Source organism: Danio aesculapii, chromosome 20, assembly GCF_903798145.1.
Source record: "Danio aesculapii chromosome 20, fDanAes4.1, whole genome shotgun sequence".
Classification (NCBI taxonomy): Eukaryota; Metazoa; Chordata; class Actinopteri; order Cypriniformes; family Danionidae; genus Danio; species Danio aesculapii.
This window is the reverse complement of record NC_079454.1, coordinates 51,881,340-52,006,148: the sequence shown is the minus strand read 5'-3', so window position 1 is coordinate 52,006,148 and position 124,809 is coordinate 51,881,340. Positions and strand designations below refer to the sequence as shown.

Genomic DNA, 124,809 nt, shown 5'->3' with positions numbered 1-124,809 from the left:
AAAAGTTTTGCACAGACATTTTTCACAGTATTTCAGACAAACTCTTAACCCTTGTGTGCTGTTAGGGATGTTTTCATCCACTCTGGGGTGATTTTGAGTCTTAATTTGGCCAGAACCGTCTCTGTGTTTCAGCTAACGGGATGAGTTTTGGTGACAAAACTTTTGGTAAAAAAAATTGATTTTGAGAAAATGCTTAGATATTTTTTAACTCAACGATACACTCTGGGCAAATGTTCTACCCTTTTGATATGTTCAGGATGAAAACATCTAATCAACCTCGGTCCTGATCAAAACTACTAAATTGTTTAGAAAATTACAGAATTTGAACTCTTTAATTGCCAAATTCTTAAATCATGTCACTGATTTGGTGAAAAACACACACAAAATGGCGTATTTTAATATAAAAAGTAATCATGGGCTGGATTTATTTTTCTTTTATCACAGTGTTGGACATGTGAAACAACATTGCCTTTAATGCATTGATTTTGATTGATTAAATAAAAAATCTCCCTAATTTACTGATGGTGTCTGTTTTTGCCCCATTGACTTCTATTATAACCACAATTTTTGATTGTAAAACCACGACAGCATATAATCATGCATTTTTGATTGTTGTTGTTTTTTCCTGTTGTGAAAAGGTAAAATTAGTCATTTTTACTGTTGATCATCAGTTGGTAGCTTTAACCCTTTAGATAAACCTGTGCAAAAAACAGGTTAGTTTCTGGATTTTATATAGAGTATAACAACAAACAAAAGTGTGTGTGTGTGTGTGAGAGAGAGTCACCTTTGCGCACTTACCTTGATGTGTCTGAGAAAATCTAAATCTGCATCTCAGCTCTCAGAACTACATGGAGTAAACAAAAACAAAGACTGTGTATTTCTGCACCATCAAATGTGCTTATAATAGAAGTCAATGAGGCAAAAACAGCCACCAACAGTAAATTAAGGAGAAATAATGAAAATCTAACAACGCATCAAAGCCAATGTTGTTACTAATCATTCACATGTCCAAGACTGTGATAAAAGGTTAACTAAATCCAGTCCACAATTACTCATTATAGTGAAAACATGTCGTTTTGTGTGTGTTTTTCACCAAATCAGTGACATTTATGAATTGTGAATTTCAGAGTTCAGATCCTGTAATTCTTTAAAAACATTTAGTAGTTTTGATCAGGAGTGAGGTTGATTAACAGATTTATGGAAAGGAATATAATTAATCTGATGCGTTTTTACAGCAGTTTAATTCAGTGGATGTTTTCATCTCGAAACAAAAGGGCAGTAAATCTGAACTGTGCACAAGGGTTAATTTTTTTAATACTTAAAAACTAATAATAATAATAATACTAAAAAGCTAATCTGAAAAATCCTAAAGTCAATATTATTAGCCACCTTAAGAATTACATTTTTACTGTTATCCAATGACTTGCCTTAATAATAGCCGAATTAGTCCACAACTAGCTAGTATCTTGCAAAATAAACTAGTGAAACGTTATGGCCTGTCATCACAGCAAAAGAAATGTGTTATTTAGAAACTGAAAAACTAAAGTCGACACGGTGGCTTGAATGATTTTCTGGAGAAATACAGACCGAAAAAAACAATACACACTTTGAACAAAATCATTCAAAGATGATTCCTTGGATTTACTTAATTTATTCATGCTAAGGGGCCGTAAACAATTTATTTGGGCTGAATTTAAACAAACAAATTAAGTTGAACATTATTAAATTTAATTTGTTTAAATTCAACACATATATTTGTTTGCAACATCATTTTTTTCAGTGTAGCTGCTGAATTATGGAGGGCCTCCGATTGTCAAACAGAGACACCTAGCGGGTAAGAGCGGCACTGTCGCTTTATTATTTATTTATTAGTTTATCTTATAATCAAAAGTTCATACTACAATGAATATCGATGTGTTCAAAGCTGCAATGGAATTTTTAAATATATCTGATTCCATTATTTATTTTAATATGACTTGACAAAATGATTTGCTTTAATCATTAATTATTTATTTATTATAATAATAATTATTAGTAATAAATTATTATTACTTAACTTTGTTTGCAGTTATTTGCCTGATTTTCTATTTAATTATGAGGTATAAATATTGCATTTTAGTGACATTTGAAGAACTGTTTTTTGCTGGATTAGCTTGTCGGATGGTTATCATAACCAAAAAAATAGCCCTAAAATTATTAGTGAAATTTGGAGACCTAGACATCTTGGACTTTTTTGCAAGGACATTTTTACAGTATTTCATGCAAATTCTTAATTTTTAAAGATAATAAATACTTTAAAAGTCAACATTATTAGCAGCCTTAAGAATTAAATGTGTAATTTTTACTGTTATCCAATGACTTGCCTAAATATAGCCGAATTAAGCCTTTAAGTCCAATACTAGCTAGTATCTTGCAAAATAACTAGTAAAATGTTATGGCCTGTCATCACAGCAAAGAAATGTGTTATTTAGAAATTGAAAAATGATCTTGTTTAAAAGTATTAACTTAAATCTCTCCAATAATCTCTCCAATATAAAATTTCACAGAAGGGCTAATAATTTAGTATTCAAATCTATACAAAACTTTAAACAAAGAGTGTCTAAGTTCATGAAAATGTCGCAATAAAAAAGAAAAAGCACTGTTTCCACAGTAAAACCGCTTCCTTTATGCAAAATATTTTTCATTTTTTAATTTTTGGGAGAAATACAGACCGAAAACAAACACGGGGAGAGTCTTTTCATTATTGAAATGACAAAATAAGACATTAATTTCTTTAAGAATGACAGATATTTTAGGAATACGTTTCTATATTTGACTGCAGACATTACAAACATGACTCTGTATTGAAAATCTTTCAATGGTTTATATTTGTATGTGACAAACAAAATGTGAATTTGACACTTAAAATACCAGGGTGGTGTTACAAATAATAATAAAAATGGCAAACCGCACAACCAAATAACTAAAATATAAATGAAAACTGAATATGAAACAAGAAAAACAAATGCAAAATATTCAATATCTCGGTGTCTGACATATCTACGTTCTGTATCAGTGTTTTCCTGTATGAGGGGAGAGTCTCAGATTGTCAAACAGAGACACCTGGCGGGTAAGAATGGAACTGTTGCTTTATTTATTTTCATTTATTTTTTTTAATAATATACGCTGTTCATTTAAGTCCCTGACTATAAATTCATAATCAGTAAGTTAGCGCGGTGTGTTTTCATTTTCCTCAGCTGGACTCAAAATGATTGTGATAATTGTCTAAAAATATAAATATAATGCTAATCTCGTCTATACAGACATGTAATTGGTCTACTTATAATGCTAACATTATTCCGGTGCGTTAGTTTATATAATTTACCGTTAACTCGACACTTAACGTTGTATTTAATCTGTGTTTCAGGAGGCTTAAAGCCCGCTTCAGTTGAGTAACATTAAGAAATAGGCCTAATAGCGATTTCTTGGATTTGGATGCGGGATATAAAGAATTAAAATAATGACATAATTTATCTCATAAAAGCTTAATGTAATGTTTAAAATACTTTTATAGTGTTTGTTTGTTTGTACGAGGAGGTCGACGGCATCAGGCCTCATGAAGACTAAATCTGTTCGCCATCTTGGTTTGCGAAAGTGCCAGAAAAACACGGAGGGTGAGTACATATTTTCAGTAGATAACACAAAGTAAATAAGTAGCATATGTGTAAAACATGTTGGGCTTTTCCTCTCTACTGGTATGAAATGTGTTGGGTTGTCGAAGTCGAACGATTTAAAATAAATATAAAAAAAGTCGCTTGAAGGATTCGGTTTGCTATTGGTGGATCTCCTGTGATTGACAGGTTGATCCCGCCCTCCCGCCAGTGTACACGTCATCAGAGAAGGAAGATGGTTTAATTTAAGTTTAAGAGGACTGATAAACTTTACACTTTAATATGAATGATACTGCAACATTCATAATAAAATATTAGGTAAAGTTTGATTTAATTGGGATTTTAAAATCCACATGACGGGTCATGTTTTAGTAGGAGATTGAGTTGTTGTTTTTATATTATAAAGCTAATGTATGTAATATTTTGTACATATATTATTATAATTAAGAATGACAGGCCATTTTAAGACTGAATATATATATATATATATATATAGATAGATAGATAGAGAGATAGATAGATAGATAGATAGATAGATAGATATAAAATATTGATTTTACTATCAAATCATAATTTTTGCTATTGGAAGTAATCAGAAGTGCAAAAACCTTTGTTACGCTTCACAATTAGATTTCATTTATATACGTTAACATGAAAAAAAAAAGCACTAGCCAGTCTTGAAGTAGACTGAGCAATGGTTCTTAACCAGGTAGCCTTGATTAATCTTGTAAATGTTTTTAATAGATCACTAGTTTTACTAACATTTTTTAAAAATTAACAAAGCTATAAAAAAATCAGGATCATTTGTGTACAGGATTATATGGACTGATTTTTGTTTTATTTTATACATAACATACAAAAAGTACATATCAGTATGTGTAAAATATCTGAAAACAGGATTTAAAGGTGCCATGAAATTAAAATAAAGTTTATTTAGATTATAGTATCAGTATTATTCGTTTTTTAGGATATCTATAAGCTGGTGTGCCCCAAAACACACGTTTAGAAGATATAAACCTGATATAAACATGTAACGCTTGCAGTTTCTGTCCAAATGGATGAACGTTTTATTCACGTCACCTCATACTTCAGTTTCTTATCAAGTCATAACCAATCAAATGCTCTCTAGTGTCTGACATGCCCCGCCCCCTTTCTTGTTTACTTCTCATTTGATGCGCTTGAGCTCAACCACTCATACTGGCAGAGCTGTGATAAAGCAAAATGATATTGGCTGTTTTTTTTAAAGGGGAGGAGCTACTTTATGTCCCATCCTCTCATCATGTTTTGATTGAGATTACATCAAACGTCGAATAAAAGTGAATATTTCAAAGCACTTCACGGGACATTTAAAGAACGTGGAGACCAAAGCATTATTCATTTTTTCATATAATTTTCAGGGTCGACTAAATTTTTTTAAAAAAATAAAATATAAAAGTTTTATTGCAGTACTTTATTAAAATAAACTTAAAAGCACAGTATGTAATTTCCGCCACTAGAGGGCATGTATTCACAATAAACAAAAGCATATTTTGATGACGGCGTAGCAGTGTGGAATCATGGGAGTTGTGGCCTTATTATCATATATTATACATCACACTGGCAGTACAGTGGATCAGCGGTAAGCACTGTCAACTCACAGCAAAACCGGTTCGAGTCCCGGCTGGGTCAGTTGGCATTTCTGTGAGGAGTTTGCATGTTCTCTCTGTGTTGGCGTGGGATTCCTCCGGGTGCAGTCTAATAAAGTACACAACATATTAAAGCCTCACTGCTGTTTCCGTTTTATAGATGGTGTGTGACGTAATTAGCATCAGCACACACTCAGCCTCACTAGCTAACATTGATTATTTCTCTGGATTTGAGCTACCAAACTGTTGAGATAATCACACAAGTCAGCAAAATACAGCACTGTTCTAAGTTTTTGTCTTTGGCTCCTCCAACAAACAAAATGATTAATATTATTTATTTTTAAACATTATTTATATGTTAATATATTTTTAACATTATTTTTAGTTTGCACATTTGAGTTGTAAAAATAAAAACTTTCTGGTAAAGGTATATACAAGAAATGGTAGAATTGATGTAAAAGGAGTTTTGTAAATATAGTAGGCATTGTAATGTGACAAAGCAAATAAAATGCTAAATCTATTACTGACCAGTGTTGGGTAAAAGTACTTTTAAAGGTAATGCATTGCGATATTGAGTAACTCCCTAAAAAAGTAACTAATTGCATTGCTTAGTTACTTTTTATGGTAATGCGTTACTTTTGAGTTACTTTTTTTTTTTAAAGGAGCTCCGCAATTAACTACATTTGTCTTGAATAAAATCAGTCTAGGGCAGCACAGTGGTGCAGTGGGTATCATAATCTCCTCACAGCAAGAAGGTTGCTGGTTCAAGTCCTGGCTGGACCAGTTGACGTTTCTGTGTGGAGTTTGCATGTTCTCCCCATGTTCGCTTGGGTTTTCCCCACAAGTCCAAAAACCATGTGGTATTAGGTGAATTGGGTAAGCTAAATCAGTGTTTCCCAACCCTGTTCCTGAAGGCACGCCAACAGTACACATTTTCAACCTTTCCCTAATCAAACACACCTGAATCAACTTTTATCAGAAGAGACTCCAACACCTGAAGTTAATGGGTCAGAAAAGGGAGACATCCAAAATATGTACTGTTGGTGTGCCTCCAGGAACAGGGTTGGGAAACACTGAGCTAAATTGTCCGTAGTGTACGAGTGTGTGTGGATCTTTCCCAGTGATGGGTTGCAGCTGGAAGGGCATCTGCTGCGTAAAAAAAAAAAAAAAAAAAAAAAAAAAAAGTGCTGGATAAGTTGGCGGTTCATTCCACTGTGGATAATGACGGAAAATCAGTCTATTGAGACAACCCCCTTTTCCTCTACATGATTCATTGTGATTAATTTTAATTCAACATTAAAAAAAAAAAAAAAAATCCTACTTTCATTAAAGTAGTTACTTTAATATTACTTTACAATGATAGTTACTTTACTCCCACTTGGAAATGCGTAACCCCAACACTGCTTCTGACAAGGTTTGTCATTTTATTCTCCTAGAAATGGGAAGAACAGTCTTTTAAAATTTAGAAATAAATGCCCAATGTCACGTTACGTTACCCATTTACCACAAATGCCCAATATTAGATCTTCCATAGAGGATCAGGTCATCACATCATGTTATAAACAGTCCTTTTGGCCAGATTTACTTCCCTCAATATCCCTATAGAGAAATTGGTTTGGGTTCCTAAGGGTTAAACTGGCAACTTGGTATTCTTAAAATCAAGTCTGTTAAACTAGAATATATTTGGGATTATTTTTAGAAGTTTTCCCTAAATTACATTCATTTGAATTGACAATCAAATAACTCATTACCCCAATTTAATTTAATATTTTGTTCATAAACTGTATGCTTTTGTAATTTGAGGTTGCAATTTTATTAGCTTACTTAAATGGCTGCACAGTTAAAACAAACAGATTAAAAGACTGCAACTCCAATTTTAATCCAAACAAACGACATGACGCCAAACTTCAGGTTTCACCATGTGTTTTAATTTCTTGAAACCAACACAACACAGGCCAGCACTCAGGCAAAGGTCTTTCCCCCTTTTCCATGCAGAATAAAATCATGCTCGACTCAATCCAGCACAGACTCAGTATCAGTGAAACACAGTGCTCATTGTGCTCAGACAATACTGTAGCAACCCATAGATCCATGAACACGTTACGTAAAAAAACAAAAGTACATTATGGCTCAAAACAGAGCAAAAAGTTGACAGTATGCTTCAGTTACACGTTATGATCCTTTTAGGAATCATTACAGAGATATCAGGTATACCTTTCTACAGGGTCAAAGAGAACAGGGTTAAGGAATGATTGCGGAAATTAAAGTGATCAGGGATTTACAGACGGATGGATGGATTTAATCGACTTCCTCCATGCGAGAAGCGTCATCGTCTCCTTCCAGAGGGGGAATGTCTTCAGGAGCAGCGGCGGAGCTCGGCTCTTCCACAGGCACGTCTTCATCTTCATCGATACCTTTATAAAAATAAAAAAAAAACACCAGACAACAATAGTTTAAGAAATAGGTCTTAAACGTTTAAGAACCATTAGACAAGATTTTCTAATGTAAACACTTTGAAGGTACTTGTAATTAAAGTTACATTTTAAAAACACTTAAACCAGACTACAGTTAACTTTTGGATTACATATTCACATGGTAGCAGGTTATTCACAATTAATGGATTACCCAATTATTTTTTACAATTATATTTGTTCAAACAAACCAGATGCTTTCAATCACTTGTAATTCTTCGCCTTGGCAATTTTGCTCTTGTTAGGAGTTTTTCCATTGATATAAACACAGACTAGTTACTTTGATTACATATATACACATGCACACAATGATAGTAAGTTTCTTGCAAATAATTACCCCAAATAGCTTTAACACTTTAGTCCATAATAAACCACATGTTTAATCATGAGTGATTCTTCACTATTTTACTCTTGTTTCAAGGTTTTCCATTAATAAGTCAAGTTGATGTTTTAGATGCAATATTTTATGGTTGCAGTGATACCGTTGCAAATTATATTATATATTTTTTTGTAAATATCACCATTTTTTAAATTGATGTAATTTCAAAGTAATAGTTTGCTGATCATTACTCTGAATTAAATTGTAACAGCAAGGTATATTAGTGTTATTAACTGTATTTTAAAAGTATTAATGGTGCATCATTGCACATAACAGTTGTTGCATTACCAAATCCAAAAGGAGTCTGATTACATTAACAATGGTGGTACAGACAAACTTCGCAATGAAAGTTGTAATCACATCCAATTACACTACCATAAATGTGCATTTGAAATTATTGGTAATGTAATCGGACTTTTGGATTACATTTGTTTTGTGTGTTAACGTCCATATTTGAAGTGGCAAAAAATAAAATTGAACATTTGGATCCACTTCAAATGCTGACAAGCGTTAGCCCAAAAGTAATCTAAAATGTAATCCAAAAGTAGTCCAATTACATTACCATAAGTGTATTTAAAGATATTAATGTAACTGGATTACTTTTGGATTCCATTTGATAACTTTTGATCCACTTCAAAAAGTATTTTAAAATTGTCCTGAGACCAGTATTTGCCCAAAAGTAATCTAATATGTAATCCTAGAGTAGTCCGATTGCATTACCAATATCTTCAAATACAAATTTATGGCAGTGTAATCGGACTACTTTAGATTACTTTTGTGCCAACACTTTTCCATAATTGAAGTGGATCAAAAAAGGATCCGAATACAACCATGAGCGGTGTTCAAATATTCTTGTCAGTATTTGAAGTGGATCATAAAAAAGGACCCCAAGACAAAAATGGGTTTTAATTGGATTACATTTGAGATTACTTTTGGGCAAACACTTGTCAACATTTGAAGTGAATCAAAGAAAGTTTTTCAAAATAGTCCTGAGACAAGAATATTGAACACCCCACCCATGCTCGTCTTAGGATCCTTTTTTCCCCATCCACCTCAAATATGGACAAGCGTTAGCACAAAAATAATTAACTGTAATCCAAAAGTAGTCGATTACATTACAATAAATGTGTATTTGAAGATACTGTTAATGTAATTGGACATTACAACTCGCATTGCAAAATTTGTAGTCTTTAACATCTTTAAATACACATTTATTGTAAAGACTACAAATTTTATAATGCAAGTTGTAATCAAATACACATTTATGGTAATGCAATCGAATATGAAGATACTGTTAATGTAATTGGATGTGATTACAACTTGCATTGCCAACATTTGTAGTTTTGCAAATGTAGTTTAAGCAGTAACCAATTACAATTCTTAAGTAATCTACTCCGCTTTACTTTCTTTTAGTTGTGGTATACAAATCAAAACATACCCAATCCCAGCTTGATCATTCTGTAGATGCGGTTCGAGTGTGTCTGAGGATCATCCAATGAGAATCCAGAGGAAAGCAGCGCGGTCTCGAACAGGAGGATGACCAGATCCTTCACGGCTTTGTCATTTTTATCGGCTTCGGCCTTCTGCCTCAGGGTCTCCATGATGGGATGGTCAGGGTTGATCTCCAGGTGTTTCTTGGCCATCATGTAGCCCATGGTGGAGTTGTCCCGCAGGGCCTGGGCCTTCATGATCCTCTCCATGTTGGCCGTCCAGCCATAAGTGCTGGTCACGATACAGCAGGGTGAAGAAACCAGCCTATTTGAGACTGTGACCTGGAAAAGAATCAGATGTCAGCGTGATGAACAGGGAGGTAAAATATAGTCATATTGGACTATTAAAATATACTTTCTGATGAATAACCTTGCCTAGCATGCTTCACAAAAAAAAACAATTAGCTCAGTCACCGTTAGATCATACAGAACACTTGTTAGTCACTCAACATAAGATGCATTTCTTCATTTAAAAAAGGTTACTTGGTTTCACAAGGCACAGAAACTAAAACATGTTCACACATTTGAGTCTGCAGGCATACATGAGCACACTCAGCAGCACCAAAGTCCGTTACATAAACTCACCATCTGTGCAACTCTGACTAGGACTCCTGTTTACAACATAGTTTGGAAGAATTAAAGTCTAAGAGTGGATTGATGCTAAAACTGGGTTCTTGTTCTCAAAATGGGATCTTTAAAATAATGACTGCATGGTGTAAACAATACCTTCTCTACTTTCTTGTCCAGAATCTCCTTCATGAGCTTGCAGAGGTTCTCGAACTTGGCCTTGTCCTCCTCCATCTTTTTCTTCTCGTCCTCATCCTCGGGCAGCTCCAGACCCTCTTTAGTGACGGACACCAGAGATTTGCCGTCGAAGTCCTTCAGCTGCTGGACGCAGTACTCGTCGATGGGCTCCGTCATGTACAGCACCTCGAAACCTCGCTTGCAGACACGCTCCACAAATGCAGAGTGGGCAACCTGATCTTTGCTCTCACCTGAGGAAAAAAACAGAACATCAGTGAGTGTATTTTCAGCATTGTTGCTCACTGACTATTATTAAAACAACAGTAGATGTAGACAACGGTAGATGTAGAGCACTTTAGTCAGACTTGTGGCAGAAGTTAACAGCTTTTTTGATCAGAAGTTTTTTGTCAAGAAGCCCATTTCATTACAAGTCAGAAGATGGTTGCACATCTAAATGCACCTCTGATTAATCCAGGTTGATGCTGTTGAAATCTTACCAGTGATGTAATAGATGGACTTCTGGTTCTCCTTCATACGGCTGACGTATTCTGTGAGGGAGGTCATCTCGTCGCCGGACTGTGAGCTCTGGTAACGCAGCAGTTCTGACAGCTTCTTGCGGTTCTGAGAGTCCTCGTGGATGCCAAGCTGGAAGATGCGAACACTTGTTAATACTGCTTTTTCCCCTAAACATTTCTTAAAATGTAAATCTAAAATGGAAACTTACTTTCAGATTCTTGGAGAAGGCATCGTAGAACTTCTTGTAGTTGTCCTTGTCCTCGGCCAGCTCAGCGAACAGCTCCAGGCACTTCTTGACGATGTTCTTGCGAATGACTTTGAGGATCTTGCTCTGCTGCAGCATCTCTCTTGAGATGTTGAGGGGCAGATCTTCAGAGTCCACCACACCACGGATGAAGTCTGAGGAAAACCATTGTTTGAGAAAGGTTAGTGATGTTAGTCACCTAAAAACTAGACTTTTGTTAAACTAACATTTACTGATGAAATGTTGGAAGTGGTTGTTTGGATGTTTCCATCCAAAAATGCGAATAAACTTTGTGCAAACCTGGATTATCACATTAAAGACGTGAGAATAAAGCAGCGTTTCCATCCAACAAGTCAAAGCGAACAAAATAGTCACTTCCTGATTAACTGGCGCCAAATATCAACAGTAAAAATGGAATTGACTGCATCAATCTTTTCATTCATCTAATAAATGACTTGCACCTCAGAAGGCAATCCTGACACGCAGTGAACGCGCAGTGGTGTTTGAAGGCGTCAGATGTGGAGCACCGACGCTCTTGATTCTGGTGGTCATTAATAATATAACACTACTAATACTGAAATTAAGGCATTTTAGAATGACCAAAACAACATTTTAGATTGTTTACAGTGTGCTCAGCCAGCTCATTTGTCCATTAACGCACTTTTTCATCACCACATGATCTCTTATAACAGTCACATGACCTTTAATGCGCAAGTGTTTCCATCGTAGTTTATGCGCATGTTTTCTTATCAAATAAAAAGGTTTATTCTACTCAGTTGTGCACATAAGTTTATACGAATTTGCAAAATTTATGCGCATCATGGCGCTTCCATCAACCGGTTGTGCGCATAGAAATAGGTGGATGGAAACTTAGCTAGTGACTTCTATAGCATAGACTTGTTAATACTATCGACGTCAATGGCTGATTCCCCCCCCCCAATATTCTCCAGTGGATCTCTAAAAGTCAAATTAGGTCCGAATAAGTGGAAAATGTTTAAATTTGATTTGATTTGTTTATACATTTAAAAAGTAGGATTTTGGTTACCTAAATTTAATGTGACAAGTCAGAGGTCGTTCATAGGAATGGAGTAGCTTAAACTAAGCCTTGATGAGAATGCATATTATTCAGGCTTTTATTCACATTATTAATTGATGTGTGAGGGGCTTAATTGACAATTAAGCACATCACATGCTTCAGTAAAACACTAATAGACTTGTTTGGTTAAAAGAAGCCTATATTAAACCAGTTAATATAATTTAATGCAAAAACATCCCTTCATAGGAGTAAAAAGAGACTAATAAGAGGTAAGCACTATTCATATAGGGCTCCTTTTGTAACTTGATTACCCAGGACTTCCCAAAGAATAACAGAAAGCATCATGTTGATGGTTCGGATACTTACTCAGGTACTCTGGGATGAGTTCCTCACAGTTGTCCATGATGAAGACCCTCCTGACGTACAGCTTGATGTTATTCTTCTTTTTCTTGTTCTCAAAGAGGTCGAACGGGGCACGACGAGGGATGAAGAGAAGAGCGCGAAACTCCAGCTGACCCTCCACAGAGAAGTGCTGTAGGGCGAGGTACACAATTAGCACTTAAATAGCATGCCTTTAAAGCAATATTTGAACATTTTGTTTCAGACCGACACTGCGTCCCAAACAGCACACTATGCTGTCGACTGTGTAAGTGCATAAATGTATAGTATATGAATTTGGTGTCATCCCAAATGGAGCACTAACTATTTTACTAACTGGAAATTCAAACCTTTTACCAGATGACGTTTGACAAATAGTGAAAAGAAAAATGACCAAACCACCAAATAGTACCTGCCATGAGTAGAAGTGCATCATCTGAGTATTTAAAGTGTACTTATTCGATTTAGGTAAGATATAAATACAAGTAACTTGGTGTGGATGCACTACTTGTAATAGTTATACTACAAAATGGTCACAGAAGTATGTAATTTGGGACACATCCTGTGTCACAAAACACTTGCAGCCAATTAACAGGAAGGTGCATGACTGGTAATGATAGAGATATCAAAAAGTGATGAGGAGATCTTGTGTTATGGGTTGGATGCAACAATGAACTGCAAACTGGTTGAATGATCGGATAATAAATGGCAAAAAAAAAAAAAATTATATGAATTACACAGAGGCAAGTCATTAGTTGTTGAAGTTGATTTGTACACATCTTCTTAACAAAACACTTGCATACGTAATGTACACGTGTTGGTCTTCTATGCGTGTTGATGTTGAACAGCATGTGTTTTGGTTCCATATCTTAGTTATAATTGATCGGCTGAAGATGGGTATCGGCCGATAATCACATTTAATGACTCGATCGGTAAATGACCAATCTCATGAACTGATCACAGGAGTTTAAATAATGAATATAACTTCTCATAATATACGGATTGCAAAAACAGTAGTTTACAGGCCTATTTCCTTTAAGTAAAGGAGCAGTGGATTTATAGGTGTGCATTTTAACTTCTTATGAATCAAATATGCGTTCGATTTTCTTGATTGAGACAGGTTGAATACTTCATTTGCAATGTTTACAAATTGCATTGTTGGTAATTTGTTCTTACCCGTTTTTATATCAGTGTTATATTATTATATATATATAATTATAAGCTTTATAATTGGAGAGATAGATCAAATTTTATAAATACCACTTTTCTATAATTATAAAAATAATCTAACAATTAAAAGTAATCAAGTTAAAACTAAAGTGCAAAATAAAATATAGTCAACAGCAATAAATACAAGGTAAAATACATAGTGATAATATATAAAGAAATCTAAAACTGTTTAAGGTTTACTTTTGATAATTTAAGGGATTCACATTTAATTTCTTTTTTTTTCGCAGAGACTAAAAAAAAAAAAAAAAAACAAGTCTGATAACAAAAAATAGGCCATTCTACAAGAATGTTGAACAGTTTGGTTTCTGCAGCATTTTGGAGGTTCTTCTCCTTTGAGTAAATGTTCATGTGTGAGTCTCGTGTGTCCAATGCAGCACCTTCTGTAAACTCTTATGTCCAGAGTTAAAATATAAATTGGATTTTTTTTCCATTTCTGGCTGAATTAAAAAATTAAATAAAAAAAATTAAAAATATGTTTATTTTCTGAGCACTGATCCCTTTCTGTTTGCCATTTGTTTAGAATATAGCTTTTTATTAGTGGGTTTAAATCTGAAGGTGGGATTTTGCTCTCTTTTAGCTATCTTGTTAGAGCGGTTTTGGCCTTTAAAATTAAGATTGAACCATTAGAATCGGTACCAGCCAATCACCAAGACAAAGAATCTGTACTTCGTATCAGCTGCAAAAAACCTGATTGGAGCATCCTTAGTTTGTTAGTGTCGTATACGTGTTGGTGTTCTGCTTGATGTACAATATGCATGTTGATGTTGTACAGTATGTGTTTGTTGAACAGACTAGACATTTTCTGTTCATCTAGTCTGAGTAACAGTGTTGACAAGTGCAGTGATGCTTTGTTTACAGTAGTAACCAAGGAGACACAGTATCACCATTCATAAGTGCCACCTGCTGGTAGAAACTAGCTTGTTCAGCTCGACTGCCATTTCATTCCACTTTTCTATGTAGTATGCCAATAGTTTCACTATACTAAAGCCAGACTATTCAGCTTTTACTTCACTTTATAATTATATCATCTAATTTAGATTAAAAAAATTATTCAGCGTACATTCAACATAAGCCTTTTTAAATCATGATTAAAATACACTTTGCTTTTCAATTTTAAATTGAAATAGCACAAAAAGTGTTTTCATGCAGACACTTTGTATTTAAGCAACTTATTTGATGTTTATTTTAATTTATTTTGTTACACTTCTCAGAGAAATGTGCAGCAATACCCTCATGTAAAAAGGACATTTATTCTTTAAATGTCCTTTTAAGAAAAAAAAAAACGTTTGAATCATCAAGTTAACATGAATTGAATCATGAAGTAAATAATTTCTAATTAAATAATTTCTAATTAAATAATCTCTAATTATGCGTGGTCATTTTGGTGCTTTCAAATATTAACAACTCTTAATTCGGTGCATTTTCATAAACTGTCATAGTAGCGCTCTTATTACCTTGACAGCCAGGTGGTCTTCCCAGTCGTTGGTCAGGCTCTTGTAAAACTCTCCGTACTCTTCGTTTGAGATGTCGTCAGGGTTGCGGGTCCAGATGGGCTTGGTTTTGTTCAGCTCCTCCTGGTCGATGTACTTCTCCTTGATCTTCTTCTTTTTCTTCTTGTCCTTGTCTTTGGAGTCTTCCTCATCATCCGAGCCGACATCTTCAATCTTGGGCTTGTCTTCTCCTTCCTCCTCCTTCTCCTCTTTCTCGGCCTTCTCCTCTTCAGCCTCGTCGTCGCTGATCTCCTTGTCACGTTCCTTCTCTACCTGCATGGGCATTTTTGATTTTACTTTGTCATTGCAATGCTCAATTACCTTAAGGAACACAGGCCTGCACAATTATTCCAAATAAAAAGCTAAAATCAATATATGGCTTTGTGCAAATTAGAGGATGCATATTTATAAATGGATAGTTCACCCAAAAATCAACTTACTCTCAAATGGCTACAACTGTTTGACTTATAATTTGAAGAATGTTTGAATCCAGTAACCATTGACATCCATAGTGGGGAAAATGTCTAATGATTTACAACATTCCTCATAATATCTTACTTTTAATTGAGGAAAGAAACAAACGGGTTGGAAAAAAATATATATATTAATTTGGGTAAACTAAACCTTTAATGATTTGACTGGTCATCATAACTCAACTTCATAAAAGTAATTACACTGGGGAAACCATCTTAAAATGTCTGGTGGTCCATATTAAACCCACTTACATAGAGAGTGATTGGGTATCCGATGAACTGTGAGTGTTTCTTGACCACTTCCTTGACCCTCTTCTCCTCGACGTACTCGGTCTGATCTTCTTTCAGATGAAGAATGACTTTGGTTCCACGGCCGATGGGCTCACCTGGAGAACGACAAGCATGTGTGAATATCAAACTATTCGTAAAATGGACACCCATAAATTAAAAAAATCATCATCATTTACTCATCCTCCACTTGTTTCAAACCTGTTATGCAAGATTTTCTGAAGATTGCAGCCATTCTTCCATAGTATTTTTTTGTTCCTACTATAGATGCCAATGGCTGCTTTTTCCATCATTCTTCAGAATATCTTGCTTAACAGAAGTTTGCAACCACTTGACTGAGTAAATCAAGACGTTTTCATTTTTGGGGTGAACTAACTCTAACATTTGACTTCAAAGAGGAGTTTGTAACATTACCATGGTCCACCTTTACTGTGAAAGAGCCACCAGCGGATGACTCCCAGGCGTACTGCTCATCATCGTTGTGTTTGGTGATGACTGTGACCTTTTCGGCCACCAGGTAGGCAGAGTAGAAGCCCACACCAAACTGCCCAATCATGGAAATATCTGCACCAGCCTGCAAAGATGGAGAGGAACCATTAGATATGTTGTGGAGAAGTATTAATAACACCTTGGTTAACTTGTCAAATTCAAGGTCATTTCAAGGGCATTCACGAGCCAATACCCTCACATTGTTGGCCATATTATGGAGATCTGATTCTACTTGTATTTCTCATTTACACAATTTATTAATTAAATTCATCTTTATTTCTGTAGCGCTTTTACAATGTAGATTGCGTCAAAGCAGCTTCACATTGAAGATTAGAGTAAACAGTGTCAATCCAGTTTTCAGAGTTAGTTTAGTGTGGTTTAATTTTCACTGCTGAAAGTCCAAACACTGACGAGCAAATCCATCAATGTGCAGCTCTGAACCATGCAAGCCAGTGTCGACTCTGTACGTCCTACCTATAACTGCAACCTAAAATGACCTGATAATAACTTTTGCATAGATTTTATAGTAGAGCTTAGGTTCATGTAATCGATATAAGAGATGTATGCATTATATGAAAGCTGAAAAACTAACTACTCCATTGATATACAGCTTGTTAGGACAATATTTGGCAGATACAACTATTGAGAAAGAAAAATCACCATTAGAAGTGGAATAAATTAAGTGCTTAGCAATGCACACTGCTAATTAAAAGTCAAGTCATATTTACCAGGGTTTCTGCGGTTTCACAAAGTCAAATTTAAGACCACGAGGGATTAAATTTCATACTTGTATAGGACTAAAGCTAAAGATTTTTTCAAATGGCCCTTAAAGAAAAGTACTTGCCCTATCAAAAAAATTATTCTAATTAGTTATTTTTTAGTCACATATTTTGAAGTGTCAAAACAAGCAGACCCTAGTTATATACATTTATTTTTGCAATTTAAGTTTTTTTTTTTTTTTACTAAATGCATGCACACCAGACTGTTCTAAAAGTTTTATTCAGATGTATTTGTTGGTGATTGGATGAGTGTTGGATCGATTGGAAAGATTTACACAAAGAAAAAGATTAGTTTAAAATTATTTTAGACCTACAAAACAATATTTCAGTCAGTTTAAGACTTTAAATCCTCAAATTTGACCCTGTGGATACCCTGATTTACAGTTGAAAAGTTACAACCCATCTTCGAAGAAAATCTTCACTTAATATTCTAATTGTGCCAGAATGTATTTTTTTTTAATCTAGTGCCAAAAATACACCTTACTTTTCTCCAGTAAACTTCTTGAACAAATTCAGCCGCTCTCAAGGAACTTTAATTTTCCAGAGCCTTAAAATGGTTATTTTCAGATTCACAAACTTCCAAAAATTTCAAAGACCCATGGAAGCCCTCTTATAACCCTATTCAATCACCTGCAGAGCCTCCATGAAAGCCTTTGTCCCGGACTTTGCAATGGTACCCAAGTTGTTGATGAGATCGGCTTTGGTCATCCCAATCCCGGTGTCGATGAGAGTAAGGGTGCGTTCTTGAACATTAGGGATGATGTCGATCTTCAGGTCTTTGCCACTGTCCAGTTTGGTGGGATCTGTCAAACTTTCATATCTGATTTTGTCAAGAGCCTATTGAGAAAAAGAGGAATATTTTGTTAAATGTATAAATGATTATGTTTAAAAGGCATACAAAATGTAGATGCATCATGAGGTGTTACATCAGAGGCGTTGGAAACGAGCTCCCTGAGGAAAATCTCTTTGTTGGAGTAGAAGGTGTTGATAATGAGAGACATCAGCTGGGCGATCTCTGCCTGGAAGGCAAAGGTCTCAGCCTCTTCTTCTTGGCGCATTTCTTCAGGCATCTTAAAAGCAAAGAAATTCAGTTTAAATGTGTTATAGATAAACATGGCTGTTAAAAACAATATGAATATTCTTTTACAAATTATGGATAATTTTATTTTTCCAAAAATAATAAATTGTCAAATGAACTGGATAGAAGCGCATAATGCTATAATCATAATACTTTGCCTTTATTTTTGATAAATTACCAAAATAATGGTTTTATAACTTTGAATACTTATAAATACTTTTATATGTAAATTTATTATTATTATTATTATTATTATTATTATTATTAGTTGTAGTAACAGTGGTAGTTGTAGTTTAATATATCTTTATATAGTTACCTATTAACAGCACATGTGCACGGATAAATGTAAATATATAGGTTTGCTAATATATAAAACAAGACTAACAATTATTAAAAGTTAAAAAGTGAAAATGAAAGCATTTATTGTCATTTGTGGTACACAACAGTTAACGTTACACAAGAAAAACCGGCCCATAAAACGCCCGGATGCGGAAGAACATGGCGCAGAAGGACAATGAGCTCAACACGTGTTTTACTGCTGCAATCCTTAAAATTACACGAATTTATTTGCGAATTATTGATTAATATTCACATGAATAGAGATTAAGTTTCATGACGCAACGTAAATAACTTGAAACACAAACACACGAACTTTAATTTAAGACATATGACAGTTTTTAAAATCTGCAGTCACACAGTCGGGTCATTACGGCTGAATGCGAATAGAAATGAATATGAATTATGGCGAAATATTACAAAAATTATATAATCTCATATTACATAACGTTAAACAACGGTCTAATAGCATCGTAACCGAATAACGTTACACCTGCTCAACACCTCGTTAAACCATAAAAATATTTATTTAAAAATATTAATAAGCCATTACGTTACATTAATGGACGATTAATTATAAAGGAAAATAAATTTATTGACTAATAGTGAAATATTTGACCGTTACCCGGCATAAGCGTCATTAAAAATTACGTTACCGGTGGAACAGAGAATGAAATAAATAATTGTTTTCGACATTAAACACCGCTCTATTGGTCAATAATAACTTCTAAGATTCTACGGAATCGATATGGATTGAGATGGGCGGTTTACCTTGGTTAGTTTCGTTGATTTTTGATGTTTTAATCGCCAGAGAACCAGCTGATCTCCCCTACACTGATACTCAGGGAAGCAGAGGAGGGATCCTCGCGTGCGCGGCTCTTTTCTTTATACTCCGCCTCTGAATGTGCGGATGTATCCCTCCGCGCTGACTCACTGTGGGCCGCTTGCACACTTACAACAAAGACTTATTACACCCTTTATTTGGGTTAATCTTACTTATTATCTATTAGAATGCAGTGTTGTATTAGCTACTTTTTATAAAGATACAATCTAATTGATTTAAATCATACATTAGTGCAAATATTCAAAAAAGGACCGAAAAAACACATTTTACAACGTAAAAACGTCCAGATATGGTTAACAGAAATTCGTATGGAATTTTTTTAAGAGAACGGCCTCAAAATTTGTTGATTATTATTTAAACAATGCCGTTTTATATGAAAACGTATTATTATAAATACATATTATTATGAATAAACATTAGGCACACTAGTAAATTACTTTTTAATAAAATCCAAGACAGTACATGACATGAACAAATGTTGGAGAATCTTACACTGACCACAGAATTGCTTCAAAACAGATAACATTTAGGAAGATACATGCAAAATGTTTGCTGTACTATTGCTAGAGCTATATCACATTTTTATTATATATAAATTAATTTACTTATAATAATCAAACAATTATCAATTAGTGTGAAAAATTAGTTCAATAAATGCATTTAGCATAGCAAAACCGATCGCACTATGTTTCGCATCGGAAGAATATCAGGCGTAAGCACTGGTGGTGCTTTGATTCTTTCCAGCACTTTCCATGAAAATCCCGCCTTCTTTGACGTCACACGTCACTCAAATGCAGTTTGAAGCGTAGAAGGGTGAACGAAATACAAAGTTAAAGGACAAAATATTATATCTTTATATATCCATATGTCTTTTTCTTTGGAAAATTGTTTTGGTGTTGTTTATATTTAATGCGAAAATTGTTAAGAGCAAATAAAAATATCTGATTAATACTGCAAAATGTGACCAAATAAACATGGTGGTTAGTTCTAATAATATAATAATGACAATGTAAAATTATAGGGACATAATTTAGCTTGAGCTGCTTCAACAGAATGGGAAAAGGTGTTTACAAATAATAGGTAAACGTTTTATATGATCAATACTGTTTTTGTATAAAAACCTAATTAAAAAAAAACAGAAATGGGAAGAAAACATTTCTTAAATGTAGATTTCTCCTTCTTTGTCTTATTATTATTCATTCATTAACTTTACTTCAGCTTAGTCCCTTTATTAATTAGTAGTAGTAGTAGTAGTAGTAATATTTGTACTACGCAGTAGTATAGTATATGATATTCTGCATTTGAAAATTAATTATCACACGTACAGGCCCATAGCAGAGTTTTATGAGTGATGAGTGGGGGGGGGGGGGGGGGGGGGTTCAGGTGATTCGAAAAGTCCACAATTTGTTCTATACATGAGCTCATTTGTCCTATTGGCTGCTCTGCCATCATAAATTGTAAAAATAATCAATCGAAGAAGGGTTTAAAACCAGGCAGAATAATCTATTGGCTTAGGCATGACTTCTGCTAAGCAGTTTTGATCAATGCAAACAATTATTTTTCATGACTCCAACATCCAACTGTGCAATAAAACTTATAATCCGCTTTAAGTGAAGTCATCTTTCACTATTAACTGTCATTCTAAATCGGAGGCACAGTAGCGCAGTAGGTAGCATGATCGCCTTAGAGCAAGAAACTCGCTGGATCGAGCCCCGGCTGGGTCAGTTGGCATTTCTGTGTGAAGTTTGCATGTTCTCCCCATGTTGGCATTGGTTTCCTCCGGGTGCTCCGGTTTCCCCCACAGTCCAAACACATGTGCTATAGGGGAATTGAATAAGCTAAATTGGCCGTAGTCTGTGTGTGTGTGAATGCGAGAGTGTATAGTTGTTTCCCAGTGTTGGGTTGCAGCTGGAAGGCCATCCGCTGCGTAAAACATATGCTGGATAAGTTGGCGGTTCATTCCGATGTGGCAACCCCAGATTAATAAAGAGACTAAGCTGAAAAGAAAATGAATGAATGTTGTTTTGAATCTTGGACCTTATTAATGACTATTAAAAAGGTGTGAAGTTCACCAAAGGTGGCCCATATTAAAGTGAATTTTATTTATAATCAGGTTATTGTTGTTATCCATTAATTTTTGAATTTACTTTTTTACAGGAGAGGCTAGAAAAATAGTCAAGCTCTGCATTATTATTACTATGTTTTATTTTTTATTATTCAATTCAGTTCAATTCAATTCATCCTTATTTCTATTGCACTTTTACAATGTAGTTTGTGTCAAAGCAGCTTCACATAGAAGTTGTTGTAAATGTAAACTGTGTCAGTCCAGTTGTCAGAGTTGAAGCTCAGTTCAGTGTGATTTAATTTTCACTGCTGAAAATCCAAACACTGAAGAGCAAATCCATCGATGTGCAGCTCCACAAGTCCCAAACCAAGTAAGCCAGTGGTGACAGTGGTGAGGAACAAACTTCACCAATTGATGAAAGTGAAGGAAAAAAAAAAACCTGGCGAGAAACCAGGCCCAGTTGGGCACGACCCTTTTTCAATCTGGCCAAACGTCTTGTGCAGAGCTGCAGTCTAGGCGCCGGAGGCTGGAGACATCCATCGTGGAGAAGCTGCAGGTGTGAGTAGGTCACCGGCGGGTGTTCAGGCTGGCCCACGGGATCAGTGCGGAGGCTCGTCTGTCACTGGGGTCTTTCAGGAATCAATCTCATGCTCTCCACTCCTCCATGACCACCACGGGATCTGCTCAGGATACGGCCTGGTCCCGGATTATGGAGACCTTGGCATAATTCAATGGACAAATTCTGACTGAGGAAAGTTGAATGTGCTGGCCAGTTTGTTATTTGCCTTATAAATGACAATAGGCTAAATTTTTTAAACCAATTCATTTTTTGTAATGATATATGATGTAATACATATGTATTTTAAAAATACCTAGTTTTTATTCTAAATATTTAGGAAATATTTTTGATACATCAAAATATGTGGTTATGATCACCATCCAATAAGCTAATCCAGCAAAAATAGTGCTTAAAATGTCATTAAAATGCAGTGTTTCTCACAATTAAATAGAAAATGGGGCAAATAACTGCAAATCCGAGGCGACACGGTGGCTCAGTGGTTTGCAATGTTGCCTCACAGCAAAAAGGTCACTGGTTCGAGCCTCGGCTGGGTCAGTTGGCATTTTTGTGTGGAGGTTGCATGTTCTCCCCGTGTTGGCGTGAGTTTCCTCTGGGTGCTCCGGTTTCCCACACAGTCCAAACACATGCGCTATAGGGGAATTGAATAAAGTAAATTAGCTGTAGTGTATGAGTGTGTGTGAATAAATTTGTATTGAATGGTAAAACATATGCTGGATAAGTTGGTGGTTCATTCCGCTGTGGCGACCCCTGTCGAATAAAGGGGCTGAAAAGAAAATGAATGAATGAATGAACTGCAAACCTTTTACCAAGCTGGCTACGATACTGTCAAACGTGTATTATAATCAAACGTGTAAGCAGTAACGTAATGTGTGAAAAAGGCAGGTTACACTTGTTCTACACGTATTTGTACAACGTTAGCGTTTGTTGTTGTCCGAATATCCTAATATTATATCTGCTTATGGCTTTGTTATTCGCTTATTTTGTTCAGCTTTTAAAAAAAATCAGAGGTCTTTTAAGTTGCCCGTTATTTTCCCAGAATTCCACTTCACCGGAAACTGTAGGTCCGAGTGCTCGTTGCTTTTTACTACGGATCCGGTGAACTTTCCGTGCGAGAAGCGAGTTGATATCGATTTGGTTTGAGTGAGTACCATTTATTAACGTATTAGGCATCGCTTTTAGTTCATATTTCCATAGTCTCGCGCTGGACTTCGATTAAATGAAGAAATCCGCCGAGAGAGGTCAAAATAAAGGCTTTTTGTGAGCGTTAGCTCGTGGCTAGCTGTTGCCCGGTCTGACTGAATTGATTCCCGCTGATATTTTCTAACAACCCCGGTCAAATTATAGCCTCGAAATTAATATTTGCCATAAAAGCTACGTGATATAAGAGTGTAAGCTTGTTGGCTATAACATAGGTGTTTATTTGTTTAGCTAACGTCAATGGTTGGACACGTTACCAACGTGAAGTCGGCCTTTGAATCGATGTAATGCATTTCGTCTGATTTCAGGTGTTTCGGTTCATCTCCGCTTAATTTCAGACCATCAACATCATTTCAGATCGATTTTTCAGTCCTTGCAACTGATTTCAAGTTGATTTCAGCACTTTCGGTTTGATGGCAGGTGTTTTAGCTTGATGTTGTGCATATTTAAATGACATTTTATTCATATTAAAGTGGCTTTAGGTCTTTCAGATTGATTAGTTGAGTTTTATTTCAGACCTTTCTACTGAATTTAGGGTTATTCTAAGCTGTCACTTGATCAAACAGCCTGAAATTAGATTGACTATTCTTAGATTTTTTTTCTGTTGGTGTTTTTGTGATTCTCTTATCTTATTTATGCACTATTTAACCACCTTTATGCATTTTTTACACCTATAGTAATTTAGGTGCTACGAAATGAATTGCAGCTCTAACATAAACATGAAAAAAAAATTGTTCATTTAAAACTGTGGTGGTGTTTCTGTGCATATAAAAACAATAAAACTCTTAAATCTTTAAATTTTAGTTATTGCCATCAACCTATCAAAGATGTAGGTGCTTTTTTTACTTGAGTAAACCAATGCACATTGACTGCAACCACTATGTTATGTGTTAAAGTCTATACAGACTAGTGCTGTCGTGATACTGGAATTTCCAACTTTGATACGATGCCTTGAAAAATATATGTTTCCGATACCATGGGGAACTAATTCTGCAACATTAAAAGCAGAGATGCCCAAACTAGGGCCTGCAGGCCAAAGTTGGCCCATTGATTTAGCCCACCATCTCATCTGAAAAGAGAGAAAGAATGATGGTCAGGGGTGAATGATTTTAACAGAGATTGTCATTTCTATTTTTAAATAACCTCTTTTTTTTTTGTTTGTTTTATGAATATCTTGTAAAATGTAAATTCTGTCATTCGACAGATAGAGGACAATGCAAAAGACATCTGCGAGCAAATCAAGGCAAAATTAGATGCAGCTTGACTAGTATAATTCAATTCTGTTAAAAATGAAATTGTTTTTACTCAGACATTTCTACTGAATTTTAGGGTTATTCTGAGCTGTCACTTGATCAAACAACCTGAATTTAGATTTATTATTCTTAGATTTTTTCAGCTGGGGTTATTGTGATTCTCTTCTCTCATCTTATTTATGCACCGTTTAACCACTTTAATGCATTTTTTTTTTACATCTATAATAATAATAGCAATGTAGGTGCTATGAAATGAAAAGGTGCTCTTTTATTGTTAATTTAAAACTGTGGTGGTGTTTCTGTGCGTATAACAATAAAGCTTTTGAATCTTTCAATTTTAGTTACTTGCCATCAGCTTATCGAAGATGTAGGTATCGTTTTTACTTGAGGAAAACAATGCACATCAACTGCAATTGGCATTTTAAGTGTCAAGAAAGTCTATAGGGACTAGTGTTGTCACAATAGTGGAATTTCCAACTTTGATACTATACCTTGAGAAATATCGATGTTTAATACCATTTTCTATACCGTGGGGGACTAATTCCATAACAATTAAAGTATGTCAATGAAGTAAATAACATATAATGCTTATACCAGGTATGTCAGCAGTCCTTGGGTCCTATTATACACATTATACATGTGTATGGTATGATTTGTTGCTATTTTCTGAAAAGAACAACCATAATTTTCACGTTTTGTGCCACGTTGTTTAAATAGCAAATTCATTTGCGCCACTTTGCGGACTCATGAGTGTGCCGGTCTTAAAAGGAGGAACTAAAAGCTGCTCTAAAGTCCTGCACAGAGTGCGTTAGGACTAAGACACATTACACATTGCTTAACACACACAGGACGTACAGCAATACATAAATATCTTTACATATGAAAAAAAAAAGAATTAAAATGTTACAAAAATTATGATTTTCTACACAAATATAAAAACCACTGCCTTCATCTTGGGGGGTTTTCAGTTCATGCCAATTTGTATAATGTTATTATTATTAGCAGTATTATTTATTACATGCGCATTTATGTTTGTTTTAATAAAAACTAGTTTAGATTTCTCCATCTGTGGGGGTTGTGGAGACGTCTGCATCCCCATATGGGGCGTGTGTTTGGATATAACTCAGTTTTTTGACCACACTTCATTATTATTGTTCATTTATTAATTTGCTGGAAATTAGAACTGAATATAGAAATAGTTTTGAAACAAATCTTTGCGCTTAACAAACTAAATTTAATATGTAGGCTAATGGATGTACGTTATGCTCAAACACACCCGGAACTCATTAAGAGAATAAGCACATGCCTGTTAGACCATGTGCTGGGGTGCAGAGTGTATTTTCCATCCATACAATAGCAAAAGTGGATTCAGACATGCCCTTAATCCTTTTGCGCCATGAGCTTTAGACTTTGCACCTAGATCGGTAAAATGGAGCGCTTTAAGTTTAAAAAACAATAAATTATAAAAACAAAAGCTAAATTAGTGAGATCTCATCTTATTTTCTTATTAAAACAAGTGTTAACTTAATATTATTATTAATTGTTCATCTCCCTGCTATTGAGAAGAGAGAGCAAAGCCAATATCGTTACTAATCGAAAGCAAGATTGTATCATCCTAAATATTTCAGTATCGATATTTATCAATATTTATGACAACGTTAACATAGGGAGAAGAAATCACCTGTGGCTCTTGATATTACATTGAAGTTTCATGAAGTAAAACAATGACGTTATTGAGGATGTACATTGAGGTCTCACGAGTAAAGGAAGTAAAACAATTACATTTTATATAAATTATATTTAAATCATAATTTACTAAGCATATTAAGCTTATTATTGTAGCACATGCATTGAAATGCTCTTTGGAAAAGCCCTGCAGTCATACTGGAGATTTACAAGGCTTTTTGAAGTTTTATGACATAAAATAAAAATGATATTGCAATCACGTCAGTGTTGATGAAGATATATTGATCTTTGTTTAATAAAAGGGGTGATGACTGGAGCATGAGTCCATGAATTGTGTATTTAGGCGGAGGTCGTTTGATAGTTGTTTAAGTTTGTTGTGACTGCCAAGAACAAACATGGCTGTTGATGTGTGATTTTGATTTGATTTATTTAGTTTCGAACAAAGTATCATACATAAAATATCATTAACAAAAAATACATCTCAACATGGTCGAAAATGGAGTGGGATGAAGCACTAGCTTATTATTTTCCCACCCCATTACCACATACATCATTCGTCTATTACTTAAACTTATTTCTTCCTTAACTTATCTCTTCCTTTCACATGAATACATTCTATCCTTTTGGCATATCCATGAACATGTAAAGAAATTTGGGAGTTTATTTAAGCTTTGAACGGGTCAGTCACACAAGTAAGCATTAATATTTGTTTTCTTTTGGCACACAGTAAGTTTTTGTTGCAAATGTGTTTGAAATGGTCGCACTGTAGAGCCCTGAATGCATTTATTTGCAGTGATTTTAATACAATTTCTTTCCTCCACTTCAGGTGGGTGTCCTGCCCAAGATGTCTTTCCCTCCTCATCTCAACCGGCCACAAATAGGCATCCCAACGTTGCCTCCAGGAATCCCTCCACCACAGTTTGCTGCATTTCCACCAACAATGCCTCCCGGTAATATAGATAAACTACTAGACCTATCATGTAGACCAGGGGTTCTCAATCTCGGTCCTGGAGGGTCGGTGTCCTGCAGATTTGAGCTCCAACCCAATCAGACACACCAGGGCTAGCTAATCAAGCTCTTTTGCTGCTGTCACACTAGCGTTTGAGCATGCAAAATGCTATGGTATGGTGCTGCTAAAAGGGGCGGGATTAAACATTTTAAAAAAGCGAGCGATTGGTTCATATTTTACATTTCTGTCCAGAGAGGTCATGTTTTCATCTTCGATTCGTCTCGCGCAGTTACGTGATGTGATTTTGCAGGTCAGAGTTCAACATGCTTGAAATGCAGCGAATTGCAAAACTTGTCGCAAGAGCTTGCGTTTTTGGTCTGTTGCATTGGTGTACGTATGAATGGAAGTCTACAGGGTAGGGATACACCGATATCGCGAGGGGGTGGGGGGACAAGTGTGCTTTGGCCCGGTTCAAGGCAACTGTACATAGTTTAAGTACACCCTAACTGAAGGCGTCAGATTTTGATACAACACCTGAGCATTGAGCACAGATGACTTCATGAAAAACACAGTGTATAATATAAAGACAGAATGTGACGAACGGTTAAGAACCCCTATGCTGGATTCAGTGTCTGGCGCACCTCTCCCCGGTGCTGCTGTGAAGGCTCTGTCGGCTCTGTGTGTGTGTGTGTGTGTGTGTGTGTGTGTGTGTGTGTGTGTGTGTGTGTGTGTGTGTGTGTGTGTGTGTGTGTGTGTGTGTGTGTGTGTGTGTGTGTGTGTGTGTGTGTGTGTGTGTGTGTGTGTGTGTGTGTGTGTGTGTGTGTGTGTGTGTGTGCGCGCGCGCGCGCGCGCGCGCGCGGTAATAGCCTGAATACAATCTTGTCGGCGCCAGTGGTGTAGTGGTTAGTGCGTCGACACATGCACTCCGGTGCTCACGGCGACCTGAGTTCGATTCCACCTCACGGCCCTGTGCCGATCCTTTCCCTCTCTCTGCTCCCCATGCTTTCCTGTCAATACTTTTTACTGTCCTATCCAATAAAGGTGAAAACCCTGAAAAAAATTATAAAGAAAAAAAAAAACTGAATACAAGCTTACATCAACATGGCAAGCAGTGCATAGATAATAACCAATAATCATATTAGATTACAAACAACCCAGGGTGTAGTTTAGCACGTGTGCATCGCTGCTGTGATGTTTACACGTATAATATTTTTCCCGAGGTGATTTAAAGCAAAATACACAATGACACTCTATCAAACACATCTACAATAAAAAGGAATATGCTTCCTTACAGAGTTATTAACACCCAGCAATACCACACAAAGATTGGACAGACTTTGAAGGAAAAAACAATGTGAGGAAAGCTCCGCTATAGTGCACTGGAGAAATGCGCGAGGCAGGCACTTCTGTACAATTACGTAATTTATTGGCTTAAAAATATCAGCCTAATTTTGACATCAGACCGATAACGATAATCTTTAAAGTAGCATTTATCGGCCGATAACAATATGGCCACCGATATATCGTACATACCTACTATAGGGCAAAAAGCACAGTGTGACTGCAACTTTACTAGGCTTTCTATTAAAATCCTTGCAGGTGTGTTGAGGCAAGTTGGAGCTAAATTCTGCAGGACACTGACCCTCCAAAACTAAGTTTGAGAACCCCTGATGCAGACGTTGTGTTAGCAAGAGCAAAGTCATAGAATTGATTTGGAGAGAACGTATACTGTTAAAATGTAGGGCTGCCCCCGACTAAAGATATTCCTAGTCGACTAACACTCCTGCATTTTAGCGATTAATCAAATAATCGTCCATTTATGATGTTAATATAATAACTTGCGTATATACTAGGAATATAGTCCAAGTTGAAGTTTAACACTTCCATATGACAGAAAATGCTAAAGCATGATATTAGCGCATTCAAAACGAAAATTAAGCGCTTAAAACGGAATAGTAAAGCGTTTAAAGTATACAGTGCTTACACACAAAAATCAGTGGCCGGAACGTTATAGGCTAATTATGACATAAAAACAGCAATCAGACTGCCTGTGCATTTTAATTATTTATTATCAAAAATACAAACTGTAACAGTTACATGTCAAACAAACAAACAAACAAAAAAAAAAACAGTTTTTAATAAAATAAACTAAATTCGTTCTTTAAAATAAATCAAATAAACTTATTTTAATTTTTCAAACTTATATAATTTTTATATTGTTCAAAAGGAAAATTAACAAAAACGAACAACTTAATAAATGCACATCGCACAACGCCAAAACTTAGAACAAAAAAGGCGGCGGCAAACAAATTAACAGCCTAAATATTTGATTAAATTGTTTACTACAACTATATTTAAGACAAAATGTGGAACAAATAATTTAAAGAACACTAATACAAATAAAAAATATCAGAGCAAAGCCACAAACTGCCATTAGGACGACGGATGAGTCTTGACTTGAAACAACAAATTAAAAACATCAGACTAATTTTTCTAACAGAATAAAAAACAATTTCTGCATTATATAAAAACGAAAAAATAAAAATAATATGTATTTATTTATTTGTATAGCCTACCCGATATAAAAAATACCCGTTTTTTATATATATAGCCTAACGGATAGCAAACAGAAACACTACAAAAAGGAAATTAAGCATTCTTACCTAAGCTTTCAATTCGATTTTATTTTTTTCATATTATGCGAGAGGAACACCAGCTTGTCCACATTGCTGGGAAGAAGGGAGCTTCTCGACTTGTTCACAATGAAGCCGGCCTTTGAAAAGATGCGCTCTGATGGAGTGGATGTGGAAGGGATACAGTGGAGGCGTTTAGCTGCTTTAGCGAGCTTTGGATATCGATGTTCATTTTTTAGCCACCATGCCAATGGTCCCGAATCAACCTTTGTTTTATCTGCCAAGTACATTTTTAGTTCATCCTTCTCTTCTGCATGCTCCTCCTCATCAATGGCCATAAGCATGGATATCTCGGCCTGCTTTTCCTTTTTCGGTTCGGGCTCACCCTCCTCTGCTGGGCTAATGCTGCCATGCTCGCTTTCTGGCGCAGATTCTGTAGATAAACTTTCTGCCAGATCCGACACTGTGGAGTACGCATCTTCTCGTTCGTGTTGGTCAAAGAATGACAAGCTCTTAAAACGTGGGTCTAAGACAGCAGCTTGTATATAAATGCTGGTCGCAATATTTTCCGTCATTTGCCATCTCGTGTCGATTTCTTTTGCTAGTTCTGTCTTTAGTGCTTTTGTGGTGGGACTGTCTTCGTTGCGCAGCACCAAATGGCGTCTCTTCATGTTTATTAACATGGGCAGTGTGGCAGATAGGGATGCGTTTAAATCCTGAGAAAGCAGCTCAGTGAGAGTGATCATAGGCTTTAGCACTGCTACAGTGTCCTCCGCTGTCAGCCAATGTGCTGTTGTGAGATCTAGGCCTCGTTCAGACCGTTTGGTAATTTCAGGGTCTGACAGCACAGCTGTAACTGGCCATCTCTGTTCCAAGAGTCTCTCCAGCATGAAGTACGTGGAGTTCCATCTTGTAGAGACATCTTGGATAAGTGTGTTCTGCAACATTCTGCTGCTTCTGTTTATGAGTCAGAGCTGTTGTAGCCTTGGTACTTTTCTTGAAATGCCCTACAAGGCGTCTAGCAGCAGCGATGCATCGACATATGGGGTCAGTTTTAAGAGCCACGTTTATGCATAACTGTAACGTGTGCCCCGCACAACGGACGCCCTTCGCATTACCCCAGGATGGATCATTAGAAATCAGTTCTGTGCACAACACCATATTAGCGGCATTGTCATGTACGACTGCTACCCTCTTTTCTCCAGGTATTTTAAATTCTTCCATCACTTCACTGAGTCGCTCTTTTATATTGGTTGCTGTGTAGCTCTCCTCCAGCACTTTTGTTTCCAACACAAAAGAATGTAGTTGCCAATCTTCAGACATGAAGTGTGCAGTAACGGTCATGTAACCCTCACTCTGGATAGAGGTCCACGTGTCTGTTGTAAAGCTGACTGCTGTACAACTTTGTATTTTCTTAACAAGAATTTCTTTAGTCGTGTTGAACTTGCTTGTTAAGCCATGCATTATTGTGTCGCGTTTGGGAATGGTGTAGCCTGGTTCGAGGAATTTAAACATTTCTTTGAACCCGTCACCACGGACAACGTTGATTGGTCTCATATCAAGCGCAATGAAATCGACGATTTTCTCTGTGATTTCTCGCTTTCTTTTCTCACTTAGAGGGGGTCTCAAAACTAAACTCTGCTGCTTCATTGTTGACTGCGAAGTTGAAGCGCACGACGCCATATCATCGCTGCTATATTGTGGATGAGCCTAGAGACAAATGCATGTCAAAAACCATGAATATGATTTAACTTAACAGCGCAAATGTGTTTATATCCTTATTGTTAAAACGAGGGGCCATGTGAGGTGGTTAACGTTACTACTTACATGTTTTAAATGATAAGACATATTTGATGTTGACGAGTGATAGGCAAATGTTTGCCTGCAGAGTTTGCAAACAGCCTTTTTAGGGTCGTCCTTCGCCTTTTCAAAATGATCCCACACTTTGGACTTTTTTCCTGACATAATTATTAGCGTCAGCCAGACACCTCTCCCACAAGTGCGCTTTGGTATACCGTGAGGCACGAGATCGCGTTGATCTCTCGTTGCTGATGTCATACACTGACTGCGCAGCCCTTGATTGCGTAATTTCACGTGATTTTTTTTTTTTTGCAACTAACCGACTAATGAAAATGTATTCGACCAAGCCCTCTTCATATCGACTAAAGTTTAGTCGACTATTTGGGGGCAGCCCTATTAAAATGTAAAGTTTTGTAGGCCGTTCACATATTGCGGCTAAAAGAGCATGGAAAGCGTAATGCGTGTTACTTTTCTTTATCAACTTTTCTCAAAGGATGACAAACTAAGAAACTAGCGTTCTGAAAAGTTGAGATGTTTTTAACTAGGTGTGCCTGGAAAAAGGAAGCCACGCACCTCCATGGGAAATAATAAACTTGTTTTTGCAAAAGAAGCAATATGTGAAAGCCCCCCCCAAGTTGTTTGAATGATCACATATAGCAAAAACATATGTAAAATCTGATCGCAATGAAAGTATTCAGTCAGCTGTTATTAAACTGTCAGCTGTCACGGATTTGGTCAATTCTAATGGCAAGTTGTTGCTTGAATATTCAAGTCTGTCTAATTTCTTTATAGCCATGCTGCTAAATGGGCCATTATGAAGTTAATGGGTTGTTTGACACCTTTAATGTAGTTTTTTTTTCAAGCTAGATTAGAGACTGTTAATTCTTTCCTTTGCTAGATATTCTTGGGTTTGTATTAGAGCTGCACTATATTGGAAAAAATGGACATTGTAGTTTTTAAATTTTCTGCGATTGTATTTTGTGATATTGAGTATAATTGTACCAGATGAAATGATCAGCTCTTTTTGGAAAGTATTCATAATTTTAGAGGGATTTTTTTCCCAAAAAGAGCTATTCATTTCATCTTGTACAATCATACAATATCGCAATGTGCATATTAATCCAACCACAAGCATTGATAAATACACTTGAGCAAAAATACAGAAGAAATAAACTCTGCTTTATTGGTTTTGTGGGAGTCTAGTGTCTAGTAGCAGTATTCAGGTACACAAATGAATAATTAAGTGTAAAATAACACTGTATAATGTTCATTTTTATATATACATTAATACAATTTATCCTTATTAAACCTACAAGCATCTTTTGTTGTGCCTGAATGTTTTAAACTTGGTTGAAATGCTCACAGTCTCAGGCCTAAATAAACGCATGCTAATGTTAAACATTTTGGTAACTTTATGGTTAATCTTTGCAATGATTGTATAAGTTTTCACCTGTGGCTCCTGGTCAACTATAATCCCAATTGGACTTTGCAGTTTCTGTGATTTTTTTTGTGAAGCTGAAACCATATCGATATGTGCATCAATGGATTTGCTCTTTTGTGTTTGGACTTTCAGCAGTGAAAATTAAACCACACTGAACTGAACTGAACTTCAACTCTGAAAACTGGACTGACACAGTTTACATTTATTAGAACTTCTGTGTTAAGCTGCTTTGACGCAGTCTACACTGTAAAAGTGCTACAGAAATAAAGATGGATTGAATATGTGGTGCATCCCTAGTTTATATTTGGTAGTATGTTGAATAATGCAAATCGCTTAATATAAGTTGTGATTTACACTGATGCATGTTGTGTTTGTCCTCTTTAGGAACCCCAATGATTCCTGTCCACATGGGGATTATGGCTCCAGCCCCTGCGGTAATATTCTTTTATTCTAAAATAAAAAAAATAATAAAATAATTACTAATATGTATTAGTTTGGCCATTTTAAAAGTACAGTTTACCCCAAAATTAAAATTCTGTAAAACACTACCTAACAAAAAACAAAATACACCTATCCAAGTTTTAGGAACAACAAATAATCACTTGACTTCTAGTTAATCATTTGGTTTCAGAAGTGGCTTTTATGAAAGGCAAAGGCCTCTAGATGAAGCTTATTTTACCACAATAAAATATGATCATGCCTTGATTTTTAATTATTTAATGAGGACAGAAAGGTCTGACTTTGCTTAGACAAAAGTCTTGTCACTGAACCTTCAATAATGTCCAGTATAGAATATGTGGTCATGCTGCAGTGGAAACAGAATGAATATTGTGTCTGACTCCATCATGAGCTTGGAGGACTGCATCCATACATCTCTGCAATGACTCAAATCACTGATTAATAAAGTCATCTGGAATGACAAAGAAAGCGTTCCTGCAGGACTCCCAGAGTTCATCAAGATTCTTTGGGTTCATCTTCAACGCCTCCTCTTTCATCTTACCCCAGACATGCTCAAAAATGTTCATATCTGGCTGGGCTGGCCAATCCTGGAGCACCTTGACCTTCTTTGCTTTCAGGAGCTATGATGTGGAAGCTGAAGTATAAGGAGCGCTATCCTGCTGAAGAATTTGCCCTCTCCTGTGGTTTGTAGTGTAATGGGCAGCACAAATGTCTTGATACCTCAGGCTGTTGATGTTGCCATCCACTCTGCAGACCTCTCGCACGCCCCCATACTGAATGGAACCCCAAACCATGATCTTTCCTTCACCAAACTTGACTGATATCTAGAGAATCTTGGCTCCTTGTGGGTTCCAGTAGGTCTTCTGCAGTATTAGTGATGATTGGGATGCAGTTCAACAGGTGATTCAGCAGAGAAATTGACCTTCTGCCACTTTCCAAATGATCAACTAGAAGTCAAGTTATTGTTTGTTACTCTTACAACTAAGATCGATGACAAGACTTTTGTCAGGTAGTGTATGTATTCTCTCAAATGGTTCGAAACTTTGTGTATCTGCTGTTGAACTCACAAGAAAAATATTTGCTGGAGAGCTGGAAACCTGTAATCATTGACTTCCATAGTATTTATTTTTCCTACTTTGGAAGTCAATGGTTACAAGTTTCCGGCTTTCTTCAAAATATTTTCTTTTGTGTTCAGCAGAAGTAAAAAACTCAAAGTTTTATAACCATTTGAAGGAGAGTAAATAATGAGTAAACTCTTATTTTTGCGTGAACTATTTTTCCACTATAAAAAAAAATCAAAAAATGTTTTTTTTCCTGAGATTTTTTTTTCTGTTATTCATTTGCCCCTTTTTTGTTGCATAATTAATTAAAAATATGTAATACTGAAGAAAATAATAAAGTCTTTCAGAGAAAACCATATTTTTGTATGCCATTGTTTGACACATGCTACATATTAATTGGGATGTGCTGTATCAGGTTCTTGTGCCCACGACGATGTCTGTGGTTAGTAAAGTTGCTGCTCCCAGGAAGGAAAACATAGCTGCTCATGCAAAAGATGACGACAGCAGCGGTCCCACGACTACTGTGTTTGTGGGGAACATCTCTGAAAAGGCCTCTGATATGCTGATCAGACAGCTGCTGGCTGTGAGTGTCTAATTAAAGCTCCGTTAATTATAATTAAAATAGTGCTTTTGTACCAGGAGGGTATTGATGATAATTGCTTGTGTTTCAGAAATGCGGTTTGGTGTTGAGCTGGAAACGAGTTCAAGGTGCCTCAGGGAAACTCCAAGGTGAATATTTTTAACACTTAGGCAATGATCTAAATGCAAAGGATAAAGCACATCGTGCAAAAGTACTAAGGGTGTGTCTGAATCCACTATTTTAAGGATGCTCTGTGCTCCAGGCGCATGGGCTAAAAGGGTGATTTTTATTCTTTTATTGAATGATGGGTGTGTTTTGGACATAATGTGCATTGAACCGATCAGAATCTCATCTCACATTCCCTTTAAGAGTCAGTTGCATCGCACCATGGCATATTCGCTATTCACATGATGGATTTTGTACGTGAGAAACTGAACGCTTCACGATCATGAAAACGGTTAAAGAGCATCTACAAAACGAACCTCTTTTGGTTTCTTCTTTTTGACCATGGATTTGGATGGTGGTAGACGCACTTGGCTGTTGACATCCGTTACATATTTAATTTAGTAACGCAGTTTTGATACAGATCTTTGCACTTAAATGATCTCTAAATTCTGTTGTAATTTCTAATTAAAGGGCACCTATGGTAAAAAATCTACTTTTCAAACTGTTTGGACAGACATATGTGCATGTATGGTGTATAGACTGTCATATTGGGGTGATATAAACACACCCAGTGCTTTTTTTTTTTTTTTCAAATTAACAACATAAAAACGGTGGACCAATTGGAGCTGTTTTCAAACCGACCGCATCTTTACGTAGGAGAGCGATACCCCCGCCCACCAATATTGATTGACAGGCGCGTCATCATATCCTCAGTTTGTTGATTCACGTCCGCCATTTTCAGCGTGAGTCGAAGCGATATCACTAAAGGAACACGCTAGCTCTATTTTTAGATGCAAGGCTCATTGGGCTCAACACAAGATCAATATTCTCCACATTATCGCTCTAATCTGAATTATTGGTTGTATCTTTAGGTAGGTTTGCAAACATTCGTACTTCTCATTGAGTCTACCTTATACTTCAGCCGTTTGCATTTCTCACGATCACAGAAGCTCCCTGTGATCTTAACTAGCATGCGTTTTAGAATTCTAGTCATAGGTTTCTATCAGGGTACACTCAAGTCGCTGGGCGCTGCGGACCGCTGCAGAAACCTATGTTTAGAATTCAAAAATGCGTGGCGCGACGATTCGGGACACTTCATGTTACTGCCGCGTCACAGAGAGTGTCTGGTGTGCCGTGTTGCGGCTTCGAGCGGCGCATCCAGTGCCTCAGTCAAAGTTAATTCAGTGTGCGTGGTTATTAGTTTCTGTGTACAAGCTCGGCACTTGAAACTAGCACACAGTTGGCTGTAAAACTGTACAAAGACACAAATGATTTTGTACTCTCTGCTTGGTCTGTGTCCGAGTCGTACATGTACGACTGAATGCTGATCATCTCCTCCTCCTTTCAATCTGCCTGTCTGTGTTGCAAACACAGAGCGGGTCATGGCCCCGCCCCCTTGTTACGTTGGGGGGAAGCCGAAACTATTTTACATGTGAGGCAACACACCCATAAATCAGCGAACTGTGGACACGCCCCCAACATGACACTTTTTAACACATTATAATAAAAAAATCTGAATTGTGTTTTAAACTGAACCTAAACTGGCACACTCAGAACAACCATAATATTAATATTAAATCATAAAAAAGAGGTCAACTATGTTCCCTTTAAATAAAAAAATATATGAACAATAACAACAAAATGTGGTTCTACCGAAACACACTTCCTACACCTTTACCTCATTCTGATGCATCAATTGGTAAGTTCCGACAGGTGGACAAATGTAAATAAATAATTATAAAAGCAAATATAAATGAGCATATAGTAAATACTACTACTAATAAGATTAAACAAATGTAAATTGTCATGAATAAACTGGCTACAACAGAGCCGGATTCCACCTAAGCCCCTTGAAGTAAAGAAGGCACGAGAGGAAGCAGTTTTTATATTTAAGTAGACAATAATAAATTGTTTTATATTTTAATCCTTTAATTTTTCATATTTAAATATTTTGGTGTACTGCTGTACATCCATGTGTGTATAATAAGCAACATGTACATGTGTTTTGGACCAGCATAGGCTTATAACACTAAAGTGCTCTTTAAATAACAAATAAAAGCGGCAGCCTTTAGTTGGTCAACGTTGCTGCCTATTTTAGTTTTCTCAAAATAACAACGCCCCAACAATACGCCTTAACACACATCCTTTTCAGACTAGCACACCCATGGGTGTATAGAAGATTACAAATTCATTTACTATTTAAATCTAAACATTAAAATGATACATGCACCTAGAAGGAAATGGCAAAAAAAAAACTGGTACTACATTGATCATGATCTCTTGAGTTCAGTATGTTTCACTGCCTGTGAATGTTTTGCACGACAGGCTGGATGCTCATAGCCTTTGTTTTGTTTTTTGGCTTTCAGCATTTGGTTTCTGCGAGTACAAAGAGCCTGAATCTACTCTGCGAGCTCTACGGCTACTACATGAGCTTCAGGTTGGAGAAAAGAAACTTCTGGTCAAAGTCGATGCCAAAACCAAAGCACAGCTGGATGAATGGAAAGCAAAGAAGAAGAGCACCAGCGCAAATGGAGTTAGTATTATACCAGTTCTCAGATTTCAAGTTGTTGTTAAGAAAAGTCTGTTTATTCATTAAGAAGATTAACTTTTTTTAACTGGTAAGTTTGAACGAAAAATCTCATATCATGAAATGTCGTTTCATATCCCAATAATGATGTATATCATGATATAAGAACTTTTTGTACATTCAATCTAGCAATAGTTTAAATATACTCACCACAGCATGGAAAGGACTTATTTATTGCAATTTAAAGTGTATACGCAATGTAGTCCTTCTTGTGTGATTATTTTCCTCACTTTATTTTAAACTATATTTAATTTAAGGGTAATCCTTAAATAAATGTCACTGAAATATAAAACACTTTTCAAAAGCTAACTATTACAGGCCCAGAATGCAATACTGCTAAATAAAATACAAACTATAAATGTTGTACTTTAAGCTTGTGACTTTCTCTCCATGACAAAGTATTATTGTAAACTAGGGCTCGGCGATATCACACACTTATGTTACAATATAAATAACCTCATATCTTGGTAAAGATATATGGCCCATTTCCACTGAGTGGTAGGGTTTGGTACACTTTTATGGCCGTTTCCACTGTCAAAAGGTACCAAAATGCAAACCGTACTGTACCACTTTCTGGGTACTTTCCAAAAGGTTCCTAGCACGTCATAAAGGGTACCAAAAGGTGGAGCAGGACGTGCAGCTGAATGCTATTGGTTTACAGAGATACGTCACTAGCTCATTCACTAGCCAGGAGAATGAAAACAAAGGAAGCACCATTTTTTTTTAATACACTGCTGAGACTGTAAAGGTCTGTATGTGTTCATATATGTGGCATTTATTTTATTTAATCGCAGACGTTACAGTAGGCTTTTGCATTGATCTGCAGTTATAATCAAATCCTGTTCATAGAAAGGTTAGTAATGAACATTTATAGAGTATTTATGTGTGTAAAGCGTCTGTTTTGTGAGAAGAGCTTCTCATATGATATCGACCTGTACAGCTTTACTGTAGACATTCCCTCGAGTGAGAATGAGATCGGCTGAAACTTTGTCGTACACCACGCCCACCATTGGTACCCTTTCAGCAGTGGAAACGCAAGCCTGATAAAGGTGACCCGTACTGACTTGTACCGTACCACTCAGTGGAAACGGGCCAATATATCACTATATAGGATAATTTCTGTAAGTTCAGCCAATTAATATGTGGTTTTATACATGTATGCAGTGCATCTGGAAAGTATTGATAGCGCTTCACTTTTTCCACATTTGTTTATGTTACAGCCTTTTTCTAAAATGGATTAAATTCATTTATTTCCTCAACATTCTACACACAATCCCCCATAATGACAATGTGAAAAGAGTCTTTATAATTGTTTCAAATTTATTAAAAATAAAAAAGCTGTAAAATCACATGTACATCAGTATTCACAGCGTTTGCCGTGAAGCTTTAAATTGAGCTCAGGTACATTCTGTTTCCACTGATCATTCTTGAGAAAAACCTGCTTCAGAGTGCCCTTGACCTCAGACTGGGGTGAAGGTTCATCTTCCAGCAGGACAATGACCTAAAGCACACCGCCAAAATATCAATGCAGTGGCTTCACAACAACTCGGTGAATGTCCTTAAGAGGCCCAGCCAGAGCCCAGACCTAAATCCTATTAAACATCTCTGGAGAGATCTGAAAATGGCTGTATACCGTCACTTCCCATCCAACCTGATAGAGCTTGAGAGGTACTGCAAAGAGGAACGGGCAAAACATCCCAAAGACAGGTGTGCCAAGCTTGTGGCATCACATTCAAAAAGACTTGAGGCTGTAATCGCTGCCAAAGGTGCATCAACAAAGTAATGAGCAAAGGCTGTGAATACTGATGTACATGTGATTCTTCAGCTTTTTTATTTTTAATAAATTTGCAACTATTTCAAAAACTCTTTTTTCACATTGTCATTATGGGGGATTGTGTGTAGAATGTTGAGGAAATAAATGAATTTAATCCATTTTAGAATAAGACTGTAACATAAACAAATATGGAAAAAGTGAAGTGCTATCAATACGTTCCAGATGCACTGGACTATAACCTAAAGATTGCAGTTCTAACATAACATAACGTTTCTAAATTTGTGAAAATCTCAAATGTGTTCATACTTTAAATGATACTGAGTTATGGTCGTCTCTGTTTCTGGCAGAATGGTAAGGCAGAAGATGCTGGTGAAGAGGAAGAGGAGGTTCTGGATGAAGAAACTAAGAAGCGGGACCAGATTGTCAAAGGTGCCATTGATGGTCTGATCCGGGAGTATTCAAGTGAGCTCAATGCTCAGTCACAGGACGATGAGTCGAGTCGCAGGAAAAAGAAGAGAGAAAAGAAGGACGAGGTTGGCTTTAGTTGACCTGTTTTATTAGTATTCTGTCCAAGACAGTGTTTATTTGATCAAAAATATAGTAAATTTTTTCTTGTGCTTAATTTTAAATATAGAAATCAAAAATATTTTACTATTAGGGCTGGACAATACTGCCAAAATGGATATTGCAATGTATTTTTTAATTACAGTAGATGCAATATCAGATTTTTTTCTGCATTGAGAATTTCTTCATCAAATTTTGCACCACCTTCACTTTATGACAAATCAGACTGTACTTGATAAGATTACAAGAATAATACAAAATTTGTTTGTTTCAAGTTCTGGCCCTCACATCACTGTACTTTCCTCTCCAGCTTTTGCTTAATTGCAAATGTAATTTGTATGTCATTCAGCCCTAATTCCTAGCCATATCAGCTTAGTAAATAGCATCTTTTAGTTTTCTGTCAGTCTTCATACACAATATATCTACAGAAGATTCAAGCTTTAAATAGCAATATTATCAAACTCTTCGCTTATTTTTTTGGGTGAGATGCTAATGGTCTAATCCAATTCAATGATCTATGCTAAGCTAAGCTAAAAGTGCTCCTATCAGATACAAAGTTCGTCTGAATGGATGCAAAAATAGTAAAACTTTAAATTCTAGGGGAGCTGGAAAAAATAAACTACAGAAGGGTCAAGCTTTAAATAGAAATCTTGAAACTGCTTATTTTCAAGCGAGATGCTAAAAGTGCTACCATTAGGTACAGAAGTCGAAAAATTGGATGCACAAATAGTAAAACTGTTTAAATTGTTATGGAGCTGGAAAAACAATTAACTAAAAAAAAAAATCTACAGAAGAACCCAGCTTTAAATAGCAAAATCAAACTTTTTTATTTTCTTTAAACGAGATGCTAATGGTCTAATCCAATTCAATGATCTATGCTAAGCTAAGCTAAAAGTGCTCCATTCAGATACAGAATTCGCCCGAATGTATGCAAAAATAGTAAGACTGTTTAAATTCGAAGGGAGCTGAAAAAAAACAACAACAAAATAGTCCAGCTTTACATAGCAATTGTAATGGCAATATCAAACCCTTTGCTCTTATTTTTTGAGCGAGATGCTAATCTGATATAATATCAGCTGCGTTTTCACTGTCGTGCCTAAAGCAAGCTAGCCAGGGCCAGTCGCGTTTCCATACTTACGTCTGGGGGCCGATCAGGCCAAAGCGGGGCTTTCTCGGGGCCAGCGACCGGCGTTTTTCAGTCCGCCGAATACCTTGGGTCAAAGAGGGCCAGTTGGGACTTAGGGGCGGAGTGAAAGCAGAGGCGGAGTTTGCAAGATGGTGTGCCGCTGTCACTACACTAGTTTTCCCATCACACACACAAGTACGTGCACCATAAAAGAAATAAATAAGGGAAAGAAAAAACAAATTTAGTTCAAGGCTGTTCAAAAGGCACTTACATGCCTGTGTTTTTATTTCTGTAATAAATATGACTTTCAAGCCAACAGTTTGAGGATCTTGATGGTTTATTGTGGGCATGTTGTTTACATGAAGAAATCTGTGTTACAAGTTAAGCAGACATTCTGATAAACAATCGTATTTTGAATTTAAATGGGTTCTTTGTCTTGAGTTTACATTAATTTTACATTTGAATAGCCGAAATTACAAGTTTGTTTTTTAATTGCGATTAATTGCCAAAAAAGTGTGATTTAATTAGTTAATTTTTAAACTCGTTTGACAGCACTAAAATAAATTAAACCATTTCAAGCAATTTTGAACTCCTTTAACTAATCTGAAAAAAAAAAAGATTTTAGATATTTTCTAAAAACAATAAATGACAGAGGAGGTTTGATTATTATATTATTTATAAAGTATTTGAATACGATGATATTAATCAAATCGTGCAAACAGAGCATTTTTGAGTGAGAAAAACCATCAGAAACTACCTTTTAATTCCTTTCTGTCATCAAGTCCTGCTCAGTGCTGCTTTATAAACATATTGGGGGGAAAATGCACGTAAAAAATGTGTTTTATCTCCTACAAATGTTTATGTTTTATATGATGTGGTAAAATAAAAAATAAATGTAGAGTTTTATTAGAAAGATTTTTAATCATTTAAATCTTAATTATGCTTTGGGGAGAATAAGTCTAGATGTGCCGTTCTGCCGAAAGAAGGATGTTGTTGTATAAAAAACATTTTATACAGAGTTAAAAACGGATAAATTCTGTAGTTTTATATTATGGATGGTGCGCTGGGTCATCCCTCTGTTAATGGCAAGACCACTCGATGTACGATTCCAACAGTTGATCGGCGAGTAAACAAATCTAATGAATGAAAATACACAGGCCTGTGCGTATAGACATGTAATGTAATTCTGTACAGTAACGTGTCATTTGTTTGGTTGTTTTCATTTTAATCGTTTCGTGATGATGCGATGGTCTGCTTTGTCTGCCTGATTCCCGCTGAACTGGGTGGGTTGTGTGATGTTTGATTCATGGGACGTTCTGGGGACGGGGTTTGCATGCTGTGCTGCGAGTTTTTGGCCTGACAGTGGAAACGCGACATGATTTCGGCCTCACTTCTCAATCTCTAAGGCGATTGGCCCAGCCCGATAAAAGCCCTTGCTTGCACTGGCCCGACAGTGGAAATGCGGCTAGTGATCTATGCTAAGCTAAAAGTACTCCCATTAGATACAGAAGTTGGCTGAATGTATGCAAAAATAGTCAAACTGTTTAAATTCTTAAGGAGCTGGAAAAAATTAACAAAACAATTAACTACAGAAAAATAAAGCTTTAAATGTTGATAGCAGTATCAAACTTTGCTTTATATTTGTAATCTTTGCTTATTTTTTTGCGAGATGCTAATGGTCTAACCTGTTTCAATGATCTATGCTAAGCTAATCTAAAAGTGCTTCCATCAGATACAGATAAACAAATAAACTACAGAAGAGTCGGGCTTTAAATAGCAATGGTGATGGCAATATCAAACTCTTCACTTATTTTTGTATGGGATGCTAATGGTCTAATCTGATTCAATGATCTATGCTAAGCTAAAAGTGCTCCATCAGATACAGAAGTCGTCTGAATGGGATGCAAACAATTTTGTAAAACTCTTTAAATTCTACAGGAGCTGTAAAATGAGCCTATTTTCCAAAAACGTAGGATGTAAATTGGCTAACCGTGTTTTCTGGTCCTGTCTTTGGTTGTGTAGGATGACATCAATGCCATGGAAATGGAGGATGACAAAAGGGATTTGATTTCCAGGGAGATCAACAAGTTCCGAGATACACACAAGGTAAAATACATGCTAATTTACTTCATAACACAGGTAGTGCACAAAAAAAGCATCTTACAGCTAGTTTAATTTGTCGAAATACCAGCATGAGTAGATCTGTAGTCTGTACATTTTAATTCAGCACAGCAAATTCAGTTTATTACATTTTAAGATTGATTTTAATTGATAGAAAGTAGTCTAGGACTCATTTGGACACATTTATTATTTATTATATATATATAATTGTAAATTTGTAAATAAACAATGACTGTAGCAAGGCCTCCATGTTAAGGGTGGGAAATGTAGTCACACATACAATGCATGGACGTTCTGTGCACTTCCCTAAAAGCTAATCTATTCATTAAACCCCACCATTATGATAGAGATCATATGGTGACTAAACCAAGATGAATCTCACAGCTTTGGGAAAAAGTTGCAAGGATAGGATGTAAGTATGAGCTTTCCATTTTTCTCTACTTGTATTGGGCGCCCCCTTCTGGACGACTCGCACAGGGGCAACTGCACCGACTCGCTCTCAAATTTGGGTGATTTTAGTATCAAAATACATATGGGGTGTCAAAACAATGCATTAGATCAGTTATAAAAGGGATACGCGGGTGGAACTACACCGTAATATGGGTGATTTTAGTATCAAAATACATATCGGTGTCAAAACAGTGTGTTAGATCAATAATAAAAGGGATACATTGGGAACTGCGCCAAAATTTGGGTGATTTTGTTATCAAAATACATATGGGGTGTCAAAACGGTGTGTTAGATCAGTTATAAAAGGGATACACGGGGAACTGCACCAAATTTTTGATGATTTTATTATCAAAATACATATGGGGTGTCAAAACAGTGCATTAGATCAGTTATAAAAGGTATACGCGGGTGTAACTACACCGTAATATGAGTGATTTTAGTATCAAAATACATATAGGGGGTCAAAACAGTGTGTTAGATCAGTTATAAAAGGGATACGCGGGTGGAACTACACCGTAATATGGGTGATTTTAGTAGCAAAATACATATGGGGTGTCAAAACAGTGTGTTAGATCAGTTATAAAAGGGATACATTGGGAACTGTGCCAAAATTTGGGTGATTTTGTTATCAAAATACATATGGGGTGTCAAAACGGTGTGTTAGATCAGTTATAAAAGGGATACACAGGGGGAACTGCACCAAATTTTTGATGATTTTATTATCAAAATACATATGGGTTGTCAAAACAGTGTGTTAGATCAGTTATAAAAGGGATACGCGGGTGTAACTACACTGTAATATGGGCGATTTTAGTAGCAAAATACATATGGGGTGTCAAAACAGTGTGTTAGATCAGTTATAAAAGGGATACGCGGGTGTAACTACACTGTAATATGGGTGATTTTAGTGTCAAAATACATATGGGGTGTCAAAACAGTGCGTTTGATCAGTAATAAAAGGGATACGCGGGTGGAACTACACCGTAATATGCGTAATTTTTAGTATCAAAATACTTATGGAATGTCAAAACAGTGCGTTCGATCAGTAATAAAAGGGATACATTGGGAACTGCATCAAAATTTGGGTGATTTTGTTATCAAAATACATATGGGGTGTCAAAACAGTGTGTTAGATCAGTTATAAAAGGGATACGCGGGTGGAACTACACCGTAATATGGGTGATTTTAGTATCAAAATACATATGGAGTGTCAAAACAGTGTGTTAGATCATAAAAGGGATACACGGGTAACGGCACAGATTCGCTCAGAAATTGGGGTGATTTTATTTATTTATTTATTTATATTTTTTTAAGTATCAAATCACATATGGAATGTCAAAATGGTGCGTTCAATCAGTAATAAAAAGGCAAATATGGGGCGCTGCACCAAAATTTGCGTCATTTTGTTATCAAAACACACATAGGGTGTCAAAACGGTGCGTTCAATCGTTAATAAAAGGGATACATGGGAGAAACTGCCTCAAATTGCTCTAAAATTTGGGTTATTTTACAGTATCAAAATGCATATGGGGTATCAAAACAGTGCATAAGATCAGTTATAAAAGGGATACACAGGGGAAACTACATGTTTCTGCTTCTCCAAGACATGGGCGGCCAGTGAACCTGTGTGGGTCTGCTAGTAAAAGTGATGTGGTGCTATATGAATACTGCTGACTTGAATAACAGTGAATTGGCCCATTGGGCTCTTGTGAAAGTAGGGGGCGCCCCTCCACAGCACACGGACTTTCTGAAGATTATACAGGTATGAGTTCGCTTTGTGATTTGAGTCTGCTAGTACTTCCCCATCATTCCTGCTTGCTTGCACTCTTTTCTTTTCCTTTTAAGTGTCCTTTTTGTTTCTAAGTGTGTGAATTTTTCTTTTGTTTTGAAATTAGTCAGGATAAAGTCGCACAGAATTACAACAAAACTTTAAAAGTTACTAGTAACGAATAAAGTTATGGTCACTAATAACCTTAACTTTCCTGATTTTGATTGTAATGCAATAATGTACATCTTTAGTAAAGCTGCTCTGAAAGAATAATTGTGAAAAAGTGCTATACAAATAAACTTGTATGAATGAATGAATGAAGAACATGGCAGCTTGGATTTTATTAATGAAACTTAATGTTAATAAACATCATAAATCAAATCATCTAGTTTGAGAAGAGGTTATTATAGTCTATCACAATTTCCAATTAATCTTGTCTTATTATTGTGTTATTATTTTAATATATTAAGGCAAATTATTAATATCTAGTGCATCAAAAATGGTGTTTGTTTTGGGATTTATTAAAATTCAGTTAGTTGCCAGGGCAAAATTACTAGTTTAAATGTCTTTAATTAGTTTATTTATTTCTTATTTTTTATTTCATTTTTATTATTTATTCATTTTTTTATTAATAACACTAGGGTTGGGTATAGTTTGGAATTATTTCCATACTGGTACTAAATCAATACTATTAAAACGGTGCCTGAACCACAATATTATTTGACCAAAAAAATATTTTACTTGAACATTATATTTAAAGTACACATCAATTCATATTTCATACATTTGAATTGCATTAATATTTCTTTTGATCACTTGATTGTTAGCATTAATGCCAGCTGTGCATTATGAAATTAACATTACATTAGCTTACTACTGACCTGTGGAAAGGCGGTCAATAAAATCAGTGAACTTCGTTTTTCTAGGGTTGCGGCTTGTGACTACGTTTGTATAGACAACAGTGATCTAATGATTTGCCTTAATCTGAATAAGACGATAATATGAGTAAGGTGTTTACATGAGTTGCCAGTTACATGTTATAGCACATAGATCCGTTACTGTCATTGCGTCACCACGATATCCACGTTTCCTCTGGATTTTCATGTAGTTTCGGGTGTTTCGTTTACATTTTTTTTACTTTAGCTGCAGTTCGGCAGTTTCACTTTCATTCAGGAACATTTCAGTCATGCCCACTTTGACAAACTGAGGTATTTGATGTGATTATTAAGTAAGGACAGGTAGAAGAGTGTTGTTTAAGTGGAATTTGATACGGCATGCTGAATAAAAAGAAAGAAACCTCCACATTTCATGATGCGGGTGTCTGGTCCTTTAAGGTAATCAAAAATCGCTGTTTAAATGGTAGACTCTTGATCAGGGTATTTTCTTAATCATATTAAAATCAGAGTATTGGTGTCCATGTAAACAGACTCTGTGAAAGTGGCAGATGATGTCAAAGACTTATTCCATGAGCTCTCAAATGCTTCATTAAGCTTGATGTGTTTCCCCCTTTAAACACAACTTTTGTAAAGCATCTGCTTCATGTTGCTGTGTCAGAATCCTTGCTTGTAAATTATAGCCATACTTTAGATCTCTTAGTTTAGGCAAATTTGTTGAACGCGATCATGCGTGTTGGAGTCATTCACCGGATGCACCGTACTGCATGCTTTGCCTTCCATATTTAAGCAACAAGAACAAGCATCTAACATCGACGACAGAGTCTGTATTCCTCAAAGTTGTTTAGAATTAAATGTTTAATTTAATTTACTACTATTAATACTTACGTGTGCCTTTGATGCACCCCTTGATGCTTCTTACGTCCTTGTCGCAGCACCATTGGCACCCAAATTAGGCATTGAAATTTATATACTGATTCTGTCCGGTGCATACGAGTTACATAGGTATTGCACCGGGTTTCAGTACCTAACCCTAATTAACACACTGTAAAAGAGATAGTCAATAGATATACAGATGGACACTGAAAATATTAGGGGAAAATGAAGAGGGAAAAAAAAACAATCACCAAAAGACAAGTCATAGCACTTCCACAGTTTTATTTTGTGTAGATATAGTGATTAAAAAATATCAAGTAGCTGTAATATCAGTTATTAAAGTTATAATATATAAGGTATATCAGCCTAAATCATTCCTTTAATGCATTAATAAAACCGATTTCAGCTTAATGCCTGAATCCACTGTGTGTTTTATTTGTCCCTTTCGTCTTCACCTCCTGTTTTACTCATGTTTATTTGCTGCTGCTCAGCTGCATAACACCCACGGTCATGAAACAGTTCAGCACACTTCCAACTAAAATGAAATTCATTTATATTAAATGTATTTTCGGGGAATAGCAGTTGTAATGAACACTAAAAGCTGTGGGTGTCGTGCTGGTGTTCAGCGCATTTCATAATCACTCAGTCAGATCCGCTGAGGGCCGTGTGTCGTCTACAGTGGGGTAAGCAGTCTCTACACCTTCATTTGTTGACTTTTCTATCCAAACCACAAAGAAAAAGAAAGCTAACAAATACAGTATGCATTGCTCCTGTCGCAACCTTTGCAGAAATGTCTGGAAGTTGTTTTGTGAGAATTGTTGCAAGCAAAGAGAACAGATTGTTTTTTTTTTTATTTTTTCCTTGTGAATCCTTTGACTTGCTTTTCCTCCCAGGCCTAACAAATAAAGGCTTGTAGGGCCACGGCAGCGCTGTGAGTCACTAGTCAACACCTGTAAGTGAACAAACAACTAGTTTCACAAGGATTGAAGCCTCTTTCTGTTGATCATGTGATGAGACGGAAACATTACAGCGGCCTCAACTGTTTCCGATCTTATTTATTTGTTTGCAATGTCGAATTTAGGTATTAAAAGTGGTTTCCAGGTTTCCTTTATTAGCAATTGCTCGATTTACGCTCCATTCCAAAATTGTAAATTCAAGTTTTATTTGTCACATACAAAGTACTGTATGCAGTGAAATGCTTGTACAACTCCCCACACCCTTCAGAAAACATGGATAATATCAATAAGAATCTAAATTATGGTGTATAAGTTAAAAAAAGACAATTTTAGATATAGAACTCCACTACCTAACAAAAGTCTTGTCGTCTATCTAAGTTTTATGAGCAACATATAATAACTTGACTTCTAGTTGATCATTGGTATCAGAAGTGGCTCATATGAAAGGCAAAGGCCTCTAGATTACCCTTATTATACCACAATAAAATATGATCATGTCTTGATTTTTAATGATTTCATTAGGACAGTAAGGTCTGACTTTGCTGAGACAAAAGTCTTGTCACTGAACCTTCAATAATGTCCAGTATAGAATATGTGGTCATGCTGCAGTGGAAACAGAATGAATATTGTGTCTGACTTTATCATGAGCTTGGAGGACTGCATCCATACATCTCTGCAATGACTCAAATCACTTATTAATAAAGTCACCTGGAATGACAAAGAAGGCGTTCTTGCAGGACTCCCAGAGTTCATCAAGATTCTTTGGGTTCATCTTCAACGCCTCCTCCATCTTACTCCAGACATGCTCAATAATGTTCATGTCTGGTGACTGGGCTGGCCAATCCTGCCGCACCTTGACCTCCATTGCTTTCAGGAGCTTTGATGTGGAGGCTGAAGTATGAGGAGCGCTATCCTGCTGAAGAATTTGCTCTCTCCTGTGGTTTGTAATGTAATGGGCAGCACAAATGTCTTGATACCTCAGGCTGTTGATGTTGCCATGCACTCTGCAGATCTCTCGCATGCCCCCCTGAATATACTAATTATAACCCCAAACCATGATTTTTCCTTCACCAAACTTGACTGATTTCTGTGAGAATCTTGGCTCCATGTGGGTTCCAGTAGATCTTCTGCAGTATTTGTAATGATTGGGATGCAGATCAACAGATGATTCAGCTGAGAAATCCACCTTCTGCCACTTTTCCAAATGATCAACTAGAAGTCGAGTTATTATTTATTCCTCTTACAACTGAGATCCACGACCAGATTTTGTTGAGTACTGTAGAATTACAGCAATGGTAAATAAGAACAAATATAAAATATTTTAAACTTTAGATATGAAATAAGAATAAAATATATAATAGAAATATAATAAAATCATTCTGCCAAAATGCTATCATTCACATTGAAAATCCAGTCCATGTTGAAAACACTCTTTAAATAATGTTTTAAGAAAAAAAAAATAATAATTGGAATTAAAAAAGTTTAATTTCTGTCTCACAAGCTCTACTAAAGGAAGCTTACAATTGAAATTAAGCTCTGTTTCTGTCACTATTTAAAAATGAGTACTGGGAAAAGATGAATCTCTATTAAGCACATTCGAAATAAAAGTTTTTAATTGCGATTAATCGCGATTAATTTTTCCCCAGCACTAGAAAAAATATTTGAATATTTGCTAGAGATTCGTCAGGTTTTGTTCATGTATCTTTAGTCATTAAATAATCATATATTGTTCATTCTTCAGATTAGAGCTGTGCAATATGAACATATATATTGTATGGACAAAATAAAAAGGCTATCCTTTAATTTTCATAACTTATTTGAGCACAATATTACAAGACGTTACGGGGATGCAGAAACATGATTAACAGAATCATGAGTTTTGAGCTTGTAAGTATATTTTATTTAGCTTTATTATATAAATTAAATGTTTTATTATATGTTTATTTTATTTTTTATGTTAAATCTGTAATTGTTTTTTATATTTTATTAATATTTTAGTTTAAATCAAACATTTGTCCTGAAGTTCTAGATAAAGTGAGAAATATGATCAAATACGAATGAGTACATTTCTTGGTATGTACTTTATAAATAAATAATCCTTTACATGTGGTCAAAATATAAACTATTGACTGTATTTGCAGAAATGTTACAATATTTAGATATATATTGGATATATATCAGGATATGAGATTACTTGTATCGTGATTAGTGGTGGGAAATATGTTTTTAAAAGTTTGTTTTGGCAATTTAAGTGTGTGTACTGTGTATATTTATTATGTATATATTAGGGCTGCACAACACTGAAAAAACTGATATTGCGATATTTTATATTTCTGCGATTTATATATTGCGATATGAATATATTTTTGCAATATGACTTAAGTGACTGTTTGGGAAGAATTCACCATTTTATATTGATTGAGGTGATTTTGTAGAGCAGTGCATCTGCATAAAATATCCAAATATACAGTTGAAGTCAGAATTATTAGCCCCCCTTTGAATTTCTTTTTCTTTTTAAATATTTCCCAAATGATGTTTAACAGTTTCAGGAAATTTTCACAGTATGTCTGATAATATTTTTTTCTTCTGGAGAAAGTCTTATTTGTTTTATTTCAGCTAGAATAAAAGCAGTTTTTAATTTTTTTAATTACATTTTAAGGTCAACATTATTAGCCACTTAAAGCTATATATTTTTTCGATAGTCTACAGAACAAACATTTGTTATACAATAACTTGCCTAATTACCCTAACCTGCCTAGTTAACCTAATTAACCTAGCTAATCCTTTAAATGTCACTTTAAGCTGCATAGAAGTGTCTTGAAGAATATCTAGTCTAATATTATTTACTGTCATCATGACAAAGATAAAATAAATCAGTTATTAGAAATCAGTTATTAAAACTATTATGATTAGAAATGTGTTTAGAAACAGAAATTGAGGAAAAAATAAACAGGGGGGTAATAATTCTGACTTCAACTGTATATATATAAAAAAATGTAAGCACAGATAACAACAAAATTAACAGGACTTAATGGTTTTTGGTGAAATATTACAATATTGAGGTAAAGAAATTCAATTATCAAATCTAAAATAACACGGTATAGTCTTTATTTGATAAATAATTTAGCTCATATAATCTTTGGTAAAGCTGCCAACTTCATAATTTCTTGTTCCCAAATGGTTTAAATTTGCTTTAAATCAGCTTTAAATCTTACAGTCACGGGCCTTAAACACATCTGAATAAAAAAAAGAATCGCACTTAAAGATTATGGTTGAAATTCAAAATGATTCAACAAATCATGTGTTCTGAACTGTGATTTTTGGTTAATTATAATCATACCTCAACATCGCATGTCCTGCGGTGTGACTATTGCAGATGCGTACATTGTGTTATCAATGCTGAAACCAAATATTGTGCAGCCCTAGTATTAATAGATACACACACACATGCATGCATTTATTTAAGAAAATGTTTATTTATTTTTTAGATATAAAATGTATATGTGATACAAATTAAATATCAATTTAAAGATCTAGGCAACATTTTTTTTTTGTTTTCATGCATGTGTGTGTATATCACATATGCATCATAAATAAATATATTTGAATATAAAAAAACCCTCCTATATTATGTCAAAACACTTTTGTAATTAATCATGATTAACAATTGCACTAATCGTCATATGAGTTTGTCATATCGACCATCTCTATATGCAATAAATAATTTGATATTAAATTAGCAAATGCAATATGTAAAAAAATAAAGTCCTTTACATTTGGTCAAAATATTAACTATTAATTGACTGAATTACTGAACTATTAATTGAATTAATATTAGCTAAATTTCTGAAGTGTTACTATATTGTGGTTATATATTGTTATCACGATATGAGCTCACTTGTATCGCGATTAGTGCTGGGCAAAAATTAATCGTGCTTAATCGCATCCAAAATAAAAGTTTGTTTTGACATAATTTAAATGTTTACTGTGGATATTTATTATGTAAATATTTATTGCATTTATAAAATTTGTATATGATACGAATTATAAATAAATGTAAATATCTATGCAGCACAATTGTTTCGTGTAGGATCACATATACATAATAACATGTATATAATACACACACATATTATGTCAAAGCACACTTTTATTTGAGATGTTTTAATCTTTGCCCAGCACTAATCGTGATATGAGTTTGTCATATCGCCCATCCCTATTTACAATATATAATGTAATATTAAATTAGCGTTCTCATCAAGTGTTCTCATGCTTTTGCTGCCTCTATACGGGTGACTTTTTTTTTTAAATGGCTGAGACTGTAAACCACTTCCTCATAAGAGTGATATTGTGTGTTGTGCTGGTCTCGAATGTGAGCAACAGCTAATCTGGAAACTTCCTCCTCATTTTCCCCCCACAGAAACTGGAAGAGGAGAAGGGGAAGCGAGAGAAGGAGCGGCAGGAGTTGGAGCGGGAGCGAAAGGAAAGAGACAAGGAGCGGGAACGAGAGCGAGAACGGAGAGACCGTGAGCGGGATAAAGACCGAGAGCGCGAACGGGAGAGAGACCGAGAGCGCGAGAGGGAGAGAGAGAGAGATCGAGAACGCGAGCGCACGAAGGACAGAGACAGGGATAGAGAGTGGGAGAGAGACCGAAGCCGAGACCGCAGCGAGGACCGCAGTCGATCCAGGTATGAAACGCACGGCCTCATGAGGGGTCTTGTTGGGATGAATGCATTCATTGTCATTTCTTCATCAGTAGTCCGTGGATTTTTGTAGCCCATCATTAAGTCTATTTATTTACTTATGTAAATGTGTGTCATAGGGGTGTCACAGTACCAAAGTTTCAGTTTTTTGTTTACCATTAGCAGTGAAAATACATGGATGTCTGTACTAATTTCAATACCAAAGCTAAAAAACATTAATTAATAGGACTGCATGACTCTGGCTAAAAAGAGACTGATTTTTTTTGCTTAAAATAAAGATCAAGATCAAGGTTAATATGATCAAGCTATTATTATTATTGTTATTTTCAAACATATGGTAAAAACAATAATATTTTAGGCCTATGTGTAGGTCTACTCTTGGTTAACATGTTAAATTTTGTATAGACTTTAAATTTGTCCTGATTGTTTATTCACAGTAAAGTGATGACATCAGAATATAACCATTCATAATTCTGAAGTTGAGTTTCTGTGTTTCAGACATGTGCTTGTCATTTGTCATTGACAACATTAGACCATTTTTTTCCACTGGTAAAATGAAACATCTGTCATTATCAGATTCCCTCTTGCATTATGTTCAACGTTATAGGCTAGAGTAGTTATACTGACACTGGCTAACATTTAACAGGAAAACACATCAAATGCCTGCCGTAATCATAACTCTAAAATGTGATATAATTATTTAAATGATGTGCACACTTTCGGTTTCACTTTCACTGTCGAGTGCGGTTCATGTCGTGGCTGCTGTCAGGGTAAAAGTAATAACATTTAAACGGTGTGGTACTTTCACAAGTGTTGGGTTCAAGCAACAAGACAAACAACAAACTGCCAACAAAAGTGATTTAATATACAAAGAAAGTGAAACCAGAATGCCCAAATATATTTACAAAAACAAGAAATATTTACAATAATAAAGTAGCAAATGAAACAAAACATCAAACAAAATTAGGTCAACTCAAGAGTAAGGGGACGCTAGTGAAGCCAAAATCAAAGAAATAAATATAACAAAACAATTCTAACTCATAAACAAACCCCTTACCTACCTAGAAGCATGAAAAGAAAAAGAAAAGAAAAATCTTCAGCGCCATAAACTTACCTATTCTACACTAAGTAGTGTTCACTTCTTACCTGGTGTTTTAAACAATGAATTGACTACGACGTGTTTGCAGAATGGAAGTCGTACGACATCTTCCTATCCACCTTACTCTTGAGTTGACCTAATTTTGTTTGATGTTTTGTTTCATTTGCTACTTTATTATTGTAAATATTTCTTATTTTTGTAAATATATTTGGGCATTCTGGTTTCACTTTCTTTGTATATTAAATCACTTTTGTTGTCAGTTTGTTGTTTGTCTTGGCTTGACTTGGCTTGACTTGTGAAAGTACCACACCGTTTAAATGTTATTACTTTTACCCTAGACTAACATCAAAGAGGTTGTATCAAAGCAGTTAATTATTCTTAACTTTTCCCCCACATTTAGTTCTTCCTATGTAGCAGATAAAAAACTATACAAATCTCAAAGTCATTTAATTTTCAACCTATTTGTTTTTTTTTTTCAGGGAACAGAGTCGCGATCGAGAAAGAGACAAAGACAAGAAGCGCGATCGCGAGGAGGATGAAGAAGAGGCCTACGAGCGGCGCAAACTGGAGAGGAAGCTGCGAGAGAAAGAGGCGGCGTATCAGGAGGTGAAGGACGTCTCTCTGATCACATCTATGAGGGATTCAGTTATTGATGGATTATTAACGTTATTACTGTCTCTCAACAGCGCCTGAAGAACTGGGAGCTCAGAGAGAGGAAGAAAGCTAGAGATTACAGCAAGGAGATCGAGAGAGAGGAAGAACGCCGACGTGAAATGGTAAGCAAGCTTTGTGTGTGCGTGCGTGCGTGCGTGCGCGTGTGTGTGTGTGTGTGAAACTACAGCAGTTGTCATGGAAAAATGTTATAAGTGTCCAAGTCAAAAATAAAGTTGAGGTCTTCCAAGGATATTAAGCATTTTATTGATACAGCGAGAAAAGAAGCGCAAGAGACAGTTGATCAAGAGTAGGGCTTCACGCTATCGGAAAAATCGGAGATCGCAATATTTTACTATTCTGCAATAAATATTGAGACACAATCCCAGTTCTACTTTTGTACTCCTTCCCCTTGGCCCTTAAAACAGACTGTGAAGGGGAAGAGCTTCAAAATGTAGCCCTAAGAAATGGGACAGCACTACAGCACCTGCACACGTCATCATATCTCTGGCTTCATATGAGATCAGACGATCGTGACTGCTGTAGTTATTTCAGTTGCTTAATTTTTTAGTATTTATCTTCAGGAAATCACTGAAGGGATATATTATGTTATCATAACCATATAATGTGGCAATAAGATTGTAACTATACTGTGTATTTAAACTGTGGCCATATTCCTCTATATAAACACTAAAAACAACACTAACATTATAGCAGACGCTGTAAAAGCTCATTCTCAGACACTAGACTTTTCTGACGGGGTATTCCAGTGTCATCGAGTGTCAGAATGTTGTGGGACTGCTGTACAGGAGTTATGATTATGGATTATAGATTTTAGATTATAGATTATGGATTATACAAATTTTGCGTTTTTTAATTTAGCTTTTTTTTTAATTTAGTGGTTTTTAATTTAGCGGTTTTTAATTTAGCGGTTTTTAATTTAGCGGTTTTTATTTTGCTTTTTTTTAATTTAGCGTCTTTTAATTTAGCGTCTTTTAATTTACCTTTTTTTAATTTAGCGTCTTTTAATTTACCTTTTTTAATTTAGCGGTTTTTAATTTAGCGGTTTTTAATTTACTTTTTTTTAATTTAGCGGTTTTTAATTTAGCGTTTTTTATTTTTGCTTTTTTTTATTTAGCGTTTTTTAATTTAGCTTTTTTAATTTAGCGTTTTTTATTTTTGCTTTTTTTAATTTAGCGTTTTTTAATTTAGCTTTTTTAATTTAGCGTTTTTTATTTTTGCTTTTTTTAATTTAGCGTTTTTTAATTTAGCTTTTTTAATTTAGCGTTTTTTATTTTTGCTTTTTTTAATTTAGCGTTTTTTTTTTAATTTAGCTTTTTTTTTAATTTAGCGGTTTTTAATTTAGCGTTTTTTTTAATTTAGCGGTTTTTAATTTAGCGTTTTTTTTTAATTTAGCGGTTTTTAATTTAGCGTTTTTTTAATTTAGCGTTTTTAAATTTAGCTTTTTTTAATTTGCGTTTTTTAATTTTGCGTTTTTTAATTTTGCGTTTTTTAATTTAGCATCTTTTAATTTAGCGTTTTTTTTTTTTTATTATTATTATTAAAGCGCGACAGTAAAAAAATGATCACGGTTATGAATATATTAAAACACGTGTTTGTTTGTTTGTTGTAAAAAAAATTGTAATATTGACAAAATACTAATTTGTGGATCTCCTTACCTCCGGGTTCAGCAATGCTGTCGTTGTGGCAGGTGTATTCTGGGAAGTTTTCTTACCCCTTGGTTTTAAGTGTGGTCCTGGAAAATCTTTGTTTGAAGATTCCTCTTAGCCCTACGCCTTCAAGCTAAAGGGAATTGGGACTCCCCTCCACATGAACACGCAAAACGAGGGATAGGGGAAGGGCAAAGAAGTAGAATTTGGATTGGGCCTAAGACTGTTTGATTAGCTCTATTTGATGTTTTTCTGGACAGTCTAACATTATTCAGGTACAGAATCAATAATGATTAATAATCACAATGCACAAATGCCTTTCTTCCTTTGCTTTGTCTCAATTCTAGTCCAAAAATCAAAAAATTCTTTGATCAGGTAAAAAAAAATTTTCACCTTCAGAAAAAAAATGTCAAAAATAAGGGCTCTATTTTATTGATCTAGGCACAAAGTCTAAAGCTCATGGCACAAAAGCATTAAGGGCATGTCCGAATAGACTTTTGCTATTTTAATGATGGAAAAATACGCTCTGTGCTGCGCACATGGTCTAACAGGGTTTTGCTTATTCTCTTAATGAGTTCTGGGTGTGTTTTGAGCATAATGTGCCTTAACCCAATCAGAGTCTCATCTGATGCAGATTGTCATGAATAAACTGAAAAAGCCCCCCGAGGTGAAGGAGGCATTTTAATCCTTTAATTGTTTTCATCTGTAGAGATATTTGTGTATTGCTGTACATCCTGTGTGTATTAAGCAATGTGTAAGCGTTTAATACCACATAGGTGACTAACACTAACACGCTCCACACTAGACTTTAGACCTGCTTTTAGCTGGTCAATGGTGCGGTCTATTTCAGTTCTTCAAAATAGCAACGCACCAATGATGCGCCTTAACACACCTCTATTTTAGACCAGCACACCCATGAGTCCACAAAGTGGTGCAAATGGATTTGCTATTTAAACAACATAATACAAAATGTGAAAAGCGTTAATAAATATGGGAAGTAATTTTTGGGTGAACGATCTCTTTAAAAATGCATTAAACAAACATTCATTATGATTAAACTCTATATTAAACTATAATCCCAACATTGCATATCCTACAATGCGACTGTTGCGGATGCACGCATTGCGATATCGATGCTGAAACGATATATTGTGCAGCCCTAACTGGAATATAGGTTAGTTGTCATATTTTCTGTCCTTGGCCAAAAACCTGCTCTCACATTATTAGTGCTGTAATAGATTGTTGCATGTTTTATGATATGCTTGTCATTGTGTTTCTTATTATTTACCATGTATATGTAGACATTACATGAAGCATTACGTGATGAAAATGTACTTGAAAGTTGTGGAAAGTTGTGTCTTGTAATCTTAGTAGTAATGTGCATGAACCCTGATTATATTTGGGCTGAAGTGTGTATGATTCAAATGGAGAATGTTTCTGAATGTGTTTCTCCTGTCATTCTCTCAGGCTAAAGAAGGGAAACGGCTGAAGGAGTTTCTGGAAGACTATGATGATGATAGAGACGATCCAAAATATTACAGGTGTGTTGTTTTTCAGCCATCTCTCTTTATTGCTTTGGGATTTTCGCTGTAGAGACTGCACTCAGATTTGATGGGTGAATGCGGGAGGTAAGGTCTTCGTGTATGAGCTGTAGGTGTGTGAACTTACACTGGTCTCACAGTTCGGTTCAATTACGATTATCATGTCATCGATTCAGTTCAATTCGCCATTTCGAATACCCTCCTTTATTGTAAGCATTAAACTGACCAGCTGCAGTAAATCGCCCTTGACCTCTGTGAACACTTTGTCGAAGTGTTTCGAAGTGTCAAAGCGTCTCTGTCGCCTCTTACACTCTTCTCATCTCTAATAGCTTTGTTTCTCTTGCAATCAATGTCAATAAACCATCCAGAGACCACACTAGTTTTTTTTCCTCTTCTTTCAAATCTCAATGCAAGGTTTTTCTGTACATTAGTGTATGGAAGTTGCAGCTTTTTAGTCAGTGAAAGACTGGTTGAGACTCGATGTGAACGAATGTGTTGTTCTGTTTTTCCTGCAGGGGCAGTGCACTTCAGAAGCGCCTGCGGGACAGAGAGAAGGAGATCGAGCTGGATGAACGTGACCGGAAACGAGAGAAGGAAGAGCTGGAGGAGATCAGACAGAGGCTGCTGGCAGAGGGACATCCGGATCCTGATGCTGAGCTACGCAGGGTGAGTGTTGTGTTTAACAAGTATACTTATATACAGTTGAAGTCAGATTTAGAAGCACTCCTGAATTATGGCCTGTTTCCACTGAGTGGTACAGTACGGTACAGTACGGGCCTTTATCAGGCTTGCGTTTCCACTGCTGAAAGGGTACCAATGGTGACAAAGTTTCAGTCGACGTCATTCTCGCTGCAGGAAATGTCTACAGTAATACTGTACAGGTCGTTCACATATCATATGAGAAGCTCTTCTCACAAAACAGATGCTTTATACACATAAATACTGTATAAATGGTTATTCCTAACCTTTCTATGAACATGAGTTGATTATAACTGCAGATCAATGATGAAATGGCCTACTGTAACGTCTGTAATTATATAAAATAAATAAATGAACATATGAACACATACAGACCCTTATAGTCTTAGATAAACTACACACAGCAGACATTTCGTCCTTATTTGGGTTTAAAAACAACACGAAATATAGCCCACAGTCAGTGCAAACCTCTAATCTGTGTCTGTAATCTTCAGCAGCACATGTAGCCTCTGTTAGAGAGTAATTCTGTCATTACCAGTTCATAATAGTCCAAAAGGCGATGATAAACATGGCAGTTTTTTCATGATTCAGGTTGCTAAAACAGTTTGTTCCTGTGTTTTGTCGGGCTTCTCCTTTTTTTTCTCGCGTTTGTCCTTTTCTGAAAGGATCAGATGTCTGAGACACTTCACACACACACACACACACACACACACACACGTTATTATAGCTCAAGAAGTTCGTTATATCAAATATAGATGCCATCGCGAGCTCCCTGGAGAAAGCTACAACCTCTCGCGCTTTTAGACGGGCTCGTAAAACAACAACAGGACACGGCAGTTTTTGTTCTTCTTGGCTTTGTGGTGTTCATCAAGACAACAGCAAGATTTGTTTGAGCTCGGGTCATCCATGGCTCATTATATGCATGTAGTATTACAGTGTAATGTCTCGGCTGTGTATTTAAAACATTCCTTTGTTTTCATTCTGGCTAGCTCCACGAGCTCGTGACGTATCTCTGTAACCAATCAGCGTTTAGCTGCGCGTGTAGCTCCACCTTTTGGTACCCTTTTTCGTGTTGGTACCCTTTTGATAGGGTGCCAAAAAAGTGGTTCGGTACGCCTTTTGACAGTGGAAACGGCCATAAATGTGCGCCGAACCGTACCACTCAGTAGAAACAGGCCATTATTGGCCCCCCTTGTATATTATGTTTATTTAACTTCTGTTTAACTTATGTTTAACATGTCTAAACATAATAGTTTTAATTACTCATCCTCTAATAACTGATTTATTTTATCTTTGTCATGATGACAGTAAATAATATTAGACTAGATATTCTTCAAGACACTAGTATTCAGCTTAAAGTGACATTTAAAGGCTTAACTAGGTCAATTAGGGTAAAGTTAGGGTTATTAGGCAAGTCATTGTATAACAGTGGTTTGTTCTGGAGACAATCAAAAACAAATATTGCTTAAGGGGGCTAATAATATTGACCTTAAAATGATTTTAAAAAATGTATTATTTTATTCTAGCCAAAATAAATAAAACAAATAAGACTTTCTCCAGAAGAAAAAATATTATAGGAAATACTGTGAAAAATTCCTTGCTCTGTTAGACATCATTTGGGAAATAATAAGCCAAATTACCACCCAAAACCACCTCAGAGTGGATGAAAACATCCCCAACAGCACACAAGGGTTAACAGAGCTATTTCGTTCTGCTTGTGTTCATCAGATGGAGGAAGAAGCCGAGCGTTTACGGCAGCCACCTGTAAAGCCCGAGCCTGAGGAGGAGCGAGAGCACAAACCCTCCCGAGAAGAGCGAGACCGCGAGCGAGGCCGAGACAGAGACAGACGCAAGGCTCCTGTAGAAACACACACTCACGTTCATGCTCATGTTCACACTCACGCTCATGCTAACATCCCGTCTGACGATGATGTGGAGGAAGGAGAGGAGATCGAGGATGAGGAGGAGCCCAAACCCTGCCTCAAACCCACCATGAGGCCCATCACAGCGGCGCCGTCGGTGTCTTCAGCCAGCGGAAACGCCACGCCGAACACCCCCAGAGAAGAGTCGCCCTGTGGCATCATCATCCCGCATGAGAACTCGCCACAGGAGGTGCTGCTCCCGGAGGAGAACAGGCCCAAGATCGGCCTCAGCCTCAAACTGGGTGAGTCTGACTGCAGTTCAATTCAGCTTTATTTTTATAGCGCTTTTACTACGTAGATTGTGTCAAAGCAGATTTTCCAGTAAATTGAAACTTCTTCAGGCCAGTTTTCAGAGTTGAAGTTCAGTTCAGTGTAATAATAAGTCCAAACACTGAAGAGCAAATCCACCGATGCACAGCTCCACAAGTCCCTAACCAAGCAAGCCAGTGGTGAGGAGAGTTATAAGTCATTTTAGACCCTGTTTGCGTTAATACGTTTTCGTTTTAAAACGTTTTGCTACGGTTACGCCATCCGTCCACACTACGCTGGATTTTTGAGCAGCGAAAACTGAGCTTTTTGGAAACGCCATTTTCAGTTTAATACACTGCTGCTCCGTCTCAGTGTGAAAAGGAGAAACGGAGACATCTGAAAACGTAGGCGGGCTGCTCTGATTGGGGCTTTTCCTCAATATTAAGCACCCTACACACAGTTCAGTCCTGCATCCTCTCCTTGTAAGTTCAGACTTCGCAAGTTTGATATGGAAAACAAACTCCTGAGGACACGTCGGGTAAATCAAAGGGAACAGTGTACTTTATCACCTCATTAACATCACCCTGGATAATCTGTTTCACCAATAAAATAAAAACATGATTTAAAGATCTGCCTATTTTCAGAATCAGTTTTATTGCCAAATGTGCTTCACACACCCAAGGAATTTGTTTTAGCTACAGAAGCTTCCAGTGTACATAAAGTGACAAGTGACAACACAAAATAAATCTGAAAAAAAGACGATAAACATTAAACAGAGATGCAGTTAGTCAAAAAGTCTGGATGTTGAATTGTGTGTACAGGTTTGTTATAAATATACAGGTTATAAGGTGCTGTGTACAAATGCGAATGGAGAAGGTATTGCATTGTATATTGATATAAGGTGCACATATAAAGTATTGCACATATTTATTGCACAGTAGGGGAATATTTAACTGTTCATAAGGTAGACAGCCTGAGGAAAGAAACTTTTCCTGTGTCTGGCTGTTTTTGTGCTCGGTGCTCTGAAGCGCCGACCAGACGGTAACAGTTCGAACAGGTAGTGTGCTGGGTGTGAGGCGTCCAGAGTGATTTTGCGAGCCCTTTTACTCACTCTGAAAGAGTACAGTTTGTAGTGTAGGAAGGGTTGTGCCAGTGATTCGTTCAGCAGTCCGGACTATTCGCTGTAGTCTATTATATTGGATGCAACTATGAACTGCTGGAAGAGTGTAGTTTTAATGGAGTTTGATACCGCATGCCGAATGTAAGAAAAAAAATCTTTGCATTTCTCTGTAGATGCAGAGACTCAGTGGGTGCAGAGAATAGCATCAAACAGCCGTGTGTGTATGGATTATCCTGTCACAAAATGCGGCGAAAATAATACGCTGCAAAACTCCTACCCGACGGTAATAGTTTAAGGTGCTTACATGTTTACACTCTGAGAGCAGCATTTACAGCGGATCTTTCAGCCCATAATATTGTAGTGATATTAACATACTGTAAACTTAGTAACTAAATAAATTTGACTAAGGTATGTCTTTAAACACTGAAAGAGTACTGCCATCTAAATAAACATAAAGAACATTGGTGTGATCAACCTTACCAAATTCGTGGGCACAGGATGATCAACACCAACTGGAGCCGTGTCTTTCTTTAAAAGAAGACAAGCTGCAAATCCGGATTTCACCATTTCCAGATACGAAAAGACCTTGGGGAAAAAATGTTCCTTACTAATATATTTCTGTCGCGTGTTAGCAGACCATTGTAATCCACACGTGAGTCCAGCTGCTCGCTCATAGCAGGGAATTGAAAACAAAGCAATTCTTCTTCTTCTTCCACTTGTTTTAATTACAGTTGGCAACACAACGTGGCGTCTCTCTGCTGTCTGAACACTGTAACAGATATCTTTATAGCTATCATGCATATTAATGAACATTAATCACTCACTCACCAAGTCTTTCTCTTGAATTAATGCTGAAAACTCAAAGATGTCACGATATACGGGCCGCTACAGATATCCAGTCTACACGCTGGAATACACACAAGGATCTCATGGCCGTGACGCAGCTTCACAATTTATTTTCAGCCTGGAAGAACGAATTTGGGAAACGTGGGACAAATATACGACTGTCAACATCTCAAAATGTGTTTTGGTGTTTCGTGACCCTTTAAACAATGATATCCATATTTATTACAGAGAAATTAAAGATCACAATGTCAGTTTTAATATCGTGCAGCTTTACCCTCAACTAATCCCTAACTTGTGATTTCCAGTGGCTTTAGTGATATTTATTATGTGTTATTTGTTTCATCAGGTTCATCAGGCAGTCCTGGGCAGCCCAGTGTAACCAAACGGAAGAAGCTGCCGGTGGAGAGCGTCTTCAACCGATTCGATGACGATGAAGTAGACGAGGCGCCGAGGAAGAGGAAGCTGGTGCCTTTAGATTATGAGGACGAGGAGAAAGCGGTGGACGGAGCAGCCGTGGCCGGAGGTAAAGGTGTGAACACTGAGGAGAAACGCAAGCACATCAAGAGTCTGATCGAGAAAATCCCCACTGCCAAACCAGAGCTCTTCAACTACCCGCTCGACTGGTCTGTCGTCGACACGGTGAGTGAGTGCGTGTGTGTGTGTGTGTGTGTGTGTGTGTGTGTGTGTGTGTGTGTGTGTGTGTGTGTGTGTGTGTGGACAGGTATTTGTGGTTTACAGGGACACAAAGTTGTATAATGACATGAGTATGACTAAAGGTTGATTTATACTTCTGCGTCAAGCGCACGCACATGCTCCTGTACGTGGTCGCATAGCCCTCGCAGACGCGCACCTCTCCTAAAATTTAACTAGACGTCCAATGAGGCATAGCGCAAGCTCTGTGATTGGTCAGCCTGGTAATGCTGATGAGTGTAGGTGGGACGAAGAGCCACGCGAACCCGTTGGAGCGAGTGTTTACAAGTGACGAGTCCCGTAAAGGAGGTCCAGATGGAAAGATTTGTTTTGTGTTTACAGGGTGTCCGCAGGGTCTTAAAGTATTAAAGTTGATAAATCAATTATGAGAACATTAAAGCCCTTAAAAGCTAATAAAAATTATTAATCACGTTTTTACGAGATCTTAAATTTCCCTTTTGAAGTGTTTGACTCCAAAAAAAGCTTAAATATATTTATTTTCCTCAATTGGTTCGGGCCCGGTGCGCCCCGCCAAGCTCCTCTGTCTGGCTGATGTCAAGTAATTTGCGACAAACATGGGAAGGTGATGTGATGCTATCGACATGTAGCGAAAACATAGAGCAGGGCTATTCAATTAGCGGCCCGCGAGGCAATTTGTTCCGGCCCTCCAAATAATGTGACCAAGACATCAAAAATAAATTTAGTTCAGTCGAAAAACGTCCGCTATAGTCATGAAGTGACGTGCGTCTGTTTAATACAGCTCGAGCTGCAGTCGAAGGCTGTGCAGGGCTGTGCGTGGGTCACCTGACTTTAAGCGAATGAATGGCGTGAGCAGCAGAAAATTTTGATTCTTAAGCTTAAAGGCTTCTCAACGCTGCGTTTCTGTTGCAGTTGCAGGGAACGAAACTACTGCACCTAAACAAAGTTATGCCAACCGTGCGATAGTTTAAAGTTCTGAGCTTATATCACATATCGCGTCTTCTCCACACGCAAGTTCGTTATTTCCAATATTAGAATATATGCCAATATGCGTGAGCAAGCTGAGCGATGCGCTCACGCCTTTCAGATGCACCGATTAGAAAACATCTCGTGCTGTAGCGGTGAGAGTTGAGCTTTCAGTGCAATAAAAACAAAAGATATTTTAGACGAATTATTACAAATTATTAAAATGATTGTGAACGCAGATGATAACAGTTCATTTAAATACACACCTAATATAATGCTTAAATTTACATTAGATAACCATGAAACCATGATTATTCTTCAGACTATATAATCGCACAACCAAAATCTATAATTAATTAAAGCAATTTGAACTTAAACAAAGTTGATCAGCTGATTAAATTTAGTCCTGCGTTACTAAAATTCATCTATTCAAACACAATCCTCAAAAGTAAAGTGCAATAAAATTCAATAGTATAATTATGTAATATAACTTGTGTTTTTGAATATTTGATCCTTCACAGGCTCTTATGGAGAAGCGCATTCGACCGTGGATCAATAAGAAGATCGTAGAGTACATCGGTGAGGAAGAAGCCACTTTAGTTGACTTTGTTTGCTCCAAGGTAAGTCGAGCTTCTTCATTAGAGGTGAATAATCCTGCCATTTTCATGAGTGTGCACACATTTAACACATTCTTAAGCCATTACAAGCCAAATCCAAGATCAATTTCACTGTAATAAACAACCTAAAGCAAAAAAGTGCTATGATTCGCTTCATTAAGTAGCTGCTTGTAAAGTTCACCTAAATTGCAAAGAAATGACAAGTAGCATCTCAAAACAAGCAACAAGATAAAGCCGGTTTGTTCTTCGTCTGCTTTGTTAGTACAGTTTTTCTGTGATTTCACTGCTTTTATGACTCTTTTACGCATGAGATGTAGGATTATCTTTGTTTAGTTTGGCTAATTACTCAATTATGGAGGCTTTTCACACGACTGTTATGACGTGTTTCGCAGTCATCAGCATCTCAAATCCTTGAAAGTTTTTAACATTTAGATTTTGTTTTAAATGGATGAACATTTATATGTATTTATTTATGTGTGTATTATTTCATCCTTGCATCAAATTACAAAAAACGAATTCTCGCTTATGTGAGGTGTTTCTAATGCAGCGTCTATGGGAGCATGACAGTGAAGAAGGAGCAGAGAAAAGTGCAGTGTGACCGGGGTTTAGGAGCTTGATTAGTTACCCCTGGTGTGTCTGATTGGGGTTGGAGCTTAACTTAGCAGGACACTGGCCCTTCAGGACTGAGCTTGGACATCCCTGCTTTGAATCCTGGAGTTGATTTGTGAATCTCAGTAACTCTCATAAAGACTTTCAGACTGATGTTTTCTGTTGTTTTCAGGTCATGGCCCACAGTACACCACAGGGCATCTTAGATGACGTTGCAATGGTAAGGTTGGTTTCATTACACCATTTAGGTCCATTTGAGTATTAGTAGATTGTCTGCTTAATATCTGCTGATACTGCTCCTTCAACAGACATTTAACTGACTATACAAAAATTTACAAGTACATGTCAACTTACACTAACCCCAACCCTAACAGTCTACTGATAATCTAATGAGAATTAGATGTAATGTAACTTAAATTCAGCAAATGGATCTTACAAATATAGTGTGAGCCCCATTTTAAAGCTTCTGATCAGTTAAAAACAACTCAACATGACCTAACACTGTGCTTTTCAATGGGTTTGGTCTTGAGACCCACATTGTCCCATTTCCTCAGTCTGTTTATATACAGTTGAAGACAAAATGATTACTGGGAAATGTCTTTGCTCTGTTTAACATCACTTGAGAAAAGAATTATTAATAATAAATATGAGTAATTATAAATAATACTTAACTATTAATTGTCTTCAACTGTATATCCTATTGAAGTGCCCACAATATCACACGTACTCATGATCACAATATATCGTATCAGTATTTACATTTAAATGGGCTTTTCCCTCAGGTGCTGGATGAAGAGGCCGAGGTCTTCATAGTTAAAATGTGGAGGTTATTGATTTATGAAACTGAAGCTAAGAAGATCGGACTTGGGAAATGAGCCTCGAACGCAGATGAACTTTGATTTTTACTTCCCGTTTGGGCAGGACGGCTCATCTTGGTTTCAAAACAACAACAACAACAACGTGGGAAACTCCAGCATTTCCAAAAGCTTTGGAGTTGGTAAATATCAAGTGGTTTGATTTCTCATTTCCCAGACGCCTCCCGAAAATAAAATGCAGACTCTGATTTTTGCAGCAACTGAGAGGAAGAGGTTCGTTTTCTCAGGGCCTTCCTGTTCAGTCGTTCTCAGAGTCGCGTCACGCTGTCCGTTCTTTTGCGTCTCTTTGTAAAATCGTTACTGTGTTGATTGCCAATCACATCTGGGTTGTGATTTTAGTTTTTGTTTGTTTCGGTCGCCCCCACACCATCCGAACCAAAGAGTTTCCCCCCACACACAGTTGTTTCGCTAAACTAAACCAGTTGATCGGACCCCAACGCTGTTCAGAAGGTCTCGCCTGAAAAACGGATTGACATCAAAACGATTGTCTTTGTTTTTGTACTTATCAGTGGATGTGTTTTGAATAAAAGTGATTCTTTCTTTTTTTTTTAGTAATTTTTTTGTCGTCTAATTCATACATGCGCTTCAGAGCTTCTGTGAAATGTGCATTTATTTATTTTCTTCAACTTTGAGCTGAAACATTAAGAGAGGGTGGGTCATAGCGTAGCTCCTCCCCTTTTTAAATACAGCCAATGGGTTCTGTTTTTATCAAACCTCTGCCAATGAGAGTGGTTGAGCTCAAGTGCATTAAGCATGGGGCGGGGCATGTCAGACACTAGTGAGCATTTGATTGGCCAGAAGATTTGAAGCGCAACTGAAGTGAGGTGGAAATAACATTGATCCATTTAGGCGGAAGTGACAAACTACATGCTTCACATGTTTATATCAGTTTTATGCTTTCTAAATGTGAATTTTGTCACTGTTCTGCACACTAGTTTATAGATATCCTAAAAACTAACATCTGATGTTCTTTATTTTTATTTCAAGGGACCTTTGAGACACTGGTATGTTTCAAACAGACTAGAACGACGTCATTTTGAGAAAAATCCAGCAAATCAAGTTGTTTTTCAAGTTCTGATATATTTACAGCAGGAAAATTATTCATTTAATAGTCAGATTTTTAGCATGAGAACAGTCTTTCATTTTGACAGGTATTTTGTCTGTTCCTGCAAATATAAGACTCTCTCTCTGGTCACTTTAGGGTAATTTCTTGTCATTTGTATTAGGTTATTACCAATTGCTTTGAGCTATATATTATACTTCAACAATGGCATATTACAATGTGTACTTAGCATGGGTTTTTAGAGTCTAAAATAATATTTTGCATTGATCAGTATTATTCTAATTTAATTTTTTCCCCCCCCCCAAAAAATATATATATAATGAATTTGTTTTTACTTTGCATCTTAACTTTCAAAAAATCAGGTAAGTACAGTAATGGCTGTATCATATGCAAATGAGTATTTGTTTTTATAGAAGTGTTAAATTGTAGAGATGTGGACCATTTTCTGTGTTTCTGCTTTTTTTTTTAAGCAGAAATTAAAATATACGATCATATTTTTACTTTAATCTAGCCAAATCTAATCTGAATCTCAGACTAAATAGCGTCGTTTCCATTCGCCTATTTTTTATGTGCATTTTGGATGTGGATTACTTGATGGAAACGCCAAGATGAGCATACATTTTGAAAATGTGCATAAAAACCATATGCACTGAACAAATTTCAGTATGCGCATTAGAAAAAGGTCATGTGATGATAAAGATGTGTGTGAATGGATAAACCAGCATGCTGAGCACACTTCTGAGGTGCAAGTCATTCATTTAATAAGGTAAAGCTTCACGCAGCTTCTCTTACCACAGAAAACGACATTTTTACAGTTGATATTTGGTGCCAGTTAAGCAGGATGTTCGAGCATAAGGGTGTCCATCAATACACCAGGACACCCTAGGGCGGAGGTTGATGATTGACTTTGTGGTTGCATCATCTGCTCTCCGACTGTATGTCTTGGACACTCGGGTAAAGAGATGGGCAGAGCTGTCAACTGATCACCACCTGGTTTGGAGTTGGATCCGCTGGCAGGGGGGACAGCTGGACAGACCTGGCAGGCCCAAACGTATTATGTGGCTCCTCTGGCTGAACCTAAAATCAGAGGAATTTTCAACTCTCACCTCCGGAAGAGCTTTGACCAGATCCCGATGGAGGCTGGAGAGATTGAGACCGAGTGGTTCATGTTCTTCGACTCCATTGTTTATGCGGCTGTGAGGAGCTGTGGCCGTAAGGTCTGCGGTGCCTGTCGAGGCGGCAATCCACGAACCCAGTGGTGGACACCAGAAGTAAGGGCTGCTGTCAAGCTGATGGAGTCCTACAGGGCTTGGTTGGCTTTCAGGACTCCTGAGGCAGCTGATGGATACCGCAGCCAAGCATGCTGCAGCCCGGGTGGTTGCAAAAACAAAAACTTGGGCCTGGGAAGAGTTCGGAAAGAGCATGGAGGAAGACTATTGGTCGGCCACAAAGAGATTCTGGCAAACCGTCCAGCGCCTCAGGAGGAGAAAGCAGCTCCACATCGACACCGTTTACAGCAGAAGTGGGGAGCTGTTAACCTTGACTGGGGATGTTGTCGGATGGTGGAAGGAATACTTAACCCCACTGACATGTCTTTCATTGAGGAAACAGAGACTGGGGATGCAGGGGTGGACTATTACCCAAGCTGAGGTAGTTTGCAAACTCTGCAGTGGCTAAGCACCGGGGATGGATGAGATTCACCCAGTGTATCTTAGGTCTCTGAATGTTGTAGGGCTGTCTTGGCTGACACATCTCTACAATATCCCATGGAGGTTGGGGACAGTACCTCTGGACTGGGCAACTGGGGTGGTGGTTCACATTTATAAGATGGGGGACCAGAAGGTGTGCTTCAACTATAGGGGGATCACACTCCTCAGCCTTCCTGGGAAAGTCTAAGCCAGGGTACTGGAGTTGAACCTAGGATTCAGAAGGAACAATGCGGTTTTCGTCCAGGCGGTGGTACACTGGACCAGCTCTATACCCTCACCAGGATGTTTGAGGGTTCATGGGAGTATGCCCAACCAGTCCACATGTGTGTTGTGGAATTGGAGAAGGCATTCAAGCGTGTCCCTTGTGGCATACTGTGGAGGGTGCTGTGGGAGAATGGGGTCAGAGGCGCTCTAAGGGCTGTATGAACAGAGCAGGAGTTTGGTCCACATTGCCGGCAATAAGTCAGACTTGTTGGAGTCATGTCAGTGCATGTTGGACTCAGTAAACAGGGCAGTAAACAAATAATGTTCATGGACAGAATTTCAATGCGCTGGCTGGGGTTTGGGGACCACAGGATTTCATCTCTGTTATTCGCAGACGATGTTGTTCTGTTGGCTTCACTGTTGCACTGGGGTGGTTTGCTGCCGAGTGTTGGATGGAAACGCTGCTTAATTCGCTTATCTTTTATGCAAGATTCCTGTTTGTGTATAGATTTAATTTGCGTCTTTGGGTGGAAACACAGCTGCTGTCTTTATATTAAGTTATTTAAGCTTTATTTTTTTGCCAATACGTTCTCAGTAAAGGTTTTCACTCACAGACTTTCAAGAATAATAGTTTTGTAGTTTGAAGACTGCAAAAAAACACGCAAAACCTCCAACAACTTTCCAGAATTTTACTGAGATTGATGTAGAGAGAATCACACCTCCGCAAGCTCACTCTGAATTCCTGCATCAGCCTACAAGTTACTATTGAACACTGATGTAATGGTTAAAAGGCCACCAGTTGCAAACAAAGATAAAATAAGAATAATGACTGCTCTAGTATTTGACTCTGAATGTTGTGTGTGTCAATGCATATCAAAAACAGTTCATCTGAATGCAGTTGTTGCTTGAGTTTGTGGTCTAGTCCTCAGTTTTGGCCTCCATCTCTTCTGCATCGTCGTCTCCGTCCACTTCTGCGTTTTCTCGCTCCAGACGCTCGAGCTGCCGCTGCAGTTCTGTCTCGTCTGTGTCTGTCACCACTTTGGGCTGATGGGAAACATAATATACATTTATATTGCACCGTTTTGTTCTTAGCATGCTTATTTAATGCTATGTTTAAGACAAACAAAGCACAGAATGTCACAGATCTAATCTACTTGTACTCTCAGAAAACCCCTCAGAGGAACACACCACTTTATTTTGGAAATAAGCTAATCTCAGTTACCAGTTTTCAAACCATTCAACCAATCTCCAGGTCTGGTGTTAGCACTTTTAGCTTAGCATTGATAATTGAATTGGATTAGACCGTTAGCATTTTGCTAAAAAATTGCTAGAGTTTTAATAATATAACATTCATATTGAACTGTTTTGTTCTTAGTATGCTTTTAGCTGAGCTTAGCATAGATCATTAAATCAGACTGGACCGTTCGCATTTAGCTAACCCAGTTTTAATGATATAATATGCATTCGTTGGACCGTTAACATTTTGCTAAAAAAATGACCAGTTTTAAAAACATAATATGTATTCATATTGAACGTTTTTGTTCTTAATATGCTTTTAGCTTAGCATAAATCATTCAATCGGAATAGACCGTTAGCATTTTGCTAAAAAATTAACAGTTTTTAAAAACATAATATGTATTCATATTGAACTGTTTTGGTCTTAATATGCTTTTAGCTTAGCATAGATCACTGAATCGGATTAGACCGTTAGCATTTAGCATTTTTGCAAAAAAAATTACCAAATATTAGCATAGATTATTGAATCGGATTAGACCGTTAGCATCTCGCTCAAAAATAAGGTAAGAGTTTTAATAATATAATGTGCATTAATATTGAATTGTTTTATTTTTAATATGCTTTTTTCCACATTTAATTTCAGCATAAAAGACAGACAAAAGCACAAATCATCTCTAGTTGGATACTTTTGTCAGATCTAATATACTCTACTATATTTTGGAAATAGGCCAATTTTTACCATTTGAGTCCATTCTGCTAATTTTCGGGTCTGATGTGAGCACCTTTAGCTTATCTTAGCATAGATTATTAAATCGGATTAGACCGTTAGCATCTCGCTCAAAAATAAGGTAAGAGTTTTAATAACGGTCTTATTTAAAGCTTTACTATTCTGTGCAGGGTTTTTGTCTGTCACCACTTTGGGCTGATGGGAAATTGCACCAGTTTGTTCTTAATATGCTTTTTTTCACATTTTGTATGTGTAAAGACATAAAAACCTCAAATCTGTCTCTTATCTACTAAACCTCTTATAGGAACACCGCTTTATTTTGGAAATACGCTCAGTTTAGTTACCATTTTTAAATCTATTCAGCCGATCTCTGGGTCTGTTGGGAGAACTTTTATAGCTTAGCTTAGCATAGATCATTGAATCAGATTAGACCGTTAGCATTTTGCTTAAAAAAAAAAAAAAAGACCAAAGAGGTTTAATGATATAATATGCACTCATCTTGAACTGTTTTGTTCTTAATATGCTTTTGACACTTTTAGCTTAGCATAGATCATTGAATGAGATTAGACCATTAGCATCTCACTCAATATAATTATTGTATTTAAAGCTTGACTCCTCTGTACAGGGTTTGTACGGGTGCTGAAAGTTCTTGAAAATGCTTGAACTTTAGTGGTTTCCAGATTTGATTTTGGATGAAATGACTTGAAAATGTTGCTGCCATACTTTTTTAGATTTTTACTAAATAGCCAATAATAACTGACTGTTTTTGCTTTGATTAAAATGAAAACTCTGGAGTCTGCGCTTGCAGAATGATCTGTTTGTTTGTTTTTTAAAAATCAGCCCTATACTTAAAAATTGAAGACAAATGCATGGAGATCACTGCTTCATGAGGATTTTTGCATAATAAGTGCCTTTTAAATAAGAAATCTAAACTGGTCATGTTTATAAGGTGAGATGCTAATGATCTAATCTGATTCAATGATCTATGCTAAGATAAAAATGTGCTCTTGAAGATCCATTAGTTTCTGGATTGCATCTCTCAGACACAATGTACTCAATGAAGCTAGTGATGGGTAGGGTTAGGTGAGCACATTCAAAAACATTGCACACAGCTCAGATTGCATCTGCACCAGTCTGCAGCCAGACCCCTCTCCAGAGATAAGCTAAATGGATTTAAAAAAAAATCTCAGCTGTATAAGTCTAGGGTACTGTAAAAAAAGAAATAAATAAATAATATATATATATATATATATATATATATATATATATATATATATATATATATATATATATATATATATATATATATATATATATACACAAACACTGTTTCCTCTTTGATTTGTTCCTGCTGTGGCGGTAGGCCTTTTACACAGATCTACCAACTACCTTTGGTGTTATTTCAATGACAAATGTTGTGAGCGGTCGAGATTGGATTTGTGTAATACGAGCATGTGAATCTCTTTGCTTGTGCACCGATTTCCTCTGTTCGTGCACAAAACTTCTTGCACGCCCTCAAATATACACTGCTCAGATTTTCTTGCGCGCCCTCAAATCAACACTGCTGAAGTGTGATTTAGTGTGTTTATGTAGTCAGTATGTCTCCAACATTTATTAGATTGGCTAGGAATAATTATGAAAGTCTCCAATAGACCTACAGAGCGGCATTAATGCATCCTGAAGTAAAGTGAAGCGGCTATAAACTCCAGCAAGATAAAGTCTTTGTATGCAGAGCCACAGACCTTTATCTGTAAAGTATAATTATGAAAACTGTGTTCGTCATCACTGAAAGCTACGTTGTGTTTGCGGGCCTCACGCAGCCCTGTCGGTCAGCACGTCACCTTAAAGGGTTAAACAAAAAAAACGCACAAGACTACTACGACTACAGAAAAGTTTACGCTGTTATATTTCACTTACCTTTTAATATGTAGTGTTGTGATTTATAACACATTATTAAAAAAAAAAAAACAACTGAATGTTTTGAATGTGAAGCTGTAATGTAGCCATGGCGCCCCACCATGGAAGAATGGATGTAGTGGAAACCATATTATATATATGTATACACTCACACACATGCAGTGCTCAGCCTATACAAGTACACCCCTCACAAATCTCTTTTAAATTCATTATTTAATTGGAAGCTATACAATATCATATTTGTACATATACATTAGATTAGTCATTACTGAAGCCAAATCTAGAGCTAATCTAACAAAATAACTTACAATAAAGGTCCAAAAACTAGTACAGACAAATTTATATGTTTAAAAATATTAATGAATAAAAAATATTAAAAATAGAAAAATATTAAAATACAAATTTAAAAGGAGGAAAAATCAAGCAGCAAAAAAATTGAACAATTTTGTAGAAATTTAGTAGGTTGTAAATTTTTTTCAATATTTTGCTAGAATTTAATTGTATTATCTTTCAACTTCTAAATATGTTTGGAGAGTAAAATATTATTTTCATAAATATATCTGTTTAATAAATCTGTTTTGTTTAAATGCAGCAAAACACATTGCCTATATTCACTGAGAAATTAAGAAAAATATTCATTTTCAAAATGGACTGTACTCAACTATGCTGAGCACTGTATATATATATATATATATATATATATATATATATATATATATATATATATATATATATATATAATGTAATTTGCCCTACTTGTAATGTGCTGGAAAAGAGTAATAATCAAGGAACGTTGCTGGTGTGCCATGCCTGCAGCAGACGCAATGATTTTACACAGCACCTGAAAATAGTTCTGAATGGTCCGACACAATTGCTTGCAAGATTTTCGTCTGGTATGGCAGCGAAGTATCTAGATTATTATTATTATGCCAGAGTGAGAGTATAGTTCCTAGCCATGTCAGCCTAGGAAACAGCAACTTTTATTTTCTGTCAGTCTTAGTACATGATGTAGCAACAGAAGCTTTAAAAAGGAAAATCATCGAAACTCTGCTCATTTTTTTATTAGGCGAGATGCTAATGGTCTAATCGGATTCAATGATCTATGCTAAGCTAAGCTAAAAGTGCTCCTGTAGATCAGCTAAATGGATTTAGAAATGGTGAAACTCGGCTGTTAAAATCTTATACAAGAACAAATATTACAATTGACAAATATTAAAATATCACAGATTTGAATATGACCAGTATTGAGTTCAACTAATTGTATTAAAGTTCTTTGAACAAGACTATAAACGCTCGGGTGTGAATTACAAAGTTGCTCGATTTAAAATGATTAGCGATCCTTGAATTTGGTGTCAGTGAAAGAGTGGAAACCTTGTGTAAAATAATAATGCGCTCGCATGACAGCTCAAATTGATGAAGTGTGAAGTGTCTGACCTCCATCTGGACATTAAAGACTCCTCGCTTCTCCTCGATCCGCTCTTTAATAGCAGCCATGGCCTGGTTGAGCACCGACAGGCCTTCTGTTCGCTCCAGTGTTGTGGTGGTCATGACGTACCGCGGCGGCGCGATCAGATTGATCTGAAGCAGAAAACGTGCAGACGGCAGTAATCAATGTAAAATGTAGTAGAAATAAATCATATCCACCATACTGAAGAGTCGATCCAAACCAAAGTGCTCAAAACTGGCTACTTTGCAATGAAGGATTTAGAAAAATACAACTGATGGACACCTCAGGCCAGGGAAGATGTTTGGTGTGTCTGCTTTTATTTCAGAAGGGCTCATATCCCTATGCTCTGTCTACTCCCTGCGAAGAGACCCTCAAAAGACATAGGGCATAGGGATGAGCCCTTCCCAGTTTGAGATGTGAAGGACGTCTCACCTTGATAGGCATGGCTTCAGTGGAGCAGTTGAGTCCTGCCCTCAGAGCCTCCTTCACTGCATCGATGCCTTCATATCCATAACACGCCACCTCAATGTCTGAGCACAAACACATGCAGGACAGTCACACACCACATGTAGGAGATGACATCCATCCATCAATCCATCAATCCATCCATCAATCCATCAATCCATCCATCAATCCATCCATCAATCCATCAATCCATCCATCCATCCATCCATCTATCCATTCCCCTTATTAAATATTACTTGCCGAATTAAACTAGTGAAGCTTATTAATGTCACTTTAAACTGAATAATAGTATCTTTCAAGATAACTAGTAAATTGTTATAATGGCAAAGATAAAACTATTTAGCAATTCAAAATTATTAAAGTTATTGGGCTCTATCTTAACGATCTAATTGCCAAGTCTAAAACGCAGGGCGCAAAAGCATTAAGGATGTGTCTGAATCCACTTTTGCTATTTTAAGGACAGACAAATACGCTCTGTGCTCTGGTGCACGGTCTAACAGGGTTGAGCTTATCCTCATAATGAGTTCTGGGTGTGTTTTGAGAGTAAACCAATCAGAGTCTCTTCTCCCATTCCCTTTAAGAGTCAGTTGTGTCGCACCATGGTGCATTTGCTATTTACATGGCGGACTTTGTAAGTAGAAAAACTGAACACTTCACTAGAAAGAAAACAGCTAAACAGAGCATCTGCAGCTCGAGGATAAAAAACAAGCCTCCTCCATTCGGCCTCTTTACTTTTACTCTTTACTTTACTCCTTTACTTTGGTTGAGTAAGGAAACGGTGGAAACTCACTCCACTGAAGACATTTATTAGCCTACATATTTTATATTTAGTTTGTTAAGCGCAAAGATTTGTGTCAAAACTATTTCTAAATGCAGTTCTAATTTCCAGCAAAGGAATAAATGAACAATAATAATGGAGTGTGTTCAAACACTGAGTTATTTCCAAACACACGTCCTGTTCTTATGCCCTATATGGTGATGCAGACGTCTCCAAAACCCCACAGGTGGACAAATCTACACTTGTGTTTATGAAAGCAAATATAAATCTGCATTTGATAAGTAATACTGCTAATAGGGCTGCTCGATTGTGGGAAAAATCATGATTATTTTGGTCATAATTGTAATCACGAATATTCAAAACGATTACAGTTGAAGACAAAATTTTTCGCCCTCCTGTGAATTATTTTTTTTTTAAATAAATATTTCCCAAATGATGAACAGAGGAAGACATTTTCTCAGTATATCAGAATTTTTTCTTCAGGAGAAAGGCTTATTTGTTTTATTTTGGCTAGAATAAAAGCAGTTTTTAATATTTTGAAATCTATTTTAAGATAAATATATATATATTGCTTAAGGGGGCTAATAATATTGGATTGTCTGCAGAAGAAACCACTGTTATAGAATGACTTGCCTAATTACCCTAACTTTACCCTAATTACCCTAGTTAAGCCTTTTAATCTGAATGCTTGTACTTTGAGAAATATCTAGTCAAATATTATTTACTGTCATCATAGCAAAGCTAAAATAAATCAGTTATTAGAAATGAGTTATTAAACCTGTTATGTTTAAAAATGGGTTGAGAAAATCTTTCTATTAAACAGAAATTGGGGGAAAAGGGTCGCTAATAATTCAGGAGGGCTAATAATTCGGACTTTAACTGTATATATGCAGTTATTTTCCTCCCTGTTAATAAGGGAAATAAATACAATAGAATAAAAATATGAAGCAAACTGTGCTTTAAGCATCTTCACTGTAAGAAAAACACTTTAATTACAGCTACAAAAGTCCTTCAGTGAGTGACTTTCTCCTTTTGTTGTTTGATTAATGATAAAAACAGTCGGCAGCAGGAATATTGCGTGCTGTCACTTTAAGAGCAGTGCGGTTCTGATTTATGGTTTCTCTTTCACATGTCTTTTGATTCTCAACTTGTTTGTTTATTACACAAATGAGGGTTAATATGAATAATCACTAAACACCTATTGGACCATTAAAGCGCTCACATTAAGACGACTTTAGATGTGTGTGCTCTGCTCGTCTCTGAGGCTGAGCGCTCACACACAACAGCATGAGATCTCTCTCGCACTTTTAAAAACATAAAAGATTCGACAGTACATCAGTGAACGATGCGCATGTTACATTACACTACATGCTTTTAGTCACGTTCATGTGAAACTGAGCTTTGCAGAGCAACAAATGTGTACAACTGGAAATGGGGCGGTGTATGATGCAATAATCATTTATCTCCATTAATGCTTTTTCATAATTGTTAGAAGCCAAAATCGAAACCAAATTTTTGATTAATTGCACAGCCCTAACTACTACTAATAATACCAACATTATACTGACAAAAGCCCCCAAGAAGATGAAGGCATGGAGGCAGAGGTTTTTATATTTAAGTATAAAATAATAATTTTTGTAACATTTTAATCCTTTAATTGTTTTCAAATGTGAAGATATTTGTGTATTGTTGTTCATTCCGTGTGTATTAAGCAATGTGTAACCGTTTGGACCTGCATAGGCACATAACTAACGCGCTCTGCGCTGGACTTTAGAGCAGCTTTTAGTTGGTCAATGGTGCAGTCTATTTCAGTTCCTCAAAATAGCAACATGCCAACAATATATAATATGAATTATTAATTTTTCAGACAATTTATTGAATTGATGTTGAATTTGAAAATATCTGACAACGCAGAATTAAGCTTAAAGACAAAGTTATTGAAAATATAATCAACGACAATAATAAATGATCTATTATTATAATCATCTTAATTTCTTTCAAAATATAATATTCATTTTAGAAGTTTAAATATTATAAATGATTAACTCCACATAAATTATTAGTAATGAGTAATTCTTCATGAACATTTCATCATGGTTAATTTATAAAAACAGAATACCCAATAATATTTAATATTAAAATACCAGCTCTTATTTTGACGGCCTGCGGTGTGAGTCGCCTGTTGATGTTGTCGATGAGCACGTTTCTCTCTTCCTCAGTCAGATCCAAACCATCCAGAATAGCAGGATCACTGCAAACGAAGCAAATCAAATAATTTCACATCTACATGTACATGTAGTCGCTTAGCAGACGCTTTTGTTAATGCACACAAGAAATGCAAAGTATACACGTGTGGCTGCTTTTTTTATTTCAGAGACAGATCAAATAATAAGAAAAATATATAATATAGAAATATAACGATAAAATAACAATAGGAAAAAATAGATCAATTTACTACCATCTGAAGGTCAAAGAACTAACCAAACAGCTTTGTTTACACATTTGACTACATTACAATTTCTGATGGATATTGTGAACAACTTTGATGAAAACATATGGAGAGTATCTGTGAAATATATTTATAGTGGGGGGAAATAAGTATTGAGCACATCACCATTTTTTTCTCAGAAGTCGTATTTCTAAGGCACTCTTGACTTGAAATTTTCCCCGGATGTTAATAACAACCAACGGAGTTTACAAATGAAGTTATGTGTGATAAAATTAAATGACACAAGGAAAAGGTATTGAATACATGAAGAAAGGGAGGTGTAGTTCAGCAGGGAAAGCCCAGACAGCAGCTGAAATCTCTCAGTAGTTCTTCAGCAACCCTCTCCTCTTCCTCAGTGTAAATGAACATCAGCTGCTTCAGTCCAACATCTACATTAGCAGGAGGATGAAGATGAAACCAGGGTGGACATTTCAGCAAGACAATGATCCAAAACACAGCCAAGGAGACTCTCAGATGCTTTCAGAGAAAGAAAATCAAGCTGTAGAATGGCCAAGCCAATCACCTGATCCGAATCCAATAGAGAATCCAAAATAAAGCTCAGATTTGATAAACAAGTCCCGCAGAACCATCAAGATTTTGACAGTCTGTTGAAGTCTGTGAGAAACTCACACCTGAGCAATGCATGTGACTTCATCCTCCATATGAGAGACGTCTTTAAGCTGCCGTCACCAACAAAGACTTTTATATAAAGTATTAAACACGTTTCAGTAGTTCAGCTCTTTCTCCTTGCGTCATTTCATTCTTATTACACAGAACAATTTTTCAGATTTTTGTTTGTTTTGTTTTATCCATAAGTTTGTATTGTTTGGGTTTTTACTAAAATCTGCCTCAATTCCATGTCAACAGCTCCTTTAGATTATTATTCACATGAAAAAAAAACATGACGATGTGTTCAATACTTATGTCCCCCGCTGTATATATGAATGTATGTGTGAAAGGGGCTTCTGAGATTTAGTGCTCTTAGACTCACGACACAGCTTGCTTGAAGACGTCGTAGGCCCCGTATCCAGGCTTCTTGTACTTCTCATCAAAAACCCAAGCAGTTCTCTGGAACAAACTCTCCAGCTGCTCGTCCTTCGTGTACTCCAACACTTCAGCCACGTGCCGTAAAATACTGTACACCTACAACACAATAACAGCTCATTCTCACACCACACACACAGGAAAATGACCACAGTCTTTGTTTGTTTATTTATTTCTTTACTGCCACATCAGCAGCTTGTAGATACTTCACGGTAAGATCAACATAGATAAATATATATATACTAAAATACATAATATAATAAATACATCAATATAAAGGACACACACGAAAAATCTAGAATAAATTTGACATTAAATTCAAGGTCTTGTGAAATTTAAATAGAACAATGGTTAAAAACACCAGTATTTACAAAAAAATTACTATAGTATTTTTCATGTTGGTAGAAAAAAATTTTTTAAATAAAAAAAGTCGTAACTCACGGTTTTAGATTTGGTGAATTTATCCTCGCATTTGATGGCTTCTTCTGGAGACACTCTTCTTTTGGACAGATCAATGTAACCTGTACAGAAAAAACTCAATAATCAGGCTAGCACAGTGTTAGCCTTATTATTAGCCTTACAGTGCATCTGGAAAGTATTCACAGCGCTTCACTTTTTCCACATATTTTATGTTACAGCCTTATTCCAAAGTGGATTAAATTCATTCATTTCCTCAACATTCTACACACAATCCCCCATAAGGACAATGTGGAAAAAGAGTTTTTGAAATTGTTGCAAATTTAATACTAATAAAATCGCTGTAAAATCACATGTACATCAGTATTCACAGCCTTCGGCGTGAAGCTCTAAATTGAGCTCAGGTACATTCTGCTTCAGGCATACAACCTGTCTATATAAGGGCCCAGGGTCGACAGTGCATGTCAAAGCACAAACCAATACTGAAGACAAAGGAATTGTCTGTAGACCTCAGAGACAGGATTGTCTGGAGGCACAAGGCTGGGGAAGGTTACAGAAATATTTCTGCTGCTCTGAAAGTTCCAATGAGCACAGCGGCCTCCATCATCCATTAGTGGAAGATGTTTGGAACCACCAGGACTCTTCCTAGAGCTGGCCGGCCATCTAAGCTGAGTGATCGGGGGAGAAGAGCCTTAGTCAGGGAGGTGATCAATAACCCGATGGTCGCTCTGTCTGAGCTCCAGTGTTCTTCTGTGGAGAGAGGAGAACCTTACAGAAGGACAACCATCTGTGCAACGATCCACCAATCAGGCCTGTATGGTAGAGTGGCCAGACGGAAGCCACTCCCCGCCTGGAATTAGCCAAAAGGCATCTGAAGGACTCTCAGACCATAAGAAACTAAATTCTCTGCTCTGATGAGACTAAAATTGAACTCTTTGGAGTGAATGCCAGGCGTTACGTCTGGAGAAAACCAGGCAGCGCTCATCACCAGGCTAATACCATCCCTACAGTGAAGCATGGTGGTGGCAGCATCATGCTGTGGGGATGTTTTTCAGCAGCAGGAACTGGAAGACTAGTCAGGATAGAGGGAAAGATGAATGCAGAAATGTACAGAGACATCCTGAATGAAAACCTGCTTCAGAGTGCTCTTGACCTCAGACTGGGGCGACGGTTCATCTTCCAGCAGGACAATGACCCAAAGCACACCACCAAAATATCAATGAAGTGGCTTCACAACAACTCGGTGAATGTCCTTGAGTGGCCCAGCCAGTGCCCAGACCTAAATCCTATTGAACATCTCTGGAGAGATCTGAAAATGGCTGTACATCGTCGCTTCCCATCGAACCTGACAGAGCTTGAGAGGTACTGCAAAGAGGAATGGGCAAAACATCCCAAAGACAGGTGTGCCAAGCTTGTGGCATCACATTCAAAAAGACATGAGGCTGTAATTGCTGCCAAAGATGCATCAACAAAGTATTGAGCAAACGCTGTGAATACTGATGTACATGAGATTTTTCAGCTTTTTTATTTTTAATGAATTTGAAACAATTATAAAGACTCTTTTCACATTGTGATTATGGGTGATTGTGTGTAGAATGTTGAGGAAATAAATGAATTTAATCCATTTTATAATAAGTCTGTAACACAAACAAATATGGAAAAAGTGAAGCGCTATCAATACTTTCCAGATGTACTGTATACATTAGAAAACTATCATCCTTGTTTTTCTGGCATAAAAGCAGTGCAACCATTCGAACCTAATAGTCTCATTCACTTCCACTGATTTTGTCACACAAAACAGCTTGATGTTGCAAACTGGTGTTTTCTCATCATATTATTTTCATTTAAATGCACTGTCTGTAAGGCACTGTTTAATGCGCAGTTTTGTAGCCCATGTAGTCTGACCATTTACATTTATAGTCATTCACCAAGGCAAATAAATAGGAAATCCTAAAACAATTGAATATAGTCATGCTGACTATGTAGGGTCTAAATTTGTGCTTTTTTTCAGCACAGAAGTTCTCCAAGTACTGTTGTTTTTATATTAGTTTTACCCTTGGCAATTTTTTAAAAGGGTTTCATTAACATTTTAATTACATCATAATAACCAATAATTTGAAAGTAAAGGTGGATATAAAAATCTGACAAGTAAACACTCTTATCTATATTCTTTTCTCCAAAACCAGGTAATAAATAAATAAATAAAACAAAAAAAATGAATATACATACACACAGATGATGTTAGAATTATTAGCAATCAGAGGCTTTGTTATTGTTCTGAATCACTGGTTCAACTGAATCATTTGAGTTCAGCCGTGACTCACCCTTCTCCTTGTCCACCCTGATGACCACCACACACTCGTTGCGTCCGATGCGGATGAGTTTGTTGATGGAGCGGATGCGTCTGCGGGACAGTTCGCTCAGCAGGATCATGCCCTCGATGTTGTTGTACTCCAGCAGACTCACATACGCTCCCATCTCTGCGATCGAGCGCACGTTCACCATCACCACGTCCTCCACCTCGGGGAAGCGGTGCTGGTAAAACCGACAGCTCAGACCCGGCATCTCTACACAACAAAACACACACACACACACCATTCACATTTAACACATATGTCCTATACGAGAATCAATAGGTGATTCTAGAGTAAGAAGAGAAGATAAACCTTATAATTTCACAAAGAACTTTGATCAAATTATTTTGAGTAATAACACAAATGATCAAGTTATGTCTATCAAAATAATGACTGAAAACACTAATTTAAAACTCCCACAATACTTATTTTGACTGTCTTAGCCTATTTAATTTTTTAAAAGTCTAAATTTGACCTTTTTTGTCTTTACTAACTATATACTAACATATATTAGTTCTCCAATCTGATTGGCTAATAGCCGTGTGATATTCCGCAATATCAGAACTCCTACAGTCTCCTCGCCCTTCTGTATTACTCCGCCCACCTCGAGTGACAGCAGATCAATAAACTCACTACAGTTTGACAAATATTGCAGCTGTTGGACAACATCATGTACTTTTGAGGCTTTTCAGACGAGAATATAGTTGTTTAGATTGCAAATAAGAAGCGCCATCCACAAGATGGCGACAGAGACCGCATAATAAGCATTTAGAGGTGGAAAAACACAGCGTAATTTTAAACCACAGCTGATCAAATCATTATTAAACATGTAAGTTGATCTCTTTCTCTTTTGTATGTTGCAGTACTGTATTTATACCAGAGTAATTGTAGTGTAGTGAGTGTGAAATGGGACTCGAATGTATGTATCGTGTTGACTTTTTGGTTGGCCATCAGTTTGTTTCTAATGAGTCTCCTGTTTTCGTTACGTTACTGCAGACTAGTTCAATAAACAGAAAGAAGAAATGCTCGCATGTGTTAAGCATTTTTCCTTATCGCAAACAGCAATCTGGTAGTGCTTGCGCTACTCGGGGTTATGGATGAGTACCGAAACTCGCTACTTTATCGGTACTACATTATAAAAGACCGAAGTATCGATAAGCTCTGACGTTAACGGTTCTGCTATCGATACTGGAGAATTATTGCTGAAGCAACATTACTTACAGTTGCATAATTTAACTCATCAACCTTTTCTAATTTAACATATTTGATATTCGTCCTCACAGTTGGCAATCTCACATGAGAAATGCTCGTGTTTCCGGCGAGCGAGTGAAGTATAAAAGCCTCGGCTGTGCGCATACACTCAGCAGAGGCTCGCGCGAAGTGTACACACATAGCTCGCGACACAGACTCACGCACAGCTCGTTAGCTTGTGGAGTGAACCAAATGAGTTGTATTTCCCAAGTTGACAGCGACAATGCCCGTTGCAACAAACGCAACACGCTGTTTTCTTACGCGGAAACGCAAGTAGTCTGGCTAAGTGACAGGATCTTTCAAAAGTGCATTAACTGCAATCAAAAGTAATGAAAAGTTTTGACTGCCTAACTACTAACGGTAACTTTACATCATCCACATCGTTATGCCAGCAGTCACTTCATAAATTAGTGTAATATTAATAGTTAAACAAACACACGGTCGGAGCCAATAGCATAGTGGTTAGTGCATCGACACATAGCACCCAGGTGCTCGCGGCGACCCGAGTTTGATTCCCGGCTCGAGGTCCTTTGCCGATCCTTCCCCTATCTCTGCTCCCCACACTTTCCTGTCTGTAAATCTCCACTGTCCTATCAATAAAGGTGAAAACCTCTTTAAAAAATTCTAAAAAAAAAAAAAATACAAACGCATTCGGTTACAATGACAACAGTATTTTACCTACAGTAGCTTAAATAAATCTTAAACATTACAAATGCTTTTACATCAGCTGTATTTACAAATATAGCCTCTGAATAGGCTAATAAACTATGCTTATTAAGAAATTACTATAAAAACAGCTTATTTTTACATTGCAAGATGCTCCAAAACGGTTTTTAAAACACAGTTAACTGCCAAAACACTGTTAACATCATTTATGTGAATGCGTTAATGAAAAATCATAAACATGAGCTCATTTAACTGCATATCGCAACTCAAAGAGGATATTTTCAGCTGCAGGGAGCACAATAAACCAAGCAAGGTCCCGACTTCTGCCAGAAAAGGCAAACATGTTGATTTTTCTCCAGAAGATTGGTTAAAAACTGAGAGTCATTAAAACGTAATAATAATAATAGTGCTGTTAATTCTGTTAAATTTGTTTTTTTCATTCATTAAAAAAAAATAAATTACAAAAAGTACAGATAAGAGAACCATTAAAGTACCAAACCGATAAGTGCTATTGATAAAAGTAGTAATACCATTCCTCGTACAAAAGGGTTTTTGAAACTCTCTGTGTTTGATTTTCTTTTTTATACACAAGATTATGCTGTTGGAACTGTTGTATAAATGCAATATCACTTGAATAACAGTGCGATGTGACTGTATACCATCACTGGTGGGACACTAAAGCACTTGACCTGCAGCCTCGAATCAAAGCACGCATCTCACAAGTGCAGATATACAGCCACATCACACTGCTACTCATGCGATACTGCGCTCGCTCTCTCTCTCTCTCTCTCTATATATATATATACACATATATCAGGACTTTTTCTAGCTGTGGCGGCAGGCCTTTTTAACAGATCTACCATTGGCGGAGTGTAAGACTGGGGAAGGCTTAGCCTCCCCCTGGCCAAAGACCACGGACATAGCAGCAAAGAAAAAAAAAAATTTAAACTGCATTGAAAACATGTAACAGGTGTAAGGCGTAATTTGTTTTCAGCATTAAATGACATTGGTAGTTTCATTGTAATGTATAGTGTAGTAATCTTGTTTAGGCAACCGATTGGAGTTTTAAATGTCATATATTACATTTCAACAGACATTTCGTCCGTATTTAGGTTCAAAAACAACACTAAATATAGCCTACAGTCAGTGAAAACCTCTCATCTGTGTCTGTAATCTTCAGCAGCACATGTAGCCTCTGTTAGAGAGTAATCCTGTCATTCTGAGTTCATATTAGTCCAAAATGTGAAGATAATAAGTTAGTTAATCATGGCATTTTGTTCATGTTTGCTGAATAATAATGTGCTCCTTTTTTCCGGCTTCTCCTTTGTTTCTTCACGCTTCACTCTCGCGTTTGTCAGTGTCTGACAGGATCGGGTTTCAAAAGCACGTCAATAATCAAGCGCAGGTTATTATCATCAGCTCAAGAAGTTTGTTATTTCAGATATAATGTTAGACGTGCGGCGAGCAAGAAAGCGAAACCGCTCGCGCCTCAGACTGGCTCGTAAAAAACTACGAGGCACAGGGTAAATCTGCTCTTCTTCTTGGCTTTGTGGCTGTTTATCAAGACGACGACAAGGTTTGTTTGAGCCCAGATCGACCATGGCTCGTTATTATATGTATTTATAATTACGCTGTAATCTCTCGGCTGTGTATTTCAAACATGGCGGGTTTTTTGTTTTCACATTTCGTAAGCGAATGATGTATCTCTGTAAACCAGTAGCGTTCAGCTGCGCAAGTGGCTCCGCCTTTTGGTACCCTTTCTTATGTTTAGTACCCTTTCGAAATGGTGCCGAAAAAGTGGTTCGGCTTTTTGACAGTGGAAATGGCCATAAAAGCGTACCAAACCGAACCGTACCGCACCACTCAGTGGAAACGGGCCATTAACAACAAAGACAACATCAATTCTTATAATGCCGGGTCTAAAAGGAAGATTTTGCTGCATGAGGTAGGGCAGTGGCTAATATTTATATTGACTGCCATGCCAAAACACATTTTTGTTTGATAGTCAGAAGGCTACAATTATAATATAATATAAAATGATATATATATTTTTTTTTATATATACACTACCGGTCCAAAGTTTGGAGTCAGTAGGATTTTTAAATGTTTTAAATTAAGCTTCTCCTGCTCATCAAGGCTGCATTTATTTCATCAACAATACAGCACACATTGTAAAATGGTGAAATGTTATTGCACTATAAAAGAACTGTTCAAAAGTAGTTTATAATTTAATTGAATCATTTATTCCAGTTATTTTAAAGATGAATTTTCAGCTTAATTACATCAATCTTCAGAGTCACATGATCCTTCAGAAATCACTATAATATTAATTATTAGTATTAATCATGTAATAATAGTAAAAGCAACAAGGGGTAATAATTTCATTTAAAACTACATACAGTAAGTAATACATATTTGACAAATAAGTATATAACAATTTTTATATTTAATAAATGCCGCCTTAATGAACATAATAATTTTTATTAAATTTTTAAATTAAATTAATAATTAAATAAACTAACCCCAAACTTTTGACCGGTAGTGTGGATCAGTGGATTAGTTTAATAAAATAATTTAATGTGCGTGTTGAATATAATAGACGTTTGTTGATGGGCAGTGCTTTTGTCAAACAATCTTTGTTGCTCGCAAATCTTGTTAAACACATTAAAGGGAAGTGCATATATTAGCCTTACCCTGGAGTTTATGAGATCTACCAATTATAGTTTTACATCCACACATTCAGACTTTCTCCTTAATGATATAATTTCAGAAAAGTGTTCTTTGCAGATTGTAAATAGTTAAATTATCTTAGCAGCAAATGACTATCAAAGTACAACACTGTTCATAGTCGATTAAATAGTGCTAATGTTGTTTTGAAGTCATACTTACATGTAAGTTTACACCCAATAATCAAATTAGCATGGCAAACAGAAAAGGAAGTGTTAAATGAACAAATGTGCGAATACACAACCAACTTTACCTCAATTAATTCAGTGGATGTTTTCATCCTGAACATACCAAAAGGGTTGTCAATTGGCCCAGATGTGTATTGTTGATTTTCCTTTATTAATTCAAAGCATTTTCTTAAAATGTGTGTTAAAATAAGAGTTGTCACCAAAAAATCATTCTGCAGGCTGAAACAGAGAATGTTCTGGCCAAATTAAGACTCAAAATCACCCCAGTGTGGATGTAAACATCCTCAACAGCACACAAGGGTTATGAATAAGTCTGAATATAAAACCAACTTTACCTCAATACAACCTTCCATAGAGATAAGTGTTTACCAGCTATTATTTTAAAGCACAGGATAACAGTTAGCAATAGATATAAAGCACGTTGTTACAGTATGTCGTGATAATTAATCCCTATTAACCTTTTAAACCCCTGCTTCACTGTTTATTTATTGAACGCTTCAGTCAGAGAGCGCGAGAACATAACCGACTTCAGCTAAATCCGAATGAGCCCGAGCGCACATGCTTTCTGACAGCAGCCATTAAAACACTCACTAAATCAGTCAGAAAATCCGCTCAACATGCCCCCAAACACCGCAGATATCTGGAAAATCAAGCCCACCTGACAGGTGTCACGAACGGCTCACTTTAAACCCTCGAAATCTCCAGAAAGTGCAGTTTTTCCGCGAGTGTTAGCTGGCCATTGATCCTGGGACACGAAAAAGAGCGAAGCCTGCAGAAAGCGGTGGACACGACGGGGATGTTGCATCATCGCGGGATCTGTCAACCCCACTTCAAAATAAAAGTCACTTTTACACATATAAATGGGACATTCCACCAGAAACGTACATTATGTGTCACTAAAATGAAAACATAAATCGGGTTTATGCAGAAGTATGCAGAAGGACTTTTATTTTGTCAGTTACCTGGGTCAAACTGTAGGGATGGGCGATACCATAATTTTTAATGCGATACGATACAGATATCTTTTGTTAAAATTTTTACTCAAGCGATACTAATTATTTAAAATGTTAATCATTAAAAGCCAGTGTTGTTACTAATCGTTCACATGTTCAAGACTGTGATAAAAGGAAAATAAATCTAGTCCACAATTACTTTTTATAATGAAAATACGTCATTTTGTGTTTTTTTCCCACCAAATCAAGGACATCATTTATGAATTTGGCAATTAAAGAGTTAAAATCCTGTAATTTTCTAAACAATTTAGTAGTTTTGATCAGGACTGAGGTTGATTAGCAGATTTATGCAAAGAAAATTGCTAAAAATATGAATCTGATGTATTTTTACAGCAGTTTAATTCAGTGGATGTTTTCATCCTGAACATACCAAAATGGTAGTCATTTTGCCCAGTGTATTGTTGATTTTCCTTTTTTAATTCAAAGCATTTTCTCAAAATATGTGTCAAAATAAGAGTTGTCACCAAAAATCACTCTGCTAACTGAAACACGGAGAGACTTATGGCCAAATGATGACACAAAATCACCCCAGAGTGGATGGTACTTATTATTTAATGCTTATTTAACTTTTTGTGTTTATTTCTCAAAATAATGTTAGTTTTCCTCCTCTAAAACTCTCCTATAAATGTCTTTTGTTGGACAGAGGGAGACTGAGCAGAGGAACACTGGGCACGGAAGCAAGTTTTGATGATTTTAACTTTGTCCTATGCATTAATAGACTAATCCTTGCATTAATAGTTTAATTCGGTTTTTAATTAATTACAACTCATGCTGATGTGTTTATCCTCATATAACCTTATGTGCTTAACATCATATAACCTTGCTCAATAACAGCTGTGTCTTTGTGTAACTGATAACCGAAAAGTTCACTCCTCTGTACTTGTTATCAACAAAATGTTACAACTCCACTTTCAGTGAGTGCTCGTTTACAGGAACAATAACGAATGGGAAGGGCGAAGGCTCCCTCTCTTGCAGGCTCTGTTATGTGTATGCGTAACTTTTACAGTGCAGATTACCGAACAACTGATGATTAAACTGTTCTGGATGGAGGATCTTTCTTACTGAAGCGCCCTCGGTTGGGGCTGAATATGGGGGTGCGAGGGTGTGGTTGTGTGTGCCCAGCTGACACAGACTGCCTGTTGCTGTTCTCTGACACCCAGAGCTCTGTACTGCTTTATTCATCTAATTAATTAAATATTAAACTTATTTAAAGCCTCTGACTGCTGTTTTAACATAGGAGGACTAGGAAAAGTCCAACAGCAGCTTGTTTTTGTTCCGCTTCTTTATAAGTTTCAGGGTGTGTTGTCTATAAGTGTTTATAAAGGCTGCTTGTATTGTTGTTGTGTACGATTTTCTTAACATAAATATTGCTCGTGCAATGCTTTTTCAGCTGATGAGCACCACAACATGCTGCGTTACCTCGTGACGTTGCCGTCGTGTCATTCTGTATTGCAGAAGTGTACGACTTGCATGTCTTGAGTATGTAAGTTATCTGAAAGACACATGATCACTGACATCACGTTTCGCCGCAGATTGAGTGGTGTAACGTCTTATATACAAAGCATCACTGACAATCCTGTACACAGCGCTAAAATATTTAGTTATGCAGAAATTAATAAAATATAGTTAAAGTATCGACACAAAAAAAAATATCAATACCTAATTAAAATATAGTATACTCAAAAAAAGTATACCCGAGCATCGATGTGCACATCCCTATTAAACAGTTCCAGTCAACTGTATGCTGTTACAAAATCGGTGCGTTTAAGGTTTGTTTACTGTTAAAATCGACGATCTTTACTGCCTAAATGATATACGCTATAAAGTGGGTCTCGGAATGTACAAGAAGCACTGCATTAAATTACAGTTCCCCCGCCATGTCCTTAAAAATATGAACATTTATTTTCCCACAGTATATTCAATGGAGCTTCTGCGCTAGCCTGCTAAAATCCTGACGGGCCTGGAAATGGCCAAAACCCCTCTAAAACCAGGCTGGTCTACCAGCTAAAACCAGTCAACCAGCCTAGGCTGGTTTAAGCTGGATTTTTCAGCAGGGAAGTGTATATGGGTGTTTCCCAGTACTGGGTTGCAGCTGGAAGGGCATCCGCTGTATAAAACATATGCTGGATAAGTTGGTGGTTCATTCCGCTGTGGTGACCCCTGGTGAATAACTGGCTAAGCCAAAGAAAAAAGAATGAATGAATGGAAATAACGAATGGCGTCCCTTATTTTGACACGCTAATACCTCACGCACGGATGTGACGCGTCCAATCGCCGCGCTCAGCAGGAATCACATGACCTCCTGTCAGCTGATCAAATCTTGCGTCTTGTCTGTCGGGGTCACAGCGATGCAACTATAAACATCTAATCGTGACATTCAATAAAACGACGCTATTTTTCGATTAATCCGACGATTTTAATAGCTGGGAGTCTCCGCAGATTGATCAAGTATTCAAATTAAAGAAGGAAGATGTCGGGAAAAGAGCGGATCGACATTTTCCCCTCTAGAATGTGAGTATTATTGCTCATACTGTCAATTATTTTCAGTGATGTTTGACAAAACGCGGTGACAGTGTCTGATATAGAGATTTAAGATGTTTATAGATTCAGAAATCAGCCAAAACACGATGATATTCGCTTTTGAATGCGCTGGAGTCCTCTCGGTATTACGAGATATTAATTTAGCACCGATAATAATTCATTATTTGAGTGAATCAGTTAATATTTGCGTATTATTGTTACATAATCTTATCGCATTTATTGATTATGCAGTATGATGTGTGTTTGAATGTATATAACTTGTATAATGCACTTAACATGAATCTAAATTAAATAATATTTAGCTATGACGATGTTTTGAGATATTTTAAATATGAAACTTGGTTGTGGAGTAATTTTAGTGCTATTCACAGAAGAGGAAGTCATATTCATAGTCATGTGAGCCCTTGTCCTCTGTTGTACACAATCTATTGACTATAACTGTGTTATACGGGCGACTCTAGGTGTACATACAAGATAATTCACTCACCCCCACCAGTGGTGAAGAGTACTGAAAAATCATACTCAAGTAAAAGTACCATTACTTGCCTAACAATGTAGTGTAAGTAGAGTAAAAGTATCTGTTGTGAATATTACTCAAAGTATGAGTAAAATATAGACCTTTCAAAAGCACTCAAGAGTAGTGAGTATTACCCTGTAAAAGCTGACGCGTTTACATGTAATTTGTGGATGTGTGTAAACGTAACATTCTGTAGTGCATTTAGTAGTCCAGCAGGCACACAACGTCATAAGATGTTAATATTAGGTTACATTTAGGTTGTGATGTCAGGTGACCAAAATTCAATGTCTAGCCAGCATCTAAGGACAACGTTATTCTGATGTCCAATAATGATGTCAAATGACGTTGATATTTGGTTAATTTTAGGTTGTTAGTAAGTGACAAAAATCACAACAGAGCCAACATCTAAAACCAACGACATATTGACGTCAAATAATGACATTTATTCGTCAGGTATGGCAAACAAAATCCAACGTCTGATATACGTCATAGTGGTAACGTCCACACAATGTTATTAGACATTGATATTTGGTGGGTTTTAGGTTGGACGTTGGACATTGACGTTGGCCTGACATTGAGTTCTGACAACTCAATTTTCATTTCCAAACCAAATTTAGCATCCCCATGAGCTGGGGTACAGCGTCAATCTGATGTCATGTTGACGTCTTGTGCCTGCTGGGTGTTTAAGGCCATTTTGGTCATCATACAGTAAACATCCGTCATCTTCTCATCAGTGATCTGCATCTAAACAGTCTCTGGGTCAATGCGTGTAAAGATTTTGGACATCTTCTTGGACACTTTTAATACTTCCAAACAGTTTGCTGCAATTATAAAGCGCCCATGTCTTGAGGTAGTTCATTATGAGGCGATTTATCTTCTGTGTGTGATTTGATTGGACAGGAATCACAGGACTGATTTTTCTAATCCCCATCGACAAGTAAAAATAAAGTAGTGACTGCAGGATGAAGGAAAGTAAAGGAGTAAAAGTACTAATAACGCACTAATAATGTACTCAAGGGAAAGTAAAAGTACACTTTTTTAAAACTACGTAGTTATTTACATTTCCTGAAAAAAAACTACTCAATTACAGTCATTTGAGTAATTGTAATTAGTTACTTTACACCACTGACCCCCACTATATCTATTCTCCATCTTCTTGTCTTGAATCAAACCTAATTAACTCTTTTGTCTCTTCAGGGCTCAGACCATTATGAAAGCTCGTCTGAAAGGAGCTCAGACTGGCCGCAGTTTGCTGAAGAAGAAATCAGACGCTCTGTCCATGCGATTTCGGCAGATTTTGAGAAAAATCATTGAGGTTTAAAACCACCAACTATGCTTTTATTCCTCTCATTTGCTTTCATTTTAATCGTTGGCTTATAAAGTTCTCAATTTAATTTTCAAGAAATGAATATTTTTATGCATCTTTAAGTGAACATTAGGCAATATATTTTGGTGCATTTAAACAAAACAGATTAATTAAATGGTTATATCTATTAAATTTAAGAGTTTGGTCCCAGAACACCTTTAGGAGTAGAAAGATAATACATTTCCATTCAAATGAATAATAAATACAAACTACTAAATTCTAGATATTTTGATGGTTCTCCTGATTTTTACTCTTCATTAAAATGCATTAAAATTAAAATCAAAAGTGAGGAAAAAAAGCCAGATTTAGACAGTGATGTTGTTAATATCACTTAAACAAATACAACAGAATTTTATTACAGCTGCAATCAGAATTATTAGCCCCCCTTTGTTTTTTTTTTTGTTTTTAATTTAAATGTTTAACAGATTCAGGAAATTTTCACAGTATGTCTGATAATATTTTTTCTTCTGGAAAAAGTCTTATTTGTTTTATTTCGGCTAGAATAAAAGCAGTTATCAATTTTTTAAACACCATTTTAAGGTTAAAATTATTAGCCCCTTTAAATTTTTCTCGATAGTCTGCAGAACAAACCATCGTTATACAATAACTTGTCTAATTACCCTAACCTGCCTAGTTAACCTAATTAACCTAGTTAAGCCTTTAAATGTCACTTTAAGCTGAATACTAGTGTCTTGAAGAATATCTAGTGTAATATTATTTACTGTCATCATGACAAAGATAAAATAAATCAGTTAATAGAGATGAGTTATTAAAACTATTATGATTAGAAATGTGTTGAAAAAAATCTGCTCTCCATTAAACAGAAAAAAATAAACAGGGGGGTGAATAATTCTGATTGAAACTGTAGTTATTAACTATATAAACGATTGCAACTAGTAATCAGATTATTTTAAATAATAGGATTTTAACATTTTCTTTAATATTTTCCCCTAACGTATTCATTTGGGTGTACTAATGTTTATTAATTAACAATATTAATAATATGATACTTATTAAACAGTTATATCTATTAAAATATGAGTTTGGTCACCGAACATCTTTAGGAAGAGAAAGATAATGCATTTCAATTCAAATGAGGAGTTGCAAAAATGAATCAATAACTAAATGCAAACTACTACATTCTATATACTTTTAATGGTTCTCCTGATTTTTACTCTTTAAAAAATGTATTAAAATTAAAATCAGCAGTGAGTAAAAAATGGCAGATTTAGATCAGATTAGATTCAACTTTATCGTCATTATACATGTACAAGTACAAGGCAATGAAATGCAGTTTAGATCTAACCAGGAGTGCAATAGCAGCAAGTGCAGGATACAGGTATAAGTTATAAAGTGCAGTTACCGTAAAAACAATGGGTAATATTTACAGATGGATGTACTATGAACATCACATACAGGTTGTATATATTGAATACATGTATATTTATTACAGTTATGATGTTAATATCACTTAAACAAATACAAATGAATAGTATTAGTTATTAATTAGGGACCGAGCACCTACGGTGCGTAGGCCCTATTGTATCTGTAATGTTTTTTATTATTAGGGACCGAGCACCGAACGGTGCAAGGCCCTATTGGAATTGCTCCGTTTATTATTATTATTATTATTATTATTATTATTATTATTATTATTATTATTATTATTATTATTAGGGACCGAGCACCAAACGGTGCAAGGCCCTATTGGAATTGCTCCGTTTTTTATTATTATTATTATTATTATTATTCCGCCCCTAATCGGGGCACTTTTGAGGGTCTAAACGTGCTCGAAAACTCACGAAACTTTGCACACACATCAAACGCGGCGTAAATGGTTGGCTGATATGGGTCTCGGAAGTGGGCGTGGCAAAATGACTCGACAGCGCCACCTAGAAAATTGATACGGACAAGCCCCCGACACACGAATCACGCACATGCACGAAAATTGCCACACACCTCAAACATGCCAAGACCTACAAAAAAGTCTCAAGGAGCGATATCTCAAACCCAACAGGAAGTCGGATATTTATGGCTTCCTGCGGCGAAAAAGTGGCGATTTTGCCATTTCCAGGCGTTGTACTTTAACGAACTCCTCCTAGGGATTTCATCCGATCGACACCAAAATTGGGTTATGTCATCTAAAGGCCTTGGCGATGTTAAATTGCGAAGCTTTAGAGTTTTCGTCGATGGGCGTGTCCGTGGCGGCCTCGTAAATTTTGACGACTCGCCACGAAACATCAAGTTGTTATAACTCGGGCATGCATTATCCGATCTGCCTCAAAATTCACACGTTTGATAACCGTCCTGACCTGAACACGTTTACATGACAATATCCCGATACAGTTATAGCGCCACCTGCTGGCTACAGGAAATAGCATGATTTACAGTGAAACAAACTCCTCCCACAAATTTTATCATATCAGCAACAAATTTGAGTGGTGTCATCTGAAAGCAGTATCGATGATATATTGTGAAGGTCTAGAGTTTTCGTCGATGGGCGTGTCCGTGGCGGCCTCGTAAACTTTGATGATTCGCCACGAAACATCAAGTTGTTATAACTCGGGCATGCATGATCCGATCTGCCTCAAAACTCACACATTTGATAAGAGTCCTGACCTGAACATGTTTACAAGCCAATAACTCGATACAGTTATAGCGCCACCTGCTGGCAAACTTAAAATTGCCTATAACTCAGCCAAACAATATCCGATCTGCCTAAAACTTCACATGGTTGATAAGATTGCTCTCCTGAAGACATCAACATGCCAATATTGAGTCACAGTCATAGCGCCACCTGGTGGCAACAGTACAATTGGCTATAACTCAGCCAAACAATGTCCGATCTGCCTGAAAATTCACATGGTTGATTAAAATCCTCTCCTGAAGACATCTACATGCCAATATTGAGTCAGTCATAGCGCCACCTGCTGACGGAATGTAGTTTGATTTATAACTCAGCCACACAATGTCCGATCTGCCTGAAACTTCACATGGTTGATAAGACTCATCTCCTGAAGACATCTCCATGCCAATATTTAGTCACAGTCATAGCGCCACCTGCTGACAGAACGTAGTTTGGCTTATAACTCATCCACACAATGTCCGATCAGCCTGAAACTTCACATGTTTGATTAAAATCCACTCCTGAAGACATCTACATGCCAATCTTGAGTCACAGTCATAGCGCCACCTGCTGACAGTAGGTAGTTTGGCTTATAACTCATCCACACTATGTCCGATCAGGCTGAAACTTCACATGTTTGATGAGTTTCCACTACTGAAGACATCTACATGCCAATCTTGAGTCACAGTCATAGCGCCACCTGCTGACGGGACCAAGTATGGCATAAATCTGTGATTTTCTCAGATTTTTTTATGTATCGGCTTAAATTATTATTGTTCGCGGTTCTCTGTCGTCCTACGGCCACCGGGCGGCGGTGAGCCCGTGTGCGAGGTCCCTATCATCGCTGCTTGCAGCTTTAATTATTATTATTATTATTCTTCTCCCGAATGAATCGCGATTTTGAGGGTCTAAACATGCCCGAAAACTCACGAAAATTTGCACACGCCCCAGAAGTGGCGAAAATTTACGTTTATTATAGGTTTCGGAAGTGGGCGTGGCAAAATGACTCGACAGCGCCACCTAGAAAATTGATACGGACAAGCCCCCGAGCCACGAATCACGCACATGCACGAAAATTGGCACACACCTCAAACATGCCAAGACCTAAAAAAAAGTCTCAAGGAGCGATATCTCAAACCCAACAGGAAGTCGGATATTTATGGCTTTCTGCGGCGAAAAAGTGGCGATTTTGCCATTTCCAGGCGTTGTACTTTAACGAACTCCTCCTAGGGATTTGATCCGATCGACACCAAAATTGGGTTATGTCATCTAAAGGCCTTGGCGATGTTAAATTGCGAAGCTTTAGAGTTTTCGTCGATGGGCGTGTCCGTGGCGGCCTCGCAAACTTTGACGACTCGCCACAAAACAGGAAGTCATTATAACTCAGGCATACATGATCCGATCTGCCTCAAAATTCACACAATTGATAACCGTCCTGACCTGAACATGTTTACATATCAATATCCAGTTAAAGTTATAGCGCCACCTGCTGGCTACAGGAAATGACATGATTTACAGTGAAACAAACTCCTCCCACAAATTTCATGATATCAGCACCAAATTTGAGTGGTGTCATCTGAAAGCAGTATCGATGATATATTGTGAAGGTCTAGAGTTTTCGTCGATGGGCGTGTCCGTGGCGGACTCGCAAACTTTGATGATTCGCCACAAAACATCAAGTTGTTATAACTCAGGCATGCATGATCCGATCTGCCTCAAAACTCACACATTTGATAAGTGTCCTGACCTGAACACGTTTACATGCCAATAACTCGATACAGTTATAGCGCCACCTGCTGGCAAACTTAAAATTGCCTATAACTCAGCCAAACAATATCCGATCTGCCTGAAACTTCACATGGTTGGTAAGATTGCTCTCCTGAACACATTTACATGCCAATATTGAGTCACAGTCATAGCGCCACCTGGTGGCAACAGTAAAATTGCCTATAACTCAGCCAAACAATGTCCGATCTGCCTGAAAATTCACATGGTTGATTAAAATCCTCTCCTGAAGACAACTACATGCCAATATTGAGTCACAGTTATAGCGCCACCTGCTGGCAACAATAAAATTGCCTATAACTCAGCCAAACAATGTCCGATCTGCCTGAAACTTCACATGGTTGTTAAGACTCATCTCCTGAAGACATCTACATGCCAATATTGAGTCACAGTCATAGCGCCACCTGGTGACAGTAGGTAGTTTGGCTTATAACTCATCCACACAATGTCCGATCAGGCTGAAACTTCACATGTTTGATGAGTTTCCACTACTGAAGACATCTACATGCCAATCTTGAGTCACAGTCATAGCGCCACCTGCTGACAGGAGCAAGTATGGCATAAATCTGTGATTTTCTCAGATTTTTTTATGTATCGGCTTCAATTATTATTGTTCGCGGTTCTCTGTCGTCCTACGGCCACCGGGCGGCGGTGAGCCCGTGTGCGAGGTCCCTATCATCGCTGCTTGCAGCTTTAATTATTATTATTATTAGGGACCGAGCACCAAACGGTGCAAGGCCCTATTGGAATTGCTCCGTTTATTATTATTATTATTATTATTATTATTATTATTATTATTATTATTATTATTATTATTATTATTATTATTATTCTTCTCCCGAATGAATCGCGATTTTGAGGGTCTAAACATGCCCGAAAACTCACGAAAATTTGCACACGCCCCAGAAGTGGCGAAAATTTACGTTTGTTATAGGCTTCGGAAGTGGGCGTGGCAAAATGACTCGACAGCGCCACCTAGAAAATTAATACGGACAAGCCCCCGAGCCACGAATCACGCACATGCACGCAAATTGGCACACACCTCAAACATGCCAAGACCTACAAAAAGTCTCAAGGAGCGATATCTCAAACCCAACAGGAAGTCGGATATTTATGGCTTCCTGCGGCGAAAAAGTGGCAATTTTGCCATTTCCAGGCGTTGTACTTTAACGAACTCCTCCTAGGGATTTCATCCGATCGACACCAAAATTGGGTTATGTCATCTAAAGACCTTGGCGATGTTAAATTGCGAAGCTTTAGAGTTTTCGTCGATGGGCGTGTCCGTGGCGGCCTCGCAAACTTTGACGACTCGCCACGAAACAGGAAGTTCTTATAACTCAGGCATGCATAATCCGATCTGCCTCAAAATTCACACGCTTGATAACCGTCCTGACCTGAACACGTTTACATGCCAATATCCCGATACAGTTATAGCGCCACCTGCTGGCTACAGGAAATGACATGATTTACAGTGAAACAAACTCCTCCCACAAATTTCATGATATCAGCACCAAATTTGAGTGGTGTCATCTGAAAGCAGTATCGATGATATATTGTGAAGGTCTAGAGTTTTCGTCGATGGGCGTGTCCGTGGCGGACTCGCAAACTTTGATGATTCGCCACCAAACATCAAGTTGTTATAACTCAGGCATGCATGATCCCATCTGCCTCAAAACTCACACATTTGATAAGTGTCCTGACCTGAACATGTTTACATGCCAATAACTCGATACAGTTATAGCGCCACCTGCTGGCAAACTTAAAATTGCCTATAACTCAGCCAAACAATATCCGATCTGCCTAAAACTTTACATGGTTGATAAGATTGCTCTCCTGAAGACATGTACATGCCATTATTGAGTCACAGTCATAGCGCCACCTGGTGGCAACAGTAAAAATGCCTATAACTCAGCCAAACAAAGTCCGATCTGCCTGAAAATTCACATGCTTGATTAAAATTCACTCCTGAAGACATCTACATGCCAATCTTGAGTCACAGTCATAGCGCCACCTGCTGACAGGAGCAAGTATGGCATAAATCCTTGATTTTCTCAGGTTTTTTATATATATCGGCTTAAATTATTATTGTTCGCGGTTCTCTGTCGTCCTACGGCCACCGGGCGGCGGTGAGCCCGTGTGCGAGGTCCCTTTCATCGCTGCTTGCAGCTTTAATTATTATTATTATTATTATTCCGCCCCTAATCGGGGCACTTTTGAGGGTCTAAACGTGCTCGAAAACTCACGAAACTTTGCACACACATCAAACGCGACGTAAATGGTCGGCTGATATGGGTCTCGGAAGTGGGCGTGGCAAAATGACTCGACAGCGCCACCTAGAAAATTGATACGGACAAGCCCCCGAGCCACGAATCACGCACACGCACGAAAATTGGCACACACCTCAAACATGCCAAGACCTACAAAAAAGTCTCAAGGAGCGATATCTCAAACCCAACAGGAAGTCGGATATTTACGGCTTCCTGCGGCGAAAAAGTGGCGTTTTTGCCATTTTCAGGCGTTGTATTTTAACGAACTCCTCCTAGGGATTTCATCTGATCGACACCAAAATTGGGTTATGTCATCTAAAGGCCTTGGCGATGTTAAATTGCGAAGCTTTAGAGTTTTCGTCGATGGGCGTGTCCGTGGCGGCCTCGCAAACTTTGACGACTCGCCACGAAACAGGAAGTCGTTATAACTCAGGCATGCATTATCCGATCAGCCTCAAAATTCACACGTTTGATAACCGTCCTGACCTGAACACGTTTACATGACAATATCCCGATACAGTTATAGCGCCACCTGCTGGCTACAGGAAATGACATGATTTTACATTGTAACAAACTCCTCCCACAAATTTGGTCATATCAGCACCAAATTTGAGAGGTGTCCTCTGAACACTCTAGCGATGATATATTGTGAAGGTCCAGAGTTTTCGTCGATGGGTGTGTCCGTGGCGGCCTCGCAAACTTTGATGGTTCGCCACGAAACAGGTAGTTGTTATAACTCAGGCATGCATGATCCGATCAGCCTCAAAACTCACACAATTGATCACCGTCCTGACCTGAACACGCTTACATGCCAATATCCCGATACAGTTATAGCGCCACCTGCTGGCGCCACCTATAAAAATTAAACGGACAGGCCCCCGAGCTACGAATCTCGCACACGCACGAAACTTGGCACACACGTCAAACATGCCAAAACCTACGAAAAAGTCTCTTGGAGCGAAATCTCAATCCCAACAGGAAGTCGTATATTTTTAGCTTCCTGCGGCGAAAAAGTGGCGTTTTTGCCATTTCCAGGCTTTGTACTTTAACGAACTCCTCCTAGGGATTTCATCCGATCGACACCAAAATTGGGTTTTGTCATCTAAAGGCCTTGGCGATGTTAAATTGCGAAGCTTTAGAGCTTTACTCGATGGGCGTGTCCGTGGCGGCCTCGCAAACTTTGACAATTCGCCACAAAACAGAAAGTCATTATAACTCAGGCATACATGATCCGATCTGCCTCAAAATTCACACAATTGATAACCGTCCTGACCTGAACATATTTACATATCAATATCCAGTTAAAGTTATAGCGCCGCCTGCTGGGAACAGTAAAATTGCCTATAACTCAGCCACACAATGTCCGATTGGCCTGAAAATTCACATGGTTGATTAAAATCCACTCCTGAAGACAACTACATGGCAATATTGAGTCACAGTTATAGCGCCACCTGCTGTCAACAATAAAATTGCCTATAACTCAGCCAAACAATGTCCGATCTGCCTGAAACTTCACATGGTTGTTAAGACTCATCTCCTGAAGACATCTACATGCCAATATTGAGTCACAGTCATAGCGCCACCTGCTGACAGTAGGTAGTTTGGCTTATAACTCATCCACACAATGTCCGATCAGGCTGAAACTTCACATGTTTGATGAGTTTCCACTACTGAAGACATCTACATGCCAATCTTGAGTCACAGTCATAGCGCCACCTGCTGACAGGAGCAAGTACGGCATAAATCTGTGATTTTCTCAGATTTTTTTATGTATCGGCTTAAATTATTATTGTTCGCGGTTCTCTGTCGTCCTACGGCCACCGGGCGGCGGTGAGCCCGTGTGCGAGGTCCCTATCATCGCTGCTTGCAGCTTTAATTAGGGACCGAGCACCTACGGTGCGTAGGCCCTATTGTATCTGTAATGTTTTTTATTATTATTATTATTAGGGACCGAGCACCGAACGGTGCAAGGCCCTATTGTATCTGTAATGTTTTTTATTATTATTATTATTCCGCCCCTTATCGGGGCACTTTTGAGGGTCTAAACGTGCTCGAAAACTCACGAAACTTTGCACACACATCAAACGCGGCGTAAATGGTTGGCTGATATGGGTCTCGGAAGTGGGCGTGGCAAAATGACTCGACAGCGCCACCTAGAAAATTGATACGGACAAGCCCCCGACACACGAATCACGCACATGCACGAAAATTGGCACACACCTCAAACATGCCAAGACCTACGAAAAAGTCTCAAGGAGCGATATCTCAAACCCAACAGGAAGTCGGATATTTACAGCTTCCTGCGGCGAAAAAGTGGCATTTTTGCCATTTCCAGGCGTTGTATTTTAACGAACTCCTCCTAGGGATTTGATCCGATCGACACCAAAATTAGGTTATGTCATCTAAAGGCCTTGGCGATGTTAAATTGCGAAGCTTTAGAGTTTTCGTCGATGGGCGTGTCCGTGGCGGCCTCGCAAACTTTGACGACTCGCCACGAAACAGGAAGTCGTTATAACTCAGGCATGCATTATCCGATCAGCCTCAAAAATCACACGTTTGATAACCGTCCTGACCTGAACACGTTTACATGCCAATATCCCGATACAGTTATAGCGCCACCTGCTGGCTACAGGAAATGACATGATTTTACATTGTAACAAACTTCTCCCACAAATTTGGTCATATCAGCACCAAATTTGAGAGGTGTCCTCTGAACACTCTAGCGATGATATATTGTGAAGGTCCAGAGTTTTCGTCGATGGGTGTGTCCGTGGCGGCCTCGCAAACTTTGATGGTTCGCCACGAAACAGGAAGTTGTTATAACTCAGGCATGCATGATCCGATCAGCCTCAAAACTCACACATTTTATCACCGTCCTGACCTGAACACGCTTACATGCCAATATCCCGATACAGTTATAGCGCCACCTGCTGGCACCACCTATAAAAATTAAACGGACAGGCCCCCGAGCTACGAATCTCGCACACGCACGAAACTTGGCACACACGTCAAACATGCCAAAACCTACAAAAAAGTCTCTTGGAGCGAAATCTCAAACCCAACAGGAAGTCGTATATTTTTAGCTTCCTGCGGCGAAAAAGTGGCGTTTTTGCCATTTCCAGGCGTTGTACTTTAGCGAACTCCTTCTAGGGATTTCATCCGATCGACACCAAAATTGGGTTTTGTCATCTACAGCCCTTGGCGATGTTAAATTGCGAAGCTTTAGAGTTTTCGTCAATGGACGTGTCCGTGGCGGCCTCGCAAACTTTGACGATTCGCCACAAAACAGGAAGACATTATAACTCAGGCATACATGATCCGATCTGCCTCAAAATTCACACAATTGATAACCGTCCTGACCTGAACATGTTTACATATCAATATCCAGTTAAAGTTATAGCGCCACCTGCTGGGAACAGTAAAATTGCCTATAACTCAGCCACACAATGTCCGATCGGCCTGAAAATTCACATGGTTGATTAAAATCCACTCCTGAAGACAACTACATGCCAATATTGAGTCACAGTTATAGCGCCACCTGCTGTCAACAATAAAATTGCCTATAACTCAGCCAAACAATGTCCGATCTGCCTAAAACTTCACATGGTTGTTAAGACTCATCTCCTGAAGACATCTACATGCCAATATTGAGTCACAGTCATAGCGCCACCTGCTGACAGTAGGTAGTTTGGCTTATAACTCATCTACACAATGTCCGATCAGGCTGAAACTTCACATGTTTGATGAGTTTCCACTACTGAAGACATCTACTTGCCAATCTTGAGTCACAGTCATAGCGCCACCTGCTGACAGGAGCAAGTATGGCATAAATCTGTGATTTTCTCAGATTTTTTTATGTATCGGCTTAAATTATTATTGTTCGCGGTTCTCTGTCGTCCTAAGGCCACCGGGCGGCGGTGAGCCCGTGTGCGAGGTCCCTATCATCGCTGCTTGCAGCTTTAATTATTATTATTAGGGACCGAGCACCAAACGGTGCAAGGCCCTATTGGAATTGCTCCGTTTATTATTATTATTATTATTATTATTATTATTATTATTATTATTATTATTATTATTATTATTATTATTATTATTATTATTCTTCTCCCGAATGAATCGCGATTTTGAGGGTCTAAACATGCCCGAAAACTCACGAAAATTTGCACACGCCCCAGAAGTGGCGAAAATTTACGTTTGTTATAGGCTTCGGAAGTGGGCGTGGCAAAATGACTCGACAGCGCCACCTAGAAAATTAATACGGACAAGCCCCCGAGCCACGAATCACGCACATGCACGCAAATTGGCACACACCTCAAACATGCCAAGACCTACAAAAAAGTCTCAAGGAGCGATATCTCAAACCCAACAGGAAGTCGGATATTTATGGCTTCCTGCGGCGAAAAAGTGGCAATTTTGCCATTTCCAGGCGTTGTACTTTAACGAACTCCTCCTAGGGATTTCATCCGATCGACACCAAAATTGGGTTATGTCATCTAAAGACCTTGGCGATGTTAAATTGCGAAGCTTTAGAGTTTTCGTCGATGGGCGTGTCCGTGGCGGCCTCGCAAACTTTGACGACTCGCCACGAAACAGGAAGTTCTTATAACTCAGGCATGCATAATCCGATCTGCCTCAAAATTCACACGCTTGATAACCGTCCTGACCTGAACACGTTTACATGCCAATATCCCGATACAGTTATAGCGCCACCTGCTGGCTACAGGAAATGACATGATTTACAGTGAAACAAACTCCTCCCACAAATTTCATGATATCAGCACCAAATTTGAGTGGTGTCATCTGAAAGCAGTATCGATGATATATTGTGAAGGTCTAGAGTTTTCGTCGATGGGCGTGTCCGTGGCGGACTCGCAAACTTTGATGATTCGCCACCAAACATCAAGTTGTTATAACTCAGGCATGCATGATCCCATCTGCCTCAAAACTCACACATTTGATAAGTGTCCTGACCTGAACATGTTTACATGCCAATAACTCGATACAGTTATAGCGCCACCTGCTGGCAAACTTAAAATTGCCTATAACTCAGCCAAACAATATCCGATCTGCCTAAAACTTTACATGGTTGATAAGATTGCTCTCCTGAAGACATGTACATGCCATTATTGAGTCACAGTCATAGCGCCACCTGGTGGCAACAGTAAAAATGCCTATAACTCAGCCAAACAAAGTCCGATCTGCCTGAAAATTCACATGCTTGATTAAAATTCACTCCTGAAGACATCTACATGCCAATCTTGAGTCACAGTCATAGCGCCACCTGCTGACAGGAGCAAGTATGGCATAAATCCTTGATTTTCTCAGGTTTTTTATATATATCGGCTTAAATTATTATTGTTCGCGGTTCTCTGTCGTCCTACGGCCACCGGGCGGCGGTGAGCCCGTGTGCGAGGTCCCTTTCATCGCTGCTTGCAGCTTTAATTATTATTATTATTATTATTCCGCCCCTAATCGGGGCACTTTTGAGGGTCTAAACGTGCTCGAAAAGTCACGAAACTTTGCACACACATCAAACGCGGCGTAAATGGTCGGCTGATATGGGTCTCGGAAGTGGGCGTGGCAAAATGACTCGACAGCGCCACCTAGAAAATTGATACGGACAAGCCCCCGACACACGAACCACGCACATGCACGAAAATTGGCACACACCTCAAACATGCCATGACCTACAAAAAAGTCTCAAGGAGCGATATCTCAAACCCAACAGGAAGTCGGATATTTATAGCTTCCTGCAGCGAAAAAGTGGCGTTTTTGCCATTTCCAGGCGTTGTACTTTAACGAACTCCTCCTAGGGATTTCATCCGATCGACACCAAATTTGGGTTATGTCATCTAAAGGCCTTGGCGATGTTAAATTGCGAAGCTTTAGAGTTTTCGTCGATGGGCGTGTCCGTGGCGGCCTCGTAAATTTTGGTGACTCGCCACAAAACATCAAGTTGTTATAACTCAGGCATGCATTATCCGATCTGCCTCAAATTTCACACGTTTGATAACCGTCCTGACTTGAACACGTTTACATGCCAATATCCCGATATAGTTATAGCGCCACCTGCTGGCTACAGGAAATGACATGATTTACAGTGAAACAAACTTCTCCCACAAATTTCATCATATCAGCACCAAATTTGAGTGGTGTCATCTGAAAGCAGTATCGATGATATATTGTGAAGGTCTAGAGTTTTCGTCGATGGGCGTGTCCGTGGCGGACTCGCAAACTTTGATGATTCGCCACGAAACATCAAGTTCTTATAACTCAGGCATGCATGATCCGATCTGCCTCAAAACTCACACATTTGATAAGAGTCCTGACCTGAACATGTTTACATGCCAATATTCCGATACAGTTATAGCGCCACCTGCTGGCAAACTAAAAATTGCCTATAACTCAGGCATGCATGATCCGATCTGCCTCAAAGTTCACACATTTGATAAGAGTCATGACCTGAACATGTTTATGAGCCAATATCCTGATACAGTTATAGCGCCACCTGGTGGCAACAGTAAAATTGCCTGTAACTCAGCCAAACAATGTCCGATCTGCCTGAAAATTCACATGGTTGATTAAAATCCTCTCCTGAACACATCTACATGAAAATATCGAGTCACAGTCATAGCGCCACCTGCTGACGGAAGCAATTTTGGCATAAATCTGTAATTTTCTCCGATTTTTTTTTTATGTATCGGCCTAAATTATTATTGTTCGCGGTTCTCTGTCGTCCTACGGCCACCGGGCGGCGGTGAGCCCGGGTGCGAGGTCCCTATCATCGCTGCTTGCAGCTTTAATTCTATTTAAAATGGTTTATAATCGATTGCAACTAGTAATCAGATTACGGCAGTGATTTTAAAGACTTAAAATTTTCTTTAATATTTTCCCCCAACATATTCATTTGGGTGTACTAAGTTTTGTACTGTGATCTTAGTTTTTTTCGCTCAATTAATTCCAGTTTTGGGAATTAATACTAGTATAGTAGTATCTGGAAAAATATCTAGTCAAATTATATGTTCTGTCATGGTTTTAATGGACGTTTTTCATCTTTCAGACTAAGACGCTGATGGGAGAGGTGATGAGAGAAGCTGCCTTTTCATTAGCTGAAGCTAAATTTGCTGCTGGTGACTTCAGGTAGGTAAAAATGCCATGCTGCAATGCTGTTCCTGCTGCTGAAGAAATGCAGTAGAAAATCTCATCGGATGTGTTTGTATTTTGTCCATCAGTACTACAGTCATTCAAAATGTGAACAAGGCCCAGGTGAAGGTCAGAGCAAAAAAGGACAACGTTGCAGGTTTGATTTATTAATATGATGAATTGTCGTTATTTGATCATTCTTTTACCATGACATATGATATTATGTAATATATATATATATATATATATATATATATATATATATATATATATATATACACATATATATACATATATATATACATATATATATATATATATATACATATATATATATATATATATACATATATATACATATATATACACATATATACATATATATACACATATATACATATATATATACATATATACATATATATATACATATATACATATATATACATATATATATATATATATATATATATATATATATATATATACATATATACATATATATATATACATATATATATATATATATATATATATATACATATATATACATACACATATATATATATATACATACACATATATATATATATACATACACATATATATATATATACATACACATATATATATATATACATACACATATATATATATATACATACACATATATATATATATATACACATATACATATATACACATATACATATATATATATACACATATACATATATACACATATACATATATATATATATATATACACATATATATATATACACATATACATATATATATATATATACACATATATATATATATATACACACATATACATATATATATATATATACATATATACATATATATATATATACACATATACATATATACACATATACATATATATATATATACACATATATATATATACACATATACATATATATATATATATACACATATATATATATATACACATATACATATATATATATATACATATACATATACATACACACACACACACACACACACACAGGGAATACGGAAAGTATTCACAGCGCTTCACTTTTTCCACATTTGTTTATGTTCCAGCCTTATTCCAAAATGGATTCAATTCGGTGATTTCCTCAACATTCCACACACAATCCCCCATGATAACTTTTAAATTGTTGCAAATTTATTACAAATAAAAAAGCTGAAAAATCACACGTACATCAGTATTCACAGCCTTTGCTCAATACTTTGTTGATGCACCTTTGGCAGCAATTACAGCCTCAAGTCTTTTTGAATGTGATGCCACAAGCTTGGCACACCTGTCTTTGGGATGTTTTGCCCAATCCTCTTTGCATTACCTCTCAAGCTCTATCAGGTTGGATGGGAAGCGACGGTGTACAGCCATTTTCAGATCTCTCCAGAGATGTTCAATAAGATTTAGGTCTAGGCTCTGGCTGGGCCACTCAAGTACATTCACCGAGTTTTTGTGAAGCCACTCCGTTGATATTTTGGCGGTGTGCTTTGGGTCATTGTCCTGCTGTAAGATGAACCGTCGCCCTAGTCTGAGGTCAAGAGCACTCTGAAGCAGGTTTTCATTCTGGATGTCTCTGTACATTACTGCATTCATCTTTACCTCTATCCTGACTAGTCTTCCAGTTCCTACTGATGAAAAACATCCCAGAAATGTTTCTGTGACCTTCCCCAGCCTTGTGCCTCGACAATCCTGTCTTGGAGGTCTACAGACAATACCTTTGTCTCCATGCTTGGTTTGTGCTTTGACTTGCACCGTCAACCCTGGGACCTTATATGGACAGGTGTATGCCTTTTCAAATCATGTCCAATCAACTGAATTGACCACAGGTGAACTCCAATGAAGCTGCTGAAACATCTCAAGAATGATCAGTGGAAACAGAATGTACCTGAGCTCAATTTAGAGCTTCACGCCAAAGGCTGTGAATACTGATGTACATGTGATTTTACAGCGATTTTATTTTTAATAAATTTGCAACAATTTCAAAAACTCTTTTTTTTCACATTGTGATAATGGGGGATTGTGTGTAGAATGTTGAGGAAATAAATTAATTTAATCCATTTTGGAATAAGGCTGTCACACAAAAAAATTGTGGAAAAAAGTGAAGCGCTACCAATACTTTCCGGATGCACTGTATACCTACCTACCTACCTACCTACCTATCTAATATAACTCTTCTTTCTGTTAATCATACTGCACCTTTAAAAAATAAATAATTATTGACTGTATTTTGAAGTGCCCGTGATATCAATATTGTGCATGATAATGATATATTTAATATCAGCACATGTCTAAATGAGCTTTATCTGTGTTTGTTGTCAGGAGTGACTCTGCCAGTGTTTGAACATTATCAGGAGGGTGGAGACAGTAAGAATCCTCCTCACTTCATGTTTAAAAGCAAATAAAGAGATGCTAGAGATCAGATATCATTACAGGGGTATTTTGCTCTGTGCAGGTTATGAGCTGACGGGTCTGGCCAGAGGTGGAGAACAGCTGTCTCGACTCAAGAGGAACTACGCTAAAGCTGTGGAGCTGCTGGTGGAGCTCGCCTCTCTACAGGTTACAAATCACTTCATGCATATTATAACCATGCTTGATTCTGATTGGCTGATGAGCATTCTAAAGCGTGCCATTATTTTGTGAAAGGTTTACCTTTCATCCAGAACCTTTACATTCTCTGTTGCTAAAAAACAATAATAAATACAACAAAAAAATGTGTTGCTTTAAACATTTATATAATATTTTACAACGGGTCTGTTGATTCTGATTGGCTGATGAGCAGTCTAAGGTGTGCCATTATTTTAAATACGGTTTATTTCCAGAACCTTTACATTCTCTGTGCCTAAAAATATATATAATAATAATAAATACAACAAAAAGTGTCCTGCTTTACAGTTTATGTGATATTTTACCACGGGTCAGCTGAATGCTTGATTCTGATTGGCTAAAGTGTTTGTTTTCTTTCAGATAAACGCACAACTAAAGTAGTTCCGGCAGGTTTTGAGTGCATTCCAGCTCCATATCTACTACGTTGAATGATTTCAGTTATTTCACAAAAGTCATCATTTAAATGTATTTAAATCTGTATTAATTTAGTATTTCTGTGGCGTCCTTTTTGGTGACGCTAGTGATTCAGAAACTGCAAATACTAACAAAAAACGTATTTGGAAATACAATAAAACTTTTTACATACAGAAAAATGAGCTAATAACAAGTCCATCTATGCAAAAGATCAGAATAAATGACTATACTTAAGGAAATAAGTGAAAATGTGAGGTTAATTTACTCAAACCTCAGACAATGCAAGATGAACGTGACTGTTTTTCTTTAGTAGAGCATTAAATAGTTTAACCGAAGCTGTGGTGATCAGTGATTAATATAAGGCTGACACTTGAAAAACAAAAGCTAAGTTAAAGGAAACTATATTAATACCCGTAGCTCCTTTTATACATGGAGGAAAAAAAAGATCAGTGTGTGCAAGAAACTGAATACTATTTTTAACTATTCTTATACTGCAAGCCTGTTGAATGCTTGATTCTGATTGGCTGATGAGAATTCTAAGGCTTGACGTTATTTTGAAGGTTTATTTCCAGAACCTTTACATTCTCTGTTGCTAGAAAAAAATTTGAATAAATACAACAAAAAATACGCTGCTTTAAACTATATTTTACCACAGGTTTGTTGATTCTGATTGGCTAATGAGCATTCTAAGGCGTGACGTTATTTTGAAGGTTTATTTCCAGAACCTTTACATTCTCTGTTCCTAGAAAAAAATTGAATAAATACAACAGAAATGTGCTGCTTTAAACTATATACGATATTTTACCACAGGTTTGCTGATTCTGATTGGCTGATGAGCATTCTAAGGCATGCCGGTATTATCAGATAAAAATAGGGAGAATTGTATCACACTGTTGATTATCAAGAAGTCATTTCTTAAAATGATTTAAAACATACACGTACTCTAACAGATTGTGGTATCAATTTCCACCAGACTGGTGTATTAGAAACGGTAGTGTCTTGCCTTAAGATGCTGAAGAAATTATTTATTTTTTTAGATGTACATAATTTTAGTCAATATGTGCTGTAATTCTCCTACAGACCTCTTTTGTGACGCTGGACGAGGCCATAAAGATCACAAACCGGCGTGTGAATGCCATTGAGCATGGTGAGATCTCTCTCTCACACACACACACACACACACACACACACACACACACACATACATATGAAACGTAATACAGCTTGAAGGACAGGTAATAATGTGGCGCTTGTGTGTGTTTTTTGCTCGCAGTGATTATTCCCAGAATTGAGCGCACTCTTACCTACATCATTACTGAGCTGGATGAGCGAGAGAGAGAGGAGTTTTACAGGTGAGACTGCAAATGCAATATTGAAATGTATATTATTTTGTAATAAGGAATTTCAAAAAACAGATTTCTTTTATATTTGGCTTGATGACAGCACATAATATTTGACTAGATGTTTTTCAAGATACCAGTATTCAGTAGTGGTGTAACGGATCACAAATCTCACGGTTTGGTCGGCGCCAGTGGTGTAGTGGTTAGTGCGTCAACACATGCGCTCCGTTGCTTACGGCGACCCGAGTTCGATTCTGCCTCGCAGTCCTATGCCGATCCTACCCCTCTCTCTGCTCCCCATGCTTTCCTGTCAATACTCTCTACTGTCCTCTCAAATAAAGGTGAAAACAAAACAAATCAAATCTCACGGTTTGGATCACACTACGGTTTTTTTTTTGAGTCACGGATCGGACCATTTTTCAGATCAGCAAAAAAGGGAGACAAATGTAATTTGCTTTCCATTTAAACGAGCATATTACTGCAAAAAAACCATTGGTTTCAACAAACAGAACTTAGAACCTGTACTTTTAATAAAAATAAAAATCAAGAAAGAACCAGCTGAAAAAAAGGAAAATATTCAAGACGAAAAATGATCTCTGCTACTGTTGCTGATAATGCTAAATATAGAAATCTAACATCTTGTTCAACAGATCATATTTATTTTCAATTAATGATTCAACAGTTCACCCATAAAACTGTTTTATAATGGCCCGTTTCCACTGAGTGGTACGGTACGGTTTGGTTTGGCATGCTATTATGGCCATTTCCACTGTCGAAAGGCGTACCGAACCATACCACTTTTTCGTCACCTTTTGAAAGGGTACCAAAAGGCGGAGCTAGACGCACAGCTGAATGCTATTGGTTTACAGAGAAACGTCATTCGCTTGCGTAACAAGCCAGAATGAAAACAAAAACCCGCCATGTTTGAAATACACTGCGAGAGATTATAGCGGAATTACATATACCTATAATAATAATAATAATAATAATAATAATGAGCCATGGTCGACCGGGCTCAGACAAACTTTGTCGTTGTCTTAATAAAGCCAAGAAGAAGAGCAGATTTACCCTGTGCCCTTTAGTTTTTACGAGGCAGTCTGAAGCGCGAGCGGTTTCGCTTTCTTGCTTGCGCTCGCGCGCGTCTATATCTGAAATAACAAACTTCTTGAGCTGATGATAATAACCTGCGCTTGATTATTGACGTGCTTTTGAAACCCGATTCTGTCAGACACTGACAAACGCGAGAGTGAAGCGTGAAGGAACAAAGGAGAAGCTGGAAAAAAGGAGCACATTATTATTCAGCAAACATGAACAAAATGCCATGTTTAACTATTATCATCACCTTTTGGACTAAAATGAACTCAGAATGACGGAATACTGTCTAACAGAGGCTACATGTGCTGCTGAAGATTATAGACACAGATGAGAGGTTTTCACTGACTGTGGGCTATACTTCGTGTTGTTTTTGAACCTAAATATGGACGAAATGTCTGCTGTGTGTAGTGTAAAGCATCTGTTTTGTGAGAAGAGCTTCTCATATGATATGTGAGCGACCTGTACAGCTTTATTGTAGACATTTCCTCGAGCGAAAATGACGTCGACTGAAACTTTGTCGTACACCACCCCCACAAAAAGGGTACCCTTGGTAGTGGAAACGCAAGCCTGATAAAGGTGACCCGTACTGACCCGAACGTCTGTACGTACCAGTCAGAGGAAACGAGCCATTATAGGTGGATAATTTCTGAAAACCTATTCAGTGACATCATTTTGATGGTTGTTTGTCGCCACCCATTGGTTACACAATGTAATCGCTACAACATTCACCAGCGTCAAGTTCCATTAAACGCTGATTTTAATCTTCACCATAAACATCTGAACTATAAACTGTTCTCCCAGTACTTCTGTGTTATTTAATTGTTCTTAACTCACTGAACAAGTGTAAAAACTGAATCTCTCTTCATCAAACGCAGATTTGAATGCAGCGCTTCGAAGGATTAATAAACATTTGCAAATCATTTTCATTGATCATTCATGTTGCGTGGTTTGAATTGAGATCACAAGCTTTGAATGTTTAATCGTGCAGCTTTACACTGAATGTGTCAATGCAGACTAAACAAACAGAGACAGAAAACACCTTTAATTAATAACTAAGCATTTAGATCCCACCACAACTTTGTTTCCGTCATCATTATGTTTTACAGGGAAGCCAAAAAGCTTTCGGGATTTGAATGACGCAAAAGGTGATCTCTCTGAAATTGTTATAAAAGTTAGATTAACCTACAAGTTCAAAAACAGTTATTAATCCGCGGGTCACCTGCGTTTCAAACTGTGGGTTGTGATCTGTACGGATCATGGATCAACCCCTGGTATTCAGCTTAAAGTGTCATTTAAAGGCTTAACTAGGTTAATTAGGCAAGTTAGGGTAATTAGGCAAAAAAATATTTAAAGAGGCTAATAATATTGACCTGAAAATGGTTAAAAAAAGATCTGCTTTTATTCTAGCCAAAATAAAACAAATAAGACTTTTTCCAGAAGAAAGAATATTATATGAAATACTGTAAATTCTTTGTTCTGTTAAACATCGCTTAATAAATAACTGCACAGGAGGGCTAAATTTGCTCTCAACTAATGTACGAATAATTTCGGTCTTGACTAATAGATATATATTTGAAAAGTCAACATTTGAAGTGAATGAAAGGTGGATGATCCGCTGATATTTTACCACGGGTCTGCTGAATGCTTGATTCTGATTGGCTGATGAGCATTCTAAGGCGTGCTGTTATTTTGAGTAAGGTTTATTTCCAGAACCTTTACATTCTCTGTTGCTAAAAAACATAATAAATACAACAAAAAAAAATGCTGCTTTAAAATGTACATGATATTTTACCACGGGTCTGTTGAACGCTTGATTCTGATTGGCTGATGAGCATTCTGAGGCATGCTATTATTTTGAGGCCAGTGTATCCACTTCAAATGTTGACTACGTTACTTACACACATTTACATCAGTAAATAAACTCAATAATAAGCTAAAAATCTGCATAGTTGACACGCTCATCGCTCCCCATAATGACAATGAAGTAAAAATAAGAGTATATTACAGCATATTCACCCATGCTTCATCCTCCATCTTCCACATCTCAGGTTGAAGAAGATCCAGGAGAAGAAGAAGCAGCTCCGAGAGCGGACGGAGAAGGAGATCGCCAAACGCCTGGCAGCTTTAGGGCCGATCGCCGAGCCCACAAACATGCTGATGGAGGAGGCCGACGAGGACCTGCTGTTCGAATGAGCTGAAACAAGCTATGGTGGTCGAGTGAGCTTAACGTGCTGCAGTTTAAGAAAGCACATGCAATTACGAAAACAACACCAACAAATTAAGAAAAGATCCTCATTGGTTTGATAGCACACCAGTTGCAAATTTTCTCACCATGCAAACAAATGAATGAGCTGCATTTTCTCACAACACATGCAAATAGCATGGAGCACTACAGAAATGATTCAAGGGGACTCAAAAATATGACAGACCCGGCTGGGATTTGTTTATTGTGTCGTGACTATTGCTCAGTCAAGTTGTAGGTGATCTTTGAAAGGTTTGGTTTTTGTTTAACATCCCAATTACACCATAGCCTTGTCTTTTGCACATTATTAGCCACAACCATAACCTAAATAGCCGGGTCCGTCACGTTTTAGGGTCCCCTTGAAACATTTCCGTTGTGTTGCAGGCGTTTTCTTAATCTGTTTGTGTTGTTAGGATTTGCAACACATATGTTGTCAAACAGATGAGGATCTTGTCTTAATTTGCTGGTGTGTACTTGTCATTGCATGTGTTTTCTTCAATTAAGCACGTTAAGCTCTCTCGGCCACTGTACCATCCTCTGCTTTCCATGTGTTGTGAACAGATGAAGCTCTTGTTTTGTGTATATGTTGGTGCGGTGTCACTTTTGTTTGTCTGTTCAGGGTGATTAGAGTATTACTGTAAAACATATTGGTCAAGGAAATACGCTGAAACATTAGAAGGGTTTTTAAGTGAACACAAAACAAAAGCTGTAAGATAGCTCTAAGTGAATTCATACCATGCAACCGTGCACGTTTCCCGCAGATCTTATTGCATGCATGTGTAAACCCAGTGCTCCCTTCTCCGTTATCTATAGTGTGTGTGTGAGAAATGAGTGAAAATATTTCAATGTTATACAATCCTTACCGAACATCAGCGGTGATTCTTCTCCATGTTTAGTCTCTTCAGTGCAAGTGCGAACCCAAAACCATTTTCCTGTTTGATTTCATTTCAATAAATGTTGTAAATGGTCATTTGCTCGTAATTATTATTGATGTTTTGCTGTTTGGGTGCTGAGCCCCATGTTTTAGTAATATTTAAAGAGGAGCTATTATGCAAACATCACTTTTATAAGGGGATAAACACACTGTGACTATAACCAGCTTCTAAGTCAAATATTTTTATAATCAGACTTGATTAAAACAGTCTGCAGAAACACTTTGATTGACATTCTCCCTCTGTGCTTGTTATCAGAGGAGGAACGCCCCGCCCACTAGTGACGATCACTAGCTTAATGGTGTAAAAACAGCCACCAACATAACAAAAGGGGAGTCAATTTAAACTGTAAACAAGGGTTTTCAATGTAGTGGCATTATAATGTCACTTATACCAGTGGTTCTCAAACTTTTTTTCACCAAGTACCACCTCAGAAATAAAAATGTCTCTCCAAGTACCACCATAATGACCATAATACAAAAAACTTTATACATCGAAGACACGCAGTATTTTACACAACCTTGAACAAACGTTTGAACACATTTGTAATAATTATTTTACCAGTGTTGCAGCATGGGGAAATTCCAGAGTTTGCAGTTACTGAAATGCCAACACAACAGCATCGGCCTGCAGAAGGGCTTCTCTAGCGCATGTGTATCTGCTCTGCAATCGCCGCGCGTCTCTTCCTCTATCTCTGCACCAAGCGGACTGATTTTTAACATCTGATGATGCACTAAAGTGAACATTCTAAGCACACCGATGTAATCGTACGCTTCAGGGAACAGCCAATGTTGTCTGATCACATCAGTCTCAGTGTTATCATACGCGTCAAAGAGTTAAAAGTGTGCTTATTTTATTATTCAGCGATTCTTCCGCGTATCAGTTTGAGAACCACTGACATACCGTATGAAAATGGAAACATCATATGATCCTCTATGGACAATGTAATACTTTGATATCTAAGGAAATAATTTCTAGAATAAGGAATGTTACTTGTCAAATACTGCACAAATATCTCCACAAAACTTTATGGAAATGTTACAGGTGCTGTATGCAAGTTTTGACTCTTCTAAAGCATTCAAACACCATAATATGTTTGCAGATATTTCAGAAACATACTCAGTGAACAGTGAACATATCTGAGAAACAATGCTGAAGTCAGATATTCTGCTTTGAAAATGTGCGTTACATGCCGGAACGCTCGCTTTGTGTTGGTCCCTTTAACCCGCCCAATGCCTGTTTAGCCAATTATATTTCAGCACCCCGGGTTGCCTTGGTGGAAAACAGTGTATTTGATTCATTCATACAGAATGGCTTTCAAAGTGAGCGCCCGCGAACCAAAATGCGACCTCCAGTGGACAGCAGCAGCCTCTAAAATGAGACGCAGATTCAGAGTTCCACACGACGTGGTTATTAATTAGCAAATAATATAAATATTACGAATGTAAACATTAGGTGAGCAGGTTACATTGTAACCCCGTGTCCTAAAAACACATTACGTCACATGTGTCAATTACAAGGCCTGCAGGCCAAATGCAGCCCGTCAAAACATCTAATCAGGCCCGACAACAAGTTTTGGTAATGAAGTTATAGTGGGCCGTACTCACTTTAAATATTAGGTCTGTGACAATTACAATATTGAGACGCAGTTGGTGCTGTTGTGCTTTACCCTACTCACTAATTTAGACCAAGCGGCAACCTCCCGCTCTCCCTCGGGAGGCCAATACGGAAGTAACTGAAACTGCAATTCATCAAAATTACGCTAGTCCTGGCTCCATAATAGAGCAAGTTGCAATTGAGCCCACTGTTAAAATGGCCGACTTTACAGCAGAAAAAAAGGTGTTTACAGCCTGGTACAAAGAACGATTTTGGTTCATATAGCTATTATTACCCTTCATGAGAACTATGAGGGGGGTGAATTTTTATATAACTCATCCGTTTCCTTTATATTAGGTTATATTAAGTTTGCATAATTAAGGGCGTGGCCACTTGAGTGACAGCTAGGTCTGGCTGGTCGCCATCACTTCACCTCAGCCGAATCCGGCAGATTAGCCACTGATCTCGGCATATTCATCGTATTTTTGTGTTGTTTTATGTGGCTTTACACAGTCAGCTGCCTTTTGGACTTATTTCTTACAATTATCAGATAATATGGGATGCTGTGTGCACTTAATTGTGCTCACAAACCATTCACGTGGCCTCCGTTTCCCATGTGAGTAAAGTTATATACTTGTATACCATCTCTATAAATGTATTTGTTTTATTTAAAATCATTTATCATTAATATTTTTCTTTAGACCCGTAAAGCACTCCAGAATGTGACAGATTGATTAGCTGTAGGCTCTAGAACAGTCATCTGAAGCGTTATCTGAAGTGTTTGGAAGTAATTCGCGTTTTCCTCCTGTAGAAAAATGTCATAAGAACAATGCTTTCTGTGTTACAACAGTGTTTTTAAAAGTCTAATCACTTTACTGATATAGTGTACAGCCAAGCACATGTGGTCAGAACACAAACGAGTCGCAGGTAATAGAGTATCAAGCATTTCTCCCAAAGTAAAGTCTGTCTGCCAGGTCTAAGCAAAGTGCCAGCAGGTGTCTGTAGCTCCGCTCACTCTCCGCCTCTTTGCCCTTGTTTGGTATCCCGCCGTGGGTGCGATGACGCGCGGACAAAATGGTGACGGTTGGCCGCGCCTACTTTTAGCTTCATTTGCGCTCTTCAGAAACCTATGGGTGACGTCACGGATACTACGTCCATATATTTTACAGTCTATGATTTAGACGTTAGTGTAATGTTACACTAAATGTAAACAAGGTAAAATATTTCTGGGACTAGCACAATGTCAAAAAAAAAAAAAACGCAAAGTGGACAGCAAATATCGACGATTTCAACACAGGTGAAATAATCATGTGAATAAATGTTCTCTATAATGAAGCTGACCAAAACATCCCACAGATCTCGCCTCACAGATTATGTCTGTAATGAAAGTAGCCATGGCAAGGGACATTACACCTAGAATAGATGAGATTGTTTCTATGAAAACATGCAGGGTGTCTGGTAAGAGTTTAAAAAATCCCTAATTTTCTTTGGTTTGGCATGTAAACCCAGTGCAAGCGTCCTTTGAAGCAAATTATTCTAAATAATACAAGTTCTTACCATTTTTTATAGGCTACCATTTATCTATAATAGCCTACTAATAAATATATTGCTTTAATTTTTTTCTTCTGAAATCCACAAGTTCAGTTGTAGGCATCGACAGTTGGCATGGATAATTTCATGATTAGGTTGCCTTTTTAAAGCTAAAAGAACAAGTTCAATAATACAATATCAGAAACCATCATTTGCTTGTTACAATATGGTATATCAGTTGTTGGCGTTTTGTTTTATCATTAGTTTTTCTGAATATGAAATTGTTTTTAAAGCTCACTACTGTTCTATGCTATGCTTATATTGGTTACGGACCTTATTTCATTTTTTGATAGAGATAAAACCTGCTGTGACACGAATTAAATGTAAAACCTTACTATTTTGATAAATGTGGTTTAATAAAGTTTAATAGAGATGTTATGGATTTAATACACGTTTATTTTCTCCAATAAATACATTTAAAAAAATGTGTATGTATGGCCCCTGACTTTACTCACAACATTGCGGTGCTTGAAGAGGTGAACACTGCATGAAGAGGTGGCTGTGTGCACCAGACGAAACAGGACAGAAATTAAAATGCAGCCATTCAGAAGCACAGAATAGTGCACTCACTGCACTGCAGCCAAATGGTAAGGTTTATAATCTAATTACTACGCATTAAACCTCTTTAACATTATTAAATGTAGATGCTGAATCACTGATATGTGTTGGTTTGCACTGAGTCACAGTTTAAACTTCAATTTCAGACAGTTTATTTTATTTTTAAGATCTGAGGTGAACTATCTGCTGCTAACTATCAGTAGCATGGCAATAAATGTCATGATAAATGGCATTCAAAATTTCAGGTGTTGGTTAGGACAAAAACTCCTTTTAGTATGGAAAATATTCCTTCTCTTGCGTGCTGTTGCATTTAGTTAAAAAACAGTTCAAAACAACCTTAAATCAGCCTTTAGGTCAGATAGTCAGGCACACTCAGGTCAATCTGACAACATGCACTTGCATGCACTTGACAGACCCGAGTGAAAATGTGTTTTGATCCAGGAGTACAATACCTAGTTCAACCACTGGGTGGCAAACTTAAATACTGCCCCTTCAAACTGTATATCAGGGCTATTCAATTGGCGGCCTGCGGGCCGAACCCGGTCCCTGAGGCAATTTGTTCCGGCCCTCCAAATAGTGTGACCAAGACATAAAAAATAATTTTAGTTCAGTCAAAAAACGGCCGCTATAGTTATGAAGGTGCAGAGGCTGCGCAGAGCGTGAGTCACCATAAAGGAGTGGTGCGGGCAGCCGAAAACATTCAAGTTGTACATTTGGATGTTCACTATTAACTACGCTTTAATTCGTCAGTTATTCAATCGTAAAGGCTTTTCTAAGCCACATTTCTGTTGCACGGAACAAATGCTGTGATTAAACAAAGTTATGTCAAGTTGCCAACTGTGCGTTAGTTTAAAGTTCCAAGTGTGTACATCGAGGCTAATTCACACGCACGCCCGATTAGCTATAGCAGCTGCCGTTCCCATATCACGTCTTTTCTGCTTGCAAGTTTGTTATTTCTAATGTAAGAATATATGCCAATATGCGCGCACAAGCGGAGTAACGCGCTTGTGTCTTTCTGGGCGCACGCATTAGAAAACATCTCACGGTGAGAGTTGTGCGTGCCTTTCAGTGCAATGTAAACAAAAGATATGTTTTATGATATGAATATAATAATACAAATTATTATTAAAATGATTATGTATGCATGAACGCAGATGGCAACAACAATTAATCTAAATAGCTATGTACTTACCCAATATAAAGCTTGAATTTACATTAGACTTAACCGTGAAACCATGATTATTCTTTAGACTATATAATTGTACAACCAAAATCTATAATCGTTGATCCATAATTGTTATGCAGTTCAAAACATCACATATGAATGTGTCTGAATGTAGAAGAAGTCTACTTTTGTTGTGCTTTGAAATACAGCATTTGAATGTTTGTAAAAGAAAAAAAAGTCTATTGTACAATGCACTGAGGTTATGTCATTTTAAAATACAATATATTAACATTTTAATGTTGAAAAAGCCAACGTGGGTATCTTAAGGAAAAATACAGCATATGGGCTCTTTATGCTGTTGTGTCATCACTCATATAGCAAGTCATATCTCTCTGGCCCTTCGTTTGGGATGCTTTTCATAAACCGGCCCTCATGACTAACTAATTGAATAGCCCTGCTGTATATATTCAATCTGGTATGTTCTGTAAAGTTACAAACAAACGTTCTGAACTTCATTAGAGACAACAGAAACTTTATTAGCCTGCTCATTTAGAGTTTTCTGGTCTTCAATGTTTTTAAAACATCATTGCAACAAACGAAACAAATGTCTATACATTGTTCTTGGAACGTTTGTCTAAAGCAGGGGTCACCAAACTTGTTCCTGGAGGGCCGGTGTCCTGGAGATTTTAGCTCCAACCCTAATCAAACACACCTGAACAAGCTAATCAAGGTCTAAAGCTACGGTCACACTTGACTTTTCTTCCCATAGACTTCCATTCATATGCACGCGAATACGTCAGACCGGAAACGCGGGGTCATGCGTCAAGTTTCGCATGTTGCTGCGGTGCAAAGTTCAATCTTGGTAAACTCTGACCTGCGAAATCGCATCACTTGACTGCGTGAGACCAATCGAGGATCAAAACATGACCTCTCTGGACAGATATTTAAAGCATGGAGGAATCGCTCGCTTTTTTTAATGTCTAACCATCTTGTTTAATCCCGCCCCTTTTCGCAGCGCCGCACGACAGAATTTCGCACACACAAAGCCCAGTGTGACCGTAGCTTTACAAGGTATACTTGAAACATCCAGGCAGGTGTGTTGAGGCAAGCTGGAGCTAAACCCTGCAGGGACACCGGCTCTCCAGGACCGAGATTGGTGACCCCTGGTCTAAAGCATCTTATTTTGACATCCATCTAACATTTTTTAAATGCTACTTGTTTTTGGTACATTCACAAAACATTTAATGTCAAATTTCCATAAGGTTTGCACAAATATAAAAGGGAACGGGGCTGTAAATCTCACAATCAACTTTTAAAAAATCTTTAATATTTTCAATGTTTAAAAGACATTATAAAAATGTTTTCTTAAATGAAGAGTTTGAAATAATATTTGCTGTTCAAATACTAACAGCAATGCTTTGGTGATTTTGTTCCCTATAGTAGGATGTTAAAGAAAGTTTTAAGCTAAAACTGTGGTTCTTGATGATTCTTAAATTGCAAGTCAAGCTATGTGGCTATACCGGCACTAAAAAAACAGATTCTGACTGCCCTTGACTTGCTTTTTATGAATCAACAACGACCACAGTTTCAGCTAAAAAATCTTTAATATTCTACGTTCAAACAAAAAGTGGGTGGACTGAATTGAAAAATTAATGAATTAGTTTAAGGAAATTAATTTTGTAAGTTGGGAAGGCAGATGTTAACATAACAAAACTCTAAAAAGACTTCATAGCTACTTTACACATAACGCAAACTTAACAGTAGGTAACATCTGAAGTGGATCAAACAATATATTAATATTTATTATAGTTCTGATTTATTCATTAAGCAATAACTAAAGCAATCTGATACATGGAAATATATGCAAATTACACGTGTGATATACAAGTTCATATTTGGATATATATTCAACATATATTTCAAAATAGCAAAAATGGGCAGAAATTATAGCAAAAATTAAGCCCACAAATATGCACACACAGTTGAAGTCAGAATTATTAGTCCCCCTTTGATTTTTTAATTTTATTTTTTAAATATTTCCCAAATGCTGTTTAACAGAGCAAGGAAATTTTCACAGTATGTCTGATAATATTTTTTCTTCTGGAGAATGTCTTATTTGTTTTATTTCGGCTAGGATAAAAGCAGTTTAAAACATTTTTTTATTCATTTTAAGGTCAATATTATTAGCCCCTTTAAGCTATATATTTTCGACTGTCTACAGAACAAACCATCGTTATACAATAACTTGCCTAATTACCGTAACCTGCCTAGTTAACCTAATTAACCTAGTTAAGCCTTTAAATGTCACTGTATAGAAGTGTCTTGAAGAATATCTAGTCAAATATTATTTACTGTCATCATGGCAAAGATAAAATAAATCAGTTATTAGAAATGAGTTATTAAAACTATCATGTTTAGAAATGTGCTAAAAAAAAATCTGCTCTCCGTTAAACAGAAATTGGGGAAAAAATAAACAGGGGGGCTAATAATTCAGGAGGGCTAATAATTCTGACTTCAGCTGTATATATGTTCAAACACAGTATATAAAGCCTACATGAATACACATATAAAATTAATAATTTGTTAATACATCTCATATAGTTAATATTTTTGAACGTACATATTGTGATAGTTGAAAAAATATATAAACATCCATTTTTTGCAATATTTTTAAATACAGCATGATATCTTATATAGGCCTATGTTAAACTCAGATAGGAACTTATGTCATGTGCATAAATAGCATATGTAACAGACTAATATGGCTATTTTGATCCACTTCACATGTAGTACACACAAAATATCTGTAAACTAGCAGTTTTCCGTATTCTGTAATTCATTTTTCTCATTTATTTATGCTTTTGAATTGATTTATAGTACTTTATTTCTTCCGACAACTTTTTACCATGAAAAGTTCAAAAAGGTGACATTTCTTAACATTTTTAATGGTTTAAAGTGATATATTGCCTGCACAAACCCTGTTATGAACTACCACTACATTTTCTCTTATATTACAGATTTATTTCTCTATTTATTATTTATTATACATGATATTAGTCTATTTCAAGCTACTAAAACATCAACAAAAAGTCACTTTAATTTTGAACACCAAAACAAAGTTGACAGAGCAGAAATCAAGGTCCCATAATGCAATTCACAACCGTAAATATACAGAAAACACTTGTGAATCACAAAATAGGGAAACTGTTAATTAACAGATATATTTGTTTACAGAGTAGCCCGTAACCTTATTAGACATACCTTTTTGGCGCCAAAAACAGCTGTCGCCATTATAGAACATTCTCGGCTTGAAGACGGACTAAAAATGCAATAATGCGGTGTTGTTTTAGCGATTCCAGGCTGAAGGGATCCACTGCGGCTCGGTGTCCAGCTTCTGGATGACTCTCAGCAGCTCACAGACGCTTTTTTCCGGCTCGTTATTCGTGACGAAGGCGTCAAACAGGTGACCGTAACTGTCCTCCATTTCACGCGCCTTCTCCATCATCTCTCTCACATCCTCAGGCTGCCAAAGACACACGACAGGGAACAAAATAATAAACACCAGTCCGTCAAATAGAAACCTGCTGTAAAATATGATTTAATATGTAACTGCATGCAGCAGTACGTCGAAAGAAGTTTAGAGAGACTATGAATTTTAAGCAGCTTTCCTTAAATGCATTAACTAGCATTAGGCTATACAATTGCTACAGTATAAAGTTTTTTACATGAGTCTTTTTAAAAATACAGCTAGTTCTTTGTTTTTGTTAGCATAAATGTAGCCTACATAAAATTTACAGATAGAACTTGGGCTGCTTTAATAATATAAAAGTTAAAATGTAAGATTAAACCTATAAATGCTTTCTTTCTGATACAAATTAATTAAACTATCTATCTATCTATCTATCTATCTATCTATCTTTTAATCTGTCTGTCTATCTATCTTTCTGTCTATTAATCCGTCCGTCCGTCCATCTATCTAAGTCTCTTCTACTCACCAAAGCTACATTTGATCAAACATATAGTGGAGAGCGAGGACGAAAGTACCATTTTCCAGAAAAACTTAATTTTAAAAGATGTTTGTGGCAGAAATATGTATTTGCTGTGGATGCTAACAAGTGTGGTCTATCAAAGTCAGGTGTTGCTGTATCAGTGTAGAACAACTCTAATATAACTTCAGTTCAAACAATGGTGAAGTTTCAAAGCACATTGTTACTTTCGACCCTGTCAGCAGAGATGAAAGTAACAATATCTGCTGGATTTACTGGCTTAATCTTGTTTATTTTAAATATATCCGACTATGACTGCAAACATATTTTGTCCTTTGTTTTTGCAAAAAATATTAAACTGCATTCTCATTTTAAATTTCAGCTCAAACTAATGTTTCAAAAGCAACCCAACAATGCAAAATGTTAGTTTTTCTCAGTGGCTTCAGTGCATCTCTCACAACACTGTTTACATTTGCACAACACAATGCATTTCTCAAAACAATTAGTACAAACTGCAAAACCTAGCTGATTACCTGCAAAAGCGAGGCAC

The 124,809-nt window shown here is 37.1% G+C and overlaps 5 protein-coding genes across 5 annotated transcripts in view; 2 read left to right on the top strand and 3 right to left on the bottom strand.

Moving 5' to 3' along the window:
- Positions 1–7,181: 7,181 nt before the first annotated feature.
- On the bottom strand, positions 7,182–19,577 carry hsp90ab1 (heat shock protein 90, alpha (cytosolic), class B member 1). The gene is made up of 12 exons (XM_056481588.1): positions 19,468–19,577; positions 18,209–18,352; positions 17,913–18,119; positions 16,429–16,588; positions 15,979–16,112; positions 15,218–15,526; positions 12,522–12,687; positions 11,084–11,274; positions 10,857–11,004; positions 10,342–10,610; positions 9,564–9,897; positions 7,182–7,689 (listed from the first exon to the last, which is right to left on the bottom strand). Exons 2-12 carry the CDS (start codon positions 18,350–18,352, stop codon positions 7,574–7,576), a joined length of 2,178 nt encoding a protein of 725 aa, XP_056337563.1. The 5' UTR covers positions 19,468–19,577; the 3' UTR covers positions 7,182–7,573.
- A 3,665-nt stretch (positions 19,578–23,242) lies between these two features.
- rbm25b (RNA binding motif protein 25b) lies at positions 23,243–67,310 on the top strand. Its single transcript, XM_056480813.1, has 18 exons — positions 23,243–23,325; positions 27,148–27,271; positions 33,529–33,578; positions 35,080–35,247; positions 35,336–35,393; positions 37,776–37,942; positions 40,118–40,303; positions 43,483–43,566; positions 52,945–53,213; positions 54,807–54,933; positions 55,014–55,103; positions 58,116–58,189; positions 58,705–58,855; positions 60,617–61,052; positions 63,372–63,664; positions 65,182–65,280; positions 66,059–66,106; positions 66,669–67,310. Exons 2-18 carry the CDS (start codon positions 27,166–27,168, stop codon positions 66,759–66,761), a joined length of 2,499 nt encoding a protein of 832 aa, XP_056336788.1. The 5' UTR covers positions 23,243–23,325; positions 27,148–27,165; the 3' UTR covers positions 66,762–67,310.
- Positions 67,311–70,412: 3,102 nt separating this feature from the next.
- eif2s1b (eukaryotic translation initiation factor 2, subunit 1 alpha b) lies at positions 70,413–88,228 on the bottom strand. Its single transcript, XM_056445382.1, has 8 exons — positions 88,101–88,228; positions 82,581–82,823; positions 80,281–80,360; positions 79,787–79,938; positions 78,452–78,558; positions 75,497–75,594; positions 75,052–75,195; positions 70,413–70,781 (listed from the first exon to the last, which is right to left on the bottom strand). Exons 2-8 carry the CDS (start codon positions 82,819–82,821, stop codon positions 70,656–70,658), a joined length of 948 nt encoding a protein of 315 aa, XP_056301357.1. The 5' UTR covers positions 82,822–82,823; positions 88,101–88,228; the 3' UTR covers positions 70,413–70,655.
- A 2,520-nt stretch (positions 88,229–90,748) lies between these two features.
- Positions 90,749–114,445, top strand: atp6v1d (ATPase H+ transporting V1 subunit D). Its single transcript, XM_056445561.1, has 9 exons — positions 90,749–90,966; positions 92,711–92,828; positions 106,618–106,697; positions 106,790–106,857; positions 109,057–109,101; positions 109,190–109,293; positions 110,836–110,902; positions 111,029–111,107; positions 114,239–114,445. Exons 1-9 carry the CDS (start codon positions 90,926–90,928, stop codon positions 114,381–114,383), a joined length of 747 nt encoding a protein of 248 aa, XP_056301536.1. The 5' UTR covers positions 90,749–90,925; the 3' UTR covers positions 114,384–114,445.
- Positions 114,446–123,198: 8,753 nt separating this feature from the next.
- Positions 123,199–124,809, bottom strand: part of pals1b (protein associated with LIN7 1, MAGUK p55 family member b) — a 76,391-nt gene continuing 74,780 nt past the window's right edge. The window contains exon 14 of the mRNA XM_056481446.1: positions 123,199–123,796. Within this exon, the coding sequence (XP_056337421.1) occupies positions 123,620–123,796 (177 nt within the window). The 3' untranslated portion in view covers positions 123,199–123,619. The remainder of the gene's footprint in view (positions 123,797–124,809) is intronic.

What these genes read in the sequence shown, in the direction of transcription:
- rbm25b (XM_056480813.1), top strand. Translation starts at nt 27,166, where the DNA reads ATGTCTTTCCCTCCTCATCTCAACCGGCCACAAATAGGCATCCCAACG. An exon ending in CTGATGCTGAGCTACGCAGG is followed by an intron (nt 58,856 to 60,616) that starts GTGAGTGTTGTG and finishes TGTGTTCATCAG; the next exon opens with ATGGAGGAAGAAGCCGAGCG. An exon ending in TTGACTTTGTTTGCTCCAAG is followed by an intron (nt 65,281 to 66,058) that starts GTAAGTCGAGCT and finishes TGTTGTTTTCAG; the next exon opens with GTCATGGCCCACAGTACACC.
- eif2s1b (XM_056445382.1), bottom strand. Translation starts at nt 82,821, where the DNA reads ATGCCGGGTCTGAGCTGTCGGTTTTACCAGCACCGCTTCCCCGAGGTG. An exon ending in CAGGGTGGACAAGGAGAAGG is followed by an intron (nt 80,361 to 82,580) that starts GTGAGTCACGGC and finishes TTTTCTGTACAG; the next exon opens with GTTACATTGATCTGTCCAAA. An exon ending in TCTTTAATGTCCAGATGGAG is followed by an intron (nt 70,782 to 75,051) that starts GTCAGACACTTC and finishes GTTTCCCATCAG; the next exon opens with CCCAAAGTGGTGACAGACAC.
- hsp90ab1 (XM_056481588.1), bottom strand. Translation starts at nt 18,352, where the DNA reads ATGCCTGAAGAAATGCGCCAAGAAGAAGAGGCTGAGACCTTTGCCTTC. An exon ending in TCGTTTCCAACGCCTCTGAT is followed by an intron (nt 18,120 to 18,208) that starts GTAACACCTCAT and finishes TTTTCTCAATAG; the next exon opens with GCTCTTGACAAAATCAGATA. An exon ending in GATACCCAATCACTCTCTAT is followed by an intron (nt 15,527 to 15,978) that starts GTAAGTGGGTTT and finishes ATGCCCATGCAG; the next exon opens with GTAGAGAAGGAACGTGACAA.
- atp6v1d (XM_056445561.1), top strand. Translation starts at nt 90,926, where the DNA reads ATGTCGGGAAAAGAGCGGATCGACATTTTCCCCTCTAGAAT. An exon ending in GACATTTTCCCCTCTAGAAT is followed by an intron (nt 90,967 to 92,710) that starts GTGAGTATTATT and finishes TTGTCTCTTCAG; the next exon opens with GGCTCAGACCATTATGAAAG. An exon ending in TGGAGCTCGCCTCTCTACAG is followed by an intron (nt 109,294 to 110,835) that starts GTTACAAATCAC and finishes ATTCTCCTACAG; the next exon opens with ACCTCTTTTGTGACGCTGGA.